Source organism: Strongylocentrotus purpuratus, unplaced genomic scaffold, assembly GCF_000002235.5.
Source record: "Strongylocentrotus purpuratus isolate Spur 01 unplaced genomic scaffold, Spur_5.0 spur5_scaffold_21, whole genome shotgun sequence".
In the NCBI taxonomy this organism is placed as follows: Eukaryota; Metazoa; Echinodermata; class Echinoidea; order Camarodonta; family Strongylocentrotidae; genus Strongylocentrotus; species Strongylocentrotus purpuratus.
Window position 1 is genome coordinate 20,002,014 of NW_022145607.1, and position 144,179 is coordinate 20,146,192.

General features: G+C 36.8%; 3 protein-coding genes and 2 long non-coding RNA genes across 6 annotated transcripts in view; 3 read left to right on the forward strand and 2 right to left on the reverse strand.

The window, feature by feature from the left end:
• The window catches only part of LOC115928249, a 20,603-nt gene extending 18,920 nt beyond the window's left edge, over positions 1-1,683 (forward strand). Inside the window, exon 2 of the long non-coding RNA XR_004065975.1 lies at positions 1,186-1,683. This is a non-coding gene — a long non-coding RNA (uncharacterized LOC115928249). The remainder of the gene's footprint in view (positions 1-1,185) is intronic.
• A 5,903-nt stretch (positions 1,684-7,586) lies between these two features.
• Positions 7,587-8,879, reverse strand: LOC115928248. Its single transcript, XR_004065974.1, has 2 exons — positions 8,829-8,879; positions 7,587-8,082 (listed from the first exon to the last, which is right to left on the reverse strand). It is a non-coding gene; the product is annotated as an uncharacterized LOC115928248 (long non-coding RNA).
• Positions 8,880-55,139: 46,260 nt separating this feature from the next.
• LOC105442298 (toll-like receptor 4) lies at positions 55,140-56,393 on the forward strand. The gene has a single exon (XM_030995372.1). The coding sequence runs from the start codon at positions 55,140-55,142 to the stop codon at positions 55,956-55,958; it is 819 nt and encodes a 272-aa protein (XP_030851232.1). The 3' UTR covers positions 55,959-56,393.
• A 5,259-nt stretch (positions 56,394-61,652) lies between these two features.
• On the forward strand, positions 61,653-120,774 carry LOC594232 (E3 ubiquitin-protein ligase listerin). 2 transcript variants are annotated; one of them, XM_030995302.1, is made up of 32 exons: positions 61,653-61,877; positions 63,865-64,068; positions 65,018-65,116; positions 65,649-65,882; positions 66,329-66,381; positions 66,953-67,133; positions 67,909-68,082; positions 69,669-69,859; positions 70,775-70,916; positions 72,121-72,378; positions 72,921-73,107; positions 73,703-74,334; positions 75,155-75,335; positions 75,776-75,918; positions 76,191-76,272; positions 77,112-77,265; positions 78,896-79,061; positions 79,556-79,885; positions 87,258-87,400; positions 88,311-88,430; positions 89,224-89,372; positions 90,458-90,602; positions 91,362-91,509; positions 92,032-92,245; positions 92,976-93,216; positions 94,321-94,410; positions 94,953-95,139; positions 95,804-95,972; positions 96,566-96,701; positions 98,652-98,934; positions 118,306-118,473; positions 119,996-120,774. In XM_030995302.1, exons 1-32 carry the CDS (start codon positions 61,836-61,838, stop codon positions 120,053-120,055), a joined length of 5,706 nt encoding a protein of 1,901 aa, XP_030851162.1. In that variant the 5' UTR covers positions 61,653-61,835; the 3' UTR covers positions 120,056-120,774. The 2 variants fall into 2 exon arrangements, with proteins under 2 accessions (XP_030851162.1, XP_030851163.1); XM_030995303.1 differs by having other exon boundaries at positions 96,569-96,701.
• A 15,448-nt stretch (positions 120,775-136,222) lies between these two features.
• LOC100892581 lies at positions 136,223-142,199 on the reverse strand. Its single transcript, XM_003723843.3, has one exon. The coding sequence runs from the start codon at positions 141,634-141,636 to the stop codon at positions 139,588-139,590; it is 2,049 nt and encodes a 682-aa protein (XP_003723891.2). The 5' UTR covers positions 141,637-142,199; the 3' UTR covers positions 136,223-139,587.
• Positions 142,200-144,179: the final 1,980 nt, after the last annotated feature.

The window sequence follows — 144,179 nt, forward strand, 5'->3', positions numbered from 1 at the left end:
TATTTATGTATCCCAAAGGGAGCCCCTTGTCTACACCCGAGAGACAGGACGGTGTCTGGACGGTGTCTTAGAACGGACAGGACTACGCGGTAACCTACAGGATACAAAAATCTACATTTTGTCGTATTTTTATTTATTTATTTATTTATTTTATTTATTTTTTTTCTTCATCTATTTTCTCTTTCATTTCATTTTAAGGGGGAAAAAAAAGAATAAAAAAAAAGAGAGAAGCCTATATTTAAATTATATTTTTGATACTCTTACTTTTAAAAAAAAGAGAAAGAAAGAAATTAATATTAAAAAGAAAGGCGTTGGTGATAATAGTCAGGTTTTGACTGATTGCCATTACAACAAAAAACAACAACAACAACCGTCGGGGCAGAATTACCAGTAACCAGATTAACAGAAGTATAGACTACGCATCGGAGTGCACTACAAGCAACGGAGATCATCACAGCAACCAGCAAAGGACAGCATCGACGGATTCTGACATATAGTGACGACTCTGGTGAGTAGATTTTACTTTATAGGCCTAGACCTCTAGATCTAGTCCCGTATGTTTAAATGTGTGTGCATTTTAAGTAGACTGATTGCCTTGTGTTTTAGGTAGAAGTTAACCAAATTTACAGTAAAATGAGACTTATGTCTCAGGAAATATGAATAGGTCTAGATCCTATAGACTATACATATTTGATATTGGAATAGGATCTACTAGAATGGCCGACAGTTGGATAGTGATGGCAATTAGTAAATGTAAAAAAGGAAAAGAGCTAGGCCATGAAAACGATAGATTTGTCGATCTTGATCTGAATATAATAGTCTATGTATTGATGAGCTCTACTTGAGGATCTACATGACAGGGGCGTATGAAGGAATTTTTCGAGGGGGGGGGGGTTAAAATTTGAAAATCGTGCCGAAAATTTCACATCGACTCAGCCAGCCGGTGAATGAGAGGGGGGGGGGGGGGTCGGTTAGAGCATCTATTTTTTCCCGAAAATATGAATTTGGCAGACCGATATTTTGTTCAGTTGATGGTAAGGTCACCTTTTTGGGGTCACCCTTTTGGGGTCACCCTTTAGCACAAAAATATTTCCCCATGATCTAGTGCGATAAGGGTTCTTTTGTTACCGTTATTCTTCAGGTTACAAACTTAAATTTGATTGTCTTTTTCCTTTTATTTATCAGTTGCAGCATCATCAAACACTATATGGCCGATGAATCAGAAGATGACGTAGATGCTACGAGAGAGCTCATTTCACAATGGACAACAGAAGTGATACGTGACTTTCTACAAGGAGGGGACTCAAGCTTGGAGAAGTCATTATTTTATGGGTGTTCTCTGCCCTGACGCTGGGGGTACTGTTCAGCCATTTGAGGTAGAGAGGTAGAGAGGAACTGGACAATGGATGGATGGGGGGGGGGGGGGGGGAAGAAAGGCATGTAGAGATGGCCGTCTACTATGTATAGAGACATTTGTGTGCTACTGGATAAGGACCCTCCATCACTAGAGGGAAGAATAATGAGAGACTACAAAGAGGGGAAGGCATTTAGTTATTTTGCCAGTTTCTGGTTAGGGAGACATTTGTTTCATCTCCTGGGAGAAAGCTGTCTGAAATTCAAAATGTATTTGATACTTGAATAAATTTAGTTCATTTTCTAGACTGGTTCATGTCAAACCATTGATTCTACTTTCTTGTGAGTATACACTGTAGTCAGAGAGAAAGAGAAGTAACACGAGTAAAGAATGAAAATTGAAAAAGAAGCCAATATTTGAACGAGGAGGAGAAAAAGGAGATTACGTTGTTGCCCATCAAGTTGGAATAATTGTTCTTACTGTTTGTACATAATGGTCATATATTATAAGAACTGTATTGATCAATCTCAGGAGTCTTATACATGTAGATTGATTAATACAGTTTTGAGATGATGATGATGATCGTGATGATGAACGAGAAGGAGAAGAGGAGGAATATATCAAGAGTTGATGAAGAAAAGATTGATAGAGGGGTTATCATTACAGAGAGAGAGAAAGAGAGATAGACTAACATGAGGAAGGGAGAGCAAAAACAAGGCTATGACATAGGGGAAGAGATAGAAATCAAAATTATATTTATACAAACATTTACTAAACTAAAATAATAAATTAGAATACAAGGCGAGAGGAAAGAATGCAAACTAAAATTAAGCAAAGACCATCACTATATCGTTCACATTATAATATAAATTAAGAAAAGGTACATGGAAACATGTACGTTTGTAAAATTCAATCTTTCATTCTCTTGATCTTCCTCTTCACACCTAATTCTTGCTCTCCCTGTCTATCTCTCCCACCCCTCTCCGTCTCTCTCTCTCTCTCTCTCTCTTTCTCTCCCCCTCTCTCTCTCCTTATTATCACTCTTTCTCTTTCATTAAGTGTCAACATCTCTCTCAATGCCTCTCTCTGTTTCTATGTTTCTCTTGTTAAATATTTTAAACATCAGGTCTGTCTGACCTTCCTCTCTTGAATAAATCATGAATAACTTCAACTCAGTGTCCTACATACAGTAATGATTGCTTAGTAGTCATCTACAACCCTCGCTGTGTTGTTTGATTTTATTTATAAAATAAATATAACCATGAGATCAATATCAACAGGTTTAATGCAATGCATATAAGTTGACATCCTATGAAGAAGTAGTACCACCCCCCCCCCCCCCCCCCACCACTCCAGGAACGGAGGTACCGCATGCGTGTTCCCAAATTCTCTGGCTCGTAACAAAATTAAAAAAATTAAAATATAAAAAAAAACGCTACTTTTAAAGCGCTTACCACCAAAATCTCTAAGCGCTATAACAAACAAAAATAGACTGATAAACAATTACATATTAAACAAAACAAAAAAAGTGTGAATAACCTACAAATTACAATACATATACCGTACATGTACATCAAAGTGAACAGAGTCTGGCAGCAGAGTTTTGGATTCTCTGGAGTTTTGCAATGAAAAAGATCTGCCCGTATTGACTTAACACAGGGGACTTATGCTAAAAAAAAGGGGGGGGGGGTGCTGGGAACACGCATGTGCTTACCCTAAATAACACTGAGTTGGGGGGGGGGGTACCACCTTTAATGCAAACGCATTTAAAGGGATCCGGTAACTTTATCTCAGATTCTGAAACAAAATCCTGGATTTAGCTCATGCTGCAATGATAGTTTTAGGTCAGTCAAGAACTCAATGACTTTTACAATCCAATCGCCTGTCTGATTATCAAGATATTTACGATTGGAAAAAAAATGTACTAGAATTATGTCCCGGCATGCTTTGCGATGAAACAACCGTGAAGACACGGATAATTATCTGGCGGCCGCCAGTTAATTATCTGGCGGCCGCCAGTTATTTATCTGGCGGCCGCCAGTTAATTATCTGGCGGCCGCCAGTTAATTATCTGGCGGCCGCCAGTTAATTATCTGGCGGCCGCCAGATAATTATCTGGCGGCCGCCAGATAATTATCCGTGTCTTCACGGTTGTTTCATCGCAAAGCATGCCGGGACATAATTCTAGTACATTTTTAACTTCGCCGTGATCAGCTGTCCCGTTGCAAACAACGGGATTCTTATCGAAGCAACATCTTAATCTTGTACATAATCCGCTATTCTGCAGTGATTTTCTTTCACTCTAGTATCATTTGTACGGTAAGAAACCAAAGTTTGTGTTTATTCATTTTTATGACGAATAAAGCTGATAATACGACGTAATGAGAGTGGGCCGGGGTCCAACTTTAGTAAATGTAGGCCTAGATCTAACTTTAGTCCCGTATGTTTAAATGTGTGTGCATTTTAAGTAGACTGATTGCCTTGTGTTTTAGGTAGAAGTTAACCAAATTTACAGTAAAATGAGACTTATGTCTCAGGAAATATGAATAGGTCTAGATCCTATAAACTATACATAATTGATATTGGAATAGGATCTACTAGAATGGCCGACAGTTAGATAGTGATGGTGATGGCAAATGAATTAGTCTGAGTCTAGGCCCTAAATGTAAAAAAAAGTAAAAAAGAGGCCATAAAAACGATAGATTTGTCGATCTGGATCTGGATATCAGGCGCGTACGCAGGGGGGGGGGGGGGGGTGTTTTGGGGGTTAAACCCCCCCCCTTTGGCATTTTTTACGTGTGTATTTTTAAGAAAAACCCCCTAAAACCCCCCTTTGTTTTGTTTAAAACCCCCCTTGAAACAATCCTGCGTACGCCCCTGCTGGATATAATAGTCTGATATCGATGACCTCAACTTGAGCATCTACATGGGTCTACATGAACTTGTGTTAAAGAAGTGATAAGGATTCTTTTGTTACAATTATTCTTGTGGTCACAAACTTAAATTTGACATGCCTTTCTCCTTTTATTTATCAGTTGCAGCATCATCGAACACGATGACCAATGAATCAGAAGATGACGTAGATGTTACTAAAGAGCTCATTTCACAATGGACAACAGAAGTGCTATGTGACTTTCTACAAGGAGGAGACTCAAGCTTGCAAACCGAGGAGTCATTATTTTATGGGTGTTCTCTGCCGGCTGCCTTGACGCTGGGGGTAGCTTTTTAGCCATCCGAGGTTAAAGGGAAAGTCCACCCCCAAAATAAGTTTGTTTCGATAGAGGCAGAATAATAAGAAAATCAGGTGAGTGAAAGTTTGAGCAAATTCTGAATGAAAATAAGAAAGTTATGAATTATTGAAGTTGTGATCAATCAAATACAAATTGGCAACTCTGTGACTTATTATACGAGCTCTCCTTCATTTGCTTTGTGCATAATATTCCATAAAATCATGTTTTCTTCGTTATTGATGACGGAATATATATTTGTTCCTTGCAGGGGGAGTATAGAAACATATTTGCAATTATTATATTTAGGGTGCATGTATGGTTGAAATTTTTCTTAAGGGAAAATGAAAATTTTAGATTTTTTTAGTACTGAGCAAATGGAAGTTGAGCTCGCATGATACGTCATAGAGTTGCCAATTTGTGTTTGATTGATCACAACTTCAAAAATCCTAACTTCCTTATTTTTAATCGGAATTTGCTCAAACTTTCACTGACTTGTTTCTCTCATTTTTCTACTCCTATTAAAACTAACTTAATTTCAGGGTGGACTTCCCCTTTAAGACTGAGAGGAACTGGACAATGGATGGATAGGGAGGATGGGGGGGGGGGGGTAGGAATGCAGAACTGGCCTACTATGTATGTACCTACTGGATAAGGACCCTCCATCACTAGAGGGAAAAATAATGAGAGACTTCAAAGAGGGGAAGGCATATAGTTAATTTTGCCTTGTGAAAAAAATTAGATTTAGCCCCTAAAAAAGCGTTCCTTCGGTTATCAAATGATGACAGGTGAAACCTTACAATTGTAGAATTATTATCTGTAATGTGATTTCCAAACCATGTGACAGCCAATGGTGTATGTTGTAAAGGTATTGTAAAAGGCATTGTTTAACACCAGGCCCCCCCCCCCCCCCCACTCCGAGAACAGATGGACCCCATGCGGGTTACCAAAATGTCCGGCCCGAGAATTGTACAAAAAGGGGTGTATTAACTTTTCACCCGGAGATTTCTTTAAAAAGGGGGTATTTTTTCTTTATTTCTCTTATCTCTTTGGACTCCTGAGAAATTATTCCGAATTTAGGGGGGTACATTGAGCATTTTTCATGATTTAGGGGAGTCTCCAAGGCAGGAAAAGCCCGCGAAAGGGGGGTTCGGAAATGTTGGCAGTCCTCAGATAGGGGGTGCTTTCAAAAAGAGGGAACAAGCATATGCGTACCCTAAATAACACTGAGTGGGGAGGGGGGGGGGGCCGGGGTTTAACAATGTTTAATTCGAGATTGACGTATGGCCCTACGTGCTACCAGTGTCTGCGATATGGTGTATTAATACTGAAGCCCTAACAAAACTGCGCTTCAAAATGATCAAGAAGTGCCTCAAAAAAGTACAAATCTTTGATTGACCCCTTTTACCATACTCGTTTTCCCTAATAGACTTGTAGTGTTATGAAAAGCGTTTGACAAACCCAAAATTTGGTTTCGATTTCCAATCGTAAATATCTTGATAATCAGACAGGCGATTGGATTGTAAAAGTCATTGAGTTCTTGACTGACCTAAAATTATCATTGCAGCATGAGCTAAATCCAGGATTTTGTTTCAGAATCTGAGATAAAGTTACCGGATCCCTTTAAATGCGTTTGCATTAAAGGTGGTACCCCCCCCCAACTCAGTGTTATTTAGGGTAAGCACATGCGTGTTCCCAGCACCCCCCCTTCCCTTTTTTTTAGCATAAGTCCCCTGTGTTAAGTCAATACGAGCAGATCTTTTTCATTGCAAAAGTCCAGAGAATCCAAAACTCTGCTGCCAGGCTCTGTTCACTTTGATGTACATGTACAGTATATGTATTGTAATTTGTAGGTTTATTCACACTTTTTTTGTTTTGTTTAATATGTAATTGTTTATCAGTCTATTTTTGTTTGTTATAGCGCTTAGAGATTTTGGTGGTAAGCGCTTTAAAAGTAGCGGTTTTTTTATATTTTAATTTTTTTAATTTTGTTACGAACCAGAGATTGGTAGAGATTGGTAGAGATTGGTACTACTTCTTCATAGGATGTCAACTTATATGCATTGCATTAAACCTGTTGATATTGATCTCATGGTTATATTTATTTTATAAATAAAATCAAACAACACAGCGAGGGTTGTAGATGACTACTAAGCAATCATTACTGTATGTAGGACACTGAGTTGAAGTTATTCATGATTTATTCAAGAGAGGAAGGTCAGACAGACCTGATGTTTAAAATATTTAACGAGAGAAACATAGAAACAGAGAGAGGCATTGAGAGAGATGTCGACACTTAATGAAAGAGAAAGAGTGATAATAAGGAGAGAGAGGGGGAGAGAAAGAGAGAGAGAGAGACGGAGAGGGGTGGGAGAAATAGACAGGGAGAGCAAGAATTAGGTGTGAAGAGGAAGATCAAGAGAATGAAAGATTGAATTTTACAAATGTACATGTTTCCATGTACCTTTTCTTAATTTATATTATAATGTGAACGATATAGTGATGGTCTTTGCTTTAGTTTGCATTCTTTCCTCTCGCCTTGTATTCTAATTTATTATTTTAATTTAGTAAATGTTTGTATAAATATAATTTTGATTTCTATCTCTTCCCCTATGTCATAGCCTTGTTCTTGCTCTCCCTTCCTCATGTTAGTCTATCTCTCTTTCTCTCTCTCTGTAATGATAACCCCTCTATCAATCTTTTCTTCATCAACTCTTGATATATTCCTCTTCTCCTTCTCGTTCATCATCACGATCATCATCATCATCTCAAAACTGTATTAATCAATCTACATGTATAAGACTCCTGAGATTGATCAATACAGTTCTTATATTATGACCATTATGTACAAACAGTAAGAACAATTATTCCAACTTGATGGGCAACAACGTAATCTCCATTTTCACCTCCTCGTTCAAATATTGGCTTCTTTTTCAATTTTCATTCTTTACTCGAGTTACTTCTCTTTCTCTCTGACTACAGTGTATACTCACAAGAAAGTAGAATCAATGGTTTGACATGAACCAGTCTAGAAAATGAACTAAATTTATTCAAGTATCAAATACATTTTGAATTTCAGACAGCTTTCTCCCAGGAGATGAAACAAATGTCTCCCTAACCAGAAACTGACAAAATAACTAAATGCCTTCCCCTCTTTGTAGTTTCTCATTATTCTTCCCTCTAGTGATGGAGGGTCCTTATCCAGTAGCACACAAATGTCTCTATACATAGTAGACGGCCATCTCTACATGCCTTTCTTCCCCCCCCCCTCCCCATCCATCCATCGTCCAGTTCCTCTCTACCTCTCTACCTCGAATGGCTGAACAGTACCCCCAGCGTCAGGGCAGAGAACACCCAAAAAATAATGACTTCTCCAAGCTTGAGTCCCCTCCTTGTAGAAAGTCACGTATCACTTCTGTTGTCCATTGTGAAATGAGCTCTCTCGTAGCATCTACGTCATCTTCTGATTCATCGGCCATATAGTGTTTGATGATGCTGCAACTGATAAATAAAAGGAAAAAGACAATCAAATTTAAGTTTGTAACCTGAAGAATAACAGTAACAAAAGAACCCTTATCACACTAGATCATGGGGAAATATTTTTGTGCTAAAGGGTGACCCCAAAAGGGTGACCCCAAAAAGGTGACCTTACCATCAACTGAACAAAATATCGGTCTGCCAAATTCATATTTTCGGGAAAAAATAGATGCTCTAACCGACCCCCCCCCCTCTCATTCTCCGGCTGGCTGAGTCGATGTGAAATTTTCGGCACGATTTTCAAATTTTAACCCCCCCCCTCGAAAAATTCCTTCATACGCCCCTGTCATGTAGATCCTCAAGTAGAGCTCATCAATACATAGACTATTATATTCAGATCAAGATCGACAAATCTATCGTTTTCATGGCCTCTTTTACTTTTTTACATTTACTAATTGCCATCACTATCCAACTGTCGGCCATTCTAGTAGATCCTATTCCAATATCAAATATGTATAGTCTATAGGATCTAGACCTATTCATATTTCCTGAGACATAAGTCTCATTTTACTGTAAATTTGGTTAACTTCTAGTAAGACACAAGGCAATCAGTCTACTTAAAATGCACACACATTTAAACATACGGGACTAGATCTAGAGGTCTAGGCCTGCATTTACTAAAGCTTGACCCGGCCCACTCTCATGCATTACGTCGTATTATCAGCTTTATTCGTCATAAAAATGAATAAACACAAACTTTGGTTTCTTACCGTACAAACGATACTGGAGTGAAAGAAAATCACTGCAGAATAGCGGATTATGTACAAGATTAAGATGTTGCTTCGATAAGAATCCCGTTGTTTGCAACGGGACAGCTGATCACGGCGAAGGTAAAAATGTACTAGAATTATGTCCCGGCATGCTTTGCGATGAAACAACCGTGAAGACACGGATAATTATCTGGCGGCCGCCAGATAATTAAGTGGCGGCCGCCAGATAATTTCTCTTAAATTTATTTCGTAGGTGGCACTAATGGGCTTCCGTAGTAATCGTGTAACCGTACGACAACACAACTATGGCGCTTTATTCAAATCATTTAGAATTTTAATCGACTCACCCTTTTATTTAGATGTTATAGCACAAAGATATTTCATTAAATATATGAATTAATTCATATAGACATATGATATATATGATATATATATATAAATAAATAAACAAGTAAATAAATACAAAAGATTAAATAAAACAATAAATCAATTTAACGATAACTCGTTAAATAAATAATAATTATTAAACAAAAAAGTTTAATGCTAACTCGTTAAATGAATAAAAAATATTTAATAACACAATAAATCATTTTAAAGATAACTCGTTATGGTTCAAGTTTTAATACCAAGTACTTCGAATCTCATAGCCGCATAATAATAAAGAAATGTTATAGGATGAAACCTGACGTACCGTGCGGTTACTGGCTCAGGAAACAGTATGGTCACATATGAGTCACCATCAAAAGGTCCTGCATATGTCTGAAAAACAACGAAAGCGATTTATAATGTTTATTTCTAATAATGATAATGATAATAATAATGATCTATAATGTAGGTATTCACCATGAAATGGCTCATCAGTATCACTTCTGCTCTTCCCAAGTGCCCTGCAATTCCTATGACCCCGGAAACTTCAAGGTACCCTTTTACACCAAGGTGGAGAATGGTAAACGTTGATTAATGTTAGAGATATCATATCCAATTAGGCACATAAATAATTGATTTTCATTTAATTTTGTCATATTTCAAAAATACTTTTTCCAAATCCTTTTATTTTGCATAGGAAATTCATCCTTTTGGATGTGTAAACGTATGTAGATATGGTTAGAAAAATGCATGCAAAATTCAATAAGGACATTCTTAAAAAGTAGTTAAGTATACAAGTAATTAAAAGAACATGACTTAACAAGGAAGATGATAGATTTAACCAAAACAAAATTGACCTTAAATGGGATTGCGCAAATGACACTCACTTTGCGTACCCCACAATGCTCTTCCAGAGCAAAGGCCCAATTTTTATCGTCTCTTGAGTAGGAGATTTGGAATGACGTAACCATGTAGTTAGCTGTGGGCTCTCCCTGTGTGATAACACCAGTTACCGAAGTATCCTCGCCGAGATCGACCTTTTGGTGATTTTAATGATGAAAATAGGACACTGATATTAATATATCCGATGGCAGATTATATTGCATTTGATAACAATACTAAGGGCAAACTATATATATAAACAAATGTACCATTTGAACATAATATTATTGCTTTCATTATGAGCAAAACGAAAAAGCTGGTCAGATTTGAATGATAGCGATAGCGGGATTTTCGATTGAAGGTACGCCTTTCAATGTTTATTTAGGACGGACCTCAAGAGGAAAATTTTCGTTTTCGTTGTAGGTCCAGTCTGACCAGCCCTTAACATTTTTTGATTTTTTTTTATAGCATGTATCCTTGTATCTTATGATATAATCATCTGAGTTGTCAGGAGTTCTGTCAAGGTGCAGCCTATCACGAAGAGAAGTTAGATTGTTATGCATTCTAGCTGCACACAAATTATTTTTGATATCATCTCATTGCGCATTTAGACATGCTAGAGCAAATTACCTTAATCCACTTATTCTTGTCTTTATAGGCGGGAGCCCATGCACCGGTAACGTTATTCAGCCTTCCTCTGTAGGCTTCATACCCGGATCCATATATCGATGATGAGGTCAGACTAGAGTCTGGTATACGGCCATCTTCCACGCCAAGCCCCTTGCCGAGGAAAGGAGGATTGCAACCAAATTCCGCATCGAGGTTCAGCGACGCTGCACAAAAAGAAAAGAAATAAAAGACGAAGACAACCAACTGACCTTGTAATTCACTTTTATATTTTTCCTACTTACTCGCAAGGCAAGGTTGTCCTTTTAATATATTTTTTCATGAATGTAATCCGGTAATCTACTCTGTCAACACGTTATACAACGTATTAATAAGAATAAACGAGCAAGGAATACAAAACAAAACAACAACAAATGGAGAAGAAAACAAAAGGAGTTTTTTAATCGGGGAATGGTACGAAACCAATAATTATCATGATTATGAAAATACAAGGGTGTTGATTTTTTGCGTGTTAGTAAAAACACCTGTCATATTGGTACACAAGAGTTCCTGTATTTCTTGAGCATTCGTGTGACAGGATGCTCTTGTAATCACCTACAATATTCATGTTTTAACAGATGGAGGCCGGCCTGTCGAGGCATTCAACCCGCGACATCTCGTTACCCAAACGAGAACTCTATACTGATGGAAAAGATAATTATCGATTCTTAAGGGTAGTAACTTTCGGCAATTGCCGATTAAATTAAATTAAATCTTTGCATACGCGCTTGACGTAATGTGATAAAATTATCACCGTACTCGTTGAAGAGGACATATTTAAAAAAAAAAAAAAATTTGGTCCCGAAATTTGACCGATCAACATTTCGTTCCGTTGGGGGGGGGGGGGGTAAGGTCACCTTTTTTAAGTCACCGATTAGCATTAAAAAAAAAAAAAAAACGAAGGGGGGGGGGGTTCCTCCAAAAGAAACACATTAAAAAAAAAGCACCTACCAATTAAATCTATATACATAATGTATAAGCCTTCTCTGTAAGTAACAGTCATACTCTGCACTTACCTATGGCATCAGTTAGAGGTCCATACCCATATAGTTCCATCCTCAAACCAAATTGATTGTACTTGGTCTTTGGATAGATCCGGAAAGAGCGTCCAACTACCGGCCTAGCAAGCGTGTGAGTCACATGGATACCACGGTCATAATTTCCCGTAAATTTCTAAAGTTAATGAGAATGACGGTAAGTAATATTGCGAAGAAAACTCATTCGTAATGAAGGTAATCGTTAGTTCATTAACCTATACGGCCTGTGAATTAATACAATGCTGACTACACACGTTGTTGTCAAGAAGGGCCAATTTCAAATAACATGGCCATTTTTTGTTCTTCTTCTTTTTTTCTCATTTTTTTCAAGTCCATATCACAATATCCTGAACAGTATTGTGTAAAAAGAAGAAGATCAACCTGAGTTCCATCGCTCGGGGTCGGTCGAAACCTCCCTATCAACATGGCTTGCTCAACCAAGGTGTCATTTTCAGTTGAGAGTTCTTATTCTTTTTTTCTAATTATTATTTTTTTTTTAAAATCCTTATTGGGTTGATAATGATCCTCTGTTGTTTTGATATGCGTAGGCTTATATTATGTATATTGCTATTTTGACTTTTCTTCTGCCCATTATACAATGAGAAATGGGAGTTCCAGTTTTCTGATTTAATTTGTCTTTTCTTTATTGCCTACACAAATAAATACTTATAATATCAAATACAAAATTACAGTGGGACCTTGTTATTTGAAAACATTGTTATATTAAATTTAACTTCAGCAAGACAATCAAATCCATTTTATTCCTAAGTAGTATATACTGTTTTTAAAATATTTTTTATGTGTGGGTTTTTTCTCAGCCATGGCACAACAAACCTGTATTATAGCAACACATTTTCCATAATTTAATGGAGTTCCAATGAGGTTACACTGTTTACTTCTGAACACAAAGTCCATTGATTATTATTTTTTTTTTAAATGTAATTGAGGAACCGCAACTTACCTCAACTGATCTAGAGTATACATTCAAATACTCAGTCCAAGTCATGTTGTCAAAACTGGACGACAAGGTGTATGACGTCACCCAGACATAATGGCCATTAAAATTCTGAGTCGTTATGGCCGTTACGATATAACTTGACTTAAAATGGACCTGTATCCATGGTTTTTGGTCGGATCCGTCTGCAATCCAGCCTGTCTCAGAGTTCAGTCGGCCAAAACGGCTGCAATAGGACGCCACGGAGCAGGATGATTCAGAGAAAGCCGAATCGGGAAGAGCACCACTTTCAAGGCCGAGTGGTTGACCAGATATATCACAAGGGTTCACTGTAGGAAATAAAGTCAAGACATAATAAAGCATATTACAGAGTAAAACGACAGAGGCCTAGAGGCCTAGAAGTGCAAATAAAACACGACAGTGATTTTTTTTTTTTTTTTTTTTGGTCTCGAAATTTGAAAATTTGACATTTTGCTCCGTTGGGGGAGGGGGTACGATCAGCTTTTTTAGGTCAGCCATGGGAATATTTTTTCTTTTTTCTTTTTTTAATAAATTTTTAAAAAAAAATCATTAAAAAAAAAATCCAAAGGGTGGGGTTTTAGGGGGGTTATGGGGGGGGGGGTTTACATACAAAAAAATACCAAGGGGGGGGGGGGGGTTTAACCCCCCAACCCCCCCCCCCTGTGTACGCGCCTGTATACAAAGATATCTCATTAAATAGCACCAGTGTCCAGATATATCTAGCGTAAACATTTCGCTTTTGTATTTCGAGACAAATATTTCCATTTAGCCAATGTCATGAAACTAAATTTAAAACATCTTTTAAGAACAACATGCAAAAGAAAGCATTTCAAGAAGATTTTGAAGTAATACAGTATATGAGTTACGTACTTTTTCTATTGATTTATATTTCAATCAATACGACAAGTAATATACTGTAGGGAACACAAGGCATTGATTAAAAGAAAAAATTAAAACTGTATTTCGTTTTCAACTCTTATATTTAATTCAGGTTGTGCAACAAACGCTGAAGACAATTAACTACATTGATGTGTGTGTAAATGATATTTAGATTAATTCTTAACCCTTTTTGTACAAATAATTGACGTTAATTTGAGAGTTTGCAACGAATCGTTCAGGAGCCAGGTGAACGCTAATTGTGCAATGATATGCTAGTTAATGCACTTTCCTCGTAACAACGACTCGTAAACAACAATCCTAACGAAATGTTGTGCTCATAAGCTTACATTAATTGATTTGAAAATGTTTAATTATTTGATTATTGCACACTGTTATTCATATATTTATGTAACAGATCCTACAGTTTCTTTAACCTTGCGAACATTATTGTTAACATTGTTATCTATATGTTTGTAATTATATTTGTATTTCAAATCCAACCTCAAGTTTTGGTTGCAATACAGAAATGATAAAGGTTTTCACGGCCAATTTTACACTTTTTTCCAATCAATTTCTTTTCCCCGGCATTCGAAGTCGCGCAAATCGCACTCGCAGCGTTAACTCAGTTTTCAAATTCAAAATTCGTCATTCAAATTCACTATACGTGCAATCAGTTGTTAAGTCGGGTCATTCAAATGTTTACTATAAACAGCGTATATTTCGTGCAAAGAGCATTCAAATTAGTCTAATGTCGGATACGGTACCTCGGTGGTCATTCAAATTCGTGAATGAGCAAGCATATTTGAAAGAGTGCATTCAATTTCAAAAAAATATATTGCGTTTAGTTTCGTTGGGGTCTTTGAGAAGCTTTTTTTGCTCAGTTTATGAATAATGTAGGTTTCATTAACATGACATTTGTATTAACTTCAATCATTCTCATTTGTAAACTCATAAATAACTTGCCATATTAGTCATGGTACACACACACACACATAACAAAAAGCTGTATACAAGTGTATATGAAAACTGCAGAAACTGCATAACAACTATGATTGATTTTTGTGTGAAGTGTCAATGATCACTTAATCCAAAATGACACTCTGTTACTATTTTCCTTTTAACTCATCAAATTTTGTACAAATAGCACACCTTTCGTGGCATGTTCAACATATATAAATGCACATAACAAGATATGCCTAAGATAAGAAAATGTCAAAGGTTTAGATTATTAAGTGGTGGACTTGGTGTTATGTTTGAGAATTGTGAAATTGTGTATGCTCAGCTGATGATGGGTGAAGAACTTGTTTTTGTAGGGGTGTTATCCGTGTTTAATAATGTGTGATTTCATTAAGGCCCGGTCACACAGGGAGGACGCATGGGGAACGCACGGCCAGCGCATTGGAAATTTGCAATTTGGGCCAGTGCGTTGTCGTTCGCTAGGCGTGCGTCATCATTCGTTACTCGTTCGTCGAGCGCGCTGGACCAACGCTGGACCAGCGCTATGCATGCGTCGTCATTCGCTGTGTGCGTCGGGATTTTTTGAGCATGCTCAAAAACGTGCGCCGAGCTCGACGCATGAATATACACGCCAAAGGCACGCCAGACATGCGCCGGAGCGCGCTAGACCAGCGCCAGACATGCGTGGAGCGCGCTAGACCAGCGCCAGACAAACGCGGAGCACACGCCCTGTATACGCATAGCGCGCTAGCTACACGCCGTGCATTTTGTGTCAGCTCGCTAGCTTTTCCAAAATTATGACAAAAGTTAGGCACACGTTCTTTTCCGATTTCCAATGCGCAGGCCGTGCGTCGTAGAACGCGGTGCATGCGTGGACCATTCGTCCAGCGCGCTAGCAACACGCTGTGCATTCGTGGAAGTTGTTTTCATGTGCGCTCTGTGTGCGCCCTGTGTGCGCCCTGTGTGCGCCCTGTGTGCGCCCTGTATACGCCCTGTATGCGTCCAGCGCGCTATGCATTTGGTGTCAGCTAGCTGTATAGCTTTGACAAAAGTTGGGCGCACGACAACGCACTGGCCAAAATTGCAAATTTTCCATGCGCCGGCCGTGCGTCCCCCATGCGTCCCCTCTGTGTGACCGGGCCTTTAGCAAAGTAGGCCTATATATATATTTTTTTTTTGTTTAACGTTTTTTTTTAATTGTTATTTCTGAAAGATTAACAGAGTAAAAGCAACAATATAATACATGATATCATCTTAAAACTACAAAACAGGCACCCGCTCATGCACCTATAAACACACACACGCACACGCACACACACGCACACGCACTCACACTCACAAGCTTTCCCAGGGGGGCAAATTTACATTACAAAAAGTCAATGAAGATGTTAAGGACAACAGAGCTTTGCAAAACTAAAGTAGGCCTATATCTTTATAGGAAGTGTCTTTGGATCCATATAATAGATAACTGGTATTCAGCTTATCATATCTGATAAGGCATACAAAAAAGAGGTAAAACAAAATATATAAAGAAAGTGGGGGGGGGGGGGCTAGTAAAAAAGAAAAGTGATAACAGATGAGGGAACGAGATTAAAGAGAGAGAGAGAGAGAGACAGAGAGCGTTATCGAGAGAGAGAGAGAGAGAGAGAGAGAGAGAAGAGAGAGAGAGAGCGTTAGCGAGAGAGAGAGAGAGAGAGAGAGAGAGCACGCGAATGGGGAGATGGTGACATGGGAGAGAAGGGATGGGAGAGGGAGAAAGACAGAGAGTGTGAAAGTGAGAATGGAGAGAGCGTGAAATGAGAGATAGAGGGAGAGAGAGAGAGAGAGAGAGCGAGACAGTGAGAGAGAGAGAGAGAGAGGTACACAAACACACCACGGGTATATATACCTCTTGCAAAAGAACAATTTCATTAAAAAGTCTTACTTAGTAACATTGTGATGGTTGATTTCACAAATCTGTTGAATCAGGATGCAAAACACATAAATTATGTTTGTATGTATGGATTATCCAACTACAATGCCCCAAATCCGAAATTAATTCACGCAATATGAAGATTTTTAACAAAGTTCAACGGGTTTTCGAACGGGCGTCGATGGGAGGCGTTTCTGAATCTAAATTCTCCCAACCATTTTTGAATTTTCCCAACCGTTTTTCCATGAAAAAAGACAAAAAACAGGCCATAAAAAAATCTTTTAACACTTAAATGTCTGGAATATAATGTAGAGCAATTTCATTGCTTTGTGAGATTTCCATTCACCTAAAATGTAATTAAATTGTAATAATATAGTTGGGAGAATTAAGGAATCAATCGGATCACTTTCTTCCCAATTTGTACCATGAATAATGGTCCGTATTCGCTCAAATGTTCAGATTATCTTTAATTGTACATCTAGCATTGAAATCACTACCTTAGCACCACTATCTCTCATCTGAACAATGTTACAAAGTCCCTTTAAAGTTTGTGGAAATGCATTTCAAAGTAATTGCATTTTTTTTAATTAAGGGAAAATGCATTTCCGCAGTATTGTAGCAGACATCAACTCCAAATCACTAGTTTTTATGTTTTAAAACAATATCAATGTTTCCAATTATTTCTAATATGTATACATATATATATATATATATATTGAAAGAAATGTGTAATACGGAATATAATTAGCTATGTGATCATCAAATACATGATCAAAAGGCAGCAGTTGTCATATAAACAAAGAACATTAACTAAACTGTGGAGATCTCATTTGTAGCCGTGATTCACAATAATTCCAAGTAATCAATTTAAAGAAATCAAATTGTCCCTCTTATCTGGAATCCCTCTCAATATTTAATTTAATTTGTATGCACGAAGTAGGAAATTGATCACCGAAAAATGTAATTAAATGCCCCAAACAGGCTCATCGTGAGCGCCGCGTTAATTTGAATGCACGAAGTAGGAAATTGTACGCACATTCACGAATTTGAGTTCACCGAACAAGAATAAGAGTGCCGATAAACTAAAATTGATTGATCGGGTATGAAATTGAATGCACAAATTCTCCTGCGAGCGACCTCTATGTGAATTTGAATGGAAAAAAAATGCGAGATTGGCCGCAAAAACCTAAAATAATAAGAGTTGGAAAATGCCGGTTTCATATTGATCGTCACTTAGTTTTTTTCGCTGGCATTATTTTGAATTGCACAGGAGTGACAGGACCATTATATTTAGGGGATACTAATGCATGATATCAATCAATTTGTATCGAGGATGGTCGGGCATTTTTAAAGATATTGCCAATCAAAATGTATCTCCATTTTTTTTTAGACTACCTGTACATGTAGAACACTTTTCATTTTGAAAAAGTTTCACTGATGAAGTTACTCGGTGTCAACCTTGAGTGCACAATGCATATTATCATTATTATTGTTATTATTACCATCATCATCATCATCATCATCATCATCATCATCATGATTTCTATCATTGCCGTTATACAATCATTATTATTATCATTTTTAATATAATTAAATATTACCATTATTCTAGTATATTTCAAAATCACGATTACTAATAACATTATCATTATTACTATAACTCACCGGGGCAACACACAATGGAAATAATTTCACTCTCGTTTATCCGTCCCACTCTAGTCTCACTGTACCAGCAGTCTGTGATGTTTGTGGCATTAGGAGGGCAGATCACTGATTCGGCTTCAGCTGGAGCATCGACGGACGAGGACTCGTACAGTGAACCGCTCAACGTCGTAAATACTCCTTGTTCAATAAAAGGTGAAGTAAAAAAATAGGATACCATAGTAGTAACACTAATATTTTGAGGAAAATAAATGCAAACCACAAAAATAATATTTACTTTATCGGGTACCACAAGAACTGCTATGGAATGACATACACCATACACAATTTGGACAGGCTCCCGAAACAAGCGTTTCGAAAACTGGAAAGGATAAGAGAAGGATTCAGGTTGAAGAGGCAGAAATTTTAACTACAACATTGAGTTAAAATCTCCAACGCGACCGATATATATATATATATATATATATATATATATATATACTGATCATAATACCAGTGTTTGAAGAAAACAGTAAATTCATCAATAAATAACTTAAAATAAATTATTAAAACAAATTATACTTCAAAACAAGAAAACAGGGTGTATTGTTAAAAACTCAAACACCTCCATGGAAGCTCAAAAATAAAGGGAAACAATGAAGCAAGTGCACATTGTAAATACCTTGGGTACACTGCAGCATCAGATTAGAAAGGTATTCAGGAGATAAATGCAAGAATTGCAATGGTTACAATAATCAAAGAGCTTGAGAGAAAATTAAAGGCCATAGAGACTCGGTTCATGAGTAAGATTATGAATATATCATGATGAAAAAAAGATAACAAATTAAGAAGTGTTTAGAAAACCAAGACTTTTCAACACAATAAGAACGAGGCAAATGAAATTTATTGGTAACATAATCATCCAGAAAGGATAAACGTACAGAAATATATTTAAGTATTATCAGGAAAGATTGCAGAAAAGAGGAGCAGGGGATGGCAATGGCTCACTTATTTTTCAAAGCCTGAACAAACTTGCAACCAAAAATGAAAATAGCAATATCAGCTATTTAAAGAATAGCTGATAATAGAAAAGAATGGAAGGCCTTTGAGATGATATTGATAATGTCTTACCTTCAAACCCTAGATACTGACATGCCAATTGGGATAGGTTCCTGTTCCAATGATCTTGATGTACCAGCACGTACGTGTTAGGACCGGAGCGGGACGCTATAGAAAGTGTTCCTTCATTTATCTTTTCACCAAGAAGCTTTAACGAGTAGATGGTTACATCTATATAGTTTACAATCAATATGAAAAAGATATGTTGAGGGGAAAAAGAAAGAAAATTGAACCCATTCAGTTACTCTGTAAAACAAGTTTTAAACAAAACTTTACGGAGATCTAACATGTCTTAAATATGTAACTTTCTCAGCACTCCCGTCAAACCCGAATATACAAATTGGTTTTGCGTAGGGCGCTAAATTGACATATAGTCACTAAGTTCTCAAACCATAGACTTATGAGAATCAGAGGCGGCGCTCCCGGGGGCCAGGGGGGGGGGGGGGCACATTGCCCCCCCTAATTTTTTAAGTACCCCAGAAGTGCCCCTTTTTACAAAGGAAAAGTGCCCCTATTTTTTTAGGTGCCCCTTCCCCTTTCCACCTCTGATAAGTGCCCCTTTTATTTTGACACGTAGCCCTTCTGATTTGACAAGTTCCCCTTTTCCTTTGTAAAACGTACTCCTTCCCCTTTTGATAACTACCCCTTTTTAACTCGGATAAGCGCACCTTGTATTTTCTCATGTGCCCCCTTTCCTTTTTAATAAGTGCCCCTTTCCCTTCTCATAAATGCCCCTTTTAATCTATGAAAATAGTTCCTTTTCATTCTCATAAGTGCCCCTTTTCATCTCTTGTATATGACCCTATTCAATTCTGAGAGATACTCATTTTACTTAGACAAGTGCCCCCTCCCCTCCTGATAAGTGCTCTTTCATTTCTTATAAGTGCCCCGTTTATTTTAACATGTTCCTTTTTTTCTTTTTAATAAGAGCCACTTCCCCCTTCTCATAAAAGCCCCCTTTCACCTCCGATAAATGCCCCTATTAAAATCTGATCGGTGCCATTTTTCTTTCAACAAATACCCATTTCCCTTTATCATTAGTGCCCCTTTTTAATTCTCATAAGTGCTTCTTTTCATGTCTGGTCAGTGCCCCTTTTCAGATGCGATAAGTGCCCCTTTTCACCTCTGATAATTACCCTTTTAACAATGATAATGTGCCCCCTTTTCCTTTCTTATAAGGAACCTATCCCTTTTTTTTAAATCAAAATCTGATAGGTGCCTCTTTTCCGTCGACAAATGCCCATTTCCCATTCTCATAAAATCCCTTTTCATCCCTGGTGCGCCTGCCTCTTTTTTTTAGGTGTAAGAAGTGCCCCATTTTCACCTCTGATAAATAGCCTTTTGTGTACTCGTGCTCCTTTTCTTTTCTAATAAGTGTCTTAACCCTTTTGATAAGTGTCCCCTTTTCCTCTCATCATGAAGCGTGCCCCTAATTTCAAGCGACTAAGAGCAATTTCCTTCAAAGCTCGCTCGCTACGCTCGCTCATATTAAGTTATAGATGTTATAATTATGTAACTTATCAAAGGCCTTTTCAGTCTTCCGTTATGAGAATGTGCTTATAATTCCATCAGGATTGGGTTTTACCTCTTTATAAGATGTAATTTTTCGCACTGCGACCACACAAATCTTTAAAAAAAATTCTCGCTCGCTTTGCTCGCTCGCAAATGAATTTCAGACCATCAAACCCAACTGCAAAGTATGATGCTTAAGCAATATCTTATATGATGTATAAAGAGAAACAAATATTGAAATCATCCCTGATAACGAATCACAATATAGGGGTATATACCAATGTCTAAAAGAAATTATATTTTCGCTGTGAGATTTTGCTTTGAAGGTGCCCCTTTTCCAGAAAGTGCCCTTTTTTGTTGGTGCCCCACCACTTTGGATGTCGTTCCGCCGCCTTTGATTAGAATACGTTGTGTGTTGGTGCAAGAAGGTGTGAATGCAATTAGTGAATAGTTAATGAACGATTTGTGACCTTCCACTCCTATATTTACAGGGTCATCTGCTAAAAGGAATAATAAATGTAGATATCTAATTAAATTGAAACATGAGTTCCCGTTGGACAAAGTACAGGGAAATTCCCACTATCAAAGAAAGAGGTATAACTATTACTTAACACTGGGGTTACTTCACTGCATGAAAAAATAGATTACAATGAAAATTTCGTTTAATCTATTTTTTCATGCAGATCGAATTTCTGGATTCCCTGTGAAATACTTACCCTCGGAATTTTTGAAGAAACACATTGGATCATGCACAGTAGCACAGACATGTAAATCTACAGGGTCATATTACCGCGTGTTTGAGGATCTTTAAATGATTGTGTTCATCTTACCACACAAAACAAGCAATTTATTTCAAATACAGTCAAACCAAGAAGTCACCAGTTATTGCTGGTAACTTCTTGGTCAAACCTCTCAACTGAGAGCATCCAAGGGAGTCAAAATACATGACGACGGTAGACAGGTGACGTTTATAGAGAGGTGGCCATTGTAAAACTGGTTTGACCGTACCTCTCATTATGTATACTTAGTCAATACTTTTCCTGGGTGTATACCATAATGGCCTTCAAAAGCGAGAAGGTAAATCCTGTATCGCTCTCCTCATGAGTACGTGAACCTCCATGTGCATGTAGACAAGGATTCAACAAGGGTTTGCACCCCCTCCCCCCTCTTAAACAAAAAACTCTGCGTATGCCTCTTTTTCACTGACACTCTTCACACCTTCCATCAAGACCTTAACTACAACAAAACCATGCTAGCCCTATTATCTTGCCACGCTCGCTCTCCTCAGGATTTTCTGGCTGTACAAGGGTCCCCCTACCCCCATACCCCCCCCCCCCCAAAAAAAAAAAAAAAAAAAAAAAAATGCATCTCCATTTGTCTCACTTACCTTCTGCACATCTTTCACCACGGTAGCCACCTAAACAGAGACAAGTAAATCCTGCGTCCGTCTCCGTGCAATTGCCTCCATTAAAACAAGGGTTTGAGCGGCAGGCTGGTGACAGAAATAACCAGGGGGTAAAACATAGATAAGAAAAGTGAATAACCCAAGGTCTAATACTATTACAATTCAATCGTAATACTAATTAATTCAATTGTCAAAACATATCCACAACATAACACTTGATTTAATTGTAATAGTCTGATCAACATTTTAGTCTTGTGTGTGGGACTTTCTTAACTTGCTGTCTTCAGTGAGTCATATTTCCACTTCCGTTTCTGAACGCACTCGGTGCCACGCCACGAAGCGTGCTTCCTTTCTTGCAGCCTCAATTTTAGAGCGATAAAAACACCTACCGTCAACTGAAACGATATCCATTTTTTTAAAGCACCTTCATTTAATTCAATTGATTATTTCATTGTTTTGAAAGCAGTAACTGTCTTTTCCGTCACATTATTAGCACAACTACTTAATCTTAACTCCCGCCGCTGCATGCATACAATTCTTAGAGTCAGTGGTGAAAATTTCGGGTACCCGGTCCTCGCCCGAAATTCTCAAGTCAAACCCGGGTTCGGCAAAACCCGTGATGACTCAGGCCCTAGTTTATTCCGGATGTTTATAATTCCGATAATGAGGTACAATAGTGCATCGTTTATCGGAATTATGAACCTTCCGAATACCGAGGCTTTTTAATTTTCAGAATTACACACATTTTCAGAATAATGAACCTTTTTTCACCTTTGGAATTATAAAATTCGGATATAAAACGAACCTCCGGAATATTGCAGCAAATGTTCGAAATCATAGACCCTCTTTCAACCATGTGATTATGAACCCCTGATATGAAGAAGTTCGTTTTTAGGAAGTACGAAACTTTGCAGTTATGAACCTTCGGAAAAACGAGACCTCCCCTTCCCCCACCCTCCCCCCTGTTTTTTGTGCCGCCTCATTTCGGAGATTTTGCATGTAAATACTACCTGGTTCTGTGCAATAATAACGCCGGACAACATCAGGAATCAGGTGGTCTGCTGGGAGGTCGGATTTTAACCACTTTTGATCGGGTTGCACGAGTTTCGGGACGAGCTGTACGGTCTCACCGCTCTCCAGAGTGATGAAACGACATATCACGGTCACACGAGGACATACGTCATGTAATGCTGCAATGAATATGAGTTTGTGCAAATAAACCCTTAGATTTTATTCTACTCTCAGCCTTCAATAATCCACAAATTAACAACTCATTCCTTGTCTCAGGTACTCACATTAATACTGAATAAACTCAAAACACTTTCGAAACTATTCATGTATTTTCCAATAGTCATCTGCATCACTTCAATCCGAAACTTCCTTTTTTTCAGCAAAATTACTGAGCTTGAAAACATCTCCAGCAACTTATATTCCAAACTCCTTACAATATTCACAGAACTAGTAAGTATTATTATAGGCTGCACTCAGTATATAGCACTTGTTCACTTACAAACAATATAATGAAATTCTCTTACTGGATTCTCAATTACACATACATGCACACAGAGTTCATATTCTATCTAATTAACAACACATAGTTTACTAAATGTATTTATTTCATGGTTACATACAAAGTACTGTGGCGGTAAAGGAGAAGGGGGAAACAATACAGAGAGAGGGAGAGAGAGGGAGAGAGAGGGAAAGTGCAGGTTGATGTAGGAAGAGGTACGTAGGTGGATATACGTCATTATTAATGCCTAGGTCACATTTGCTCTACGGCTAGGATACGGCGGCCGTACGCCCCCAAAATCGAGAGATACTTGCGGTGGCCGCAGAGAATATGAGGTGGTGTCAGGGTCACCCTAGTGTGTTTCCCTATCTTTACAGGCCGTACAGGTTGCCGTGGGATTATAACGCGGAGGTAAACTATTTTCATTTCTAGGTTTGCTGTAGCGATTAGACACGCCGTACCAATGCCGTAGAACGGTTCCACGGCGACCGTACGTCGGACGTAAGGTAGCCAAGTGTTTTATATACTCCAGGATTGAAACAGTAGCACCAGTCTGGCCAGGCACGGTCGGCGTAGGGTTCTCCTTTGGCCGCCTTGCGCAGTCGCAGATTTTCTGTCTCCACAAATTCAAAATACGCCGTGTGGCTGCCCTAACATGTGTGACCGCTACCGTATGTGACCGTGGGAATGCTGCGGCGGTCTTATAATTGCTATAGGCCGTAATAATAATATCGAATATTTAGGAGCGCTAAAAACAATAAGTACCATAGCGCTTACAAATACAAATATATGTAAAGAGGACAAGAAAGTACAGTACAGGAAGTATATCACATAGATCATTGGGGGAAAAGGTGAGTTTTGAGTGATCTTTTGAAGGTGGCAAGACAGGTAATTTTCCTTATGGAAAGAGGGATGCTGTTCCATGTCTTTGATGCAGCTACTGCAAAGCGTTTTTCAGCTACTGAGAGTCTAGATTTGGGAATGTTAAGTTTACATGTGTCGGTTGCTGAACGAAGATTACGAGTTGGTGTATATATTTGGAGGGTGTCATTAAGATATTCAGGTGCCAGATGATTGAGTATTTTAAAAGCATACAAACAAAATTTAAACAGAACACGTTGGTGAAGAGGTAACCAGTGGAGCTCCTTAAGTAAAGGTGAAGTATGAGTTCTTGACCCAAGGCCAAAAATTAATCTAGCGGCACGATTCTGGACAGTTTCAAGTTTCCTTCTATCTTTAGCAGATAAAACAGTATAAAGACTATTGCAGTAATCCAATCTAGAAATAATAAGAGCTCGGACAGCATGGTGACATGTCTTTAAATCAATAAATCTGCGAATCCTCCATAAATTGCGGAGATGAAAATTTCTATTACGGACTACTTGGTTTACATGAGAGGTCAATTTGAACATATTATCGATACATACACCAAGATCCGTAATTTTAGGAGAGAGAGGAATGAATTGATTATTTACTTTAAGCTGTACATCTGATATATATTGCAGATGGTGAGCAGAAGAACAGAAGGCCATGAATTCAGTTTTGTTATTATTAAGTTGGAGATAGTTCGACGACATCCAAGTGCTGATCTCTGCAATGCACAGTGAGATTTGATGGAGTGTTTCGTTAATGTTTTCCAAAGAGCGTGGGTCAAAAGAAGTAAATAACTGAATATCATCAGCATAGCAAATATACTGTAAACCATATACTGTAAACCCCTTCCACAAAACAATTGTCAAAAATTAATTGTATTTTCCCCCGACCCCCAACAGGAAAAATTCCTCTGTGTGGCCATGCCTTGAACCATAATGCATGGCCCTGCAGAGAATTTTTTCCTGTTGGGGGCCGGGGGAAATTCAATGAATTTTTGACAATTTATTGCATTTTCTTCGTTTTGGGGGATTTGTGGAAGGGGCCGCGTACCCTAGCAAACACTGCGTACAGTCATGATTCAGGGGCTAAGCAGTGGCCTCGTTACTGTGAGGCTCCAGGATAAAAATCGTGTCGATCAGCTATATATTAGGGCCCTTTTGTGAGGCATTAATCCTCATTACTGTCAATTATGACTTAAGGACGTAGGTCCCTTAGATGATTAGCATAGTAGCACACATAACAGTCACGCAAAACAAACACTCGCAAATTAATATTCAATAAAATCTGAGAATGTATGTCATTATCTAGATCTATTAGAAATAAATAATTTTTTAAAAATCCTTCCCTAAACTGGGGTAAAAATAAATATTCCACCATTATGACCAACAGTGTATATACATTAACTTGACATAATAAGTAGCCTTGAGAGTGTCGCAATATATCATGTGTTAATGAGCTTGTAGTTTAATGTTGTAGGTTTGTTTGAGACTATAATAGTCTTTACGCTGTTTCATTAGTGTTATATATCACCAATCAAATTAAACTGAATGATGTTATCGAACAACTTAACAATATCAATCTTCCATTTTCCTAAATAAACTTTGGAAATCTGAAAATTCCATTACCATGTAAATCCATCGTTGGTAAAAATCTGATATAATATACAACAATGGGCAAATAATTGTTTCCAGACCAATGATTTAAATGAGAAGAACTTATATTTTATATCAAAACTGTTGCCGTTTGTAAATACATGAACTTGAAATAATAAATAGCCTTGAAAATGTCGCAATATATCATGTGTGAGTGAGCTTGAAGTTTAATGGTGTGGGTTTGTTTGAGACTATATAGCCATTAAACTGTTTCATTGATATGATATATCTCCAATCAAATCAAACTGAATGATGTTATCGAACAACTTAACAATATCAATCTTTTTTTCTTCTAAATAAACCTGGGAAACCTGAAAATTGTATTACAATGTAAATTTCTTTTTAAATAAAAAATGTAATACAATATACAACAAAGTTGGCAAATAATTGTTTCCAGACCAATGACAGTGAGAAGAAATAACATTTTTTATTAAAACTGTTGCCGTTTGTATATTCATGAACATAAAATAATAAGTAGCCTTGAAATTGTGATAATATATCATGTGTGCGTGAGCTACAAGTCAATTTTTTTCTTCATACTTTTTCACTCCACAGGAATTTAATTGATTTTCGTTTGCAACAAATTAACAAACATATATGAAAGATAATTCATATTTATAACATGAATGAAATTGGCTACTCAAGATACAAATCTTTGTTGAACTGTCGAGTTAACAGAAGACACACATATTTTCAATAATGGAGTTTTGATATTCCTGAACAACAAAAATGGAAGAAACAATATAAAGAGACATATTATTCTTTTATTATTGGGCTATATACAACGACTTTCTTGTGACCACAGCGAATGATATTTAAAAAAAAATAAAAAAATAAAATAAAAAAATCGGGGAAAAAAAATCTATTTATATAAACAAATTCCTGAATTGAAACCATTTTATTGTGTACTTATTATTTTTACAGTTCGAATGTGCATTATACTTTTCATTTCTGAATTTTTTTGTAATTGAAACTCTAATATTATCAAAGTCGGGCAATGTTTTCTTTACTTTGCACGTATGCACCATCTGTCGCCCAACAATCAGTATACAATTAAATTCATAATTATTTGAACCTCTTAAACCAAATAATTTATCTTGTAGTGAAAATATTATTATATTTCTGGTTCCAGCATATATCCAGTGTTCCAACCTATCCCAAATATGTTTAAGATGCCTACAATCACATAGCAGATGTATAACTGTTTCGCTTGAAGTTTAATGGTGTAGATTTGTTTGAGACTATATAGCCTTTAAACTGTTTCATTAATGAGATATATCTCCCATCACATCAAACTGAATGGTGTTATCGAACAACTTAACAATATCAATCTTCTATTTTCCTAAAAAACCTGGGAAACCTGAAAATAGCATTACAATGTAAATTCCATTTTAAGTGAAAATATAATACAATATACACCAAAGATAGCAAATAATTGTTTCATTAATGTATGAGATATATCTCCAATCAAATCAAACTGAATGATGTTATCGAACAAATTAACAATATCAATCTGGCTTAAAGTGAACATCGAAGACGGTTAATGAAAAAACTGCTTTAATTTTGTATGAAATGTTACTTATTATTCCTTTTACTGTACTAAGTCTTTGACATGCAAACAAAACAAGAAAAATCCACTTTGCGACAACCTCTAACAATGGTATTTAAAGCAAATGCATTGCTTTGTGACAATTTTCATTCACCTAAAATGTTATTAAATTGTAATAATTCTAGGATTGGGAGATTAAAGAAATCGATCAGATCATTTTTCCCAATTTGAATCATTAATAATGGTCTATTTTTGAAACTTTCAGATTATCTTTAATTGTACATCAATCATTGAAGTCACTACCTTAGCACCATTTTCTCTCATCTGAACAATGTTACCAAGGCGGTGGAACTCAGTTTAATGCTGTAGGTTTGTTTGGGACTATATAGCTTTAACACTGATTCATCAATGAGATATATCTCGGATCAAATCAGACTGAGTGATGTTATCGTACAACTTACCAGTATTGAATGTCCCATTTTCGTAAATAAACATGGAAAACCTCGGTCTTTAGAAACACAAAAGCAGATTACTAAATTTGGTGCCTGGCTTAATGGCGGTGGCACTAAGTTTAATGGTGTAGGTTTGTTTGAGACTATATAGCCTTTACACTGTTTCATTAATGAGATTATTATCTAAAAAATGAGGGGGAGGGGGCGTGTCCAACCCGCCTCGGGATCCCTGACTACGATTGGCATTAATTGCTCGTTCCCTCTATTTTTAAAGACTAATATAAAATTAACTATCCTTCGGGGCCTATAATCAGGAGTATAGCTTTCACCATAGGCCCCTCCATATTTTACTCTTCTTCTTTTTTCAGTCTTTTAATGCAATGCTTTCGAACAAATTAAAATGAGGTACCCACTTTCTGTTTTTGTCTATGTTAATAGAAACCACATTTAATTTGACCACTGACCTTGTCAAAAACAGTTGCAATATAGAATACATGTGAAATATGAAACAATGAACAGAAACTAAAACTTAAATTATTGGCAACTAAAACAATTAGATAATGTACAGTTAACAACTAAATTATTCATTTTTTTTTCGTAACGCTAGAATGAAAGGTAGACTGACTATAATTGGGGCCATTTTAGAACACTGTCAGATGTAAGCTATGATGTGTCACATCTTCAAATAAATTGGAACAAATCAATTTTACATAAAATTACTTTTAAAAAATTCAAAAACTTGGTAAGCGCATGTATCATTTCTACTTTCTGAGGAAATGCCATTCTTTTAAATGTAAAGTGCGTAAAATACCCCCCCCTCCCGTCAGCAAATTTGGCCGTTTTTTAATGTTATATTGCGATCTCAATCGCTACCTGCTGCACGTTAAAGATGGCGTGATCAACGAATTCGCACGACCAGCCTGGCCAACTGTGGCTTAGCAGTAAATAGGAAAAGGTCGGGTTGGTGATCTTACCTGATACTCTGACTGTTTGAACACCAATCACTACCACAGCGATGACTGCAACTAGCTTTAGTACAGCCCCCATGCTTAAGGGCGTCCTTCCAACACCAGAGGCAATTCCTCTGATCCTACATGGGCAGAAAATGGTACAATCTATGTAATTTACAAGGTGTCTGGGTGTGGAGAGACTGGCATAAATGATTATAATCCATATAAAGCTATTATGCTACCGCAAAAGAGTTCAAGTAATGAAAAATGCTAGAGATATGTTAAAATATTAAGAAATCTCCATCTTATAGTCGCAACAAGTCAAGGACCCTTACCGGCAGGGAACGAAACTACACGGTTAATGGCGCCTACTTGGTGGCGCACCCCTCAAAATCAAGGAATGATTATATCACAGTAATGCTTGGTATGAATAAAAATGTTCTGTCCATAATGTATTTCCACTCAAGTCCACGAAAATTTTCTGATACATTTAAACTAGTCTATGTATTGATTAGGCATACATATAATTCAAACGAAACACAGGCATAATAAATCAGAGGTTTCAATAACCACATCTAAACTTTGTTATAACGTATAGAATTCGAGAAATCAACCGCTTAACAGATCGACCTATAACTTGTCTATTAAATCTGGTTTTTTTTTTCATGACCCTTGCAAATTTAAATCGTTTTGGACACTACCTTGTAGATAGCTAAGACAAAGATAAAGAAAGAGGTCATGTCAGGAACAATGTAAATGTCCTCCTTTTTAGCCACTACTTTGTAAATCGCATAGACATATATGAATTAAAATAATTATTACACTACACATTACTCTATCACGTCCATTAAAGGTACTATGACCCATTTGCAGACCAACAATATGGAAATGTTAAATTCCAACAGCATTTGAAAGATAATACTAATTTAGAACTTTCCTCAAAACGAAAGGGCTTGAAAATGCCTTTGAGTTTGGGAATAACGACAATAACGACCATAAAGAAAATCACTGTTCATAACAATTCACAAAAACATTTCTCTCTTTAATACATTTTTCATTTACTTTATGATGATGGCATTCATTTTTTCACAAAATAATATGTTTCCCTTAGGTCATGTTCATGTATGATCCAACATCTGGCACAAATGGATGTTGACGTGGTCTATTGAATACAATGTTGGTAAGCAAAGCAATTATGGATTAATGTGATCAATGTATGATATAAAAGCATGTTATGGTTACTTTATGAAAAGCATAACATCTTATTTTCACAGCCCATAATTTGTTGCAATAACCATTTGATTTTCGGTTTCGTTTTTTCAGGAACGCAAAGTACTTTTAAAGATTGGCCATGCTGGACATATTTGCACATTATTTGATGTGTGATTGCCCAACATAGCAACATGCGCCTTATAAATCTATATTTATACATCCATTTGAGCAGAATTGACGTCTACAGATGAAGGCGATAAATTACAGTGAAACAGGGTGAATAGAGAAGGAAAGTGACATTTACCCCCCCCCCCAACGGAACAAAATGTCAAATGTTCAAATTTCGAGACCAAAAAAAAAAAAAAAAAAGTGTCCTCTTACCCCCCCCCCCCCCCCCCCCCCCGCCTATTCAGCGGCTGGCTGAGTCGTTGTAATTGTTATAATTACATCTACGTTATGATAAGCCTGAATGATTATTGCTTCCAAATTGTGCCGTTATTATTCAGTTGGCCCGTTATCCCATTAAAAAATGAAATGGATGAATTATTGTCAACAAAAAAATAATGAGCCATAGACGACCATAACATTAACTATATTGTATTTCACGACCTGTCAGAGGAGTAACAGCTCTCTGAAAATGCGAAATCTAAAGTAATGCAAATCGAAAGCTGTCGACCTAAAAACTAGTTATCGACTTGTTGACATCATGTTATGGAGTACGCATATTCACAGTGACTTCGCATTACTTAGACGTACGGCTCATGTTTCAGCTATATATATATATATATATATATATATATATATATATACAGTGCGTCCCCCCAAAAAACGAAACCGAGAATTATCGATGTTTTATCATAACTTAATCACAATTATAATTAATAAATGACACTTATTCGTGATGCTTCTTCGTTAGATCTTCCTCTTTCATTTGGTGTTACTCATATAAATGCATATTTCATGCATGAGTGATTAACAAAATTTGAAGAGAGGGTACCAAAAAGTCATTTGGCGGGCGGTATCTGAATCTCAAAGAGAAAATCACATTTCTAGAAAGTTCAGTTTCTGCCATTTCATATGACACCTCAATCAGGAAAAATGAGCCAAGAATAACGAAGTTTTTGTTTGTTTAAAGTAAAGCTTGCATTTCCATACTTTGATTTAAACAAATTCCTTTTCACTGGCTGCCTGCCGTAGCAACAAACAGAGTTGACAAAAGACTTAACCCGTTTCTTTAACGATCAGCCATATGTGTCAATTATTAATTATAATTGTGATTAAGTTATGATAAAACATCGATAATTCTCGGTTTCGTTTTTTTCTGAGACCCACTGTATAGACGAGCCGATCTGGACCAGTTGTTATTTCGTCACCCGGTAACTGCCGAAAAGTTGAACCCGTTGGCCCATAATTTCGAGGGTTGTGGAAAATTTGGTTTTTATTTGCTTTTGTGCTATACTGACAAGGGATATATTTGTTAATCCTTTCTATTCTTTATTCTACGTTCATTCATATTTCCATTAAATCATAAAACGTCGACTTTTCTTCGGATAGGTCTGCAATATCTCAAACTCAAATAGCATACCGCTAGAAATGTTTCATTACTGAGCAAAAATATGACGTATTGGGCGAAAGACGTTAGTATATCCATGGAAATACTAAACAAGTCCTATGATGACGACACCGTATTTGACATAAATAATGGTCAAATCAATCAACTTTTGATGCAGTAAGGTTATGTAGCGTTAAAAGTCATCTGCAATTGATCGGGAGTGTCGTGAACGTGGTTTAAGGCGCTTGACTGGAGATGAGAAGGTCGAGGGTTCGAATCCCGACGCGGCACTAATATCCTTTGGCAAAAAAATTAACCTACACTTGCTACTCTCCACCTAGGCGTTAAAATTAGTACCCGATAGGATGCGACCGTCAATGTTAGTCAAACAGTTTTTGAGCGTAAAAGTAACGCCTGGCTAGAATCCTCTCAAGGGAGTGGAGATTGTGCACACAGTGTGTGCGGGCAAGCACTGAAACCAATAACCGGGGTAATAGTACACTGTTGGTCATAATGGTGGAATAATTATTTTTACCCTAATTAATGGAATGATATTGACAATGATTTATTGCTCATAGATGTAGATAATAGTATACATTCTCGGTTTTTTAAAATAATAATTTGTGAGTGTTTGTTTTGCGTAACTGCTTAACCTTGTGTATGCTACTATGCCAATCAACTAGGGGACCTACGTCCTTAAGTCATAACTGACAGTAATGAGTATTAATGCCTCACAAAAGGGCACTGATATAGGAAATCGACACGGTTTTGATCCTGGGGGCTCACAGTAACGAGACCATTGCTTATAGCCACTGAATCATGACTGTACGCAGCGGGGCTAGGGTACGTCGCGACGTACCCTAGCCCCCGCTGCGTCGCCGCCCCCACAAATAAAAAAGAGCAAAGAAAATGCAATAAATTATAAATAATTCATTGCGTTTTGCCCCGACCCCCAACATAAAAAATCCTATGTGTGGACATACCTTGAACCATAATGCATGGCCCTAACTAAGCAATGGCCTCGTTACTGTGAGGCCCCAGAATAAAATCTGTGTCAATCAGCTATATTAGTGCACTTTTGTGAGGCATTAATACTCTTTACTATCAGTTATGACTTAAGGACGTAGGTCCCCTAGTTGATTAGCATAGTAGCACACACATGTTTTAGCAGTCACGCAAAACAAACACTCGCAAATTATTTTCCGATAAAATCTGAGAATGTCTACTATTATTTAGCTCTATTAGGAATAAATCATTGTCAAAATCATTCCATAAATTGGGGGTAAAAATAATTATTTCCTCTTTATGACCAACAGTGTATATTTTTAAAGCGCTTAGAGATGTCCGAGACGTATTAATCGCTATATAAAAGCTGAATATTATTATTATAGAGACATTGACTGCCATGAGAGGCCTGGCTGTTTCAGAGGCTCAAGGGGACTTGCACATCGCAATGACCCCGAGGCGCGACTGGGTGGGCGGCGCACCGAGGGTGTGCACGCGTGCCCGAGAGCCAACAGCCACGCCTCGAATATTAAAGCAGTCGATACGTCTTTTATATACCGAATTAACACGCAAATTTACCAAGAATTCATACCTTATCCTTTTCTTGAGTAAAGATTGGTTAAAACATCACGGAAAGTCTGAGAAATGTCTGTTAATTTTCGATGGAAAGATGACTGAATCTTACAATCATTTGGGAATCGCAGGCAAAAAGCACTGTTTGGTATCCGCGCTCGCACAATGACAATTCTAACACGTAAACCAATGGGGATCGCAGCAAAATTTAACGATTTCCCGGTACCCGGCATCTTGCAGGAATCACTCATGAACTATTGATCATTACTGGCATTGTTCTTCTCTTTACGGGAATGGCTAAAATCACGAATCCAATTTTGACCAATCAGATGGCTAGATTTCTAAAAAGTAGTATATAATATTTTATAATTAAAACAAAATACGAACAATCAGCGACCAATCAGAATATGTTTGTGTTTGTGTGTAGGTGTGGAGGTGGCGGGGGAAGAGAGATGGGTATTTGAACGAGCAAAATATCTGTTTGCAATGACGTGAAATGAAACGTAGCTAAAGATAGTACTTTTACAAATAATGAAATAACATAATAAATTATCCTCTTTCAACACACACACACCCTCACTACTTCGGCAAATAACGTTAACAATAATTCATAAGGATGTTTGTTTATATTCTTATTTTCATTTGTTGTCAAGGCTTTTTTAGAATATTTGTATTTAAAAACAAATTAGGAGGTTACCTGTTGCAGAAAACAGTCATGTTCACGATGAGGAAATTGGTTTTCCAAGGGTTAGTCTGCTGAAAGAAAAATCAAACGTTGAAACGTTGAAACAAATAACTTACACAAATTTTGTCTCTCTCTTTTCCCTCTCCCTCTTTTTCTCTCTCTCTTTCTATCTTTCCTTAAATGGGAATAGTACCTTCGCAGCTAAAAGTATCCAATACTATCCCGATCTTTAAAAAGGGGGATAAGCACACTATTGGTAATTATCGTCCTATACCACTTTTGTCATGTTTCTCAAAAATCAAGGAGAGATTAGACTATGATAGAACATACACATTTGTATCTAAACACCAAATTTTACATGATAATCAATTTAGATGTTGAACCCATTTTTCTACTGACAGTGCTTTAATATCTGTTCATGATATCATTGTTAATACCTTGAATTCGAAACAGTTTATATTTGGTGTCTTTATGGACCTGAGTAAGGCGTTGATTTGTCTATTCTCTTTAAGAAATTAGTTAATTATGGTGCGTTAAATTGGATTAAAGTTATTTGTTCACAAAAGGTACTAATTGACTGAAGATAATGGATACAGTTCTACCAAATTACTGATTAAATCTGGAATTCCACAAGGGTCAAATTTAGGCCCCCTTTTTCCCTTTTATATATAAATGACATATGCAACTCTTCTCATTCCTTAAAATGTGTACAGTTTGCTGATGACACTTCTTTGTTCTTATTAAAGCCATAATAATTTATACTCACTGATAGACCAGTTTAATGAATACATGAAGAATGTATGACAGTCAAATAAACTGTCGCTTAATTTATACAAAACCAAATGCATACTTTTTAGAACAGCTCAGTGCCCGCCCCCCCCCCCCCACTCTGGGGTCGGAATGACCGCATGCGTGTTACCAAAATGTCCGGTAAAGGGGTACTTTTCACGCACCAAAGTCCTACTCGTACATAAACAAAAAAGACTTTACACACCGGACTTAGGGGGTGTTTTCAAAAGGAGGGAACACGCATATGCGTACCCTAAATAACACTGAGTGGGGGGGGGGGGGGGCGGGGCTCAATGTATCAAATGAGAATTAACAAATCAAGTTCCACCATTATATAATGATCAACAATTATTGAAAAAGTCTCAAATATTCAATTTTTACGTATTCTTATAGATAAGAAACTGTCATGGAAATCCCATATTGCCATGATCTCTGCAAAGATTAGTAAAACTACAGGGTAATTGTCAAAGCGGACGTATTATTGACCAGAAAGTGTATTGTTTATGATTTATAATTCACTCATTCTCCCATATTTCTCATATGGTAACGTATCAACGTGTGGGCAAATACATGTACAAGTCCTTCTAAGTTGAAACCCTTATTTTAACTTCAGAACCGTTTTTTACGATATTGTACGAACTCTAATTATTTGGCCCTTTCTAAACCTTTATTTAGATAATTAAATGCCCTCAATATTTATAGCCTAGATAGATATCATAATTTTGTGTTTGTATTCAAAATTATCAAAGGTAAAGCATCGTCATCTCTTGCCATTATCTTCCAAACTAACTCTTAAATTCATGAATATAATGCTCGAAATAGTCTAAAGTTACACATCTGGAATATTGATAAACAGTACATGCAACAATCGGTAAGATATACAGGGCCCACAGTTTGGAATTCTCTTCCATCTTCTGTCAAGCTTTCTCCAGGTGTCCCTTTGTTGCCTCTGTTTCATGTTCACAGTTTGTTTAAATTAACTTAACATACATGCAATGCTCATGATTTGTAAATTTGTAACTGTCTGTACTATATCACATGTATATATCTGTTCTTTTTTAAATGTAAATACAGTCTTTTGAATTGAATTGAATTTGAATTTGAATTGAATTGAATTGCATTAGCATGAAATCCCCCTATCTCTCTCTCTCTCTCTCTCTCTCTCTCTCTCGCTCGCTCTCTCTTTCTCTCTCTATCTCTCTCTCTCTACCCTTTCCCATCTACCTTAATCTCCTCGCCCCATGTCTTGAATTGTCCGTTCTTTTTCTCTTGTTATCAAAGCATCTCTTTATGCCTTCTTTCAAGTGCAATGATATTTCTCTCCGTCTCTCTGTCTCTCCGTCTTTCTGTCTCTCTCTGATAATCACTGAAAGTATTTATCATGAATTTAGCTCATGAATTATGAGTAAGATCTAAGTCAGATGTGGATGCATGAAATGCGACTGACTCATGAAAGACGCAGATGTCAATGTATGGGACTTTAATGAAAATAAACAACGAAACAGGTGTCCTAAATCAGTAAATGAACGATCTCTAAAAAATTACTTCACCGAAAGCTTCTTCATAGTAATACAAATATTCAGATATCAAAAATAGTTTTCCTAACATTTTAATTAATCAGTTGTATCAGTTTTCGTGATCCAATAGCCGAAGCGGGGGCTTTCTGGCAAACTATAAAGGTGTCGCGAAACAAGAACATTTCTTTATGCCAGAAGGGCGCTAACTACGCGCGCGTACGATAACGACAGGATAAGGCCCTTTTGGCATAATGCCGTTTAGGTTACGGCCCTTCTGGTATAAATACACTACATTCAAGCCAATATGCCAAAAAGCCCTACATGTTTTTTGCACATAGCATGAAAGCTTCTGAATATTTAAAACAAATTTAACACATTTCATGTAAACTTAATAACTTAACATATTTATCGAAATTGACTTCAAAAACAACAAAAAATGACCACAAACTTTTGATTATTAGAGAGGCCAAAACCCTTAAAAGCGATTATCTCGGAATGGCGAAAAGCAGTAAAGGCCCTTTTGGCATAAGGACGACGTAAGTTATTAAATTACGTCACATCACACCAGAGGAGGAATTAAACTTCGCCATGAATGAAACAACTTTATCAGGACTTAAATCACTATTCTTGTATAAGGATGGTAAAATCCGGGTTTCCTTTGCAAAGGTAGACGTTATAGGAAAGTATTGAATTCGAAAATATGCAAAAACACAATAAACTAGACTTCAATTCGTCACTTTGACGAATTAGGTGATACGTATGCTAATGATTTACATAATGAAGAATGCATTTTCACGATTTCATATTGTTATATAAAATGCTTCTCCCATTATGTTCTATCTATATGTCAAGTTTCAACTGTTTAGCCTTGATCATTATGGATGTATGTAAGATATATTGAGACAATTTGACCATTGACCCTAATTAACATAATGAGGCCTACACATACACATTACATATTCCGTGGTAAGAATGAAGTAAGCGAGGGAAAATGAAGGCAATGACAAACGAGTGAGAGAGAGAATATGGCCGGGTTCAAATTAAGTGTTCTTTAAATTATTAGACCCAGTACTGAGGATCTTTTTATCTGCCATGTTTTTGTTATTTGATGGCTTTTGAAGCTACATAGAAATGCCGTCTTCTGTCATCAAATATTGTTCAAATAGCATTGCAGAGACGATGAACAACTACTAACGCAAAGTCGTTAGCCATGAGAATGTCAATTTCTATCTCGTTCTGCTAAATAATCCGAACAATAGAATCAACTAAGTAGAATCAACTGTTAAATGAATTTATCATGAGTTCTGAAATTTCAATTTGTTACTGCACGTCATAATAGTATTAAAAAGCAGCAATGGCGAACGATTGTCGCTTAAATTCAGAAATTGTTGCTTAGATTGATTAAATTACCATGAGACATCAAGCTACATAGAACTATGATCGACAAACATGATATTGTTTTGAAAACAGTCTGAAAACATTGGAACTAGAATGAATAAGAGATATTGTGGTCATGTAAACAAGTACATTATGTCCATGTTATTCCCCTAGTTCCAAATCATGATTGTATTCCCTATTTATTTCTTCTATATAATTTATTTCAATTTAAAATAGAAATTCTAATGTTCCTTCTTTTGGCTTGATAATATTTCAGCAACGAATTGACAGTTTTGGTAGACATATTGGATGTATCGTAGCAATAAATTCTTGGCACATGACGTATTGTGTATACGATAATAATGATGAGAAGAAGAAGTATACAAATAACTATAAGAATAATAACAATAACACATAATTACTATAATAATGATTATAATTACGATATTTACTATAATAATTAATATAGCAATGATAATAATAATTATTATGATACTGCTGCTATTACTACTACAACTACTATAAAGAGGTAAATGGAGAAGAAGGGGTAGGAGAAGAATCATTTCAGCGATATTAGTGAGTATATTCTCAATGATTGAGGCATACACATACATATTACATATTCCGTGGTTAGAATGATGTAAGCGAGGGGAAATGAAATAATTACGATATTTACTATAATAATTAATATAGCAATGATAATAATAATAATTATTATGATACTGCTGCTATTACTACTACAACTACTATAAAGAGGTAAATGGAGAAGAAGGGGTAGGAGAAGAATCATTTCAGCGATATTAGTGAGTATATTCTCAATGATTGAGGCATACACATACATATTACATATTCCGTGGTAAGAATGATGTAAGCGAGGGGAAATGAAGGCAATCACAAACGAGAGCGAGAGAGAGAGAGAGAGAGAGAGAGATAGAGAGACAGAATATGGCCGGGTTCAAATTATGTTTTCTTTAAATCATTAGACCCAGTACTGAGAATCTTTTTATCTGCCATGTTTTTGTTATTTGATGGCTTTTGAAGCTACATAGAAATGCCGTCTTTTGTCACCAAATATTGTTCAAATAGCATTGTAGAGACGATGAACAACTACTAACGCAAAGTCGTTAGCCATGAGAATGTCAATTTCTATCTCGTTCTGCTAAATAATCCGAAGAATAGAATCAACCAAGTAGAATCAACCGTTAAATGAATTTATCATGAGTTCTGAAATTTTAATTTGTTACTGCACGTCATAATAGTATTAAAGAGCAGCAATGGCGAACGATTGTCGCTAAAATTCAGAAATTGTTGCTTGGATTGATTAAATTACCATGAAACATCAAGCTACATAGAACTATGATCGACAAACATGATATTGTTTTGAAAACAGTCTGAAAACATTGGAGCTAGAATGAATAAGAGATAATGTGGTCATGTAAATAAGTACATTATGTCCATGTTATTCCCCTAGTTCCAAATCATGATTGTATTTCCTATTTATTTCTTCTATATAATTTATTTCAATTTAAAATAGAAATTCTAATGTTCCTTCTTTTGGCTTGATAATATTTCAGCAACGAATTGACAGTTTTGGTAGACATATTGGATGTATCGTAGCAATAAATTCTTGGCACATGACGTATTGTGTATACGATAATAATGATGAGAAGAAGAAGTATACAAATAACTATAAGAATAATAACAATAACACATAATTACTATAATAATGATTATAATTACGATATTTACTATAATAATTAATATAGCAATGATAATAATAATAATTATTATGATACTGCTGCTATTACTACTGCAACTACTATAAAGAGGTAAAAGGAGAAGAAGGGGTAGGAGAAGAATCATTTCAGCGATATTAGTGAGTATATTCTCAATGATTGAGGCATACACATACATATTACATATTCCGTGGTAAGAGTGAAGTAAGCGAGGGGAAATGAAGGCAATCACAAACGAGAGCGAGGGAGAAAGAGAGACAGAATATGGCCGGGTTCAAATTAAGTTTTCTTTAAATCATTAGACCCAGTACTGAGAATCTTTTTATCTGCCATGTTTTTGTTATTTGATGGCTTTTGAAGCTACATAGAAATGCCGTCTTTTGTCACCAAATATTGTTCAAATAGCATTGTAGAGACGACGAACAACTACTAACGCAAAAACGTTAGCCATGAGAATGTCAATTTCTATCTCGTTCTGCTAAATAATCCGAACAATAGAATCAACCAAGTAGAATCAACTGTTAAATGAATTCATCATGAGTTCTGAAATTTCAATTTGTTACTGCACGTCATAATAGTATTAAAGAGCAGCAATGGTGAACGATTGTCGCTAAAATTCAGAAATTGTTGCTTAGATTGATTAAATTACCATGAGACATCAAGCCACATAAAACTATGATCGACAAACATGATATTGTTTTTAAAACAGTCTGAAAACATTGGAGCTAGAATGAATAAGAGATAATGTGGTCATGTAAACAAGTGCATTAGTCCATATTATTCCCCTAGGTCCAAATCATGATTTTATTTTCTATTTATTTCTCCTACATAATTTATTTCAATTTAAAATAGAAATGTTAATGTTCCTTCTTTTGGCTTGATAACATTTCAGCAACGAATTGACAGTTTTGGTAGACATATTGGATGTATCGTAGCAATAAATTCTTGGCACATGACGTATTGTGTATACGATAATAATGATGAGAAGAAGAAGTATACAAATAACTATAAGAATAATAACAATAACACATAATTACTATAATAATGATTATAATTACGATATTTACTATAATAATTAATATAGCAATGATAATAATAATAATTATTATGATACTGCTGCTATTACTACTACAACTACTATAAAGAGGTAAATGGAGAAGAAGGGGTAGGAGAAGAATCATTTCAGCGATATTAGTGAGTATATTCTCAATGATTGAGGCATACACATACATATTACATATTCCGTGGTTAGAATGATGTAAGCGAGGGGAAATGAAATAATTACGATATTTACTATAATAATTAATATAGCAATGATAATAATAATAATTATTATGATACTGCTGCTATTACTACTACAACTACTATAAAGAGGTAAATGGAGAAGAAGGGGTAGGAGAAGAATCATTTCAGCGATATTAGTGAGTATATTCTCAATGATTGAGGCATACACATACATATTACATATTCCGTGGTAAGAATGATGTAAGCGAGGGGAAATGAAGGCAATCACAAACGAGAGCGAGAGAGAGAGAGAGAGAGAGAGAGACAGAATATGGCCGGGTTCAAATTATGTTTTCTTTAAATCATTAGACCCAGTACTGAGAATCTTTTTATCTGCCATGTTTTTGTTATTTGATGGCTTTTGAAGCTACATAGAAATGCCGTCTTTTGTCACCAAATATTGTTCAAATAGCATTGTAGAGACGATGAACAACTACTAACGCAAAGTCGTTAGCCATGAGAATGTCAATTTCTATCTCGTTCTGCTAAATAATCCGAACAATAGAATCAACCAAGTAGAATCAACCGTTAAATGAATTTATCATGAGTTCTGAAATTTTAATTTGTTACTGCACGTTATAATAGTATTAAAGAGCAGCAATGGCGAACGATTGTCGCTAAAATTCAGAAATTGTTGCTTGGATTGATTAAATTACCATGAAACATCAAGCTACATAGAACTATGATCGACAAACATGATATTGTTTTGAAAACAGTCTGAAAACATTGGAGCTAGAATGAATAAGAGATAATGTGGTCATGTAAATAAGTACATTATGTCCATGTTATTCCCCTAGTTCCAAATCATGATTGTATTTTCCTATTTATTTCTTCTATATAATTTATTTCAATTTAAAATAGAAATTCTAATGTTCCTTCTTTTGGCTTGATAATATTTCAGCAACGAATTGACAGTTTTGGTAGACATATTGGATGTATCGTAGCAATAAATTCTTGGCACATGACGTATTGTGTATACGATAATAATGATGAGAAGAAGAAGTATACAAATAACTATAAGAATAATAACAATAACACATAATTACTATAATAATGATTATAATTACGATATTTACTATAATAATTAATATAGCAATGATAATAATAATAACTAGACATATAATACTTGTTTGGAACAAGTATAGGTGGGCTGGTCAACTAAAATTTGAGACAAAATAGAGCAAAAATAAGCGACATACTGCTTACAAATTCTTAAAAAACAATATCATGTAGATTCATAACGTGAACTAAATTCACCTTCTATAGGCATAACACGCAAATTATGAAGTTTTTGACATGAGGCCTTTAATCAAAATTTTTACTATGATGACGTCATCAAAATGAAAAAAAATATTACTACGCTTGTAGAGAATTGTCTTAGCTACAACATATCGAAATTTTGAAGAAAATTGATCAATATTTACAGAGATACAATCAATTTTACATAAATATGCTGACGTCATAATATGCAAATTCGTATTTTGAGTTCCAAGGCCATTGTGATGATGTCACGATACACTTAATGGCCAAATGAGACATGGAATCATATCTCCGACTCATACTCTATCTAAATATGAAAAAAAATTGAGGATCCCGGTGCATTCCAAAGAGCTATAACGGATTTTATATAGGCATATTTTTGCCCATATATGCTATGTATTAAAAGAGCTCGCGCGCACTGACATTTATCTTGAATTGACGCTCATCTTGTTAATAATGGTCATAAAGAGATAAACATGGTATCAAATTCCTTGAAAAAATATGAGATATATCATGAAAGAAAAAAAATGGCGATTCTATGTTTTGTAATGGTGTTACGCGCGAAAACGCGCGCGCATGTGCGTGTGCGCGTTTTTTTTATAAAATTCTTTAAATGACTTGAAACGTATGCAAAAAAAATTTAAGACGATTTTGAGCATTTTGAAATTTTGCGCGCGCATTGACGCGCGGACGTACGCGCACGTGCGCGTTTTTTGACCTGAAATTGACCGGACTGATATTGACCTTAATCATGATAAATATGATTGAAAAATCACTTTTGGTTATGAAGATATGATCAAGAGTTTATTTTCAGAAAATTTCACAAAATGGCGCCTAGATGACGTCATCAGTCAAGGTCAAGGTTGAAAACCTTACTGTGTTTCGTCCATATGCCTATACATATGTGTGCCAAATTTCAAAGCATTTGATTGAATAATTTCAAAGATATCTTGCTAACAAAAAGTGGGTCGAAATAAGAAAAATAAACTAGATTTGTAATACTTGTTTGGAACAAGTATAGGTGGGCTGGTCCAACTAAAATTTTAGACAAAATGAAGGGTACATTTGAGATAGCTCTTTGTCTCAGCTACATCATACTCAAAGTTCAGCTTAAACGAAGCTAAAACGACGGAGATATTGCTCGCGAAAGACGGGAATGTAGAATCCAGTTTTGAGAAAAAGTCATGTCCCATAGAGAATACACGCAAAAAGTGAAAAATTGACATGCCTCCTTTAATCGCAAAAATACGCCATGATTCCTTTGTCAAAAATGAAAAATGTTGTTAACTACATTTGTAACGAATTGTCTCAGCTAGAACATATCGAAATTTGGAAGAAAATCGATCAATATTTACAGAGATGCAATCAATTTTTGAAAAATATACTGACATCATAATATGCAAATTGAAATTATGAGTTCGGAGGCCATTATGATGACGTCATGAGAAAAGTAAGGGTCAAATGAGACTTGAAATCATATCTCCAATTCATATTCTATCACAATAAGAAGAAAAAAATTCGGGTCACCTTGCATCCTAAAGAGCTACAATGGATTTTGTATAGGCATCTTTTTGCCCATTTATGATATGTATTACAAGAGCTCGCGCGCACGGAAATTTATGTTAAACGGGGGATCATTCCGTTATTAATAGTAAACATGGTATCAATTTGTTTGTAAAAATATGTGCAATATTATGAAAGAAAAAAAATGGCGATTCTATGTTGTGTAATAGTTTTACGCGCGAAAACCGCGCGCGCATGCGCGCGTGCGCGATTTTTTATAAAATGCTTAGAATGGCCTAAAACGTATGCAAAATGATTTTGAGACGATTTTGAGCATTTTACAATTTTGCGCGCGCATTGACGCGCGGACGTACGCGCACGTGCGCGTTATTTGACCTGAAATTGACCGGACGGATATTGACCTCGATCATGATAAATATGAATGAGAAATAGCTTTTGGTTATGAAGATATGATCATGAGTTGATTTTTACAAAATGGTGCCTAGATGACGTCATCAGTGAAGGTCAATGTTGAAAACGTTATTGTGCTTTGTACATATGCCTATACATATGTGTGCCAAATTTCAAGGCATTTGATCGAGCCATTTTCAAGTTATCTTGCTAACAAAAAAGTGGTTAGAAATAAGAAAAATATTTAATAAATAAATAAATAAAGGCAATTCTAACGAAATTATAAGGTGGTCTGTACGTTATACAGCCCACCTGATAATAAATAATAAATAATAAAGGCGATTTTAACAAAAATATAAGGTGGTCTGTATTAGATACAGCCCACCTGATTATTATGATACTGCTGCTATTACTACTGCAACTACTATAAAGAGGTAAAAGGAGAAGAAGGGGTAGGAGAAGAATCATTTCAGCGATATTAGTGAGTATATTCTCAATGATTGAGGCATACACATACATATTACATATTCCGTGGTAAGAGTGAAGTAAGCGAGGGGAAATGAAGGCAATCACAAACGAGAGCGAGGGAGAAAGAGAGACAGAATATGGCCGGGTTCAAATTAAGTTTTCTTTAAATCATTAGACCCAGTACTGAGAATCTTTTTATCTGCCATGTTTTTGTTATTTGATGGCTTTTGAAGCTACATAGAAATGCCGTCTTTTGTCACCAAATATTGTTCAAATAGCATTGTAGAGACGACGAACAACTACTAACGCAAAAACGTTAGCCATGAGAATGTCAATTTCTATCTCGTTCTGCTAAATAATCCGAACAATAGAATCAACCAAGTAGAATCAACTGTTAAATGAATTCATCATGAGTTCTGAAATTTCAATTTGTTACTGCACGTCATAATAGTATTAAAGAGCAGCAATGGTGAACGATTGTCGCTAAAATTCAGAAATTGTTGCTTAGATTGATTAAATTACCATGAGACATCAAGCCACATAAAACTATGATCGACAAACATGATATTGTTTTGAAAACAGTCTGAAAACATTGGAGCTAGAATGAATAAGAGATAATGTGGTCATGTAAACAAGTGCATTAGTCCATATTATTCCCCTAGGTCCAAATCATGATTTTATTTTCTATTTATTTCTCCTACATAATTTATTTCAATTTAAAATAGAAATGTTAATGTTCCTTCTTTTGGCTTGATAACATTTCAGCAACGAATTGACAGTTTTGGTAGACATATTGGATGTATCGTAGCAATAAATTCTTGGCACATGACGTATTGTGTATACGATAATAATGATGAGAAGAAGAAGCATACAAATAACTATAAGAATAATAACAATAACACATAATTATTATAATAATGATTATAATTACGATATTTACTATAATAATTAATATAACAATGATAATAATAATGATTATTATGATATTGCTGCTATTACTACTACAACTACTATAAAGAGGTAAATGGAGAAGGGGTAGGAGAAGAATCATTTCAGCGATATTAGTGAGTAGCAGCACGCGCGGATTTTGAACTTTGACGCGCGCTCACGGCCTTATGAAAGGTCAAGAGGGACTGAAATTAATGTAAATTGTCATTTACGGTAAAAGGAATCTAAATCATGTAAAAAATTGAATTTGACCTTTTCCGCGCGTTGTGAGCGCGCGCAACGCGCGCAGGGACACATACGGACGGAAAATGTTGAAATGCTTAAACTGACCTGATTCGTACTTTTCATTAATAGTTAGGTGATTTTGAGCATTTTTAAATTTTGACGCACGCGTATGCGCGCGTCATGACCTTTATGTGACGTTTGATGACATGACCTGTTGACTCTTGACCTGAAATATATGTGATATGAATATGAATGACCTTTGCTGATGCAACATGAAGATATGATGGATAATGTGATTTCAAAAAATAGCGCCTGCATGACGTCACGATGACCTGATAACCTTGAAAATGTTACTGGAACGTCTTATGGCAATGATCTATAACTGTCCAAAAATTGAACGAAATTGACCAAACTAATCTTGAGTTATCCTGTTAACAAAAAAGCGAAGAAATAAATAAAAAGAAAGAAAGAAAATTTGAACAAAAACAATAGGTGATCTGTCGATATCGACAGACCACCTAATGAATAAAAATCTTGACGAAATCAAAAGGTGATACGTCTACGTACGTATCACCTAATAATGAACCTCCTTACAAGAAGAAATTGCTTATCGTGGCTGTGTTAATATGTATAACAAAACATAACATATATAATCGAACAATGAACAAACTCACTTTATAAAGGCAGTATGCACGCAAACTTCCTCAGTCCTCATAGCTTCCTAAAATGGGTATTACCTCTGATACATACTCTTTCACAAGTTGTTTAACTATTCAAAACAATCAGAAAACCTTTAATTCTCACCTTTATAGTACTTGTCCATCCCTGTTTACCGTGATCAGACATGATGCTATTCGATCGCTGAAAACCCCAAGTTCTGTAGCCTTGTTGTGTTGTCAAATCAACCCATATATACGGAACATGAGCCTCCTGATACGAGCCTGTCAGTGTCTTTAATGAATCACTGGTGAGAAAAAAAATTGTATTTTATACTGTTATTAACAAGATGAGCTCTGATTGGCTGTATGCAAACGAGTTCATACTGGGTCCGGAGCTAAAGTGCGAAAAAAATACGCAGGATGAAAACCAAAAATGAGCACAGGGATTCTGGTAAACAGTAGAGGGCGTACTTCCGATGGCATCTCTGGTAGGGGCGAAGAATATAAAGCCCACTGCGCATACCGTACTATTAATTGCTATGATTGACAAATATATTGTAATATTATCAGATCTGAACGTTCTAAAATGTAACGTCTTCTGAGCCAGTATTTTAAACTAGATGGCAGAGGCGAAAGTTGCAGGTATATTGGTGGCCTTTAATCGAAAAGAAAAATGACAAATCGGTTTCAAATCGTACGCATGCAGACTTTATAATGACTCGCAACCGTTACGCCCATGATACCCAGACGTTCAACTGTTTAACTATAATATTAACTGTAAGACTATCAAGAATCTAACTCGAGAATATTCTACACGTTTGAGTATTTTTATGCCCGCGTCACACTGTCCCGAATTTGGCATAAGATGGACACACGATGAAGGAAAATTTCAAATTCGGCTCTGATCGTAAATACATCGGGCCATTTCGGGCCATTCGTGAGGGCATCTGAGGCAATCGTATGACCGCCGGTGGATTTTCAGGCTCCTGCAGCAACTTCGTGATGCCCGCGTCGCACCGTCCCGAAGTTGACATAAGATGGACAAACGATGAAGGAAATTTGAACTTCGCACGAAGATGGCCCCGAACTTTGTCAACAGCCAACCATTAGCCGAAGCAAGTACGATGCCTACAGAAGGTCACACGATGGCACCCGAACCACTCACGAAGGCAACACGAAGATGTGAATTTGTAATAAGAAGTGTACCCGCAGGCCACACGAAGGGCACACAATGGCCACACGACGTCGTATTGAGAGTACGATGCGTTCCAACTAGGTCACGAAGGCGTCACGTGACCTCTCGATGGTATAAAACTTTCGACCGACGGTGGGAAATTCAATTGCTGATCGGAAATTAATGATGCTCAGAGCAGGGGCGTCAGAGCGACTTCCAAATTGGGGGACAGGACCAACAAAAAAGGGCACCTACAAAGGGAAATCTCAAATCGAAAATATACAATTTGTTAGACATTGGTATGTAACCCTATACAATGTGGTTACATTAACAGGGATGCTTTCAATATTTATTTCTCTTTGTACATCATACAAGATATTGTTTGAGCATCATAATTTGCAGTTGGATATGATGGTCTGAATATTCATATGCGAGCGAGAAAAAATGTTAAAATTTGTGAAGTCGCAGCGCAACAAATTACATCTTATAAAGATAATTAAATCCAATACTGATGGGGTTATACTCACATTCTCATAACGGAGGACTGAAAAGGCCTGTGATAAAGTAACACAATTATATCATCTATGAAATCAAAGCGAATGTAGCGAGCGAGCTTTAGAAGAATTCGGCCTAATATTCACTTTAAATTAGGGGCACGTTTAAAAAGAGAAGAAAAGGGGAAACTTATCGAAAAGGAAAAGACACTTATTTCTTATACCTGAAAAGAAGCACTCACCAGGGATTAAAAAGGCACTTATGAGAATGGTAAATGGGAATTTGTCGCCGGAATTGGGGCATCCATCAGATTTTGATAGAGGCATTCATAAGAGTTGAAAATGGGAATTGATGAAAAAGGGGATAGGTCACTTTTTAAAAAGGAAAAGGGGCACGTATCATTGTTAAAAAGGAAATCGTTAGAGGTGTAAAGGGGCATTTATCGCCCCTGAAAAGAGGCACTGCCTACATAAGAATAGAGGTACTTAAGAGAATGAAAAGGGACACTTCTAATAGGTGAAAAGGGGGCATTTATGAGAAGGGAAAGGAGCTCTTTTGTTTTAATGGGGGTGCTTATCATATGGAAAAGGGGGCACTTATTAGATTGGAAAAGGGGCACACGTGAAAACAAAAGGTGTGCTTATGGGAGTTATCAAAAGGGGAATAGGCACTTCCTACTAGAAGCACTGGTCAAAGTAAAAGGGGCCTTCGCAAGGTCTTCGGGCAATTTTTTGGCACGCCAAAGATTTTGTCAGAAAAATAGACCGGCGGTCATACGATAGCCTCAGATGCCCTCACGAATGGCCCGATATGGCCCGATGTGTTTACGATCAGAGCCGAATTTGGAATTTTCCTTCATCGTGTGTTCATCTTATGTCAACCTTTGAAAAGGGGAAACAAAGGCATTTTATGTAGCCCCTCCATCGCTGTAGGAGTCATTATTTCAAAATGTACAAAGTGGGACCTCTTCGTATTTTGAAGATCTGCGGATACTCGGGGTCATTTGGGACATGTGCTAACCGTGACCTGGTCTACTACTCGATCTGACTGCGACCCGATTTAGGAAGAATTAACAACAGCATTTAATATGAACATTCCGACATATAAAATCTTAATGATTGAGGATCTGTTTATTCATGTAATTAATAAAATCTAACTTTTAGGGGATTTCAAGCCTACTTGACGGAAGAAAAGGTAAATCGGCTCAGAATCTTAATGACGTCATACTAGTAATACGATTGTCTACATTTTGAAATTCTCGCCATCCAACATGTCGAACATGATTGTGAAATAGCTTAATGCTTTATACATCTATATATTTTATGTAAATTTCTGTATGCCAGTCACAACAAATTTTGCTTTTTTTCAATAGCATTTTTATTACTGTTACCAATAATCTAAATGCTAAATTTCTATGACAAATTTGCCCTCAGCTAATCAAATGCCACAATTATTAGTAGCTCATAACAGTTTTCTAACTGGTTATTAATTGATGACAAGTTTTATAAAACAGGGCCCTGGTTCCCTTCTTTGTCTATTAATGTGAGCACTTGAAGAAAACTTGAGAACCTGAATATATGAGATAGAAAGTGATGAGAAATACGAGAACCTGAAAACTAAAGAACCTGTTTCCTTCTCGAAACGAACTTACAGAAGGTAGTTATGGAGTTAAAGAGTGAAATTTCCCTCTTACAGACAGGACATGGCAATTTAAAAAAAATTCTAGTTATGCTAGCTACTGTCCCCATTAAAATATGTATTTCTTTATTTCTTGATCAAAGTTCTTCATAGCAATATTCTGTGCTAGATATTAAGTTGCCCCTTGTTAATCCCCATTACTGTCAGTTATGACTTAAGGACGTAGGTCCCCTAGTTGATTAGCATAGTAGCACACACATTCTTTAGCAGTCACGCAAAACAAACACTCCCCAATTGTCATTCAACACAATCTGAGAATGTATACTATTATCTAGATCTGTTAGGAATAAATCATTGTCAAAATCATTCAATAAATTGGGGTAAAAATAATTATTCCACCATTATGACCAACAGTGTAGGATTCAGCCTTTATATAAATACTTTGTTTTCTCAATCTGTGAAACAAGATAATATAAAGTACAGCACAAAATGTAATTATCTACATATTTGTTCATTATGTGGGGTATAGATAACTGTCATCTTGCCATTACCCTGTTCTCCACCCACATTTCCCTCAAAAATGATTGTAAATAAATAAAATAATCTAACGCTCCATAGCTTTGGGTTAATAAATCGATTCGTTTCTGAACAACACAGAAGTATGCTTAACATTTATTTTAGTGTACTAGTAATTATACATGTTTTGATCGTCGTAGTCTCGCAGCCAGGTGTTTGCATGCAAGTAATGAGAGTGCAGGATAATTGAGATAAATTTAAAGAGAACTAATTTATCTTTCTACTGCGAGGCCCTCCGCCCACATAAAAAACACATCTTTATCCTTATAATGTAAATGTATATACATATATATATATATATTTCACACTTGTTATAACTCTCGGCCAATGAATTGATTTAACCGGTCTTTTCTAAATTCCCCAAGTAAGTTTGCTTAACATACTTATACAACCAGTCATACCAGCTTTGATCTTCGTAGTCTCGCAGCCAGGTGTTTACATACAGGTAATAATAGTGCAGCACAGTTGAGATTCAGCAAAGCAGCAGAGGCACGTGACACACACAAAGTTCTCTAAAAACACAAATAAATCACATTTTATGTAAAATTTGTTTTGTTACATGTTTAATAAATACTTTTTCATTTTTTGGTTATGAATAACATCATCTGAGCAGAGAAATGACTTGGCCTATTTGGGACTCTCAATGTATCCGCACTCTGACAATTTTTGAACTATATAAGAATTTGTATATTAATAGTTTTTACGGAGTTACAAAATAATATTAGGGCACAAACATCATTACTCTTCGTGAACCATGCTTATATTAGTTTTGTTTTCTGTTTGTGTTATTGTAAATTCAAAAGTAGTAAAAATATAACAAGAAGAATCGTATAGATAATTTTTGTGGATCAACTATTTTAGTTTCATTTTATGGGACGTACCCACACATCGCATGTCCGGACAATGTGGTTGGCTGATTTCAAACAGTATAATATGAAGAGGTTTACATGCAATATTTCATAAATCTTTTGAGAATCACCTTGGGCAATATGATAATAATATACAATGTCTCTAAGCGCTTTACAGAATTAAACTATTACCCCGGTCATTGGATTCAGTGCTTGCCCGCACACAATGTGTGCACAATCTCCACTCCCTGGGGAGCATCCCATCCAGGCGTTACTTGACGCTCAAAAACTGTTTGACCAACAATGACGGTCGCATCCTACCGGGTTCCCATTTAACACATGGGTGGAGAGTAGCAAGCGCAGGTTAATATCTTGGAAATTAGTGCCGTGTCGGGATTCGAACCTTCGCATCTCCAGTCAAGCGCCTTAAACCACTCGGCCACGACAGTCCTACATATCAAGACAAGTATTTATGATGCACTATAGGGCTATTTGATGAATTATGTCGTTAAATCTAAAAGCAACATTAACAGCCCTGTTTCTGTAAAGCGTCCGGATAAGTTCCCATTTCATTTATAAGAATAATAATATGATATGATTTCATTACAGTCTAGCTTTCGTAAATTGATGTAACTTAAGTTGCATGACAAAAAAATGCTCTCAAAACAAATATGGCGTACAGCTGGTAGTAAATGTATCATATTCAAATGAAGCTTATATTGTAATGATTAATGATTAATAATATAATTGAAACAAAAACAACGATTTGACTTCTTAAGAACTCTTCTAAACTAAAATTTGTCTATTTAAAGGGAAAGTCCACCCTGAAATTAAGTTAGTTTTAATAGGAGTAGAAAAATGAGAGAAACAAGTCAGTGAAAGTTTGAGCAAATTCCGATTAAAAATAAGGAAGTTAGGATTTTTGAAGTTGTGATCAATCAAACACAAATTGGCAACTCTATGACGTATCATGCGAGCTCAACTTCCATTTGCTCAGTACTAAAAAAATCTAAAATTTTCATTTTCCCTCAAGAAAAATTTCAACCATACATGCACCCTAAATATAATAATTGCAAATATGTTTCTATACTCCCCCTGCAAGGAACAAATATATATTCCGTCATCAATAACGAAGAAAACATGATTTTATGGAATATTATGCACAAAGCAAATGAAGGAGAGCTCGTATAATAAGTCACAGAGTTGCCAATTTGTATTTGATTGATCACAACTTCAATAATTCATAACTTTCTTATTTTCATTCAGAATTTGCTCAAACTTTCACTCACCTGATTTTCTTATTATTCTGCCTCTATCGAAACAAACTTATTTTGGGGGTGGACTTTCCCTTTAGAGCGATTAGCGATGACGGTGATAAAACAATGACATTATTTTGATATAGTATATACCACTGATAAATCGTATTAGTTTCATATACTTCGGTGATAAAATGCTGCAACTAAAAAAGCATCATTAAGCTTTCATATGCTATAAACGACAATTATACACTGAAAGTACTATCAGCTGAAGGTTTCACATTGGAAATTCATCATTATCAAACAGACAACTAACACACATATTCATGAAATTAATTGAAGTCTAGCCCTCCTCCGAACCTCCCACTTCCAAATGTATCGATCAATCTTCCTCTTTGCTTTGAAGTACAGTTTCACTTGCACGTTGTCTACTCAGAGTGTTACTTATGGAAATAAGATTACGCTTTTTAATAAATTCAGGCGTTTCATTGAACTGTGACTGTTCAGAGTGAACGAACATGGCTGGAATCTCCTTCCTCTCTTAATTAAACAGTACGAAACATCTTCTTTGGTGCCCCAATTCCCAGAGGCTTGTGAAAAACAAAGGTAAAGCGATGTGTTTCTTCCTACATTTGTATTTGTTAAAACAACTAAGTGTGTTTTATGTGTTCTTTTGTGATTTTTAAAGGTGGTACATTTTGGCATGACTAATATTATTGCACTGTAAACAACTTTATGACAAGCTTAAACGTTAAGCTGACTTTTAAATACATGTATATAAGCAATCACAACGAATAATCTGTTTAAAAAAGACACTCGTTTTCAGGAATGAAAAAGAAAAGGATTGTACTTCAATCGACAGCTCATGTTATTTTGTGAGAAAATTAGCTTGGTATGGTTTTCCTTCTTTTGCAGACAGGAATCGGTCATCATGGCTTACAAACACCCACTGCTTATTCTCCATTTGGTGATCATTTTAACCCAAACCTTGCACGGGGTTGCGACATTGGTTCCCTTCAGGAGCTTAAATCTGGATACTTCTCTTCAGGGATGTGAAGAGGACTTTGAACGAAAGACAGTTTTCTGCGTCGACCTAGGGTTCAATTCTGTACCCCAACATCTTCCAGAGTATACTAAGGGTTTGTGGCTAATGCGTAACAACATCACATCCCTTCTGAGCACCTCATTTAGAAGATATCCTCACATTACCGATCTGGACCTATCCCACAACGACATTAGGGTAATAGAATCCACAGCTTTATATCCTCTCAAGGATTTATCCCGCTTGGACATGTCATACAATAAACTTGTGCTTCCAGGTAGAGGCTTTTTCAGATGGGCAAGAAAGCTGTCGCTCTTAGATGTGTCTCATTCAAAATTGACATCGATTCCTAATGACATTCTAAAATGGAGTCCAAACTTGCATACTGTGTTCCTTAATGATAACCTACTCACAGTCATAAACATAAGCACATGTGGCACAGCAAGGCATGTCGACTTGTCTTATAACTCGATAGAAAACCTCACAGAATATGCTTTTAACTTCGTGTGCAACTCAAATATTCTGGATTTAACTGGAAACCCCATCAGATCAGTGGACCCAAGCGTAATTTCATCGCTTCATGTCAGATCATTTATATTAGGGTGGCACAAATTGACAATCGAGGAACTGAGAAACATATTCATCGGTATCTCCCATTCATTGATAAAGACATTTAAATTGACCCGTGGCGCTGATTTGAGCGTCGTTCCGGAAGATCTATTTTATCCCCTGCACGATTGTTCTCTTGAAATACTCGACCTCGACACGAATCAACTATGTGCCCCTTATCCTCGCGTCTTCTCGAATCTGACAAGTCTCAGGCAATTTCATCTTCAGAACAACGGTATAGTTACAATCGAACCAGATTTTTTTGAGGGCATGCACAATTTAAGAGTGTTAGACTTAAGATATAATAATATTAAAGATATAAACACAAAAAATCTTTTATGGACAATAAATTTAACTGAGTTAAACATATCCAGCCAATTTACAAGACAGAGTACAATAATTAGAAAATCTGCATTTCGGGGTTTGCATAATCTAACACTTTTAGATTTGCGCTCAGACAAATTCCTAGACACGTTAGAGGCGACATCTTTTTTGGAACTTAAAAGCATTCAAACTATTTATTTGTCAGAATGCGATATCGAACCATTTAAAGTGATGATCCCATCAAGCGTAACATCACTTTTCCTAAATGATATGGTAAATCCCCTGGGTCTCGAAAACCTAACGACATCCTTCAAAAATGTACAACTCCTGGAACATTTAGAGATGAGACAGTCGGGGCTTTTGCGTCACAACCTGTGGAACCCAAAAGTGAATGTCTCTCTATTCGACGGATTGTTCAACCTTACGACTTTGGATCTGAGCGAAAATTGGTTATATGTACTCATGGATCCCAGGATCCTGCAACAACTTTCCGCTTTACAAAATCTTTCTCTAGAAGACTGCCACCTTGAACACCTTCATCCACAAGCATTAACTGGATTAAAATCACTTCGGGTTCTAATATTAAGAAAGAACAAACTTCAGCAGCTTCACTCCGATTTATTTAAGTCATTATATCAATTGACAAGCATTGATCTTGCTGATAACTTTTTGATGGACCTTGATGGAGCGCTCTTTTTGAGTAATCGAAGGTTAAAAACTCTTCTGCTATCAAACAACAAATTATTTAGTCTCGAACAAAATACTTTTAAACCGATCTATTTTTCTCTGTTATTCATCGATCTTTCAATGAACCCTATCGATTGTAACTGTGATCTCAGCTGGTTTCTTGATTGGCTAAACGGACCACTTAGCCTCACTTTCGTAGATGAGGACGATTTCGACGACGACAAAACCATCTGTTCATCGGCATCCTTAGAGCCTCTTCGGGGCAAGCATCTAATTGATTTTGATCCTAGAGAGTTCTGTAGCATCAACATCGCACTCGTATGTTTGCCTACCCTCGCCATCATTTGTCTGATTTTCACCGTCGCACTCGTATACCACAACCGGTGGCAGCTGAGGTACAGACTGTTTCTTTTCAAACTGGCAGCTGTTGGCTACGAGGAGATGCGGGACGCTAGAGATCATAATGATTATGAGTATGACTTAAATGTCATATTTTACGATGATGACGAAGATTGGATTCGCGAACATCTGCGACCAGCTCTCGCAGAACAGCTTCCGCAGTTTCAGAGGAGTGTCTTTGGTGATGCGGACCTCATACCGGGAATGCATTACTTAGATGCTGTTGACTACGTGGTGAGTCATAGTTACAAAACCATCGTAGTGCTCAGCAGAGCTGCTGTTCGTGATCGCTGGTTCATACTCAAGTTCCGTACGGCCATGGATCACGTGAGTGACACTCTGACTGAATTCGTTGTCGTGGTCTTCCTCGAAGACATCCCAGATGATGAAATGCCGTTCTTGGCGAGGTTGTATCTCAGTGACGGCAGACCCTATATTCACTGGACTGAGGACGTGAGAGGACATGAGTATTTCTTTGATAAATTGACAAAAAATCTTACCATTAATCTCCGCACCAATGACAGGATCCCGAACGAGTAAATAGAATGTGAGATATGTTTAAATTAAGTGTATGTCTGAATGGAGAATTTTAAAATGTTTGAATAACACGGTTGAAAGATTACGTTTTTTGATAAACGCATTACTTTTGTGCAGCTGTTGCACTTCTTTGCACGCCTCGCAAGAGCTTCTTGCGATGGTTTACGGAGCCGTAAAAACACATCGCACATTAGTTTCAAGGCACTAGACCTGCACAGGGTTTGTGAGTTCACCTCAAGGATTCTTGTAGGTAGGGGAGTATATTTGTTGGAAGGGAACAGGGCGCTCACGAGGAGACTCGACTACAGCTGTAGACACATACGTGCAGAAAGACGCGGGAGTTGTGACCATGGCATAATGTAGAAAAGGAGCAGCATAAAATGATTTTTTTTTTGGTAAAAGAGAAAAAATACTTACCCCTCGAACCTAATATTTCCCTGAGGTAATAATACTTTTATTCGTACTTGTAGTGGTGGTAAACACTGAAGAACACTACAGCATTAATGAGAACCCACAATACCTTTTGGGAAAGAGAAAATGAAAACGAGAACGACCGTGAATACAATTTTAGTTTTTCAATAATATCAAGCAAAATTATCTCATCAATTTCTGTGAAATGGTGTAATCTTGTCACTCCCCGGTGTCACATATCATCATGTAATTTCGCTGTTAGGCCAGCGCGGGGAAATCAACTAAAATGATAATAATGGTCCGACTTTGGCTTTTTGTTCAATCTTGCGATTTACTCTGATGAGTGCAGTACGAAAAGCTTTAGCATGCAAGCGCGTAGCCAGGATTTTATTTTAGGGGCGGTAGTGAGCACGCGAAGCGTGTCAATCACTTACAGAGCGCGCGTAGCGCGCTCCCTAGGGGGGGGGGGTGGGTGCAAGGAGGGGGGAGTTTCCCCTCCTCCCGCGCGAAGCGCGAAAGCTTTGACGTTTCATTAGATTGCTAGAGAAAAAAGGCGATTCGTTGTCCCGTTCTCGACTCTTAAAGGCCCACTGGACTACTTGTAGCTACTTGCGCCCTCTCTATATTAAACATCGAGTCTGAAAGTCTGAATTATCCATGAAACAATTCTGCTCTCATTATATCAGGCTCGCGGGAGTGTTCGAAACCTCGAACCCCACCACCCTACCTCCTCCCCCACCCCCCCCCTGATTAAACGTAAGTGAACGTTATCAGCATACCTTGGATGAGATAAAAACAAATATATATATCATGAAAAAGAGAAGTTGGATTGGGAAAGAAAGGAAATGAGAGGGGAGGTAGATGGTGGAGAGGAAACAGAGAGGATGATGGTGAAATAAAGAGACTGTTATGATGAGAGGGATCGAGATATCGAAAGAGAGAGAGAGAGAGAGAGAGGGGGGAGAGAGAGAGAGATGGTGGAGAAGGAGAGAGAGAGAGAGAGAGAAAGATGGTGGAGAGAGGGAGAGAGGGAGGGAGAGAGAGAGATAGAGAGAGACTGAAATGGTGGAGAGGGAGAGAGATATAATTATGAGGGGAACAGGTCGAGAAAAGAGAGAGATAGAAGGGGGAGAGAAATAGGAAATAGGGAGATAATGTGTGTGCATATGTGTGTGTATGTGGGGGGGGGGGGGGTGGGGATTTGGGTGTCAGTAGTGAGGTACACCAGAATTCCAGAAAAAAACGTACACAAAACGGGAAAGACAGTACCGCAGGTTAAACATGACTAGTGTACGTATATTTAACTCTGGCAAATCAGAGCACTTGTTATAGCGGGCCGCCGGGTAGCCTTATTAGGGGTTTTTCGTTTGTGTGGACGAGGACAGAATGCAAATCCAACCATTGTGGGCGCAAACAAATTTTTATTTAAATAAACTCTATACAAGGGCAATATAAGTACTAGGATTTGGTTCGGAACATTAACTTTTGGCAATATTGCCAATGATTTTGAGAGGGGTCGAGTTGCATTTGTTTGTTTGGGGAAAACACACGTTACCCTATAAACATATTGAGTGGATCGAAATTATGGGAAAGCATTAAGGGATAGACATATTTTATTGCATCGACCATTTTTCTTCTTGAAATGCGTTACGATATTTTAAACATCGCTTTCATCATCGTATTGTCCCCACCGAAATTGTCTTCAAAGTAAAGAAATAAATAATTATAATGCCTGCAACAAGGAGATTAATGTCATTACAATTTTTCATTCTACACCTGGCCGAAAATGTTGAATTTTAAGACATTTAGAGAGCCATAGGCCCCTGCAGATTCGGATACCACTATAAATGAGACCATGATCACTATCATCATTATCCTCATCACCGTCATCATCACCATAAATATCACTATCATCATTATCATTATCATTATCATTATCACTATCATCATCGCCATCATTATCACTATCATCATCATCATCATCGTGATCATCACCATCGTCATCATCATCATCGTCATCATGATAATCATTATCATCATTAACAACATCTTTATCACAAAAAGATTATATTTACCTAAATAACACATATTTTAAACCAGTATCCTTGTCGGACATGTATCGGATAACGGTAGTCGTTATTTTATTTCCTCAGAAAAATCAAAATAAAATTTCAATACGAGTGCCCTAGGCCAAGCCCGAACTGTGTTAACAAATAGCCAGTATGTCATTGGATGTCTCCAATATTGACAAAATGCAAATCCAACCATTGTGGGTGCAAACAATTTTTTTTAAAGCTCGTTACAAGGGCAATATAACTACTAGGATTTGGTTTGGAACAATACTTTTTGGCAATATTTGTAATAGCGCCGATGAATTTAATTTTAGGAGCGGGACGTACACAATTTTGTTTGTGAAAATGTATTTTACGCTAATAACATGCTAAAAGTGGATAGAAAATTATGAGAAAGCTTCATTGGAATACCTATCAGCGTCAATGATTTTATAGAGGGGTCGAGTTGCATTTATTTTATTTGGGGAAATCACACGTTACCTCCTTAGAAACATATTGAGAGGATCGAAATTATGGGAAAGCATTAAGGGATAGATATTTAAAGCATCGACCACTTTTCTTGATGAAATGCACGTCACGACATTTTGATCATCGTACTGATCAAAATCGGTTCAGAGATGGCTGAAATATCCATAAATATAACGATTTATAATATTTGTGGTGCCCCAAGAAAAAAAAAAATTCTTTCAAAAAAAAAAAAACCACATCGTCACATTCGTTTCCTGAAAAGAGGTAAGAAAAATGTGTTCCAACTTTACAGGGGCGTCAATCCGAATTGAACCGTGGGGGGGGGGGGGGGGGGGCATAAGTTCAGTGATGATTAGGGGGAGTGTCAGTAGTGAGGTACCGCCAGAATTCATAAAGACACGATCTCCCAGTTGTGGAATTTTGCCACTGCAGGGAGCTATATCTTTATGACGTTTGATAAAATCTCTAGAAATACTCTTATCACTGAATTTGTTTGAAACCTTTCACAAAAAGAAATAACATCTTGGAATCATCAGCCCTATATAAATGAATCCCCCCCCCCCCCCTCTGCCACTTCACTTGCCATCCAACGATAACAAAATTTGCCCCCGCCTCCGGGGGCCCCAGTTACTCGAAACCAACGACAAGACAGTCACAACTTTATCCGCCAACTAGGGCGATGTATCTGATCTCCCTAAACCATTCAGGAAGAGCTTACTAGCTAGTATCATTTCGTGAAGTCGATACTATCGGCGAGAAACAGAGTGAGCACTAATTTTTTTCTGGCCCTCTAAAATTTGAAAAATTGCATCTCCAAAAAAGGTAACATTAACTTTCAAAAAGATAAAAATACACATTTCTTTCCCGGGGGCGGGGCGGGCCCCGGGCCCCCACTGTTAGGAACATTGCAAGTATTTAAATGAATTAGGGATACAAAAGAATGAAAATGATAAAAGAATGAAAATAATACTAGAATTCAAAATGTGTGTAGATTAAGTACTTGTAAAATAATTATTGTGAGTATTTCATTACACGACCGGTGAATCATATACCCCCCGGATATTTTCATTTGATAGTTTATAAAAATACACTCTCATATTATTCTTAGAAAAAATACGATGTAATGAAATTTGTGTTCAATGTTTTAGGCGTCAGCACAATATAGAAATTACAAAACTTCAACATTCCAAGCGTTAAAACATAATTATGTTTAAACTATTCAGTTTACACATTTGAAGATAGAATTTATCTTGAAATTAATATGGGTCTGAAAAATAGAGAATGTACTTCTAACTATGGCCGCTGCCTGTCTTGGCAGATTACCCATCCCATCGAGGATTTTACAATGTGGAAATAAACACGTATAATCAGTTTAGTGGGAAAAGCCTTAGATATCAACATGGCATTATATATTTTCAGAAGATTTATATAAAATATAAAAAACGATAACTCCTTGTTTAAATGAATGTAGTAAAATCATAACTGGAGGATTTCTTGTCCTTTTTTTGCCAGCCATAGTCTATACCAATAAATTCTGTGATGGCGCCGCCCATTGACTAAAAAGTTATAGATAAGATAAGATAAGATAGTTATTCGTCTTTCTTTCAAATGTCACATAGAGCATAACATATTTAGATAATACACATTTACAACGCAATTTTTTTTTATAGCAATGATAAAAACAAAGTTAACTAAAAGAAAGATGGAGTCCCTGGTAAGAGCAGAGCTAGCTTGTAAGTTTTAGGGTCCCCTCTGGGCCACAAAAACATGATGGGAGTACATACTTGTGACTACCTAAGAATACAATAGGGAAAATGTGGTATAAGAAACAAGAAGTGTACACACTCAACAACAAACCCCCCCCCCCCCCAAAAAAAAAAAAAAAAAAAAAAAAAACGAGAGACGAGACCGTGCGTCCCCCAAAAAAACTATACACTTTTGAAATGGCTGCCGAATAAAAAATATCTGATTCTGGGGGAAAAGTTTTACATGTAAGGAAAGCTCATAAACTAAACTTTCATATGACACCAAAAAGTCCGAAAATAATTCAAGCTCGGGTGAGTGCTGCTCATCACTTTAGTTTGCGCAGGAATTAGCCTTCCAAATTGTGAGAGGTAAATCCTTTGGAGCTTTCAAAATTGAGGGTGATATGATACATTCATGATAATTTATGCTGAGTGAATTTCATGGTTTATTAAACCAAACTGTTATGCATGATTTAGTCAAGAAATTAGACTTATGACGGTTTCGAGGAACGGGCCCCGGATTCTTTCATGAGGATTGTGCAACCGGCCGCGTTATTTTTTTATGCGGCACAGATTGGGGCATGGCGCGTGTTAAACCTATGGGAAGTACGTTCTTTCCCTTCTGAATAGTGTCTGCACGTACGTGAGACTAGTCATGTTCGCTAGCGCATTAGCGCTGCGAAGAAGTTTGTATATCCATCGCGAACTACGTGTTTAGATAACATTCCTCTTCGTCAGTTCAGTTAGTTAAGTTTTATTGACTAATTATTGTGATGTTCTCCTTATTGACGTGCTGCCTCCTCTTCAGATTTCCAATTTGATTTTAATTGTTGATGTAATGATTTTCCATGCGGTAGTGGATTACATGTAACACTATTAAAAACAGACCTCTGCTACTTATACTGTCTAGTACGCACACGACCAGTATTGGTCTGTAAATCAAGACCCCTTTTTTAAAAAAGCCCCAATCTGTGCCGCATAAAAAAATAACGCCAACCGGCATGCGCCCACGTACATGCGCTGCATTACGTAATCATTTACACTAACTTTGTATAACGTGTAGGCCTACGCTGTGTGTGACCATCTGTCAAGGTGGAGAATATCATTCTCTTCTGAAATCATCAAGATATTAAATACTGCCAACCATATTTCCTGATATTTGACCTTGAGATTATGCATTGAAGATGTCGAAAAAGCAGAAACAGAGGACTAAAGGCAACGTTCGGGTAAGCCGATTTCCAACTTTTTTTTGATGGTATTGTGTCCCACATGTTGCAAATGGTGTAGGGTAATAAAGAGAGATCAACATTCACAACCACGCGTAGTTTATGTCCAGGTGCATTAATATCCTGGCTGTGTAGTAAAAGCTGTGCCTTTGATTCTCAACATTTCAAACACCACTGTACATCTCAACTGATTTCACTCAAAATCGGTACTTTAGTGACAATTAATGACAACTAGATCTAAATAGGTCTAGGGCCTATAGAATAAAGGAGGGGCTAGGGGGTAAACGACCAGCTCCAGTTTTCGGCCGATCCGTTGGATGCATGGTAAAATCCCTTTAAAATACATTGCATAATAGCATATTTCATATCCCACACATACCATACCATGCCAGAGTCACTGAAAAACCACATTTGCAATGGAAAATATATCCTAAAATATCACATTTTAGCGATGTAATCGGCGGTCCCGCTACCCAAATCTGAAAAATCGAGTTTCTTACGTGTGTATGTAAGAAATATGGGTACCATAAAATGAGCTTTATTTCAAGTATTTTTCAGATTTAGAGCCCGATTTTGTGTTAGTCGCAAGCTCAAAAGTATCTCATCGCATGTATTAAATCAATGCAGCCGGACTCCGCAACACACACACGATATGTCTGTCTAATTCAGATTCCAACTTCCGATCACTGCAGTGCTAGTCTTCAACCAGGCAAGCACCCGGGAGCTCCGGCGTGGGATACCTGCTCCGCCCGCTTGTGCTATAGATCAGCACGGAAATGCACGGCATGCGCACGCTTCCTATTGACTTTGTACATGCGGTCGTAAACTGGCTCCAAAACAGTGAAAATTGAAATGAATATTGTCATGGCAATTCGTGATTTTTTTTCTGGGATTCTTTTTTTGTTTAAATAATAATAATATTTGCTTCTTGATTTGAAAAAGAAATGATAATAAATAGGAAGTAAAGAGTCCAAAATATAGGATTTTGTCTCAAGTGGCCAAAAAAAATCCTCCTTTACTCTACTAATGTTTAATAGAGAATAATTTAATAATTCAAATTGTAGACGTAAGTCTAGACTCTAGTGTTAAATTTGCCCAATCAGCCCAATCAGTCCTATTGTGTGCAGTCTATGCAATATTGTGTGGTGTGTATATTTGTGTATAATACCTGCCTCGCAGCAAGTATGCAGTGCTAGAGGTCAATACGCATTAGCATTGAATCTCTATGCTTTACTGGAGTGATTCACAACCACAATTGGGATATATCATATTTGGAAGTTGTGGTTTCAATCAACAGTTTAACAGTGATCATGGTGATTGGATGTGTTGTGTTCAGTCATGGTGGTGGAATTGGATATGAACATCGGTTATACTGAAAAAAAAGAAGATTGTTATTTAAACTTTGGATGCTCTAGATCTAGTTCATGAAGTTTGACTTGAACAAGTCAACAACAACAAAAAAGGGTTGATTGTAAATATGAAAAGAGTACCAAAAATATAGACTAAAGTTATTTCATTATGCACACATCTTGTGTCATCCCATAAATCTATAAATTATCTTTTTGAAATCATATTGTTCTACTGTAAGTTTGTAACATTTTCACAAACACAAAACGGAAATCACCAGCTAGATCACAATTTCGATTTTTTGTTCTTCATGATTTTTTTTTCGTAAAAGAAAGGAGCAATATGGACTTCCAAGAGTTCCATATGTACCCGTACTAAAAGTGAAAATAATTCTGGAATGAGAATTATGAAATTTTATTTGTCTTATTAAAGTGTCTACAAACCTTGGCAATTATTCTGTACCCAGTGGTATTAAATTATCACCCTGAGGGAACATGCTAAATATTGCATTATGATACATAGATTCAATGTTTATTTCGCCCCTGTATTATCTGTATAGTTTTAAATTTCTAGCATTTGACAATATACTGTTTAACAAAATAGCTTTACAAATTATATTTTCTATATCTCTTATTCACAGCCCTCAAGCAGTGGCAGAGCCGCTGAGCTGTTGGCCAGAGAGGGTGGTGGTCATGTCGGATTTGTTGGCTTTGGATCGATGTCAGGTGACCTGGGATATGTACCAACTAGTGTGGGATTTGAGGACCAGGATGCAGGCCTAGATGCAGACTTCAGGATGGTGCTTCGTAAACTCAGCAAGAAAGATGTAGTCACCAAACTCAAGGTGAGGAAACATGATTCTGGATTCTTGTAAAACCTGAACTAGTCAAGCTAGCCTGCTTTTTTTTATGGGATCACCTGTATAGAAAGTCCATCTGCCTTTAAAGACAACATATTTGTTTGTTTCTTGTAACCAGTGTTTTCCTTTTAAGCATGTTTTAAAGGAAACTGTACAGAAAGACCACCTGCCTATAAAGATAGATTTGCTTATCTCCCTTTCCCGCTCTTCATACATCTAGGTTTCACTGTACATGTACACCTAAGCATATGAGAATAAAACTCTATGAGGTTTGCTTTCTGTATGTGTTGCTTAAATTTTCAAAGAGACTATATTATACTGGAGAATAGAATTATCTAGATAGATGGCGCTATAGAAATGCCTATTATTATTAGGTTTCAGTAAAAATTCTAGTTGTTCATCCAAAACAGCTAGGACCATGCACTATACTAATGTACATACATGTAAATGTGTAATTTCACTGTGTTTGCACTTGATTCGCCTCAATAGTCTCTGTGTGCCTTACATACATAGAGTAAAAACAGTATAAATGCAAACTGTCTGGTGTTTTGTAGATTCTGAGGCTCTTGTTTTGTGAAAACAGAATTGAAGAATGAATCATTTGATCCAACGTAGACATGTTAACAATGAGAGCAGGAGCACTTCGGGTCAAACTAAAAAACAAAGCTTTTAGATTTATTTAACCCTGTGTGGGGCAAACCCCACCATCGTAATGATGAATTTTATGTTTAGGGATGTGATTCCCACTGGAGAAATCTTTTGCCAAATCCAACAATTAATCAAAGGATGAAATTTGAGATTTAACTCTAGAAAAGGTCGGTACATCTAGGTGCCACAGAAAGGTATAGAATTCATTTTGACTTCTGAACGTATTCAGGGTCTATGGTTTGTATCAGTTTTATTTCATTTTGCTACTTCCTGTCCTTCATTTCAGGCAATTCAAGAATTCCAAGGTCTGTGCACTGAGAAGGAAGAAGAAGACATTGTTTCCTTGCTTCCACACTGGCCAAGGCTCTACAATAGACTCTCAATGGTAAGTTGATCTTAATTGCATAACATTAAAGTAAGGTAACAAAAACAGAAACATCAACTTGGGTATTGAGGCAAGTCCAAGCTATTTTGTCCCATGACATGTTACCAACCCCATTGAAGATTCAGTTTATCTGATATCAAGCTGAAAGTCTTACTACGGATTGAGTCAGAGAAAAGGTGCTATTGGCCAATTACACAGAGGGAGGGAAATGAATGATGAATGCTGAGAATCAATCATGGATGTTAGTTTGTTTTGGGAAGTGTTTTATTGTGATCTACATCTTTGAACAAATTTGGAAGATTGTACCAGTATTAGTTTGACTTCTTGGGGGGTATTTCTGTACATCTTCTTCTTCTTCTTCTTCTTCGTCTCTGTATTCTTCTTTGTCTCTGTTTTCTTTGTATTCTTTGTATTCGTATTTGTATTCTCTGTATTTGTATTCTTTGTATTAGTAGTTGTATAAGTAATAATAATAGTAGTATATTATCAATATTAGTATATTAATTATTACTCTAATCTCCTGTAATTCTAGGACCATGACAAGCGAGTTAGGGAAGCCACCCAGCAGATGTTTATCAAGGTGGTCAGTCGGGTCAAGCGCAACCTTGCCCCCCATCTCAAGGCGATCATGGGATGCTGGTTGATGGCCCAGAATGACCCTTACGCCCCTGCAGGGTCTGGGGCAAAGGTTGCATTCAGGAAGGCCTTCACCTCCCAGGATAAACAGGGCAATGCAGTGGCCTTCTGCAAGGGAGAAGTGCTACAGGTAAATATAGATGAAGATGGCGTAATGGTTTAATTTTTAACTTGACATCTGTATGAGTAAACATTTTGAATATTTCACAGCTATTCATAGAATCGGGCCAACGTTTTTGTGTATCTTGAAAGATATGCATATATATATATATTTGAATTCTTATAAACCTCCTGGATACAATTTGATTTTGATTGTGATTTTAAATTTCACATTTTCTTTCTAGACTCAATGAAAATTGTCTTGGGCTCATTGTTATACAGGTGACGGTCCACAAAATATAATGATTTTATATTGAGTGTTGACATTGGTTTTTATCCAGTTCATGAACATCATTATAATATTTGCTACAATAGTTTTTGTCTGTAGCTATAGATCCCATGTTGCCTCATTATGTTTTCATCCCCCCCCCTCAATGCAAGAGAAATCCCTCAATTATTTCTTGTTTGTTTTCACAGCTTTACAAAGACAATCTGTTCAAGGAAACTGCTGAGACGCTCAGTGATCCAAAGTAAGTATTCTCAAGGTGCCTGTCTCGTCTAGCATAATTTCTATGTACATGAGGAGTTTGAAATTTAAGTAAATGCTGGCTTCTATCCCACTATTCATCTTTTATTGGAACAGCTTCACCTATAAACTCTACCCTTATTCCTAAACCTTACCTAAACCCTATTGCAATTCTCACCCTAAATCTATATATTTAATGCAGTGTAGCAGATGTCACTAGGAGGACATTTAGCTCACAAATGGTTGAGATGAATATGTGTTGAAATCTATTTGTACATGATAAATCTTATTTTTATAAATGTAATACTTTCTGGGAGAAATTTCAATTGTATAAACATATTTGTGGCTTACACCCAGTAAATAAGATCAATTGATCGATCTGTAATTGAAAACAAGTCAGAACAAACCTTGGAACCAGCGGGATTTGAATTATAGATCGATCAATCGATCTTATTTATGGGGTGTAAGCCATAAATATGTTTATTCAAATGATAAATCTTATCGTAAATTATCTAGATAAATTCTTCATGATGATGATAGAATCACTCATTCACTCATAATTCTACTTGAAACAGGTCATTTTCTAAAGAGGAACAAGTTGAGAAGTATTTGCGAGTGGTGAGCTCGTCTCTGCTTGCTCTCAGAGAGTTCATCAATCTCTTACCAGAGGGACAGCTGGAAGGAAGCAAGGAAGAACTGAACACCATTCTTTCTGAAGACAGACTGTGGAAATTTGTTAAGAATCAATCTCCAGAGGTATGTAATAAGTAATAATAAACTGCCTCATGAAAATACTGTTGCAAAAGTAAAAAGCAAGCAAGTTATACTAGGTGGCATTAGAAGTGTATAGAATATATTTAAGATATCTGCATACATTAAGTCACAACCTTTAATTTCTTCGTTGAAATCTGTGGTGCTATGTAAAATTAGCATAGCTACAGTTAACTAACAAATAGAATACATCATGTACATGTATGCAGGCCCATAAACGGCATATTACATGTAGAGGTGTCGTAGTCAAGTGGTTAACGCAATTGACATGAAATGTAAAGGTTGTGGGTCAATCCTGACATGGCATTAATTCCATTTGGCATGGCATTATTCTACATTTTCCCCTTCATACCCAGGAGAGAAATGGGGACCTGGTAGGATGGCGAAAGCCTTTGTGTTAGTAATTGCCATATGCCCTTACAGTAACCATCTGGTAATTATAATAATAATAATAATATTCAGTTCTTGTATAGCGCATAATACGTTATGACATAACATCTCTAAGCGCTTCCAAAGAGCTTTGGAAATTATTACTCTAGCTTGATGAGCTCCAGTAAGAATACTCCCCAGGGAGTGGAGATGGTGCACATTGTGCATGAATGAATTTGTTGGGTAATAATAGCTATAAAGCGCTCAGAGAAGTTATTTTCTAGAAAAGAAGCTTACAGCATAGCAAGTGACAGCTTTTTGAAAATGTCTGATCAATTATGAAGAAAGAACTAATTCTCACACATTCCTTTATTTTGTTTCTGTATTTCAGATCCGTGGTGCCATGTACAGCCTGCTAGGAACCCTATGCAAGGTGATGCCTTCGATCCTGACCCCCTACCTTCCTAAGCTGTGCCCTGCCCTGCTGGCGAGTATGGATGAGACTGAACCTTTGACTGTTGGTCCTCTCTGGGAAGGCATCCTTAGACTCATCTCTTGTGACCTGGTAGGTCTTTGACCCCCTTCTCTCTCTCTCTCTCTCTCTCTCTCCCTCTCTCTCTCTCTCCCTCCCTCCCTTTCTCCCTCTCTCTCTCCCTCTCTCTCTCTCCCTCTCTCTCTCCCTCCCCTCTCTCTCTTTCTCTCTCTCTCTTTCTTTCTCTCTTTTCTCTCTTTCTCTCTTTCTCTCTTTCTTTCTCTCTTTCTTTCTCTCTTTCTTTCTCTCTTTCTTTCTTTCTTTCTCTCTTTCTTTCTCTCTTTCTTTCTTTCTTTCTTTCTCTCTTTCTCTCTCTTTCATCTCTCCTCCTACACCTCACCCTTTCTCTTTATTTTTTAACAAAAATTTGAATTTTATCAATGAATTTTTATGAAATGTCTGCATGTTTGATCTTTGATTTATGTCATATTTTGTGTTATTTGAATTTGAATTGCAATTGTATTGTATCTTTGTGAAATAGATCGCAATTTAGCCATTGGCTGCGAAGATCTTTTTAAAAAAACCATTCTATTCTATTTCATTGTGTGTAATGAGGGTGGTTTCAATCTGTGACAAAGTATGCTGTGTCTCAAGGAGGCAAGAAATGGTGTACAGAGAAAACACATTACTGAGAGAGTCAACTATGCCTATTTGATGCACAATTGCAATATATTTAATATATTTGTAATGCTTAGTTTTTTCTTCATTTCTTTTAAGAACCACATTGTATGCCGCGTTGGTAATTTGTGCATGTTGAGTTTGTCTCTTGAATGTTCCTGAGCTTTTGCTTGAGACTGCTTTTCACCTTCCAGATAGTCCCAACAGACTAGTAGAAACGGATAGAAAAAAAAAATGAAAACCTAAAAATGAAATCCCCAATTAATTACATGACCAGTACACTAAATATCATCCTAAATTGTCACAGTAGTGGGTTATCATTGGGATTTTGACACCATTTGGGTGTTTGCTCAATAACAGGTGGTGTCGATCACTATAAAGAGTGGACTTCACTTTTACAACTGACAGGTCTGATAGGTGTAATGCTCTGTACCCTAGCCTACAGCCATAAGGAATTCTCCTCATATATATAAAATTTACCTTGCCCTCGAAATATGAAGGCAAGATTGAGTATTTTTTGGTGGGAACACTGGTTTGCTGCTTCAGCGACCTTTGCACACACATACACATGAATTGCATACCTGCCTACCCTTTCGAATAATCCAGAATATTCTGATTTTCTGGATTTTTAGGACCTGAAAATTCAGAATATTCAGATTGATTTTGTGTGTGTGTGTGTGTGTGTGTACTTGAGCCAAATTAAGCTTGTTTTATCATGTGTCGCTATTGAGAAATCAGGTATTGCGTGCGTTGAATAGCTGCATGATCGAGCAGCGAATTTGTATTCGCTTTTTGGTACAGATTTACCACGTATTGCCAGTTACACTGCCGCTGCAAGTGCGATTTCTTATTTTTGAAGGCATACCATGGTAAAAATCCTCTTTTTTCAAATGTTGGCAGGTATGGAATTGGTATCCCAACCAAATCTGGTTTAATCAAATTATGATGCAATACGCATGGACACCAACCATTATGTGACTTTAACATTTTTATTTTCTTAGGATTGTTGGAAGCATGTGAACATGAGGAAGGCAGTCCTTCCAAAGCTCTGGTCCGTCCTGCGTAACGGGGGAAACGGGTGCGCCTCCACCATCTACCCCCACCTCCTCCCCCTCCTCAGCCATCTGCCTCCGGAGGTCAAAAGTCAAGACGAGGCCTTCTGCCGGGAATTCTTCAACAACTTCAGAGAAGGGTGAGTGCATGTGGAGTAAGACCGTGTACTGTTTGGTATCAAAGTGAACCCTGTATAAAAATGAAGCACCACTCCTGTATACAGGACATGAATGAATTGGAATTCATCTCTTAGCACAAGACATGCATACATTGTAATAATAATAATACTCAGTTTTTATATAGCGCTTATTAGAATCCCTAAGCGCTTCCAAACTTGGTGATTATTACTCCGGCTTTAGCTGCGCTGCCATTGCGGCGCTCTTGCATTTCAAAGAATTAATTCTTGCCAGGTACCCATTTACATCACCTGGGTTGAGTGTGACAAATGTAGATCAATGTCTTGCCAAAGGACGTTGTATTCATCCTTCAGTGATACCAAATTACTTGCAGTATCTCCAAAGTCATTATGTTAATGACGCTTAAAATTACATTGTTATCATACACTGTATCAATATCGCTATGTTCCTTATTGGCTTGTCCAGATATGGCGCAGTACACCGCCACGAAAAGAAAAAAATCTGTGACGTTTTTGTATACATGTATAAAATGAATGGCGACTGCGCACAACAAAGGACTTGCCCATATTCGCTGAACTCTGTGTTATAAGATACAGAAATGTTATGCTTACCATGAAAAATGGTTTTGCCGCGTAATATTTGAAGGAGCCTTAAGCTGGCTTCGATGTGTTGAGACTAAAGATTATCATTTTCATGAAAATATGGGTTAATGAAAATAAAATGAAAGTTGCCGTCTATTTGCTATTTCTCTCTGATGTAGAACATATCTGTTAAATACAAATATGTTTTTGTGTATTTGTCCGCAAGTGTAGTGTAATTCTTTTGGGTAAAAATGTGCATTTCAACAATTACATCATACCAAGAACTGGTGACTGAATTTGAATTTGAATTATCTATCTAATTGTTTCTTCACACAGACTTAGCTGCAAGCGTGTTAGTCAGAGCATCAGTGAGAACACAGCCATCTTGAAGTCATTCATGGAGTGTCTTAGATACAGCATTGCTCAGAGTCTCTCCAGTGAGAATGCATCTGTTCACACTCATCTCCTTGATCAACAGGTAATTGTGGTAGCGAAAGCAGACAGGATGGGTCAAACAATGATTTGAACATTCAGTACATTGCAAAAGTAGTCACACGAAGTATCAAAAGTGTTTTGAATAGATGCAAAATTCATATAATTTCCAAAGAGAAGCCTTACCGATCAAATATAACAACTTCCCTCTTCAAAATATGTTTGGGGCCCGCAGAAATCATCTCTCAAAAATGTTAGTTTTGAGATTCAGATTTTCTGCCTTCAGCGGTCAGCGTCAAGATTTGGACGTCACAAAGCCACATTTTACGCCTTTTCATGATACATTGTATCTGTATGATATTTCAGCAAATTATTCATGTTTTTCAAGAGAAAATATTTCCATCTATATATAATTTGTCCATAATTATCAGTTGTCTTGAATTTTAAGCCTGCAATTAATCAGTATGTGTAGCGAGTATGATTTTGTTGCAAATGATTGAAAACTTCCATGTACAGCACCATACTAAATGACTGTGTTATGTAGGTAACTTGCTCTGTATTAACAAAGACCTACATGAGCAGGTTTATCATTTAATGCAAAAGCATGTGATTGATTTGTGGGAAAATTCTGTACATTTGATACTGCACATGTAGGCGACCAAGTGATATTTGTTTGGTCACAACAGCCTTGTGATGAGTTCACATGTAAACTACATGAACAAGTTTACTTCAAACATTTTTTCCTTCCTGAATAGTCCTACAGACTACCTGTATCTATAAATCAGGCTCTCAGTTTTTTTTTTTTTTTTAAGGACAAAGAAAGTACTTGGTATGAGGATATTTTTTGTGTGAGTTATCATTTTTTGCTATAATACATGAAAGTGAAGTTTTTGTTTTTGTTTTGGTCAGTGCCTGAATAAATTATTGAATTCTATACTATGATCCTGGCTAAACTTTCTTCAAGCCATACTGTAGTAGAAGCACTACCACAAAATCTCATCTAGTGCCATCTCAGGTCAGCTGTAGCTTGTATGGTCCCGTAACTCGCTGCTTCCCTAGCTGTGTTGCCATTTCCCGCATCGTCTTCTGTCTGCAAAGTGGAAATCAGGTATTGGGTTATGCACGGTAGGCAAGTTGACCATGAGATAGCGCTGTGCAATAAACAGTTCACTGGGGCAGAAAGTTCATCAGTTAAGTATCGCTTAAAGTTTGTTCTGACATTCTATTTTGTCTTTTTTATTTATTTCTAGCTGATGCCTCTACTGAAATCCTCTCTGACTGAAGAGGGCAAGACATGGAGTGTGGTGACCCTTTATCAGCAGACTGGGGCCTTGCTAAACTACCTGTATAAGCAGAAGGTTGGTGATGAGAAAGGATCACCAGCTCGACAGGTTTTGGAGACTCTGTGGTCAGGCATCTCTGCCATGTGTGTGGATCATGTGACATCAGCATTGACCAATCAGGAGGCAGGATTGAATAATACTGCGCTTCTTGTTGCTGTGCTGAAGGTAAGGGAATCTTTAAAGGGAGATTAAAGCTGTAGCACAGCCAAGGAAAGAGTATGTTTTGTATTTATATTGAAACTAATGAGCAAAGAACCATATATGTGTATGTACTGTAAAAGGAAAAGGAGAGAGATACATTATTTCAAATGATTGAGAAAATGACAGTATTGATTAATGTGTTCAGTTTTTTGAAATTCTAGCTAAGTGTAAATGATTACTTACATGTATTACAGATGCATGGTAAAATGCATTGTTATTGTCAACAGTGAATTCTTCATTTGTTCATAGGATGGATCGCATTTTGAAGGAATAGCAAAGCATTTTGCAACATTTTACTTTTTGACTTGGACCAATATTTAGGTGTACTGCATATATACAATGATAACATAATCATTACGAATTGGGCATCAATGTAAAGGGGCATGAACGTACTTTTCTATGATACCAACATCAAAGATGATAAGATACGAACAAGAGAGATATCTCAAACTCAAACTTCAGAACTTTTTTTTAAAAGGAGTTTATTTTTAATGAATCCTACTTAGAACCCTAATGCCGTTGAGGTAAAGAAGATGGGAGCCAGTAAGAGGAGGATCAAGGGAGCAAGGATCAGGTTTGCTGTGGAGGAGGAGGAAGGAGGAGGTGAAATAGAAAAGCAGGAACCCTCAGGGAGCAATGGAGATGATAGACTAGGCAAACCACAAACAAACAATGGTCAGTCAAAAATAGAAGGTAAGTTTACTCTATATCATAAATGTTTGATACATGTTAGCACTGCTAGGAATAGTATAAACATTTACCTTTTTAGTGTAGAGGTAAAAATGAAATTGTGAAAAATTGTTTTAAAATGAGTAGATCATCAGGCACATCTTGTTTGCTCAAAGACCTTAAATTGTAGAGCTAAAAAGAGAAAAAACTCATCCTAAGAAGCAAGTTTAGAAAATAAACATTACTATCCTACGAGTTTGCCCAATTTATCGTAAGAAATTAATAGAGGAAAATGTATACAGGATGTTCATTTGCGTTGTGAATTTCATGGATCAGGGACATATTAATAATGTGCGTGTAAATTGGTGTCAGTATTAGCTTGTGCAATTTGTGAAATTTGTTTAAAATATTTCCCCTTTTTGCGTTTCTTTTTCTTTCCTTTCTTTTTTCTTTTTTTTCATTATGTTTTCTTTTTCTCTTCTTTTGAAATGTTCTTCTTTTTTCTATTCTTTTCCTATGCTGTCTCTTCTCTTCCTTTTCCTTCTCCTTTCATCTCTTCTCTTCTCTCTTCTTTTCTTCTTCGCTCACCTCTCCTCTCATCTTCTCTCTTTTCTCCCAGGTGTAGAATCTAGTACTGAACCATCCATCCAACATCCTCAGCTTCCATCCCTCGTCTCGGACCTCGTCCAGTCATCATTCCACCAAGCGAGGGACTCACTACCTCATCTTCACTTTCTAGCCCAACTCGTCAGAACTTTTTCCGATCGGACCACCATCCGAACCATGCTCAAAGCAGCTGATGTGAACGCTGCCTGTCCTACTCGTACAGGGAGTGACCTCATTTGCATAGATGCAGCATCAAAGGTCGATGGAGAAGATGAAGATGCAATTAGGACTAGTGGAGATGTAAAGAATATTCAGGATAGTGAGAAAGTAGCTGGAGGATCTGGGATAGATAAACTGGATGCAAGGGTGGAGAAGAAAGAGGAGGAAGAAAAGGAGGAGGATATCGGCTCTGATGATGATCTCCTTCCCTTGAAATGCATCTATTCATTCCTATTACCATGGTTACTAGATGTTGAGAAGGACAGAGATGCTAGAAAGCAGGAGAAGGTGTTACGAATGGAAGCCATTCTGGACATGACCGTGTCTGTTCTTCTGACCGTCCAAGAGGAGAATCGAATCCTGGTCGTTGATGCTGTGTGCCTCAAAGCTGAGACACTGCAACTTCTCCATCTGACGATATCCAAGGTAAACCTAGGCCCTGTTTCATAAGACTTGATATCAATAACGCGCTACAAGCTACTGTTATAAGCTACTGAAATCATAGCATCTGATTGGCTGAGAGCAAATTTGTCATAGAAATCTAGCATTCGTTATAGATAACAATTTTTATCCTGGTTCATTTTTATCTCTCCACCACTACTTGAATTGATTCTTGCCAAACTTGACACAAGTCAGTTGTGAATAATTTGGTAAATACAAAAGATTTGGGAACATGAAGAGGATCTACGGCTTGTTCATGCATGATCTGGTATTAAAACCTTCTGTTTGTTTTTTTAAAGTAAGAAGTAAAACGTAAAAAATGCTTCACATTTCCTTATCTTATATAAACGGATAATAATAATAATAATGATAATAATAGCCTAAAAGTCCACTCCAAATTTTATAAAACTGAAACGGAAATTCTTTTTTGCCCAATTGATTGTGAGCCCGGCAGCCACTGAGCAGCGCCAGATCGACGTTGCTCTATCCCTATATCCCTATATCTAATGGAAACGTGTAAAGCTTTTGTTGTGCACAGCTACTTTTTTTCATTCCCACTTTTGGACAAGAGAAAATTTTGATGGAAAAGAAAGAGAGAGAGACACAGAGAGTTCTGAGAGAGAGAGAGAGAGAGAGAGAGAGAGGGAGGGAGAGAGGGAGGGAGGGAAGGAGAGAGAGAGAGAGAGAGAGACAGACAGACAGAGAGACAGACAGAGACAGACAGGCAGATAAACAGACCGACAGAGACGAAGAATGGAGAAAAGAGGAAGAACTTGTCACTGATAACACATTTTCTCTTTTTTAGATGAGAGATAAACCCGAGCTTTCCTCAACGATGGACACCTGGCTCCAGTCTGAGCTGTTTGGTGAGAAGCTCCTCTCCATCCAAGATGAACTCTGCCGTCTCACCCTTGAAGGACAGCTGGAACAGAGCTCTGTGGGATGGAAGCTCATCTCTCTGGCCCTGTCCTCCGGGAAACATGACGGTACGGGCGATGGACCAGTTTACTTTCTTCTTACTTTTGTTTTTCCAGCGTTGGAAATTGTGTGCTTGATCTTTTCATGAAAAACCAAACCCGCAATGCGTGATTCTATTATAAATAGCTTATTGAGAATAGCTGCATGAAGTAGAAATATTCATGTTAAATTTCCAATTGATAAAGCAATATCCCTATAGACTAATCATGACAACTGTTGGCATTGCTGTGTATATTTACATATACGTCATTGTTGTCCTATAGGTCTTGGCTGACCCGTTGTGACCTATGTGATGAGACCTTTCCATCGGCATCTGTCTCCTGCAATCCGGTAGAGTGTATTGAGAGGGTGGCCAATGATGTTCCTAAGACCGTCACTCCATCTTAGCTTTGGTCTTCCTTTGCATGTACACTGACATTAATTTATCTCTGTAATTACTTCGTTTCAGAACCTCTGATTGGCACCACCTATGCCGAGCTGCTCCTTGTAGGATTCTACCATGCTCTTACTAGACCGGATGCTGTCACCACGGCAACCCAGTGCATCAGTTTCATATGTGATGTCACTTCCAACTTCTTTTCTGCTGTTAAGGTTAGTATATAAATGTTATATGTTACGAGTGCATTAGTGAAGGTGCACTGCACAAAGGTTAAATTAAAACTGGATAATGAACAAGACTTGTCGAGTTCATTATACGGCTCAAAATGAAGAAGATTCCTGTCCAGAAGAATACGACCAACAGAGAAGTTAGATATTTTTAAAGTCTGTCAAAGTCGATAGTTGATAGCCAGTTAGTTATAGTTTGAAGTAGAAGGTACGGGGTGTAAATGATTTAAAGATTGAATTGATTTTTCTGTCCACAGGGTTGCATTCATCTCTCATCATCTACTGATCTCCTCTTGGCCATCTTCCAACTGGAATGCAGAGATGCCCAAAATCTCTCAGGTATGTAATCATCAAATTATGTAGTCCTCCTCCTCATCATCATGATGATGATCTTCATCATCATCATTGTCATAATAACTATCATCATTATCATTACAACCATTATCTTCAAAAAAATTATCATCATCATCATCACCACTATCATCACCACCATCATAATCTTCATTTTGTTTTGTCATCATTATCATCATCATCATCATATTCATAATCATGTTCATCATTATCACATCATCAATTCCATCATCATTGTCATCGTCATTGTCATCGTCATCATCGTCATCATCATGATTGTCATCTTTATTGTTATCATCATCATCATCATCATCATTGCCATTGTCACCATGAAGATCCCCTTCACACCAACAACAAAAATTAATAGAAAACCAAAGTCAAAATTTGATAATGATAACTTGTATTGTCTGAAGCAATTTCACCAAGTGTCATCAATAGTCTTATATCAATGCATTCTATTTTGACCTGTTCACTTTCTCTACAAGTAATGCTTAAGATTACAACTGTTTCATTAACCTCTTTTCATTGTAAGATTGATTGGTATTATCATTTTCAAATCTAGACTCTCAACAGCTGAAAAACGTTTTGCAGTAGCTGCATCAAAGACTTAGAATAGCATCCTTCTTTCCATAAGGGAAATTACCTGTCTTACCACCTTCAAAAGATCCCTCAAAACTCACCTTTTCCCCAGTGATTTATGTGATCTACTGAGACTACATTTTTTGTCCTCTTTTCATATATTTGTTTTTGTAAGCGCTAAGGTACTTATTGTTTTTAGCGCTCCTAAATATCAATATTATTATTATTATTGTTTTTGTATTTGCTAGGTTCATTGAAGGAGAAAGTCCGTCAAACTTGGGCTCAAGGAGTGCAGTCTTTAGTGAAGCAGACTGGTGGTTTGCTCACTGATCAAGGTCTGCTTGTTAAGACTACTCAGTGGATCAAACAAACATTGAATGAGAAAGAAGGGAACATACACCAGTAAGTCACCTGATGTTGATGAATACTTTTATACTCCCTACCTCAAATTATCATAATGCTATTTTAACCTAAAAGAATACTTTCAGTCCCCCTCCCTTTCCCACCCTATGTGAACATTATTGGTATAGATTGAGAACATATGCATAAACAAAGAAGTTGATTGTATGCTAAATTGCAGCTCAACAAGAATACATCAAAAGAATATTAATGAATATGTCATAACACTGATTTAATTGATGTTACAAAAAAGTCATCCCGAACATTCAATATTTTTGAAAAAATGATATGCACTCCATTTAAGAAATGTAAAAGCTCTTTTTTAATATACCATACAGTGTTTTCCAATGTAAGAGCAACAGGATTTTTTTGTATTCATGCAATTTTCTGTTCCCTGTTATCCTTTAAATGATTGTACTTTTACTTTTTATTAATTTGATATCTGATTATTCTTGGATAAAAATGTAAATAATGCAACAGCAGGTACATGTACTGTAGTAACTTTCATAATTCGTTTAAAAATTGTATTTCTCCACGTATAATAAGTATTATTACCCGTATCAGACATCTGAGCTGGTCATTTACAAAACCGTATTGCCCTAGTTTTCACTAGCAGTGGGAACGGAGGGGTACATGTATATTCTTTGTATTTTCCTTGGTCTCCCTGCGCGTATTGACTTTGCGTGGAGAGACGAGTGAAAATATACCTTGGTATTTTCCACGGTCTCGCATTTTCATTGCGCATCTATTAATATTATGCGTACGAGAACCTGCGCACTTTGCGCGCACTCTATTGTGACGTAATAATCACACCAAATACACACTGTTTGTAGTGTATCGAAAATTTTGTCAAGCACTGGATGCACAGTGTTGGTTTGACAAAGTTTGTTCAGTTCTTGAGAATGTCATGGTGGATGTCTGTATTTGCTCTAGATGTCTGATTTGGATAACAATAAAAATATTGACTGGCTTTACTTTCGGGGGATATCAGAAATATTGACCGCGCTAAGACCATATTGCCCTCGTCTTTCGACTCGGGGCAATATGATCTGAGCTTGGTCAATATTTCTGATATACCCCTCAAGGCCAGTCAATATTATATAATTATATCCTGCATCAAAAATTTGTCGGCTTCTGATTGGTTGAGAGCTCGTCACATGACCAAAAATATTTGAGCTATTTTTAGAAAGTACTATATGAGAGTACTATTTTGGTTTACTATTTGGGAGTTGAAAAAAAATGTGAATTTTTTTGTGAATTGAATCAATTTTTTTTTTCAAATCTTAATTTAATGAAAACAAAATATTTTAAATCTTTTTAGATAAAAATTGACATTTTTTTTGTTCTAAATTTTTTTTTCCCAAAAATATATATATTTTTTTTTTTTTTTTTTTTTTTAAATAATTTTTTGATGCAGGATATAAAACAAATATACCATGCCTTCTATTCGAGGTACTGGTTAAACTATGGGCCTCGGTGACTCCAAAAGTATCATTTGCTTCGGGGCTGCGTCCCTCAGCAAATAGTACTATTGGAGTCACCTCTTGCACATAGTTTTAACCAGAACCTCTCAAGGCAACTTGTATATTTGTATACTATTCCTTTTAAATCCTGAATTCCCATTTCTGGATAGGTTTGAGCAGTTGGGTTTAACCGCGAGTGCCTTTTTGGCAGCCATCTTGGATGGGTTGCCTGGCAATCATGATGACAGTGATCAGGATGTAATGAAGACTCTATTGGAATCTCTGCTTCCATCTGAAAATGAGTGGGGTAGTCACAGACTGGAGCTGGCTAATCAGGTGAGTTAAGGGAGTGTAATGGCTCAGTGGTAGAGCAGTGGGCTCATAACTGGGAGGTCCAAGGTTCAAAACCAAGTTAATGCATTAGGGTCCTTTGGACTTCCTTACCAAGACATTTGGATCGGACTTAAAGCTTTATGTTCATCTTGTTCCTTACCTAAAAGATTGTACTTCCTCTAATTGCTGTCATATCAAATAACTCATCAATCAGTGAACAAATGGAAGAACACTGGTTTTGAATAAATTTGTCATTATTTGACAAAGGCTTAAAGCCAAAAATGTGTATATTTTGTATCTTCTAAGGTTCTTTCATTATTTCTTCTTCACTTGTCTACATAGACATGTACAGGTTATGTTTATAATGAAATCTCAGAAATACATACATGTACAGTAGTTGTTCATGGAGAAGGATATTATTTCCCAAATCTTTTTCATGTGTTTGAACCTGTGCATTTTTCTGATGTGCAATTTATTTATTTTTCTTCATTTTACAGTGGATATCCTCTGCAGTAATTGGTCAGCAAATGACCCAGTGTGACCCTCCACCTCTGACCCCGACTGACACGACCCATGCACCACAGGCACTTAAGCTAGCTCTGTTTGTCAGCACTCTCACATCAGATCTCAACAAAAAAGTTCAAACAATCGGTGCATCTTCAGGAGAAGAGCATGGGCAGGAGGACGGGGAAGAGGGCGAGGTCATCTCCATGGAAACCAGTGGGTTGCCATGGGAATGTGATGCCTTGCAGTCTGCCATCGTTGAAGTCATGTACATGAGAGAGTGGTGTCAAGCTATAACCGGAATCGAGGCAGCTCCACTGAAGGTACTTCTACATTTAAAACTTAATTCATGACACATTTATTACTCATAAACGAATTTGTAAATGTCCCATATTTTTTTTATTTTTCTCAAATCATGTTGACACGTCAAATTTTCATCAGAATACTTGGAACAATTCCAATGTCTATGTCATGTTTTTCTTATTGGATTCATCCACCTGTTTATGATGCCCTACTTGATTACCCAGGAAAGAGATGAGTCCTTTTCACCAAGAAATACAAATTGCTTTGCCAGAAGTTTATGCAGCCCACGTTTTTTGATCTAGGATTTCTTTTTTTATCCCATGCACCATCACTTGAAAGCAATTTGTAGTGAATTGCCTTAGATTCAATAAATTTGATATTCCATAGTGTTTTCTGGTTCATTATTTATATTCCTGTCATTTTTAGAACAGGCAGGAGCTGTACTGTTACATAATTTCATGTACTGGTACATGTATAACCATGCAAAAAATGAATAGCAGGCATACATTGTTAGCTGTCTGATTTATATAGTGCTCTTTCAATTTCAAGTAAATATTCTATTAATCACTTCGCTGTGTATTGTTATTGCTTTTTGAGATAAATTTCATCACAAATTGAAGCTTGAACATCCATAATGCTTGTTGTAGCTTTCATATCATGTTGACTTATTCTTTATCATTCACTGCTTTTACAAGTTCTTATCAGTGAATGTTCAATGTTATTCCATTGTATTGAGTTCGCAATCACGTTAAATATTTCTCCTATAGAATTGGATTGAAGAATGTTTAACTCCATCTTGAATAGGATATAATCTCTGTGATCTTGTTTGATAGAGAAAAAAAAACACCCTACTTCCTGTCAACACTTTTTGATCAAAATTGAGCCCTAGCCAGCTCTACCTGGAATCCATATAATACCCATGCCAACAAAGCACTTTGTCAAGCTGTCACATTTTTCTGGAATCTTGACTTTGACTGTCAAGAATTTTGCAAAATATATTAAGATTTGCATTATCCTGTCAGTCTGTGTCATCACAATACATATTGTTTACTATTATCAAATTTTCAGTCCTTTGACACAATGCCAGGAATTTTTGCAACATTCTGCTAAACATTTATCCTATATAGAATTGGATTGAAGAATGTTTAACTCTGTCTTTAATAGGATATACATGTAATCTCTGTGATCTTGTTTGATTGAGAAAAAAAACACCCCACTTCCTGTCAACACTTTTTGATCAAAATTGAGCCCTAGCCAGCTCTACCTGGAATCCATGTAATACCCATGCCTACAAAGCACTTTTTCAAGCTGCCACAGTTTTCTGGAATCTTGACTTTGCCTGTCAAGAGTTTTGCAAAATATATTAGGATTTGCATTATCCTGTCAGTCTGTGTCATCACAATACATATTGAGTGATTTCAAGTTGGGTGTTTAAGGCTGGTGTTAGTGTTTAATAAACACTAACACCAGCCTAAACACAGAAATGGAAATCAGCTGGTGTTAAGGCTTTGACCTTTGAATATCGTCAACTTCCGGCAGCTAGTGTTATCGATTTTGCAAAATTGTCGTCTGCTGAACCGACCTTTGTGGCTGGTGTTAATATTTTACGTACAAATGTCCTATTCACTAACACTAGCCCCTAGGGATTAAGCAAATGTTGATTTCCAGTTCAGTGTTAGTGTTGTATCCGCACACAGTCAACGCACGAACGACGCCAATTTATTGTCTGACGATCAAATAAAAATATGTGAAACAGGTAATTCATATATTCTCACGTGTAAAATTAATTATTTTATAAGACCAGAGAAACAGGTGTAAATTTATTATGTACTTTTCATGATATCTTTAGTTTTGATGTACTATTTTTAAATCATCGTCGTGAAATCAAGTATGTGGTGACGTCACAGCTGGTGTTAAGCTATCGATTTTGATATCGGTATCGGGCTCTTAATTTCATCAGTAAATTTTCCGCTCGATTTAAGAGCTCTTGACTGCTCTAAATACTAACACTAACACTAACACCCAACTTGAAATCACTCAATGTTTACTCTTGTCAAATTTCCACGGTCCTTTGATGCAATGCCAGGAATTCTTGCAACATGTCGCTAAACACTTCTCCAGTAATAATATAGAATTGATTGAAGAATGATTACACTGTAACTCTGTCTTTAATAGGATATAATCTCTGTGAACTTGTTTGATTGAGAAAAAAAAACACCCCACTTCCTTTCATCATTGTTTGATCAAAATTGAGCCCTAGCCAGCTCTACCTGGAATCCATTTAATACTCATGCCTACAAAGCACACTGTCAAGCTGTCACATCCATGTTCATACGTTTTAAAAAAAGAAATTAAAATTACCCAAACAAAATTATCATGAGGAGGAGAGGCGTTTCTTAACTTTGCATTCAGAATTTTCTGCTTTAAAAAAAAAAAATCATTGAATAGAGTAAAGAAATAAGGATTCATTTAGAGTCCGATCTAACAGATTGCTTTTTATCCCCTCGCCGACGAAGTCGGAGGGGATATAGTAACGCTGCCGTCCGTCCTTCCTTCCGTGCGTCCGTCCGTAACAAATTTGGTTTCTGATGGATAACTTCAGTAACGTTTGACGGATTTTAATGAAATTTGATATACAAGTGCATGATATAAAAAAAAAGTTCGATTTTGGAGTACGTACAGTGTAGGTCAAAGGTCATAGCTCATTAAATATGCGAAAAAATACACATCTGGTTTCCGAACGATAACTTTAGTAATGTTTGATGGATTTTAATGAAATTTGATATGAAGGTTCATGGTATCAAAACAAAGCCTAAATTCAATTTCCGAATATGTAGGTCAAAGGTCATAGCTCATTAAATATGCGAATCTGGTTCCCATTCGATAACTTGAGTAATGTTTGACGAATTTTGATGAAATTTGATATGAAGGTACATGGTATCAAATTACATGTACAGCCTAAGTTTGATTTCTGAGAATATAGATCAAAGGTGAAAGGTCGTAGCTCATTAAATACCGGTATGCAAAACACCTATTTATATATGTGAAAATGTGGCTAACTTCCTTGCCTAGTAATATAATAGTATAGTCCAATGGAGGTAACTTGTTCTGACGCATATAGGCCATTTGTACCCTGCGAGGGGATGCTACGCTTTTCGTTGACTTATTATATTATATAATACATGTTGCGTCCCCAAGTGGTCTTCCTAACCATGTTAATTTGCGCACTTTGCCAGTCAAGTTAAATTTATTACAGCCTTTGGTCCCTGCTGCACCCATTAAAATGAAAACATCATAGGGTTTATGTATATATCATAGGGTTAAATGTCAGAGAACAAATGTAGGGTCTGTGCTACAGACTAGTGTCAGTTTATAATTTGCAGGTCAGATCCCCAAGTGGACCTTCTAAACAGGGATCCCAACTCTTTGTTCTAACCAAGTTGACCTAGACTAGCTGTATACTCTATATACCAGGCCTTCTCAACTGGCGGTGCGCGCGCCACTTGTGGCGCTTGCGGTCAGTCGGAATGGCGCGCGGCTGTTCCAAAAAATTAAAAATTAAAAATTAAAGAAAGAAAAAATTAAAAAACTCAGCAAAATCAAAAAGTCGCAGTCGAAGTTAAGCCCAAAATGTAAGCAAGCCTTTTTGTTTGTTTGATTTTTGACATTTTCCGTGTTTATTGCACTGAAAATAAACTACTTATAAATTTACTTCCAGTGTAGATTTTACTCAGGAATTGTACTAATTATTTCACATCAATATGAAATTATGATTGATATTTTATGGAATAAAAAGGTATTGAAAATGCCACATCTGGGCCTTAAAAAAGCCCTAAAATCCACTAGCTTCCGGGGGCTTTGCCCCCTGAACCCCTCCCGCTATCGGATCAGTCGCTACGCTCCCTCGCAACACAGTCACCAAACATACAGGTTGGCACTTCAACCTCAATACATTTTTGTTTTGGCACTTCTAATAAACTAGTTGAGAAGGCCTGCTATCAACCATTCCATTTAAAGGAGTAATAGTCTGTTTCTTAAGACTAGATTCCTGTTAACCTACTGTATGTATCTCTCCTGTAGCTGGCAGCTGGTACTGCAGTGATAACATCACCATCTGACTACTACCTCCAGTTACCAAAATATTAATTTGATTTTTATTTTAAAAACAGAAAATGAGAGACACAAATCGGTGGGGAAGTTATGAATTTTCAAGTTGTAAATGATCGAATGCAATTTGGCTCTCTGAGATACCGTACCTTTCAAACATCTCTCCCCTTTGCCTTGCCCTTGTTTTTCAGATGTTATTTTGCTTGCTGGTTGATAAATTATCTGTTTATGAAAATTAGATTTCCAAGTGGCCTTCCTAACCTGTTAACCTGTGGATCTCTCCTTTAGCAGCTGGTATGGCAATGATTACGTCATACTATGCACATCTCTCCCATTTGCCTTGTTATTCAAATTTTATTTTTCTTGGTTGTTGATAAATTATCTGTTTATAAAAATTAGATTTCCAAGTGGCCTTCCTAACCTTGTTAACCTGTGGATCTCTCCTTTAGCTGGCAGCTGGTACGGCAGTGATTATTTCATACTATGCACATCTCTCCAATTTGCCTTGTTGTTCAAATTTTATTTTTCTGGGTTGTTGATATATTATCTGTTTATGAAAACTAGATTTACAAGTGGCCTTCCTAACCTGTTAAAGGTACTATGCCTCATTTGAAGCCAACATCAAATTCTGTAGAACTTTAAAGGAATTATGAACATGTCACGTATGTCCAGCTGTGAAAGTAAAACGTTAGCAGTGTCCTAATATTCAAATTATGCAAGGAAACCCATTTACTTTCTAGACTTCACTGTCAGACACTATTGAGTGAGTGACTTTTTTTTTCCTTCTCTTTGGTAATAACATACCCGGTACATAAAATGAGCTGTAAAGGGTACATGAGCATTTGTCTATATCAATAACCCAATTCTTGTAAAGGCCAAAATTCTTGTAATGGGCAAAATTAAAATGATTGAATCTTTGTGCAGCACAAAATGTGCAACCATTCGGTACAAGGGTCTTAATATCGGATCATTTCTTCAGTCAGTTCAGTGATTGCAATCACTAAAGTCAATTCAACATTAACTAATGGTCGTTATTTTCCCACTTATAGACATTTTCAAGCCCATCCGTTTTGGGAAGTTTTAAATAAATATTATCTTTCAAATGCCATTGGAATTAAACCTTTTCATTTTTTGGCCTGTCAATGGAACATGGTACCTTAAACATGTGTTGAACCTGTATTTCTCCTTTAGCTGGCAGCTGGTACGGCAGTCATTGCGTCATACTGTACTTTTCAAGCACCTCTTCCATTTGCCTTGTATTCAAATGATATTTTTCTTGGTTGTTGATGAATTATCTGTTTATGAAAACTGTCTTCCCAAGTGGCCTTCCTAACCTCATTAACCTGAGTGTACCTCTCATTCAGCTGGCAGCTGGTACGGCATTCATTACGTCATACTGTACATTTCAAAAACTTCACCCATTTGCCTTGTTATTCAAATGTAATTTTTCTTGGTTGTTGATAAATTATCCGTTTATGAAAACTTTCTTCCTTTGTGGCCTTCCTAACCTATTAAGTGTGTATCTCTCCTTTAGCTGGCAGCTGGTACGACATAACCTGGCCTTCCTAACCTGTTAAAGCCTAAGTCCACTCCAAAAATAATTTGCTCTAAATAGTTTAGCAGAAGAACAGAGCAAAAATAATTGAGTGAAATCGGATAACTAATAAGGAAGTTATGAATTTCTGAAAAAGTATGGAACTAAGAAAATCACTACACAAATTGTCAATTGGGTTATCAGTTTGTAACGTCATTGCCTCACTATTTATCAATTGCTCTATACAGTTTAATCCCCAAAAACTTGATGTACCCATGGCTTTGACCAGATTATTTGATTTGTATCATATTGCGTGCATGATATTTCATAAAATCTTTTATGAACTTTGAAGAATTATTTTTTTCTGAATATTGTTCATTGATTTTTCTATAAATATTTTATCAAAATTCAAATTAATGATTTAACTGAAAAAAATTACTCGATATTAGTGCATCCACACAAAAAGATATTACTATCAATATAACTTGGAAGCTGGTGTGAGGAAATAAGATTTTTAGGGGAAAATTGTAAATTCATATTATCAATATAAAGAAAACGATTAGTGGATAGTGAGGCAATGACGTCACAGTCTCAAGAGTGAGTTGCCAATTTGTCTAGTGAGTTTTAACCCTACGTTAACTGGGGGGGGGGGGGGGTCAATTTGACCCCCCCTGTAGACATTTTGCGACTTCTCCAAAACCGCAGCTGATATAAAATTTTCCTTTTATGACTTTTTTCTTTCGAGTCTTACGCATCTGTTAAAACAATTTTTTTGAAAAACGGACGTAAAGTTACAAAGTCACGTGATTTTTTATCTTTGCATGTCAGCCCAAAAATAGCTCATTTTTGTGATTTGTGTACAAAACATATGGAAATGTCATGTTTCCTAAAAAGAGATAAAACATTGGCTATTTAGTCTTGTTTAAAGTTTAGGTGTTTGATTGGGGTCAAAATAGTTGAATTGTAGTTATAAATGAAATAAAACAATGAAAACGATAAAATACATAAGAAATTATCAAAACATTAGATAATATAAGGAATAACCTGGCTCTTTCAAGTTTTTGTGTTGTATACCGGAGTGTTGGCTCAGTCAGTAGAGCGTCCGCCTCACAACCGGGAGGTCGTGGGTTCGATCCCCGGCCGCGTCATACCAAAAGACGTTAAAAGATGGGAGTTGCTGCTACCTTGTTTGGCGCTCAACAATTAGGGATAGAGCAACGTCGATCTGGCGCTGCTCAGTGGCTGCCGGGCTCACGATCAATTGGGCAAAAAGAATTTTCATTTCGGTTTAATAAAATTTGGAGTGGACTAAAAGATTATTATTATTATTATATATATATATTTTTATTATTCCAAATGGTCTAACTAATATATGTAGTGAAAAAAAATGCTTAATTATGAATAATGTAAACTTTATGACCTTATTTGCATAATCTACCATAAATATGCAAATGAGTGAATTTTCAAAAAAAATTGAAATTACCATAGTATTCAATACACTTCACTTGACATGTATGCAAATTTTCGCAGCGTTCGGCCGAGATCTTGGTGGGGGGGGGGGTCAAATTGACCCCCCCCCCCCAGTAAAAACCTGGTCTGAAATAGCCCTGTTAAAATAGGGTTAAAGTTTTCATGTCATTTGCTTTGTTATTCAAATGTTATTTTTCTTGGTTGTTGATAAATTATCTGTTTATGAAAACTCTACCCAAGTGGCCTTCCTAACCTCTTTAACCTTTGTATCGCTCCTTTAGCTGGCAGCTGGTACGGCAGTCATTACCTCACCACCTGACTACTGTCTACAGTTTCCACAGACCTTCAGTCAGGCAACAGAGGACATATGGGGTCACCTGACACCTCCTTTATGGCAGGAGCTGTTTGGCATTGTATTTGATAGGTGAGTAGGCCGTAGGATGAAATATGACAATGTCGTGTTATATCCCTGTTGTGAGCCAGAAGCGCATTAATGGGAAATCCAACCCAAATAGGCAACTACTCCAAATGAAAGCAGAAAAATTTGAAGCAAACTGCTGAAAGTTTCAATTAAATCTGATTAAATTTAACCTGAGTGTACCTCTCCTTTAGCTGGCAGCTGGTACGATAGAGATTTCAGACAGTACCTTTTAAACGGATTGGGTATCTTTGTCTCAGATTCCTGGATTTAGCTCATGCTGCAATCATAATTATAAACCCTTTGGCCCGAATTCACAAAGCAAGGTTTGAGCTCAAACCACCTTTTGTTTCGCCAAACCTCCCTTTGTTATTTACAAACCAGGTTTGTAAATAACAAAAGGAGGTTTGGCGAAACAAAAGGAGGTTTGAGCTCAAACCTTGGTCTGAGCTCAAACCTTGCTTTGTGAATTCGGGCCTATAGGTCAGTCAGGAATCCCATGACTTTCACAAGCCGATCGCCTGTCTGATTATCAAGATATTTATGATTGGACGGTTTTTATAACACTACAATCTATTGGGGACAATGAGTATGGTAAAATCGGTCACTCAAAGATTTTTACTCTTTTGAGGCACTTCATGATCATTTTGAAGTGCAATTTTTTTAGAAATTCAATATTACACCATATCACAGACAGTGATAACACATAGGGGCCATGCATCTAAGATTTGTAAAACTGGAAACATCATTAAAAAATGCCTTAAACTCTGTGTAAAAGTATTTGGTTTAACCCATTGCTTACTGGAACCTGGTGGACCCTGTGTTAAGCCTATGAGAATTAGATAATTCAGTAGTCAAAGGGTTAATGCCCTTCTAGTTCTCATCCAACAATATCTTGTATTCTTTGTTTCACCAGGTCTCTGAAGTCGGGTGGCCTGTGGTCTTATGTTCTCGACCGTTTCATCGATATCAACTTCAAACACAATGACGAGAAGGCAAGGATTAATATATGGCAGCCCATGGACTCGCCCAATGAGTAGGTTTATCTTTGTCATTTCTTTTTTCCTATTTAGACTTCACTGTCAGACATTATTGAGTGACTCACTGGTTGTTGTTTTTTCTTTGGTAATAACATGCATAAAATGAGCTGTAAAGGGTACAACATACCTGCCAACAGTTACAAATAATCCAGAATATTCTGTTTTTCTGGATTTCTAGGAACTTGTTATATCATGTGCCGCGATATGAGAGTTCATGTATTGTGTGCGTTGAATGGCTGCATGATCGAGCAGCGAATTTGTATTCGCTTTTTGGTACAGATTTACCTCGTATTGCCAGTTACACTGCTGCTGCAAGTGCGATTTTTTTATTACTTACTGACTTGGTAGCACTTAAGTCGATTGGACAACTAATTGTCATTATTTTCCCACTTAAAGACATTTTCAAGCCCCCCATTTTTTAGGGAAGTTCTGAATTAGTATTATCTTTCAAATGCTGTTGGAATTTAACATTTTCATTGTTTTGGCCTGCAAAATAGAGAAACAAATCAGTGGGAAGTTATGAATTTTTCAAAATGTAAATGATCTGATGCAATTTGCAACTCTCTGACATACTTTCAAACACCTCTCCCATTTGCCTTTATTGGTTGTTGATATAGGAAATAACCTCATTATAATACAGATTGTCCTTAAATGTTCAGTGCTCTGCCCCTCTCATTTGTCTGCATTTTGTTAAAGCCAACTTATTATCTGGGCGGACTGCCCCTTTAAACCCCGTTCTTTTCAGTAATTTTTATGTCAAAATGTTATTTTCCTCATGTCCATTCACAGGCCATGGCTTGAGATCTGCAGTGTGGAGATGCTACAGACTGTTGAAAGACTGGTGCCACATTTCAGTGACAGACAGTGCCAGGACCTTGCTGGATGCCATGCTGGTATGCTGGTGTCGTGTGAAGGAGATTGGATCACCAGTCTGTGTGGTGAGCATTCAACACTCACTGCCAATCCCTCTGATTTTAGTGATTTCAACCCTTTGAATGCTGAACTATTTCATTCCCATTAGGTTAAACACAGGAAATGTCTGGGGAGTGTTTCACAAAGACTAAGATCGACTTTAAGTCAGACTTAATTACGGCAGGCCGTTCATGCCACTCTTTGCTCTCACCATTATGATCTCTAGCTATTTTATCTTTCAATAATTAATTATAAAAAAATGTAAATTCTATAGATTTGTGACCATGATGTGTATGTCCCTTGAGAGACCAATGCCAGTAAATGGTGAGAGAAACAGTGGCATGAGTGGCCTGCCATAGTTAAGTCCAACTTAGGGTCAATCTTAGTCTTTGTGAAACACTCCCCTGGTTCCCTTTAATAGGCAATGGATTGAATAATGACACTTTAAAAACGTTAAAACGTTGTCCTAAAACTTATGCAAACTTCATTTGAAGCGCATGCATATGAGCTGAATTTAGATTGACTCTCCTTTTTCATCAGCGAGGTATCTAAAAAAAACTCCATGAAATCTACGACTCTATTAATACTAAATAGAATGAAATAGAGCTGCATAAAAAATGATACAATCCACCTTACTTTATAGGAATTAAGTGAATTGAGTGTGCTGAATGTTGAAAGATCTAAGATTAATCATTCATTCATTCATTCATTCAATCAATCAATCAATTAATCATTCAATCAATAAATCAATCATGCATTCAATGAATCAATCAATCATGCATTCAAGCTACCAATCATGCATTCAATCATTCAATCATACATTCAATCAATCAATCATGCATTCAAGCTATCAATCATGCATTCAATCATTCAATCATACATTCAATCAATCAATCATGCATTCAAGCTATCAATCATGCATTCAATCATTCAATCATACATTCAATCATTCAATCATACATTCAATCAATCAATCATGCATTCAAGCTATCAATCATGCATTCAATCATTCAATCATACATTCAATCAATCAATCATGCATTCAATCAATCATTCATCCAATTATTTATTTGTTTATTTACTGGTATCTTGTCGTTGTTTGTTCAATCAGGAGGACTCACTAACCTGACAGTGCTAGTCAGGTGTATCACCATGAATCGTCCTGGTCCTGGTGCCCTGCCTGACCTAGCCTTGAGTACCCTGAGACAGCTGCAACACTGGAGAGAGAAATCCAACTCGGTCTTCCTTTTCAGTGGGTGAGTCAAGACAGTGGATTCACAATCCACAACGCCATCTTGAGACACCAGTGTTTAGTTATTTTCATGTGATGCATTATGGCAAAAAGTTAACAAAAATATTAGCTTTGGCATATTAAATTGACCCCCCCCCCCCCATCAACAACAATATGGTTATTTGTGTCCAAAATCAGGCCAAAATTTTCAGTCAGAATCAATTGATGTGTGGGTTTTGACGTCCATATTCAATATGAAATGAGAGCTGGTATCAAGATTTTTTGTTATTCTGCAATTTACATGTTTCATTCTAATTAAAAACTTATCTATAAGTTTGAATGACAGAAGTTTTTGATCCCCTTGACTTCTCTCAACACTGTGCAATATCTTTCTTCTATAAAAAGCCAGAGAAGACAAGGGCCCGAATTCACAAAGCAAGGTTTGAGCTCAAACCTTCTTTTGTTCCACCAAACCTCCTTTTGTTATTTACAAACCAGGTTTGTAAATAACAAAAGGAGGTTTGGCGAAACAAAAGGAGGTTTGAGCTCAAACCTTGGTCTATGCTCAAACCTTGCTTTGTGAATTGGGGCCAAGGAGTCTTCAATAAAGTTTGAATTTCATCATTGATTTTTGTACTGTAGATTTGGAGTTAGATTTGCAATAGCAAGAGAATTGTGAATGAAATAATATATAATTCAAAATTATGCAATACCGGGTGCGTTTATTTAAATTTTTGGAAAAGATATGTTTTGGATGAATACGACTTGATATGTTTGTGCACAGGGAAGAGTTGGAAGGGGCCTCCTCAGAACAACTCTGTCTCAACATCAAGATGGTGCAGCTAGTGACATGTGTTGTTGAGAAGATCCCTGAAGAGTTGGAGTCACATGACTGGGATTTCATCCTGTGTTCTCTGGTTTCATGGGTTCAGGTCAGTGTACATGTACTTTCTCCTTTATCATACAAGACATGTAAGAGATGTTAAAGTTAAAAATTTTCTGGTAATATATTCCAAAACTATTTTTCATAACCTGAAAAGAGCACTACCCAAAAAACTTTGTATCTACCGGAACATGTAGCTGTCCTGAGGATAATTATATTATTGACGTATATCCAAACTCCTTAGGTGATTACCAATAGCAAGAGTGCAAGACCATGTGTGTTGCTCTTTTTGTTCTGACAACAATGGCTCTAGGCTTCATTAGTTTGGGTTATTTGTGTACACAACACCTGCAAGGGTGGTATGTGACTATGTCACAACCGTCTGACTAGATTGCCAATAAATTTGCATAGATTTAGTATCCAGACTTGAATATCCAACATTCATAATTTTCTTATTATTTGTCTGATTTATTTCAAACTTTCACTATTCTGTTGCTCTCAGACAAATGAAATTTATAAAATTGGATTCTTTAAAAACTGAATTAATTCTTGTTTCCTTTCCCTTTCCTAGGCATGTAGTGATAACATGGCCAGCATAAAATCGTCGTCCATTCTTGCTTCGACCCTTTGTGCCGCGACCTCTGACCTCTTGTCCAGCACGTCTAGACTCTTTGGACAGTCCGAGAGATCGGTCAAGCTGCCTTCTAGTCTATTGACGGAGTGGAACGAGTTCTTCAGTGATGGAGCGTACAGTGTCTTCCTGCCTGCCTTTATGCGGTTCATAGGTTAGTTTTTATGTTGTGTAGTGGTCCGGTGGATAAGTCTTCGGACTGCCAATCACAAGGTGCGGGCTCGAATCCCTGCTGCAACACAAATATCCTTGGGCAAGAGATTAATTTCCAGTCTTCCCACTCCACCCAGGTGTGGTAAATGGATACCCGGCAAGACCTAACTCCTTGAAGTGCTTGAGAACTGTAATGACAGCCATGCCAAAGCTGGTGTAAAAATTATTGAGTGCCGGGAGTGGCAATGTGCCGGGAGTGGCCAGACTTTAGCGTTATACAAGACTCCGCTATTATTATTATCATTATAACTACATGTACTTCTTTTTCATTATTGACACAGTAACCCAACGTATTTTTTATGATTACATCAGCGTAATAGGCTTCACTTTTTTCTTCATTTTAACACATAGATATAGTAAGTACACATACATGTAGGACATTTGTTGCATTAGCTTGTGCACACCTGTTAAATATGATGACTGGGTATAATTCTTCTGTATGACGTACAGAGTGTGCTTTCTAAGTGAAGCATTATAATTGAATCCAGTGACCAGTCACCTTGATTATAATACATTGTAAAGAGATTTGACTAGTTTCTTGTAACTGGAAAAGCACTACATGTACATGACAAATTACTATAACTATCACTATGTTCAAATGATTTAAGCTTATGCCTCTCTTGCACTAAAAGTAGACATACATGTAAGATTGACACTTGTTACTTTTCCAGAGGAAGAGAGCTTGTGGAGTGCAGCTGGGGTAGACCTGACACCCCTCCTCTATGCCCTGTGCGAGGCCGCGGCTTACACCCCCACCGAGCAGCTGAAGGGGCATTGCCTCCCTCCCAAACTCCAACCGGGGAGCACCAGGCACGTCCCCGACCCCCTTCACAGTCTTCTCAACCACCTGGTGGCTCTCCTCACCAAACCCTACAGGCCGGTCCAGACGGCTGCATTCAACATGCTACAGAGGTAGGCAAGGCAAAACCCTGGCTTTCGGAGAATGGAAAAACAAAACCAGGGGGGTGTTTCACAAAGACTAAGATTGACTTTAAGTTGGACTTAACTATGGCAGGCAGTTCATGCCACTGTTTGCTCCTACCATTGGCTGGCATTTGTCTGTCAAGGGATGTACAAATCGTGGTCACAAATCTACAGAATTTACCTTTTTTGATAGTTCATTATTGAAGTAAAAAATATTATCTAAAGATCATAATTGAAAGACCAATGGTGAGATCAACCAGTGGCATGAACGGCCTGCCATAGTTAAGTCCAACTCAAAGTCGATCTCAGTCTTTGTGAAACACCCCCCAGTCCAAATTGCTGACAGCAAGATGCATGTGAACAAAATTGTCACCCCTTACAAAAAGAAAAATGAACAGTGATAGATAATCAAATTTCTCTTTTGAGCTCTCCGGGGACCCATTTTACAAAGCCTTTTTTCAATGACAAATGACAAAAATCAGTGACAACTCTGCTGATAACCAATCAGAAGCAAGGATATAGCCTATAACAAAGCTGTCATTTGTCATTGATGACAGGTTTTTTGAAACGCCCCCCAGGACATGTCATCTCAGCTGAAATGTTCTATCAACATGCATTGCACAGCATATTATGATGGATTCATGCACAATTTGAGAAAAGAATCCATTACTTAAATGTAATATCATTTTTGTCACTAGGAAAGGATAACATTAATCAGATTTAACATTGTACTCGCAAATACATTTAAAATGATATTTGAAATGATTGTACTACATGTACATATAAGTTGTGAAAGTGGCCCCGTCTTTGATTCAAGTTTTTGTGGTATGACATTAATTGTCTGTACTTTGGTTAATATTGACATCCTTCAACCAGTCACTGCAGGGTCTAGTGGTGCACACCCGTCCTGGCTTGTCCTCGCCGGTTTGAAACTGCCACCAGTTCCCCTAGAGAGTGCCGTTAGTAACTTGCAAGAGCCACCGGTACTTAACCAACTTTGCAGGCAGCCTTCATGAAAGTGAAGGCGGTCATTGTCCCTACATAGCTTCTACTACTACTACTAGATTTGTGTTTGTTTTTTATCTCTTTAAGGGTGATGCCAGAGTTTGCAAGGTACGATGAAGAATATCTTCAGGTGAAGAATAAAACACAAGCAGATGATGAAGATGAAGCACCAAGCATGTGAGTAGAACTGAAGTACTGATGATATCGTTAGTAAGTTAAGCACTACAGCTATCACTTCTATTATCTCCACCACCATCACCACTACCTGACTACTACAGCCATCACAACCATTAACACTATCAGTACTACCATCACCATCAACACCATCATCACCACTACCATCACCATCATCACCACCATCACTACTACCATCCCCACCATCACCACCATCACTACTACCATCCCCACCATCACCACCATCACTACTACCATCACCATCAACACCATCATCACCACTACCATCACCATCATCACCACCATCACTACTACCATCACCATCATCACCACCATCACTACTACCATCCCCACCATCACCACCATCACTACTACTATCACCATCAGCACCTTCAGCACCACTAACGCCACCATCACTTACTTTTTTATGCTTCATATATTGATACATGTACATGTACTTCAGTCCCATCTATAGCTTAATCTAGTGATACTTTCATTTAATCATCTCTTATTTCTCTCTTTCGTTTGAAAATGTGATCCATCAGCTTGCCTCCAACTGGTCTTCAGAAGCTGCTAGACTCCTCCACAGCCTTTATGGAAGCTCTTCTGCATGACATACCTGTAGGCGAATGCACCGTTGTAGAGACTGGTAGCGAAGCCTACATGCAGACATGCTCATACCTTCTGGCGTGGAGGCTTTACTTGACAATTTTCAGAGCTGCCAGCATGGAGGTACATGAATATATAGAATTTAGTTCTAATGTCGCATTATACAGGATAAAATTTTGTCCAAAACAAGTTTTACTCTGTATCAAGGGGTTCTATGTCGCTATACTCTATTCAAAATATGAGCTTCAAATATGACTTTTACAAAGAGATATTGTAGTTTAAATACAGTCTCAGTAAACATACATGTATAAGACCACTTGTTAAGTTAACTAGTCAACGCACCAAATGCGCCCAATTATAACGGTGCTCACACGGAACCCAAGGCTGGTGTTTTTTTGTTATCCTTTATTTATTTCATAGTCCTTAACTGTTACCCGAAAGAATGCAAAGTAAATTATTTTATCTTTGTCAAGTGCTTCATACACTTGAAGCTTCCAATTAATCTGAATAATAATATAAGTTATATTTAAAATTCAAAATAAAAAACTTAACCTTGGAATTTATGGGTTATTGGTTAAGGAGTGTAAGGAAATTGGTAGATTTGGAACCCATTAGTTTCTGTACATTCATATTATTCTTTTCAGAAGAAAAAAATTTTGTGTGGAAAAGTGTCGCTTAACTAGAACACCAGGTTTGCCAATTTGTAAATGGAAAGCTGTACAGTATAAGTGTAAAATGTTTCTTTCTGCCTGGTTAAATGATAAACATTTACCTCTGCTTCTTTCAGGTCAGAGCGCAGTATTCATCCTACCTCAAACAGACAAAGGGAATCCATTCCTTATTAGAGAGCCTCTTCTGCCTCATGCCTGAAGATCCGACCTTAGAGAGGTCAGCGACCCCCAGCAAGGGGTCACAGGTCACCATGTTCAGCAAGCATCCAGACTTGAGCCCTAAAGGTATACAGTTAGTCGTGATTTAATAATAATGATCTGCCGTTCTTATGTAGTGCATGCCACATTATGATCTGACGTCTCTATGCACTAGCTTTCATAGGAGTTGGGATGATATTAATAAATAATAATAATAATGCTTTTATACAGCTCTTTTTACCCAGAATTTAGCTCTGGCAACCTTAGCACTCAGTGCATTCAAGAAATGAATCCTACCAGGTATCCTACCAGGCTTGTTTACAACCTTGGGGCTACTGAAGGGAAGCAACGTCTCCTGAAGATGGGCGGAGTCAACCATACAGGAGATGAAGATGATGATAATGCTTTAGGATGAATATATGCTGATTATAAATCTTTTTTTTTTTAAAGCCCCAACGCTCTAGTCTGTTCAGGAGAGATTAGACTTCCCTGCATGGTCACTGGCAGGTGGTTATTTCATCAAATAAGCTCTCAATTAACATAAGAAAAAGAGGATCGTGGGGGACCAATGATCACAGATTAGGCATTGTTTTTTTATACAGAGAGCGCAAGCTATAAGTAGTGCAGTGGGGCTTTAAGTTTCCTTTTGTCCAAAGTATTTCTATTTTGTTCCTTGACAGCAGCATCCCATGTGGAGGTCAACGAGGTGCAGCATCTGGCCTGCTCGGTCTATTTCAGCATCCTCCAAGATGTACCAGCCATCGCTAGACAGTGGTGGACGTTACAGGACAGGAGAATAGCGCCATATGTGGACAGGTACGAATCACTTTGAAGATTTTCAGTATGTACATCTAAAAACATCATGTTTATACACTAGGTATGGGATTAGTTAGAAGACTTCATTTCTGATTCATAACAAGTTTTTTTTTTTATTGTTTAAAGATATGGACCTGATTTTTTACATATTCTCCCCAGGGGAATGGAAAATGCGCACATTGTGCTGCAGGTAAGCCTGATTCCGATGACCGGGGTGATAATTTGTGCTGCGCCTAGAAATAAAGTATTAGGCGCATTATAAATGTGAGCTATTATTATTATTATTATTATTGCAATGACGAACCTTCGTCATTGCCTTGTTTTCGTTCACATTCTTCTTATTAATATTCTTACTTCTTCTTCCTCTTCTTCTTGTCGTCCGGAATCCCATTCGTTTTGCACGTAGTGCTTGTTATTCCTAGTTAGGTACTTTCCTCAAGTCCTTTTCCTTTCAAATTTCATAGGCATAGTCTCTAGCATCTCATCAAGGTCACCTATTTTTTCGATTTTCGAAATCACTCATGCATAACCGTCCAGGCGCCATTTTGTCCGTTTCTGGTCCATTTTAAGGCCTTTCTTTCTTCCTTCCTATCTCCACTATCCTAGATCCTACAACCTTCTAACAAATTCCTCTAGATAGTCTAAGAGATGTTCTTTCATCTGCGACGTATAACCTGACCTTCAAAATGCCATCTTCATACTCAATATTCAAATCTGAAACCGACTCCATCAAAAAAATCTCAAATTCTCGAAAATTTGACCCCTAAATAATCTAAAACTGCCATAACTTTCTCATATAAATTCCGTTTTGTATTTAAATTTAACAGTATCTTTATCTCATAATTGCACATAGCCATGCCAAATTTCACGCTCCAATGGCTTTGCACAACATAAATAGCGCCCTCTAAAGTTCTGGGAATTGGCTTTCTCTCTGTGGCCGTATCTCCATAATGGCTTGGCAAACCCGTACCCTTTTTTGGATTTAGATACTTGAAGATATGCCCTTTCCAGCCATATACAAAATTATATACCCTATCACTGACCAAATTTGAGAAAATTGCCCTCCAAATTCGCCATTTTCAAGAAAATTGAGTAATAACTTCAACTTGCTCTAAACCGGCGATCTTTATACCTACATCAATGAAACTTGGCAGACACATGTATCCATATACGTGACAACTGTCTGCTAAGTTTAGTAAATTGTAATGCCCTCTTTGCCAAGTTATCGCCAAAAATGATGAATTTACTATGCTTTGCGTAATAGCGCGTTTGATGCGTGCAGTACGTTTTTGCGCAGATGACAATGGTTTCAAACTGACCGCACTGAAGTGCCCTTTCGAATGATACCAAGTATGGTATATGTTCACGCAGAAAATTGTGAGTAAATCGCATTTGAACAAGGGTCACTATACGAATTCCGCCGAGTTTCCGCCCTATTATAACACGTTTCGGCCATGACGTCATTTTGTAAGACTGTTTAATTCGGTTGTGTTAGTATGGGCGGCCGTTCGTGCCAAAGCACGCGTCGCAACATGTTCATCATGCACCAAGTCCTATTGGTTTTGCATGCAGTGCTTGCGAGCCCTTTCTAGATCCCTTCCTCTACTCCAATTCCCTTCAAAATTCGTAGGCGTAGTCTCTAGCATTCCTTCAAGGTCACTAAATTCTTCGTTCTCCGGAAACCCTCATGCGTGACCGTCCAGGCACCATTTTTCCGTTTCGGGCCGTTTTGGTGACCTTTCTTTCGCCCTAACTATCTCCACTATCACAGAAGCTACAGACTTCTTACATATTGCTCTGGATAGTCCGAGAGTAGCTCCTTCGTTTGACTTGTAGAAACATGGCGTCATTGCACGCACATCGTTGTGACACGATTGCATTTCTAGTTCTAGTCAGTTTTTGTCACAAGACTTTGGTGTGACCGATGACCGTCATCTGTCCCCTCCCCAGGTTCACAACCAAATACATCAGCCCCCTGCTGTGCGCGGAGGAGATGCGCTCCGTCCAGGAGAACCCCAGCACGGCCGAGAACATGACGGTCAAGGCCCGTCTGTCCACCCGGGAGGTCATCGCTACCTACTCCATGCAAGAGCTCAACATTGAGATGATGATCACCCTCCCGGCCAACCATCCCTTGGGACCCATTGAGGTGGACAACCGACGCAAAGTAGCCGTAGGGACGTCGCAGTGGCGTCAGTGGACGCTGATGCTGACCACGTTCTTGACCCATCAGGTAAGTTTGACCGATTGATTTGATTCCATTGTGTATGCAACCAGGGCCCCGCTATACAAAGACTTATGATTGACCCAAATCAATCGCTAGTCCTCCAATCAATCGCAAGCTTGCAGTCTCCTATCTCTTATGTACATAGTTGCGATTGATATCAATTGCAAATAAGTTGCGATTAATATCGACTCTTTGTTAGACAGAGCCCATAGTGTACATGTATTTGTACTGTTGGTCCACCGATTACTACTTTTTTTTAATGTATAAACAAAACGAAACAAAACAATACAATAACACAGATACAAAACAAAACCACAACAACAAGTACATTGCAGTGCTACACATATACTTGTACACAGATGTGGAGATGTCTATGTGTAATTTGATTGAATCTTTCTTGGCTGAGATCCTAATGGAGCAGGGGTGGGGTTTGAATTGACTGCATACATCAAGAATTAGATCCTGGAAAATGCTCAGAAATAAATCAGAGTCATGTAAACCGAAAAAAAAAGTGAAAATGATTGAAATTCTGACAAGTGTCTGATTTATGGTCTGTTATGAAGTGATGTGTTATTGCTCTATAAGTGGCTCAAACTTGTAGCGCAATGTGTGCTGCACTTTTCAACTGTAAGAAAAAAAGCACTTTATCAAATACGGTAAACCTTATGGATTGGATTGGAATGCATGACACTTCTAATTATGAGAATATTCCTACCAGATGGAACACATTGGCAACGCGGTTATTGATGAGTTTGGGATGTTAGTCCTTCACTTTTCATCAAGCGTTAAATTGTTGTGGTATCATACTATACATTTCCCATCTTACCACAGGAAAAAGATTTATTAGGCCTTTCCCAGACTAGTGTTCATGAACATTGCATTTGCATAAAAAAAATACATGTACATCTTCTGTTTTGTTGAGGAAAAGCTTGCAAAATTTATCATGACAAAAAAATATATACCTTACATATATATATATATATATATATATATGTCTGTATAAGTAGCGAGGAAGTAATTTCCCATACCAAAAAAAATAGAGAAATAGATCAGTTAGTGTCCCTGCTGAATCTTGCATATTCTTCATTCTAAATTCCTCCATAGTTTTATCAACCCGTTTATCAGATTTTTTGCATTGAACTCGATTTTGAAGAGAAGGTAGAATTCTGATAAAACTGAACGATTAGTTTATGAGCTTTCTCACTCTTTGTATGTCAGTTTGGAAGACTATTTTAGCAGAATTTGTTGTGTGGCTTGCAGAAGGATGATAACACATGTGAATATCAGAAAGAAATTTGTGGTAATTTGGCTGTGATTTCACTTTCCCTGTTACATTTAGGTAACCATTTGTTTCCTCTTCTCCTTGCTTCTCAATTCCTTCTCTTCCTCTATTATTTCTAAGATAATTGTATTTATTATGTTGACTTTGTGAATTTCTAACTGTTATGGCCAAATAAATAATAATGATAATAATAATTGTTTTTGTTAAATGACAGGAATTTCTCTCTTTAGAGTCAACTAAAAAAGTAAAAATGGATAATAATAATAATAATAATACATATGATTTATAAGGCGCCAAATCCACTTGACAGTCAAATGCTCAAGGCGCAGCTTGTGCAAAGGATGAAATACATACATGATACATTATACAAAGTGCGATAGGAAAAGTAATTACCTACCGGTAATTTGAGGTAGTTTCATATCACATAACCACATTTTTTTCAAAGTTACAGGTATTACAATGTTATGACCTGCTGATAACATTAAGCTTTGTTTAAAGCCAGCCTTGAGCCCAGGCAGGGGAATCATATGTCGATTGTACATCCTGCAGTAGGTTGATTGTTTGGACCAGTACAAGCAAAAAACTCACAAAAACTTGCTGGCAATCAGCTGCAATAAAAACCACAACTCTCATTCGCACATTGTGACCTGTGTTAAGCACATGGTGTCGGATTTCCTTATCTTTCTATGCTCATTACTCATCCCCTATACATTTTCTATTAAAATCATTTGGCACATGTCATTTATTTGTAACCTTGAACATCCAGTTAAGTTCAATTCTGTGAAAATATATACATGTAGTCTATCATTACCAGAACTGAAGCTTATTATTCAGTTATGCAGTGGTAAACTGGTGTGTTTTTCATCATGACGTGAAGTGTAATACTCTTCCCATTTCTTGATCATATATAACACAGAGCTCTATGAATGTGCTTACGACTTTTGTTGTGCGGCCTAGTTGCCATTCATTTAAAAGGTAAAGACCAGTATTGGAAACGCCCCAATTTCAAAAGATGAAATGGAAGCTCTCATTACCAATCATGTGAAAGAATATGTTTTGACTAATACATGATGATAAAAAATTTGCTGGGAAACCGCCTGCTAATTCATATATTTGGTAAATTTGTTTCTCTCATGGTCTGTGAGAGATATAGGGTAGTCCCATATACATCTTTCTGTGTATAGTGCTTGTAACTTTACGAAGAATGGGCCAAATTTCTTATCATTTTGATGATTCCAGAACCTTGCAGATGCTAGATGCTAGATGATCAACCTTTTCTGATCGATTCCACAACGTTTCTTTCACAATGCAATCGCATGACCATAACTGGTCTTTACCTTTAATACATGTAAAGTACTGAACAAGCCTTTAGTGCACGTCTGCGTTTAGCAAAATGGCGCAACACGCTTTCATTCTACCAGCCACATGACCAATAGAGTACCGAAGCTGTGACGTCATAAAAATGTATTTTTAGAATTTAAAAAAAAAAATTCTTCATTTTCCGAAAGAGCATCAAAAATAATGTCCATATGTCGAAAACCAATTGAATATAATAAGTATTGGCTGAGATATGACCATCTGAATAAATGGGAAATCTTTTTATTCAGATGGTCATAACTCAGCCAATACTTATCATATTCAATTGGTTTTCGACATTTGGACATTATTTTTGATACTCTTTTCGGAAATGAAGAAAAAATGAGAAATTCTAAAAATAGATTTTTGACACTTCACCACTCTATTGCCTTCCCGGATTGCTATGTAGATGCCCCTCATATTCAAATTCATGTATGATTTTTTTTTTTTAAAGATGAAAAGTTTGGACCAGATGTTCATGCCACATGTGTGTGTAATCCAATACATTCAATTCTGGGTGCAGTTCAACAACCAACTTGTAATGGCCAAAATTAAACTGACTGAATCTTTGCGCAGCATAAAACGTACAACCATTCAGTACAATGGTCTGAAAATTAGACTATTATTTTATACTGGCTCTATAGCTCCTAAGTCGATTCGACAACTTATAGTCGCTATTTTCCCACTTAAAGACATTTTCAAGCCCCCTTTTTTGTAGGGAAGTTCTAAATTAATATTAACTTTCAAATGCCGTTGGAATTTAACCTTTTCATTTTTTGGCCTGCAAATGGGACATAGCACCTTTAATACCGAGTCACTTTAAGGCTTGTTCAGAACTTCAGATATGGGGTGGTAACAGCCGCAAAAACACAGCTGTGGTATGTTTACATGAACATGAATGGCAACTGTTATTACAGCAAAGGACTTGCACCTATATTGACTGAGCTCTCTGTTACATGATACAGATATGTGAAGAGTATTAAATACACTCTTTAAATCATTATAAAAACCGTCACAATTTTAGCCACATCATATCTTAACGAGCCTGCATCCTTTCAATTATGCCTTGTACTTCCTTTACATAATTATTGTTTAAACACATGTATGAATACCTCTGCATTTTACATTTGCCCATAATTCAGGGTGTGGGGAAACTTTTTGTATGTACATATGTAACTTTTTATTATTTTTCCATATATTCTCTTTTTATGTTTATTTGCTCAGGTTTATTTTAAATAATTTTGTTGTTGTTTTTTATTTTGTGTATAAGGTACATGTTCATGTGACATGTAAATCACTTAGTATCTTAGGCACTCAGTAAATGTTTATCATTATCATTATATATTTATTTATTATCATGATCATTACTATTATTATTATTATCATTACTATTATTATTGTTTTTATTATTATTATCATCATCATCATCATTGCTGTTGTTTTTGTTATTGTAGTACTGGTAGTAGTAGTAGTAGAAGTAGTTGTAGTGATAGTAGTAGTAGAAGTAGTAGTAGTAGCAGTAGTAGTGATAGTAGTGATAGTAGTAGAAGTAGTAAGAATGTAGTAGTTGTAGTAGTAGTACTAGTACAGTCAAACCTGTGTTTTAACAACCCCCTGTCTGTAACGACCACCTGTCCATAATGACCACTTAAAATCCCCCGTGAGATTTCATGTAGTTAAGATTCTGTACACAACGACCACCTGTCTAACGCGACCAGCGACCACTAATTTTGCTCATCATAATCAACAGAGTGCAACCAAAAATTTCCTAACAACAATTGAAATTTCTTTCAGGAAGCCTAACAATAAACGCTGTTTTTGATTCAAAGAGCATCGAAGAGACGATGAACAAATACGAATAATAATACAATGTCGTTAAGCGTGAGACCGTTCACTTCCATCAAGCAGTTTTAACCAAGTTTTCAAGAAGTTGATTCCCCTTGGTTGATTCTTTTGTTCAGATTATTAGGTGGGGAGAGATGAAAGTGAACAGTCTCACGCTTAACGACATTGTATCATGATTCTTATTTGTTTATCGTCTCTACGATGCTCTTTGAATCAAAAACAGCTTTTATTGTTAGGCTTCCTGAAAGAAATTTCAATTGTTGTTAGGAAACTTTTGGTTGCACTCTGTAGATTATGATGATGTGTTTGATCTTGATTTCAATAACAAGATCAAACACATGATGAAAATCTACTGGGTGCATGCCAATAAGTTCTTTACAACAATAAACAAAAATGAGGTGCTATTCGGTGTGGCATACACATGGTATGTAGACACAATCATGATCAACAGTACTGGGTCTAATACATTAAAGGGAACTGAATTTGAACCCGGGCCATAGGCTACCCATCACTATCATCATCATCATCATCATCACCATCATCATCTGTTTCTGTTATTTTTTTTCATCATCCATTCTACCCCAGCCAACACCCTATCAAGCACGCACATAAGCGTCCTACCTATACCAACTATTAATGTAGGACAAGTCGTAATGTTTGACCTAGCTAGCGACAAATAATGTCTTCAATTAGCATTATGACTATTGAAATACAGTTATTTTAGTAGAGGTGTTGTTGTCTAGTGGATCAGTCACCCGACAGCAGAAGATACGGGGTTCGAGCCCTACCGCGGCACAAATGTCCTTTGACAAGACGTAAATCTACATTTGCCACTCTCCACCCAGGTGTTAAATGGGTACCTGGTAGGATGCGAAAGTTAATGTGGTTTGATGAGCAAGTGTGCGCTTGTAAAAATGACACCGGGCTGGAATGCTCCCTAGGGAGTGGAGAATGTGCATACATTATGTGCGGATAAGCCTGACTCCGATGACCGGGGTATAGGCTATACAAAGCGCTTAGACACATTGTTGATGTATTGAGCGCGATAGGAAAGCCGAATATTATTATTATCATTACTTAGTAGCAGGTTAATGAATTAAATTGTAACAAGGCACAATAACAAAGATGTATGCATCACATTAATTTCATTACCAAAATGGTCTATTGTGGAGATGATTGAGGATGTTTCCGTTCCATTAAGGATATTGGTAGCAGGAGATGATTTGATATATATATTGATGGCAATGTTGGTGATAAATACTTGATGAGATTCATTAGTGACAGCAGCTGATGGTATGGATGATAGTGATGGCAATTTAGCTGATAGCTCACAAAGAAAATAATAATAAAAATAATAATAATAATAATAGTCTAATAGTCCACTCCAAATTTTATTAAACCGAAACGGAAATTCTTTTTGCCCAATTGATCGTGAGCCCGGCAGCCACTGAGCAGTGCCAGATCGACGTTGCTCTATCCCTTACTGTTGAATGCCTAACAAGGTAGCAACAATTCCCATCTTTTAACGTCTTTAGGTATCACCCTCGAAACTGTTATGAATCCTGACCCATATTCGCACTTGTCTGTTTTGGAGCCAGAAGGGCCTTGTTTCATATCATTTTACACAGAGTTAACGCCCTCTGGCTCCAAACAGACCAAATAAAAAAAACTCAACTTTTGTCCATACGCTCTTACTCGAACCAACTTTCCATGATTAAGTTAACACGACTTCCACCGACCCAGTCCAAATCTAATGTTATTTCACTATAATGACTTTAGTTGGTTTCTTGCACCCTGCATCTAACAAATCAATCAATTAAACATGACAAAATAAGAAGAATACTCATAGAAATAAACTGTTGTCAAATTTAGAGAAAGATGGGAAGGGAGTGAGAAGGGTATGGTATTGGCAACCATCTCAACCGTTAAGACATAAATGATTAGACTCATTTTTCAAAATGGCATTGTACTTTGCACCATTTTCTCTTGTTTCGAACCAGAGGAGGGTGGATCTGCATGTCACACGGAAGGGTGGAGGGTGGGAGGGATATGCAAGTGATTGTGGTGAACTATTTTGTACACAATTAAATACGTTTACGTGTATTTGTATCCTCAATTTATTTGCAAGTATGGAATATGTAATAAGTTATGATCTATTTTACTGTGTTTTATTTGTACTTGACTATGTCTAAGTTTTGTTGAAATGCTTTTTAAAACTGAGCTTGTAAAACTTGCAATGTAATTTAGCTTTCGGGCTACCATTTTGCAGTTGTTGTAATAAAACCATTCTACTACTACTACTATCCTGTGGCATGAATCAGACTTGACCTTGTGTTACCTCTGATGTGTATACTACATGTAAATCTAATTTATGGACTGAAGTGAGTGTGAATTGTTTTATTTTCACAAATGGCCAAGAAATTCCCCAAAGAAGTGCAAAATATTTGTGTGTTAAAGATAAAGACCAGTTATGGTCATGCGATTGCATTGTGAAAGAAAAGTTGTGGACTCGATCAGAAAAGGTTGATCATCTAAGTATTGGTGTGTACTGCAAGGTTCTGGAATCATCAAAATGATAAGAAATTTGGCCCAGTCTTCGTAAAGTTGCAAGCACTGTACACAGAAAGATGTATATGGGAATAAGCACACATGAGTGACACATGCGTTTATCTCTCACAGTCCAATAGATAAACTAATTTACCAAATATATCATTTAGTAGGCGGTTTCGCTGCAAAATTTTTATCATGTATTAGTCAAAACATATTCTTTCACATGATTGGTAATAAGAGCTTCCATTTCATTTTTTGAAATTGGGGCATTTCCAAATTCTGGTCTTTACCTTTAAGATAAATATAAATGCTTGAAATTCCATTTCAGTAGCTTTGTGTAGTGTTCGTAACACCTACCAGGCCCTGTTGTGTTGCTGTTCATAAAATGATAACCAAGATAGTTCCCTCCAGGATATTGCAGGGTATTAACCCTAGGGTATGGATGAACAATTTGGGATTGATGAAACTGCTCTCTTGCATATGCCGAATGGATTCATTAAGTGAATTGTTCTCATCCGAAAAATGAAAAAGATGTATACACACACTGTACATGTAGTATAAACTTTTTAAAGAAAGCCTGGAAATATTTGCCTTTCAGTATCAACAAAATGGCTGCAATTTTGCTACATGTACATTTACAATTATATGTAATCGTTATATGCTCAAATATTTAAAGATTTATTATGGTGGAAGCAACCAATAAAAGACCAGCAAAAATGTCTAGTTTAAACAAAAAAATTTCATATACATGTTTCTCTTCTGATCTCTTTAGGAGTTTACAACAGAAATAATTAGATGAAACTTTTTTGTATTAGTACCTCAAGTAATAGTTTAAAGGTACTATGTCCCATTTGCAGCCCAAAAAAATGAAAAAGTTAAATTCCAACTGCATTTGAAAGATAATACTTATTTAGAACTTCCCTAAAAAAGTGGGGCTTGAAAATGTCTTCAGGAGGGAAAATAATGACTATTAGTTGTCAAATCGACTTTAGGGCTATAGAGCCCAAAAGTAATAGTCTTGATTTTCAGACAATTGTACCGAATGGTCATACGTTTCATGCTGCGCGAAGATTCAATCAGTTTAATCTTGGCCATCACAAGAAGTGGGTTATTGATGTAGACAAATGCTCATGTACCCTTTACAACTCTTTTCATGTATGTTATTACCAAAGAAGAAAAAAAGCCAGTCAGTCACTCAATAGTGTCTGACAGTGAAGTCTAGCAAGTAAACGGGTTTCCTTGCATAATTTGAATATGAGGACACTGCTAACGTTTAAATTTCACAGATAGGACATACATGACATATTCATAATTCCTGCAAAGTTCTACAGAATTTGAGGTTGGCTGCAAAAGGGACATAGTACCTTTAAGGGAGGGGAGGGGGGGGGGGGAACAATTCAACAATCTTATATCTGCCCCTGTCTGTAATGATGTGCCATCTTATCATTGCATGTCTTTTGGAATAAAATTTTCATTGTAAACTGCCCTAACCTCATGTTAAGGAAATGAAACCATACATGTACGTGCAATTTTTTTTATTATCACTGAATGAAACTCAAACAAATAAACCAAAAATCTTGTCGACTTAAATCCTATTCCTTTCAAATATTAGCCATGCTGAATGACGTTTTTTCATCTTGGCTGCACCAGTTCTTTAGTTGGTAATTCCGGTTTTCAAATATCAACTTGATCAAGGACAAAGATTTTAAAATTTAGGTCACTTTGGTTACTGGTATACATTGTAATAGGGGTGCATTGATTTGAAATATTGATTCATTTGTAACATTGCAAAGGGAAGGTTAGTGTGTAGTGTTGGTTATTTTACCTGAAGAAAGCATAAATGCTTGTTAGATCGAACTCCCCGCTTAGATACGTTCAAAGTAATGATTGTCATCAATATTAAAAAGGTAAATACCGCCCCACTTTCACGCTTGAAGAGCAATTCGAGCACTGCAGACATTTGTGACGTCAATCGAGGAACCATATTTGCATTAGCAGACGATATCCCATAACAATGCTCACATTTTCAGTATCTGTTTCCTAGTCCCCTTTTCACTTATAAATTTCTCTAACTTCACCATCCTCATTGTAATTGTCTGACTTGTTGCCTCGCTCTAAATTTCGGACATGGTTTTATTTTGGTGAAAAAAGGCAGCATTATTTGATTTGATTTATTTTTACCAACAGCAATAGAGTAATATATTTCATGCAATGATATTTTCATATACCGTACATGAAGAGAAACTAATGGTTGGTAAAAGGGGCCAGATAATAGCACATGTGCTCGTTGAGCTTAACCCCTTACAACTTAATTAGGTATAACAGTACAACTAAGTTTGGAAAACGAAACAAAATAATGAATTAACTATTATTTACAATCAATTTTGAAAAATTGGAACGCTTATGATGTCTTACAATATACAAAAATAGTAATATGAAATAAATTTGTTGTACATTTGCAGACTATTTACATAGTTTTGCCATTTATGATTTGTTGAACAAATCTTGTTATTCTGACATTAATAGGTAATGTATTCCAAACTCACTGCCCACAAAAGATAATGCAAATTGACCTTGTGTCGTTCTAAATTTTGGAAGAAGAAATTGTCATCCAGCTATGATCTATAATGTCACAGTACTCTATTAACTAAATCAAACCTGAAAGCAGAAATTGATAAATCATGTAAGTTATACACATTTAGGATTTGCAAACTTTTGAATAGTGGAGTTGTAGGAGTTCTCCATTTCCTATTGCATACATGCCAACTGTTCAGATTAAAGAGGAACATTCCTCTTTTTGGGAGAAGATAATTATCATTTTAATGCAGGTGTTCCTCTTCCTGTAAAAATTTGTCTGTAGTATTGTAGTACATGTACATGCCAACTGTTCAGATTAAAGAGGAACATTCCTCTTTTTGGGAGAAGATAATTATCATTTTAATGCAGGTGTTCCTCTTCCTGTACAAATTTGTCTGTAGTATTGAATAGGAGGGTTAGGATTGTTCCTCTTTTTTTTTAAAATAGCATAATTTGTACAGATTTCTGATTTTCAAATGTTGGCATGTATGTTATTGTAGGATAATGTGTTCTGATAATGATCCTTTTCAAACAGGATACATAAACTTATAATTAGCTGTCTTTAATGGGTGTCTCTGAGGTGAATGTTAACTGATGTGTACATTATGACATTTCTAACATTTTTGATAAAGTAATCTACATCTATGCAATTAGCTGTCTGTTATGGATATTCATGAGGGTGAATGCATAATTAGGTTTACACTGTGATATTGAAAAGATTGTGTTAAAGGCATAGCCAACTATCGCTACTCAATGTCAAATGAGTAACCTTTGCCCCCTCAATTGGCTAGTTTATATATCATTATCCATAGTTTCTGCCGAGCTAAAATTTATCAATATCCTGATTGGCCATTGTCTCATATCGTTTTCTATTGTTTCATTTTTTATTGCACACACATGCAGGAATCTTGAACTTAGGCGAGCGAATGGCGAGCGAATGGTAATGATTAAGGTGTGTCTTAGGGTGCGTTTATGCTTGATTTTGAAGGTAGAATGAGCGATCTGAAACGCTCATCGTAATCGCAGTTCCATGGTGTACTGTTTGTGCTCACTTCTCTGGCTTCTCTAGGCAAATCTGGCTAGGTGGCCTTGCAGCTGGATTCGCAAACCTGCACTGCGCATGCTACGTAGACCCACTAGAGGTCAGTGCGTTGACCCCATTTAAACGCGTTTACAAATGATTGTGCGTTTATGCTTCCCCAGAATCGCCGATCGTAAACGCATCTTTTTGTGAGTTTACGATCGGTGATCGTGATAGCCGTTTTTCAGTGATTCTACAAAAGTGAGAAAGGACGCAACCATCTTTTGAACTAAAGGTGTAACAGATGCCTGATTCTGGCCAGAAAAAGTTGAGCATAAACATACCCTTAGTAAAATCAACACATCTTTACTCTTTAGTGTTTGGTGATGCTGCTCCTAGTCTTGACAATAGACTGAGCCACTAGTGGCGATCTCTACGTCATCCTTTTGTTTCAGGGAGGGGAGAGGAGATCTTTGTCCCTCCTTCGAACATAAGGATGACACAAAAATCGGGAATGATTTGCATTGCGCGGCAATACAGATATCTATATTTCTAGTTATTATTTGTATTATCTTTACTAATCTTATTTAGATGTTATAGACAGCACAGTAAATTACAAGGGTAATTATAATCCTTATTAGCAGGACCTTACAGTACTTAGCAGTCTGAAATGACTGCAAAATTTTGCTGTTTTTTCTTGTTCTTGAGATGCCACCCCCCCCCCCCCCCCCACCCTTTCCTTAGCTACCATGCAGCATCAACAAACATTTGTAGAGATTAGTAGTTATTTTGTTGAAGTTTTCTGTATGAATAAATTCTGATTCCGAAAATGGTTCCATCTAGGCACCTGTGAGGACACCATATTAGAAACGCAGACAGGATGTTACATGATCAATATTGACTAATTAGAGGCAGGGCGCCATGTAATAATGCAATATCAATATCGATCAATCTTTTCTGTTTGTACATGATGCAATTAGTAAGACCCTGGGGAAAACAATTACACCTTTATTTGATTAAGGTGGTATTTGCGAAGTGGTACATGTAGGTGATGCTTCATTTCATTCTTTTGATTTGATAGTGGATTTCATGTCATTAGGTGGCATTGATTAATGACGTGTCAAAGAACAGAGTATTACATTGATTAATTAATATATTTATTTTGGAATGAATTGAATTTATTTCTTCACCTCCATTAACAACAAAAAGTATTTTGCAAACCATAACATGGTTCATTCTAGTGTGCCAAACAGAAAAATGTAAAAATGTGTAGGCCTGTCCTCATCAGCTCAAGTTTGCCAAATAACCTGCTATTTTAACTACCGGTATCCCGATCGCAAATTAACCAGCTAATTTGCGTCTTCATCAGCCCGCAGTTGGAATTAGCGGGATATTTGGCCGAGAAAATATCCCAAGAAATATTGGTCTTGTTTCAGAAATACACCGCTATTTTGGAAATAGCGTCTGTCCGAGCTAGTTTTTGATGAGCGTATCGGTCTGGTGGACACGCAATTTTGAACTTCGGGATAAAATCCCGAGTCTGAAAATAGCGGGTTATTTGGCAAACTCAGGTTGATGAAGACAGGCCTAGTTGTGATCATAAAAGGTTTGGTGAAGCTTCTAAACATGATCCCATTTCACATTTAAAACTAAACCACCAGCAGTTCAGAAAGATACTATAGAGACAACAAGCTTTCACAGAATGGTTTTTTATTGTCAATTGCATGGGCGTAGATCTACCTATTGTTCAGGGGGGGATGATCTATTCATTCATCCCCCCTGAACAATAGGTATTACATAAGGATTGACGCCCATGGTCAATTGGTAAACTTTTTTAAATATTCATAACGGTGTATTTGTTTAAAATATCTACCGCTATACATTTTTATAGCTATATAAATAGTCCTTAAAGTATACCAAGCACCAAAGTATGTTTTGCTCGTAAAGGCTAAGTCCACTCCAAAAATAATTTGCTTTGAATAGATGCAGAAGAACAAGAGGAATAGAGCAAATAAAAAATTGAGTAATATCGGATAACTAATAAGAAAGTGATGATATTTTTTAAAGTATGAAAAACCATGGAAATTAGAAAATCACTACACAAATTGCCAATTAATTTATCAGTTTGTGACATCATTGTCTCACTACTTACATATTTTTATCACATTAATTTCCCTTCCCCCCCCCCCCAAATTGATTTCCCCATGCCTTTGCCCAGGTTAAATGATTTGTATCATATTGCGTGCATGACATTTCACAAAATCTGAACTTTGAATAATTGATACTATCTTCTGTATATTGTATATTTATTCATAATCTTTGATTACTCTATATTTAATAGTGCATCCACACAAAAACAAATTACTATTAATATACCTTGGATGCTGGTGTGAGGAAATAAGATTTTTAGGGGGAAAATTCGAAATTTATATTATCAATATAAATTTGTTTTTAAAGTGGATAGTGAGGCAATAAAATGACTCATGAGTGAGTTCAAATATTTAGCACATTTCAATTCAAAGTAACAATTCCCCTCTATTGTTTGCACATTAATCAGAGCATTCATAGTATAGTACATAATAACATTTTAGAGCAAGCTGTGTATAAGGGTATGTTTATGCTCAACTTTTTCTGGCCAGAATCAGGCATCAGGAAGTGGGAAGCCCATGTCAGAGATATTGAAAAAAGAGCGAATGCGAAACTATATATCTCCGTTCTTTGGGGAAGTTTGGTCTTTCACATGAAGATCTGGTTACTATTTTTATTGGCTATATTCGTCCAATCCTTGAATATGCTACTCAAGTTTGGAGCGGAGGTCTCACTAGTGCACAAAAACAACGCATAGAAAGATTACAAAAACGTGCATTGAGGATTATCTTTGGAAAGGATTATCATAGTTACGCAAACGCTCTTACTAAATCGAAATTACAAACATTGGAAAGTCGTCGAAATGACTTATGTGTTACCTTCTTTAAAAAACTCTTTCATGCACAGACCAGTTCAAACAATTTATTCCCCAAAGAGCACACAATAGAACTTTGCGAAGAACTAACAAGATCCCTGAACCCAGGTGCAAAACTAAACGTATGCAGAATAGCCCAATCCCAGATTTGATCCGTTTGTATAACAAAAGTTTTTTATGATTGTATTTAATATACTCTGAAAGAAATTACAATTTCATATTCCTTAGTATATAATTAATTCATAAATTTGAGGTCTGATTTTTTTTTACCAAGTTAGTCAATGAATTTTTTATGACATAAAGAATGCGATGCATATATACATATCTATATTTATATTTCAATATCTCTAATGTTCACCTTATAATATTCATATTTGTCTTGCAATGTATCTTTGTATTTTATCAACATGTACATAATTGTTTTCCCTCTCTGTCCATCTGTCCCCTTTCTCCCCCCTCTCTCTCTCTCTCTCTCTCTCTCTCTCTTTCTCTCTCTCTCTCTCTTTCTCTCTTTCTTTCTCTCTCTCATGCTTTCCCATCTCTCTTTCTTTTTAACTCAAATTTTTAAATTGAAATATTGTATAAGATTAATGGTATATAGTATTTACACGCTCTTCATAATTATGTAGATTGTAGTGTGACATTTTAAAATGTATACTTGCTTTTTTCCAGCAATTTACTCATGTGTAATTCAGTTACTTTTTACTGTGATATCACTTGAAATGTATAATTGTCTTCACCATCAATGTTTTATTCATGCACAATTCAGTTACTTGTAACTGCGATACATGGAAATGAATTAATAAATACCATTTATCTATCTATCTATCATCTGTTACGTGTTTAGTTCAAAACACGGTTGCGTCCTTTCTCACTTTTGTAGAATCGCCGATCGTAAACTCACAAAAAGGTGCGTTTACAATTTGTAAATTTTTATCACATTAATTTCCCTTTTCTCCCCCCCCCCCCAAATTGATTTCCCTATGCCTTTGCCCAGGTTAAATGATTTGTATCATATTGCGTGCATGACATTTCACAAAATCTGAACTTTGAATAATTGATACTATCTTCTGAATATTGTATATTTATTCATAATCTTTGATTACTCTATATTTAATAGTGCATCCACACAAAAACAAATTACTATTAATATACCTTGGATGCTGGTGTGAGGAAATAAGATTTTAGGGGAAAATTCGAAATTTATATTATCAATATAAATTTGTTTTTAAAGTGGATAGTGAGGCAATAGAATGACTCATGAGTGAGTTGAAATATTTAGCACATTTCAATTCAAAGTAACAATTCCCCTCTATTGTTTGCACATTAATCAGAGCATTCATAGTATAGTACATAATAACATTTTAGAGCAAGCTGTGTATAAGGGTATGTTTATGCTCAACTTTTTCTGGCCAGAATCAGGCATCTGTTACGTGTTTAGTTCAAAACACGGTTGCGTCCTTTCTCACTTTTGTAGAATCGCCGATCGTAAACTCACAAAAAGGTGCGTTTACAATTTGTAAATTTTTATCACATTAATTTCCCTTTTCCCCCCCCCCCCCAAATTGATTTCCCTATGCCTTTGCCCAGGTTAAATGATTTGTATCATATTGCGTGCATGACATTTCACAAAATCTGAACTTTGAATAATTGATACTATCTTCTGAATATTGTATATTTATTCATAATCTTTGATTACTCTATATTTAATAGTGCATCCACACAAAAACAAATTACTATTAATATACCTTGGATGCTGGTGTGAGGAAATAAGATTTTTAGGGGGAAAATTCGAAATTTATATTATCAATATAAATTTGTTTTTAAAGTGGATAGTGAGGCAATAAAATGACTCATGAGTGAGTTGAAATATTTAGCACATTTCAATTCAAAGTAACAATTCCCCTCTATTGTTTGCACATTAATCAGAGCATTCATAGTATAGTACATAATAACATTTTAGAGCAAGCTGTGTATAAGGGTATGTTTATGCTCAACTTTTTCTGGCCAGAATCAGGCATCTGTTACGTGTTTAGTTCAAAACACGGTTGCGTCCTTTCTCACTTTTGTAGAATCGCCGATCGTAAACTCACAAAAAGGTGCGTTTACAATTTGTAAAGGCGTTTAAATGGGGTCAACGCACTGACCTCTAGTGGGTCTACGTAGCATGCACAGTGCAGGTTTGCATATCCAGCTGCAAGGCAAATTAAGGCCACCCAGCGAGAATTGCCTGGAGGAGCCTGAGAAGTGAGCATAAACAGTACACCGTGGAACTGCGATTACGATGAGCGTTTACGAATGAAAGTTGACTACATTGGAGGCAACCTCCTGAGAGTTGAATACATTGGAGGCAACCTCCTGAAAGTTTACTACATTGGAGGCAACCTCATGAAAGTTTACTACATTGGAGGCAACCTCCTGAGAGTTGAATACATTGGAGGCAACCTCCTGAAAGTTGAATACATTGGAGGCAACCTCCTGAAAGTTGACTACATTAGAGGCAACCTCATGAGAGTTAAATACATTTGAGGCAACCCCCTGAAAGTTGACTACATTGGAGGCAACCTCCTGAAAGTTGACTACATTGGATGGCAACCTCCTGAGAGTTGGATACATTGGAGGCAACCTCCTGAAAGTTACCTACATTGAAGGCAACCTCCTGAAAGTTGACTACATTGGAGGCAACCTCCTGAGAGTTGAATACATTGGAGGCAACCTCCTGAAAGTTTACTACATTGGAGGCAACCTCCTGAAAGTTGACTACATTGGAGGCAACCTCCTGAAAGTTTACTACATTGAAGGCAACCTCCTGAAAGTTTAATACATTTGAGGTAACCTTCTGAAACTCTCCGCAACTTTGGGACCACCTAGCTGGCAACCAGCAGATACCAACAAACCCAGCATGATAGATGTTTGCATGGCTTTATAGTAGATTTTAATTAAACTAATGTTTTCTCAAGCTAGAAGGTTTAAACCATGACCCACTAACACCAGCATGATTTGTACATGCTACAGCAATACTGACTGCTCAAGCATGGCAATTAGCAGTGGTTATAACGACAAGCTGGTGAAATCCAGCAGTTGATTCACCTGTTAAGAATAGTTATATTTTAATAGTCAGAATGCAAACTGCTTATGTTATGTGTTGTAAGGTAGGGCAAGCCATAATTTTTTTTCTGACCTAGCAACATAACTATATTCTGACTATTGAAATACAATTATATGTTATACAATTATGTTATACAACAGGTGAATGAAGAGGCAGCTCACAAAGAAGTATGCATTTTGTTTTTTATTGTTTTGTTGTTTTCTCTCAAAAATTCAGTTCAATAAGCCAGTTCCTAAATAGCTTCAGTCCCCATGATCCCAAAATATCCACAGATCTTCTACACGATGGATACGTCTCACTTGTGCATTTTAGAATAATTACTGCCGAAGTGATAGAGGTGCTTCATGAATATCTTTTGTTTGCCTCTTGAAAAGAATACTTCCACTTGTGTATCAGATAAATGTACTGTCAGTGCATAAATGAATAATTACATAACTTTCATGAGCATGATACCAGTATTCGTCTCCATGGGTTTTTATAATTTAGGAAAAACTGACCTTTATCTGCCCTTATGCAGATAGTATTTTTGAAAGATTTTTGTAAATATTCTTAAAAGGAGAGTCAACCATTAGTACGAAAATAGATACATGTAGCTGAGTCACTGTCTATAATTAGCAGCATTAGCGTCTAGATCATGAGCAATTCCGTCCTAAAGCACATTAACACTTTCCTTTTCATAAATAGAACATCCTCAAAAAACGTTGACTGTGGGATTTTTTCTGTCATTCTTCTCAAAATGCAAAATCCTTGGGGTTTAAGTATAATTGCCAGGCAACTTTGCTTTGTGTGGCTGGATGTGCTCCCTAATATAATCTGCCAGTGAATCTTCATGTACATTAGAAAATATATATATAAAAACAAACAATACAGTTCTATCAAAATGCTTAGATGGCGTTATATGTATGCACATGAAATCAAGAACAATGCGAAATATCGTTAGTAATGGGTTTTTTCTGAATACTATAGTATAGTGAAACCTGTCTATAATGACCACCCAAGGGAGACAGAAAAGAAAGTGGTCTTTATAGGCAGGTAGCCTTTCAGTACAGGTTCCTTTAGTACATGTACATGCTTCAATGAGAAACCATTTTCAGGGGAAACAAAAAGTGTGGTCTTTGTAGACAGGTGGTCTTTCTTTACAGGTGGTCACTAAAGCAGGTTTGACTGTAGTTCCATGTGGTAGTGCTACACTCAAAGTATAAACTTCCAAGTAATCGTCTTATAAAAGATTTTCAAGTTTAAATATAAACTTTCAGTTCACATAAATATGACTTACTCGATGCCATGTATAAACTTGCCAAAAATAGAGCCCACTCATACCCTTAACATTTTAGCCCACCCACAAAATGTGGATTGAAGTTTTTGGAGGTTGATTCCATACAGTCTAACAGCCAGCTTATTTCTTAGGTGATAACTGGTACCCTCTGAAGGCATTGTAGCCCAATGTGTGGTTATTGCAGTTGGTACAGCTCTGTATTTTTAGATATTAACCCCTGCTTGTTGGGGCTCACAAGTGTGACCTGTACTACACACATGTGTGACTCACTCTGAGCTGATCGCGCTGCTGTCCAACAAAGACATGGAGCTGTTACCTTCCAGTGACGGCTAGCTGTGAACGAACTTGTGTTCTGGTAACAATGAAAAATAATTCATGAGTGTTCTCATTGTTAGTATGTCTGTTTCGAAGAAAACCATTGTGGAAATGTCCCCCAAATGTAATTTGAGTACGAAAACATGAAAGATTAATTAACAAGCGACAAAACATGATCTCTTGTATAAAGTGTTGTAAACCTTACAAAAATATTAGAAAAAGAACAAGAGAGAGAGAGAGAGAGAGAGAGAGAGAGACAGACGAGGGAGGAAGGGGGAGGCAACATGAAAAGAAGATGCGACCCCCTTCCTCATACTCTCACTTGATGTTGATAGATTGTCCTTATGCATATAGAAGATAATTCAATTTTATACAATAGTTTCATCTAAGCAGATCTATACAATTTCTACTAGACAGATATCGTACGTAAGATTGATGATCTCATTTGCTTGTAAACACCATTATGTACAATGATTGAGTATTCTCTATAAATCAATCAATTGCAAATCTCCAAATTAAGCGTAAGTCTTGTGATTAATTGCAAATTTGCAATTGATGGCAACTCAACTTTCTTGCAACGCCCCATTAGTAAGAGAGAGAGAGAGAGAGAGAGAGAGAGAAGAGAGGGGGGGGGATAAATATAGATTAAGTTAACTTAATTTAATTGTTATAAGCTTTAATCCTAACTAAATCCTAGGAAATTTAGGAGACTAGTGGTGCATTGCAAGAAAGTTGAGTTGCAAAAGCTTGCAAATATCAGGTGCAAATTTTTTGAATTGCAATCAATCGCAACTTTCTTGCAATGCCCCATTATTCTTGTAGCATTATTTTAACTTGAAATTTTTTCTATTGATGGCCGAGAATGGTAACATATGAATTTGTTGATGTCTTTTTGTTGTCTTTCAGTGATGTACTTTTGGTACATGTATGTTATTTTTTATCCATTTTCTTCCATCCCTCGGCACATCAACCAAAATTATCTTTTAGCATCACATGTAGACAATAGTGAAAATGGGTCCTTCATTTGAGAAAGAAAAATGAATAAACCTTTTGTGGACTGTTCTCTCTATTTATTTCGATTTAGAATGGGTCTATAATGGAGGGGTTGAACTTGTGGCGAAGCAATGCAGATAAACGTTTTGAGGGTATTGAAGACTGCATGATCTGTTTCTCTGTGATACATGGAGGAAACTGCTCTCTCCCAAAGCTTATGTGCAAGACATGCAAGAAGCGCTTCCACTCAGCATGTTTGGTAAGTCACTTCTCAATTTCTTCATTCAGGACTCTTCCTTCTCAATCCCATCTTCCTCCTTTCTTCACCCCATCCTCCTTTCTTCACCCCGTCCTCCTTTCTTCACCCATCTTCCTTTCTTCACCCCATCCTCTTTCTCCATTCCAGCCTCCTTTTTCTTCACCCCATCCTCCTTTTCTTAATTCCACCCTTCTCGTTTTCAATCCCATCCTCCTCCTTTCTTCACCCATCCTCCATTCTTCACCCATCCTCCTTTCTTCACCCATCCTCCTTTCTTCACCCCATCCTCTTTCTCCATTCCAGCCTCCTTTTCTTAATCCCATCCTCCTTTTCTTAATCCCATCCTCCTTTTCTTAATCCCATCCTCCTTCTTCCCTCACCCATCCTCCTTTCTTCACCCATCTTCCTTTCTTCATCCCATCCTCTTTCTCCATTCCAGCCTCCTTTTCTTCAGCCCATCCTCCTCTTACTAATTCCACCCTTCTCTTTCTCAATCCCACCCTCCTCCTTTCCTCACCCATCTTCCTTTCTTCACCCATCCTCCTTTCTTCATCCCATCCTCTTTCTCCATTCCAGCCTCCTTTTCTTCAGCCCATCCTCCTTTTCTTAATCCCATCCTCCTTTTCTTAATCCCACCCTCCTCCTTTCCTCACCCATCCTCCTTTCTTCACCCATCCTCATTTCTTCACCCATCCTCATTTCTTCACCCCATCTTCTTTCTCCATTCCAACCTCCCTTTCTTCAGCCCATCCTCCTTTTCGTAATCCCATCCTTCTCTTTCTCTTTTTTCATCCTATCCTCCTTCCCTTTTCAAACACATACTTCTTCATCTTTTATCCCTTCCCATTATCACCCTCTTATCATCTCCCCCCCCCCCCCCCCCGGCCTTGCTATCAATGGCCGTTCTTTCTTTATCCCTTTCACATTGCTCGTCTAATTCTTCTTTTTTCAATCTAATCTAAGTTTGATTATTTATAATTAGTATCACTATCCACCTGCTGTTAGTTTGTTCCATCTTCTATCTTCATTTCTTACCCTGCCTTTTTCTTTCACCTCCTCAAGGCTGATATTCTGAAGAAGAAAAAAAGTAATATTTATCTTTGTGAAAAAAAGTTTATTGTCCTAACCAAAGTAAATTGCACAATAAAAGACTCATTATTGTTGCTTCTGCAGATGCCTCTCTAACTGTAAGCTTTGCCTTGGCATTAACCATAACTAATTTTGATTTGTTTTGACAATGAACAATGTTTGTCCAAAGATAAAGTTAAAACAGTTAAAATAATTCGGCCTCAATTATAAAGTTTTATAGCTGTCAACAATTCCTTTTTTTTAAGGAATGATTCATATCTTTTCCCCATTTCCCCTTTCAAATTGATTCAATTCTTTGTCTGGAAATGATGATTTAAACACACAAAACACTGTCTTCCTATTTTGCTTGCCTTGAGAAATTTCAAAAATTACACATACCGTATGTAATTTATCCTCGTCAATTTTTCTTCCCTTTTCTCTCTTTCATTCACAGTACAAATGGTTCAGTACTAGTGCACAGTCTTCCTGCCCTCTCTGCAGAAGTCCATTCTGAGGTGAAGAAGAGTGAAAACTCATGAAGCGCAAACTGAAATTGGTGCAATTCCTGTCCACCTGATTTTGATCGACTCACTGTGGTGCCTCGATTAGGGCAAATGGCATGCATTGAAAAAATACATGGGGGCTTAGGGCGAATTTGCCCCCGAAATGCCCAAGAGAGCCCCCGAAAATCAGAAAAGAGCCCCCGTAAATTTGCATAGAGTTCAATGCAAAACAAATTTTAGAATGTTATTTTTATGCAGGCAAGCTTGAAAAGTGGCCCGCGAAAAATAAATATTAATTTTTTCTCTGATGCCATGTATATAGACAGACCCAAACACTCATGTTTTTGTCCAGAGGCACTTTCAATACCCTATTGTACTGCCGATAGAAATCATGTTTGTATTACAAAATATGTCATTGTAATTTTAGCACTTTTCAAAAGGTAATGGAGAAAGCTATTGATATTGCCTCAGAAGTCCTTGCGATTGTGTTAGTGGCTTTCAGTAGGTGTTTATACAATTTCACTACTCAATAGGGTTGATAAAAAGTGAACTACTACCTTTATATACACTGTATGTTTACAAGTGAATTATCACTGACAAGTTGTCAGTTTTTATCATGTAGTATATATGATGGAAAGATACTTTATAATCAATAAATTCTTATATTTGTTATTTAAAGATAAACTTGAGTTCAGGTCATGCGATTGCATTGTGAAAGAAAAGGTGTGGAATGGATCAGAAAAAGTTGATCATGTAGCATGTACATGTAAGTATTGGTGTGTACTGCAAGATTCTGGAGTCATCAAAATCATGATAAATTTGGCCCAGTCTTGGTAAAGTAACAAGCACTGTACACAGAAATATGTATATGGGACTACAAAAAAATGTTGAGGCTACTAACCTCAATTTCCTTATCTTTCTATGCTCATTACTCAGCCAGTATACATTTTCTACAAAAATTGTTTGGCAAATGACATTTATTTGTAATCTTGAACATTCAGTGTAGGTTTTGTTGATTCTGTGAGAATTCATTTTTTTTAAATTTTTTTACCAGACCTCAAGTTTATTTTTAATGAAGTAGAAATGCATGGCATTCACTCTACTTGAGTGAAAATCTCCTTACCTTCTGGTCTGGGTCCATTTCATAAAACTTACCATTTATGGTAACTTTGCCTTCAATATTAACTACCATAGTACCATTACTCTGCAGCCAATCAAATCAAGTTTTCCATAAAAGTTACCTTTAATGGCAAAGTTACAGTCAATGGAAATTTTAAAGGAAGGATGCCCAGTTGACGGATCTATTAGAAAACTTGTAACCTATCAATTTAAAGAGAAGGTTGAGTTCTGGGGAGAGGTGAGAAATAATTTGTGAGAGTTATCATTGTATTATGCAAGTGTGAAAGAATTTCAGAGAAAAGATGTTCCCAGAAAAGCATGGCTCTTCAATTGCCTTCATATTCTAAATATGACAAGTAACAGCTTAAAAATGAGGCCCTACTTTTATGGCACAGGTTTGTGTAGTCCCATACACATCTTTCTGTGTACAGTGCTTGTAACTTTACCAAGACTGGGCCAAATTCTTACAATGTTGATGATTCCGGAACCTTGCAGTACACACCAATACTTATTTGCAACATGATAAATTTCTTCTGATTGATTACATACCTTTTTTTTCACAATGCAATTATGACATGACCAGAACCAGAAGAGGCACCAATGTTTTTAAAGTTAATATTTCTAAAAATTTTGTCAGTTCACTGACTGTGTATTAGTCTGCACACACAGACTCTAGTTTGACACTTACACACAATTCCATACTTGAACCGAGCCTAACTTGTCAGTCAGTGGCAGTGTTTTTTCAGGAGCAGCTATAGTACAGGGCATATGGAGTGCATTCAACCAAGTAGTAGTCTTGCCTTTCAGACCCTCAGATAAGTGGTGTGAATAACAGAGGTTTGTACTGGCAAACTAGCTTTCCATCTGTTGTTTGGACTGTTCCCGCCAGTGGCCATGTACGACAACATGTATTTATTGATTGCATGGCCATGGCCTTTAATTGCCATCAGTAAGCGGCAATCGTGTAGCTAGGAATCTTAAGTTTTTTTTTTCTTTCCAATAGTTTTCCCAATATTTTTCCCTTTCAAAGCTTTCATTATAATTATCATGTCTGCTTTGCATTACGGTATGGATCAAAATATTGATCATGATTTTATATATTTTGTTTCCAGGACACAGCTGTCCTGACTAAAGTTACAAATTTTCCACTTTCAAAAAATGAGAGGCAATGTTGACAATTTATCAAGTGTCATTGCTGTTAAATGGTCATCATGTATCATGGCATTTTTATTGTCGATACCTTGTCTTATTGCCAATACTACTTGAAACTCATTTATGCATCATGCTATTTTCACATTATATTTAATATGTTACACTATCAGGTTGGTATACAACTTCAATTGAAATAAAGAAAAGATTGCATGTGTTCTAATAAAGATGAAAAATAAATTCTGAGCTTCCTCATTCTATGTCAGTTTGGAAGAGTCTCACTGTAGGGTTTGGTGATATGTATGTGTAGTCCCTTATATACAAATGAGTGTGTGCAGTGTAAGTTATTTTCTGTAAGAGTGAGTGAATTTCTTTTTATTGTGATCATCCCAAAACCTCACAGTATACATCGGTTCTCTTGTTTTACACAATGAACCTCTCGTAATCGCTTAATAATAACAATAAAGATGGAATATTTAATTAAAGCGTAAAACAGACTAGGCCGACATCTCCCTATGCACTTAACAATACAGCTAAAGCATATTACAACTTTATGCTTACATATTTCTACAGAATAATTCCTATACCGGTGTTTAAAAGGAAAAAACAAAATGTACTATAATGTGATAGTAATAACATTAATGTCACATAATTCCTTTACTTAAACATAAAAAGAAACGGGATTAAACAAATTTAAAAAAATTATAATAGATGTACCTCAGTATTGCATTTTTATTAATACCCAATAAAATGAACTTTGTGCTTTTACTTAAATGTTGTCTTTTGCGATGTAATGTTATTTTATAGCCATTAAAAAAACTCTTTATAGGCCATTTTATGTCATTTCTTTATTATCTTCCTGGTAGTACTTAAAAATCAATTATGCGACCCAGATGCTTATGTAATTTTATAGCCATTAATAAACTCTTTCTTGGCCAGTTTATGTAATTTCCTTATTATCTCTCGGATAGTGCCACTTAAAAATCAATTATGCAATCCAGTTGGTTTCTAATTACACTTGGAAACCATACTCCGAAAGCTCATTTGACCTCGGTCGTTTTATGGCATTTCTTTGTCATCTTGCTGGTTCTTAAATTATACCTCCGTATTCATTGGGCTAATACAATAGTACGTCCAACATAAAATGCAGTTGGTTGCATCTAAGTCCTTTTCTTTAGAATATGGAACGTTCAATAAAATTGGACAGCATTGGCCTACACTATACATTTACCTCATGAATAATCATAGATATTGACCTCCGGTAGTGGATAGCATCTTGAGATTACTGGTTCAATGTACTTTATAATAATAGCTTTTAATGCAGTAGATTGGAAAAAGGAAAGGTTTTTGTTTAAAGTGAAAAATATAGAAGTTAGGTTAATGAAGATTTGCCAAAGATGGCATAAACCGAAATAGCAAATATGCAATTGCGGAGTGATTGTGTACTATGTGTTCTATACAACACATCGAGGGGTCAGTGACACAAAGACGTATTAACCAGCTCCATATTGAAAAAAGTGGTTTATGTGTCACTGAACACTTGGGCCTTCAGGAGTTAAGTCTATGTTTCACTAGCCATTGACTTCAATCGGGTGTTGGGTGGAGTTCATTAAGTATTTGTGTTTCCTGAACATTTTGATATCAAATACTAATTTTTGGCAAAATATGGAGTAACGTCTTTGTGTCACTGAACCCTCGACATGACATCCACAACCGGTGAGCCACGAATCTCCCTCGGGTGGTCCGCAAAGACAGCCCAAAAGGTAAAAGTATTTTTTAGATAGAATAAAATGAAAAATGAAAATATGTCTGATCTTACACGACACAGCTGGAATTCAGCATAGATGTACCATAACATTTGTTTCCCCTTCCCTTCTTCTTAAAAGCCTATGCCTGGATTCTAAACAAAATGTGTACGAATCATAATTATGCAGGTAATGGAGATCTAGTAGTTCAAATTGGGCTGGGGGGGCAGGCTTAAATTGTCGATAAATGGTTTTAAAAATTGTTCCGTTTGAATCGAGGATATCTATTCAAAACGCCTGGTTAGTCTCATTTTTAATTTCATATTCTGATAGATCATGAAGTGTAGATATGCTTTCATACCAAAATGTCGGTTTGGATTCCAGCTGAACTCTTTAGGAATAATTGTTATGTTGAGAAGACCTATTGATGTTTGAAAGGGATACCTGCCCCTGCATGGGACTAAATTGCCCTTCTGCACCAATAAATATATGTTCCGGGGATGGGAGCTAAGTTCCTTATTGCGGGGCCCTTACTTTCATTGGCTCAGGTGAGCGTAAGGTCCGCGGGCCTCTTGTTCCTTATCATGTTTTATTGTTATTTTTTTAAAATGTTTTGCAAGGTGGGCATCGAACAATTTCCATCGGTCAAAGTGCGTCTCGATTTTTATTAGAAGGATCGAGAAGCGTTCTCCTTTGTCGAACACATTATTTCACTAATGGCAAAGGATTGCCCATTTGCTCATTGCATGGAGATCGTTTTGCACATGATGCCTCCCGTACACACAATGCACACCCCATACATACACACACGCGCGCGCACACCCACTCCACACACATGTATTACTTTATCATATTCCTACCAAGATAGATTGGCAGTTGACAATGTAGAAATCATTGCATGAGGAATTAAATTTGGTCTATTTTTTCCTATAACCTTGAAACAGCAATGTTCAGGTACAACTAGCTTAAAGACATCATTTCATTTAATTTTATTTTATTTCAACACGGATAAATTGCTTCAGCCAACGGCTGTTCTTCTTGCAAGTCCGTGCAATACATAAAACATCACAATTCAAAAATAGGACGCAATACAAATTCAACAATTACATTAGTAAAAAAAGAGCGGATTTAAATTTCAATTGAATAAAATACCATGAAAATAAATGTAACGAGCGTGATTAATAACATAATATAGTAATTAATAAATACAAATATATAATTACAACAAATAAAGTAAAAGTTAAGTTAAAATTTCGGCATAGGAAAAGAGTGCTCGAAAATCACCTAAATGTAATTCACTTTTGTTCTGAAATGGATTATTGATTGGATAACATGGGCAGAGGGGTTTATATTTACCTTTACGACATTAAACGAATTCGTATAATTATTTATTGATTCATATAATTGTTCATTGATTCATATAATTGTTATTTGATTCATATAATTGTTCATTGATTCATATAATTGTTATTTGATTCATATAATTGTTCATTGATTCATATAATTGTTATTTGATTCATATAATTGTTCATTGATTCATATAATTGTTATTTGATTCATATAATTGTTAATTGATTCATATAATTGTTTATTGATTCATATAATTGTTTAATAATCACTCTCGAAAAAAAACAACAGCTGTTGTTTCCTACATTCTATAACACTAAGGAGTCAACTAATTAGGCAACAACTAGTCGGTTAGAATTGTAGAGGTGCCGTCGTGGTCTAGTGGATACGTCGTCGGACTGTGGATCACACGGTTCGCGGTTCGAATATCCTCTTGGCAAGATACTTGACTACATCTGCAAAACTAGACCCAGGTGAGGTAAATGGGTTCTTGGCAGGAATTAATCCCTTGAAATGCTAGAGCGCCATAATGGCAGCCGTGCTTAAGCCGGGGTAGTAATTGTGGAGCACCAATTTCTCTTTTTTTTTTCTCTGCTGTACGCTATACATCAAGGACACAGATCGGATCACCCCAAAGCATTTTTGATAATCATTTAATGTACATTGTGACTTATTATGTTATCTCCACGAACTGATTCAAATAATATTATCATCCTTGAAGAGCTTTTTCGAGCAGTCTATCCTCTAATATTATTTCACGCTCTTTTTCCTCTCATTCATCTCTCCCCTCGCTCTCATTTTTTTTGTTGCCATTTAGTCTTTTTTAGGGGGACACGTGCCACTGGTACTAAGAGTAGTACTATTAGCACTAGCCGTTGTTGCAGTTGTTTTTCGTTATAACATTGTTATTGCTTCAATCATTACCATAGTGTTATTAATCATGTTGTTTAAAGATACTATGTCCCTTTTGCAGCCAACATCAAATTCAGTAGAACTTTGCATGAATTATGAACATGTAGTATAAAAATTATGTCCTATCTGTGAAATTTAAACGTTAGCAGTGTCCTAATATTTAAATTATGCAAGGAAACCCGTTCACTTGCTAGACTTCACTGTTAGACACTATTGAGTGACTGACTGGCTTTTTTTCTTCTTTGGTAATAACATACATAAAATGAGCTGTAAAGGGTACATGAGCATTTGTCTACATCAATAACCCACTTCTTGTAATGGCCAAAATGAAACTGATTGAATCTTTGTGCAGCACCGCAGTGCAAAACGTACGGCCATTTGGTACAATAGTGTGAAAATCAGACTATTACTTATTGACTTGGTAGCACTTAAGTCGATTTGACAATCACTAGTAGTAGTTATCTTCCTACTTAAAGACATTTTCAAGCCCCCTTTTGTTAAAGAAAGTTCTAAATTAGTACTATCTTTCAATTGTCGTTAGAATTTAACCTTTTCATTTTGTTTGGCCTGCAAATGGGACATAGTACCTTTTACGTGTACCGGTAGCTAAAAGGAATTTCTTAAATTCTACGATAGTACTGAATCGGAAGATTAGCTATAGAGACAGCGTGATACTGAAGCGCCTTGAGTACCTTGCGTGGTAAATAATATAAGCGCTATTAGAGTATCAATTATCATTCTTTTTAAAGTATTAGTATCATTATTTTGATTTTTTTTCTCCCATTTCATTACTTGTATTATTATTATCATCATCATTGTTATTGTTATTAATATCATCGTTATTATCAGCATTGTGTTGCTATTTTTATATCATTTTTAACAGAAAATATTAATCTAGGATAAGGAAATATAGAATATATTGCGATTGCAAAAAAGTAGTAGAGAAAAAATATACCACCCTGTACATGTCTATTAGGATTCTTTTTCTTTTCACCCCTTTTCCTTCTGCTACGATGCTAACTAGTCTTGACGAAATAAACCGTATATTTATGAGGTCAAGGAAAATGACCATGTGCGCATGGATACGTGCAGGTATAGATAGTTCGTAGGAAAAATAGCCCCTGGCCCCCGGCCCCGGGTTTAAAGGATTAAATATGTAGACATTGGCACATTGGCATTAGGCCATTTAAAAAAATTGAATGTTTAGCGTCCACAGCCGCCTCCTTTTTATTTTTATTTTTTTTGGGGTGAAATTTTTTGATTTTTTGATTATTTTTTTGAATTTTTTTTTTTATTAAAAAAAAGAAGAAAAAAAGGAAAAAGAAAAACACTGCTAAAATGGATCTAAATTTTTTTTTAAAAATGTCGGCTGTCATCTTGAAAAATAGCCCGACTGTCAGGGAAAAAAAAGGGCCTCCTCCTTCATATTTTTCGAAAAAACAGGAAGCTAAACATGTTTTTCTTTTAAATTTGGCCTTAATGTATTTTCTTCTAAAAGCACCAAATTTGCCCTAGAGGTAGATTATACCATACTAGGGCGCTCTCTTGGACTGCCATATTGGGCAAATCCAAAATGGCCGCCATCTGAGTTAAAGGTCAAGCGTAGTTCCAAAAGGAAAAGCGCTTGTATGATAATAGTTTATATATTTATACGGTTTTGGGGGTCAGAGAATCTGATTTTGATGTTCTTTCATTGATTTGAGGTCTCCTTGGGGCTGCCTTACTAGTCATATTGTTCAAATCCAAAATGGCCGCCATCTGAGTTACAGGTCAAGTACAGTTATGAAAGGAAATGGGCTAGTATGATAAAAGTTGATGAATTCACTTGGTTTCCGGGGTCGAATAATCTGATTATGATGTTCTTTTATCCATAAGCGAGTTCGTAATTGCACACTCCGCATGCGCCAAAATCGGGAACGAACTTTTACAAAGGTCACATGAACATAAAGAGAGCTGAGAGAGGAACTGTAATTTGTTTGTGTGCTGGCCTTTCCTTTGTGAATGATCACATTTGACACATCAGTCACCGAAAATCATTTCTGAATGTCGGAATTGGTTCTTTATAGTAAACTTTACTTAAAATCTGGTCATCGGTAAAGTATTATCGGCATTATCGTGATCCAAGTCCCCAGGGACTCGATCGTTATGTCTAGACGTTGCATAATGCAATTCGTATTGGTATTTTATTCCATCTCAGAGTAATTATAGACGTAATTTTTAAAGGATAATGAAGATATCATTGCCAACCCTCGAAAACGAATTTATTATGCATTTCACAGAGGAAGTTTGCATAGGAGAACTATGCTTTCTAATGGATCCGTACAATATGGCACAGCTTTAGGGGCCTGGAAGAGCCCCTACCGGGGGTTCCGGGGCGGAGCCCCAGGATGCTCTCGAGTTTATTTGACTTTCAAGAGAAAGTGTCTCTAAGATATAAAGAGAGATTATTTCTTCAATGAAGTGAAAGGACTCTTGAAAATGAAATAGCCCTTTCATTTCATTTTAGAAATAAACTCTAATCCATCCCTTGATATTTAATTGCACTGCTCCTACTTCGTGCTTTGTTCACACTCTCCCTGTTCTATAAAGGGTGCTTTCTCTTTTTGATCATCAACAGAAGCAAAATGCAAGGCCACGAACTTTTCGAAGCGTGACCAGATTCAAAGTATGCTTAAATGGGGGCATTGATGTATGTAGAAAAAACAGGATTAAGATCCCATGCAACGCTTCGAAATTTAAAAGAAGAATAAGAAAAATAAAGTTGAGATTTCACCTTTATGTCTAGACGTTGCATAATGCGATTCGTATTGATATTTTATTCCATCTCAGAGTGATTATAGACGTAATTTTTTAAGGATAATAAAGATAAAGCTGTCCGGGTTTTTAAAGATAATGCTTCAAAACAAATTGAACAATCTGTTTATTTCTTTATTCATGATCTGTTTCTAATGTTTATCTATTTTCATTGCCAACCCTCGAAAACGAATTTATTATGCATTTCACAGAGGAAGTTTGCATAGGAGAACTAAATATATATATATGTTATGTATGTATACATATATAATATATACAAATTGTTTATTGGGCATATTTTGCTTTCTAATGGATCCGTACAATATAGCACAGCTTTAGGGGCATCGAAGAGCCCCTACCGGGGGTTCTGGGGCGGAGCCCCAGGATGCCATCTCAGAGTGATTATAGACGTTTTTTAAGGATAATAAAGATAAAGCTGTCCGGGTTTTTAAAGATAATGCTTCAAAACAAATCGAACAAGCTGTTTATTTCTTTATTCATTGTCTGTTTCTACTGTTTATCTATTTTCATTGCCAACCCTCGAAAACGAAGTTATTATGCATTTCACAGAGGAGGTTTGCATAGAAGAACTATATTGATATATATATATATATATATATATATATATACAAATTATTCATTGGGCTTATTTTGCTTTCTAAAGGATCCGTACAATATGGCACAGATTTAGGGGCCTGGAAGAGCCCCTACCGGGGGTTCCAGGGCGGAGCCCCAGGATGCTCTCGAGTTTATTTGACTTTCAAGAGAAAGTGTCTTTAAGATATAAGGAGAGGTTATTTCTTAAATGAAGTGAAAGGATTCTTGAAAATAAAGTAGCCCTTTCAGTTTCATTTCATTTTAGAAATAAACTCTAATCCATCCTTTGATATTTAAATTGCACTGCTCCTACTGTGTGCTTTTGTCACACTCTCCCTGTTCTATAAAAGGTGCTTTCTCTATTTGATCATCAACATAAGCAAAATGCTAGGCCACGAACTTTTCGAAGCGTGACCAGATTCCAAGTATGCTTAAAAGGGGCCATTGATGTATGTAGAAAAAACAGGACTAAGATCCCATGCAACGCTTTCAAATGTAAAGAAGAATGAGAAAACTAAAGTTGAGATTCGACCGTTATGTCTAGACGTTGCTTAATGCATTTCGTATTGGTATTATCTCCCATCTGAGAGTGATTATAGACGTTATTTATATGGATAATAAAGATTAAGCTGTCCGGGTCTTTGAATATAATGCTTCAAAACAAATCGAACAAGCTGTTTATTTCTTTATTCATGGTCTGTTTCTACTGTTTATCTATTTTCCTTGCCAATCCTCGAAAACGAATTTATTATGCATTTCACAGAGGAAAGTTTGCATATTGATGATGCAGGCCAAGATTTAAACCCACTCAAGTGTGAATTTGGCGCATCTTCCCTCATCTTCTTCAACCAGGAAATGGACTTCATTGTAGCCTTAGGACAGGATGGTGAAATAAAATTGATAAAAGAACATCATAATCAGATTATCCGACCCCGGAAACCCCATGAATCCATCAACTTTTATCATACTAATCCTTTTCCTTTTGAAACTACGCTTGACCTTTAACTCGGATGGCGGCCATTTTTTATTTGGCCAATATGGCCAGCATGACAGCCCCAAGGAGACCTGTAATTGATACAAGCAACATTATAATCAGATTCTCTGACCCAGAAAACCCCCTTACTATATGATTTTTTTTTTATCATTTTAGCTCTTTTCCTTATGGAACTACTATTGATCTGTAACTATCAGATGGCGGCCATTTTGGATTTGACCAATATTACCAGTGTGACCCGAGGAGATCTCAAATCGATGAAAGAATATCATAATCAGATTAGATATAATTGTGAGCAGGTTATGATAGCGCGTTAAAAACCCTTTGCCAGCCAATCACGTTAAACTTACACTGACCTTTAACGGGATTATTTAAACATTGGTGGTAGACAGAAAAATCCCTTGAAAAAAACCCTTGAAAAATCCTTTCAAGAGAGAGTTATCTTGCTTCATAATTATGAGGATTTTTGCAGGGATTTTTGAAGGGATAATTTGTGACAGACAGCCAATTAAGAGGATAAGTAAAATACGGATAACTAAAATCCATATTTTGGGCCTCTGTGTGACACAGCCTAGTGATCGGTGAAATGTTTTCGAGCATTTTAGATTTTTACCCGCGCACCGACGCGCAGACGCGTACGCGTGCTTTAGTTGACCTGAAGTTGACCGGACGGATATTGGCCTCGATTATCATTGGTATTGGTATGTGGTATAGTAATAATGACTGCTTTGAGAGACATATTAGTTTTTATACGCTCAAGGGGAGGTTACAATTGTGCTATTGCCCGAGGCGTGCCGAGGGCAATGACATAATTGTAATTTCCCCGAGGCAATATATCCAGGAGAGAAACGGGGACCTGGTAGGTTAATTGACGAAAACATTTGTGTTAATAATTGGTGTATGCCCTCACGGTGACCATATAGTAGGAATACTCCCCAGGGAATGGAGATAGTGGACACTGCATATGCGTGAATGAATTCGATGACCGGGGTGATAATATCTCTAAAGCGCATTGAGACAGTATTTCGTATTGAGCGCTATTTAAATCTAGATGATTATTATTATAATATTATGCAAATTTTATGAAACGGCTGGTGGTTCAAGACTCAATCAAATATATTCTGTCTTGGGAAAGGGAAAACAGACAGCCGTAGAATAGGCTATCCGAGCGTTGGATCCTCTCTGGCGTAGGATTCAAAGAGTTAAACTAGCAGAAGGGGATTAACGGATATCCGATATTTAATTCCCTCGCCCCGTCAGCACGCTCCTTGATGAGTGTTTCCTTTGCAATTACTTGAATACGCGTCTCGTTTCTCTTTAGATTGTTTCCAATCTTATTCTATGGTGTTTGTGTGCGGGTGTATAATTATGTGCCTGTGTGAGCGTGTTGGAAATATATATCAGATTAGATTGATAATACTTATTATATTCTATGACTGGTCAATATGATGACTTCTCTCCATTAATAGTTTATGTTTGTACTGTTATACATTTTTTCCCCTTTTTTCCCCCTTCTTTTTTCAAACTATATCCTTGGTCTTACATTCGAGCAACTTGAGCAAATTTTGATTTATTTTCTCCTGCATTCCATATAAAATATAAACGATTTTTGGTAACACAACCAACATAAAATACTAAAAAGTACTTTCGGACATAAATAAGAATAATATAAATTGTTGAATTATCATATTTCATCAAAGTTTATAAATTTAAAGCATTTGCTGCAAATAGCTTAAAAATATGACAACCCAAATTCAAACCTTAAGAAAAAGATGAACAAATTCATTAAGCCGAATAGACAAATTATTTGAAGCATATGTAAAATATAAGGATAATGATAAAGTTGTTTATGATGATGATGATGATGATGATGATGATTTTACATAATGGTGGATGTATCTTCATTAATCATGTTTTTTTTTAATGCATTTGTAAATTGTGAGCAAGTCACTTATTGGCTGCTTTTTACAAATTGTAATAAACAATAAATTCATAAATAAATGAATATATAAATAAACGAATAAGTATATAAAAACATAAAAAGTGAATACATAAATAATGAATAAATAAATGAATATGTAATTAAAGAAATTAATTAATAAATGAAACAAAATAAATGAATAAATAATAGGTGTGCTAAAACAGACAACGGTGGACAGCAATAAGGAACTTGATTTAAGCTACGCAATCATTGATCTCACATTTCCTTTCGCATTGACCACGATTTGGTAATGAAGATATACCAAATAGCACTATAGCGCATCCACTAGGTTTCGAATTCGTGACCTCCAGGTTTAATACGAGACCACTGCTCTACCCTTGGTACGTAAACAAACAGTACTTGATAAACATTGTTTATGTCTCTTGAACTAATAGAAACATCGGGATCAGCGTTTCCCTGAAAATGTTTAAAGTTCACTTTCTTGTTAACGCAAAACGTACTATGGACTTGTGCCCCTCTTCCTCTCATCTACAGAGCTGTATCGCGTTGTTCCACTTGCCTGCTTTAGATATCAATTATGAGCCTTTTGACTTCCGTAATTGCCAGTGATTTATCAAAAGATAAGGGTTCATTATTGTTCCGATCCCTAATCTTGCTTATACTAATAATAGGGACTTTTAGATTTGCGTGGACTGATACGTGTGACGTCCATTCAAGGCAGTGCATTAAAAGGACGTCAATCGTAGCAATCCGCGTTGTCGTTGTGCAAATCTAAAAGTCCCTAATGTAAATGGATGTACACACTGTTACTGGAGATTAATTCAATGATTAGATAAGGGTGTTTCGTAACACGACCACGGCATCATGTTTCAAATGATGTAACGGCTAGCGAGGATTTCCTAGGGATCATATTAATCATAATCTGATTAAATACATGAGCGAAAGAAAGAACCAATGATCATCACAAAAGATTTTGCGTTATCAAGAAAACAACGCGGCGTTATTATTATTTTTCTTAAGTTTAGGAGAGAGAGAATGTCTTCATTTTCATGTAACTATCAAATATGTATATTCATGTACACTTTTGGTCATAATGGTGGAATAATTTTTTTTTACCCCAATTTATGGAATGATTTTTACAATGATTTATTCCTAATAGATCTAAAATATAAGTATACTTTCTCAGATGTTATTAAATAATAATTTGCGAGTGTTTGTTTTGCGTGACTGCTATTAAAAGCATGTGTGCGCTACTATGCTAATCAACTAGGAGACCTACGTCCTTAAGTCATAACTGACAGTAATGAGGATTAATGCCTCACAAAAGGGCACTAATATAGCTGATCGACATGGTTTTTATTCTGGGGCCTCACAGTAACGAGGCCCTTGCTTAGCCACTGAATCATGACTGTACGCAGCGGGGGCTAGGGTACGTCGCCGCTCATGATGCAGATTTCTACTTATTTTATGATAATATTTTACCCATATATCTTATTTCCCAAAATAATTACCGACATTGATATTATAATATCATATATGATATATACGTATGGAAATAGTATGATATTAACTTAAATAAGTTTCACTTTCTATGTTAAATTGCAAACGTCATTAAATATTTATTTCATGTATCGAAACTAAACACTTTTCATATAGATTGAGTTATGGGAAATAAAATTATTTGAATTTAATGGGATTGAATTAAAATCCGAGACATTCACCATTTCAAATCTCGAACGCGTGAATCTAACCGCTGGCCTGTGTGAGGTTTGTTTGTTTGCTGGGTATTCTGTTGACTAATTAAGAGTTTGGTAAATTCACACTAACATATGAACAATGTCGCGATAGTAGAGGTGAGAGCTCGGTCAGTTGTACGCGACGTATCTAGTACTTCCTGTCTATTGATGTTGTTGTTGTTGTTGTTAGAACTTTGGTTTTTTGGAAGGTGGATTTTGCTCGTTACACAGGAAGAGGGTTATTTCCTTCTGTACATGGATATTCTTCATTACTTAATCATATCTTCCGCAGCGGCTATATATAGCCATCATCTTTGACAGAAGAAAAGAAACGGTTCGGTACAGTCCCGCTCACAAAGGTTTTTCGAAAAATCAACTTTCAATAAAGTAACGAAGTGTGGGCCGAAGTGTACAACACAATACAGGCCAAGTTGTCAAGATTGCTAGTTCTAGAACAATTTCGTGCTAGACAATGATGCGGTGGTCGACCTAGCCCCAAACGCGGAATTTACCCTGCTCCAGGGCTCCAGCCCCTTGCCTTATTGTTTAGAAAACGTAACCTGGACAACAAGCGAATATGACGTTAGTACTCTATTGAAAATGCGAACAATGCATTGATATAGCATGCGATACGAACTTGATTTCATGTCTATACAGTGCATCCCAGAACAAAAAAAAACCGAGAATTATCGAAGTTTTATCATAACTTAACCACAATTATAATTACTACATTACACATAATTATGTAAAGCTTAGGTCCTCCTCTCTCATTTGATGCAACTGTTATGATGCATATTTCATGAGTGACTAAAATCAATTGGAACAAAGGGTACCAAAGTGTCATTTGGCGGACGGTTTCTGATTTTCAAAGAGAAAATCACATTTCTAGAAAGTTCATTTTCTGCCCTTTCATATGACACCTCAATCAGGAAAAATGAGCTCGGAATAACAATGTGTAGATATATTATACATATATAAACTGCTGTGACGGAGGATTATCCAAATTGAATTATTTTCTCTATAACCTGTACATATATATTGTATTATAATCATGTAAAACTAAATCCATTTCGCTGTTATAGCTTACCTCATGTATCAAATGTATTATTCATACTAACGGAGAACGAAATAGATCAAATCGAACAGTTCTAAACTATTGCTGTAAAGCATTGTGATGAATGCCTACTACAGGATTAATGGGGAATAGTAATGTACAATAACGTGACCCTCGAAAATGTTATAAATAGAAGTAACGACTGCACTTTTGAAAGTGCATGTCCCTCGCCTATCAAGAGTGATCACTTTGGCTCGAATTCACAAAGCAAGGTTTGAGCTCAAACCTCCTTTTGTTTCGCCAAACCTCCTTTTGTTCTTTACAAACCAGGGGGTGTTTCACAAAGATCCTAAATCAAACTTAACTCTAAGTTGGACTTAAATATTATGGAGAGCCATTTGTAGCCTTAAAATAAAATATGTTCAAAGCGAAAATTCAAGTATTTTAGACTTCTTATAAATTCCACATCAAGAACATGAATTCTCCTTGATAATAGAAAATTATGAATGATTTGAATCAACATTTTATGCCTCTTAAAAAAGCTTTTACAAAATAATTTCATAGATGCTAACGGCTTTTCATAATTTTTAAGTCCAACTTAGAGATAAGTTCAACTTAGGATCTTTGTGAAACACCCTCCAGGTTTGTAAAAAATGCGTAAAACGCGTCATAATTATGACGTACGAAAACCAAGGTTTGTCGACAAACCTCCTTTGTAAATTCGGGCCTTTGACTAACACAAAACCGACTAGATCAGCACAAAAATAGAAACAACAGCAAGGGTCATGACTGTGATGCATGAATATTCTTCTATTTGAAGGAGTTTAATTCTTATATCTTCATAAAATAACTAACATCAAAAGTACTGGAACTTAATGAAATAAAATTAATTTTGAGGACATGCGAATTGGGTGAATACCGAATAGTAGAACTTATCGAGAACAAGACGAAAACGCTCACGCTCAAGACTCTAATCATTTATTTAGGTTAACTAGACAGATATAATGCACATTTAAAATAAACAAGACTAAGGATAGAACAATGCCAAAGATTACTAGGATGAATAATTCAAGTAATATAAAAATCAATTCAGTTTGCACAATAAGCATCGACAGTGTATATGTTTTACCCTGTTCTATTCATTATATTTCTGATATAAAAGACATCTAAAGATTTTCAATGCTTTTATTTTATATTTGCTGCCTTCGTAGATATTCCTTATCTTGTCCTTTATTTATATTATCTACCCATGATTGTCTTTTAAGTGGGTAAACACTGTTGTACATTAATGCCCCGCACCCCCTAACAAAAACATAACAACAACACACAAACGAAAGTGTAATGCTATATTTAAAAATAATAACACAATGCAAGTACTGTAATCTACCATTAAAAAACACACAACAAGAGTGAAACACAACAGCATATACACCCATCTTTGAATGTTTTTGAACTTATTATTAAAATCATGTCTTAACTTTGTTTATAAAAATAATGAACATTATACTAAGTTTAGGTTGAATGTGCCAGAAAATTTCTTATCTGAAATAGATAAGCAAACCAAAACTCACGATCACGGTGCCAGCACAATTTGCTTACAGCACCCACAGTACTCCCGGTACTTTGATCTATACACACAACAATAGTAGGCCTCATGGTCTACTGAATATCTCCAATATTATTGTGGAGGCTGTTTTTGTTAGAATGCGTTTCATTCATATCTGATTTAAATCTAGACCAAAGAGCGCTAATACCCCCCACAACACGATCATGACAAAAGAGACTTGGTTTACGTGCACAGCGCTTGATAAAATACATTTTATGCGACGTCTCTAATAATAATCATATTATTCTACTCTACTGTCCCAATGAATTCGCATGTGTTTGCCATGAACAGTAACAACAACAAAAAATTAAGAAAGAAAAAGCATAGACAAATTGTTTGACACACGACACTCCCGGAACCAATAGTTTAATAATGTCTATCGCTTGTGAAAAACACGAATCTGTCTAGACTCTAGACCAAATATATTCGAGATCCTGATCTGTTTGTAAAGTGTCGAATGTGTGATTATAAAATATGTTTTACCGATTGCAAGCTTCCCTCTCATTTGCCCAGTACTGAAGAAAAAAATAAATATTTTCCTTAAAGACCATTTATAATCATACATTCATGTTTTATAGAACCCTTGAATGAAACACATCTATCCCGTCATCAATAACAATGACAATTTATGAAATTGTCTGCACAGAGCGAATTGGAGAGGAGCTCGCAAGATACGTCACAGAGTTGCCATTTCGTGTGTGATTGATTTATCATGATATTAAAACGCACTTAATATCAGGGTGGACTTCCCCTTTAATGCCTCAGTCACACCTTTGCGTATTTGGCTTGCGTATTGCTGCGTATTTATGGCAAGCCGTTATAACATTATTCCTATTTCTTGATATCAAGAAATTATTTCTCGATATAAAAAATTAAAAAAAGCGATTTTTGATATCACGAATTACCATTACTTTACAACAGAAATCATTTCTTGATAATAAGAATAAATGTTAAAACGGCTTGTCATAACTCAGCTTTGGCACGGCTGTCAATACAGCGCTCGAGCATTTTAAGGAATGGATTCCTGCCGGGTACCCAGTTACCTAACCTTAATGGAGTATGACATATGTAGATTAATGTCTTGCCAAGGACATTAGTTCCGCGACAGAAGTATTCGAACACCGTGCCTTGTGGTTCACAGTCCGGTGTCTTATCCACTGGACCAAAACACCTCTACATTAAACTGGGGAAGAAGAAGAAAAAATGAAACAGGCAAAATTTGGGCAAGGGACGACAACCCTTGGGAAATTTTGAGCGCACGCCACCACAAACTAGATTGCTCCACACACTGACAAGACCGACTCCATATAGTCAATACACCAAACAAATAGTAACAATATCCTGAATGGCAAGGAATCGGTCTGGTTCGAGTTGGTTTGGAGTAGATTTTGCGGTGCGACTTAAGAACTAAACATCATGGAATCATTTCCATGTGATTACATTTCACGTAAAGCTTTACATCTTACATATTATTTAAGTAAACATTTATTTCCCTAATTTTCGCATGTTTCAATATACACGTCTATAGTATATACAAAAATTGACTCGTGGCAACTTTTCTAAAAGCTAATTTTAATGGCGAGAGTGCCGTAAACAACAGCTTTCAAAAGTGCAAAAACATGCCAATACATTTTACATACAAATTATACACGTAAAGAGGATGAATGAGTTGAAAAGACTATGGACAAACGAATACACCCACAGAAAGAACAAACGACGACAAAAAGGAAGAAGTGACGAAAAGAAGAAACCTTCGAAACTCCTGTGAGAGATCATCATCATCATCATCTAGTGCTGTCCATCGCATTCTGTCATGTACCTTTGTTCTAACCTTTCCGTAGTTAAGACCAGTCCATTTCTTGATATCATCATGATACACAACAATTAATACAGGTCCAGAAATACATCATCGTTATTATTGCAGCATTTTGATACAATACAATTGATTTGACATAAACATGATTTGAGGATAAACATGGCCTCTATTATAGTAAAAGGAAATAGTGATTATACATTTTCCTTTTAGTTGTAGAGGCTATGTTGTCAACTTCAACTTCGTATATCCATTGCGATTCTTTCATGAATACAAATATTGCAATCATGAAAAAAATAATTGAATTTGTATACTTTTAACCATTTTACATTCCATAATATGCGTATCAATAGTACTGCTTGATTCACTAGGTACACACCTTCCACCATCTTTTGTATGCACTATTTCAGATGATATTGCTTCAAAATTTACATAAAACCTGAACATATACATGATATACAACAATGTTACTTACACTATGAAAACTGCTTCCCTTCCTAGTTTCTAATGTCTCACTTGAGTATTCAAAATTATGCCTCTGTTTCTTATTTGATGGCAGATTTGTATTACAAGTATTTGTAAACTTATCATGTTTGTTACCACAGTAATGATGTTAATGAGACTAGATATTGAATATCTTTCTAAATCATAAATCAGATAAATGTTTTTTTTTTAAAGATTGTAAGTTAAAGATCTACGACCACATAACTTTTTAAAAGCGTACATTTGTCGACATTCAAATACTAAAGCCGGTGCAGTTAGCTTTAGCATGGTACACATCCCAGACCTTGTACAAGTTCTTAGCCTCTTTTCCGATTCCATGAACAGTCATAGTAGTTTTATCAGTGAGTGAACAGGTGTCAGTTTTCCCTCCCCAGCTCTTGAAGCCACTGTTTCCGATGGGACCATAACCTAACTTTTTGGTAAGAATACCCTGGAAGGCATCATCAACGTTGATCAAGGATGTTCGCAGTGCCTCCTGGTACAGATTAGGTACGGTTTCGGCTGACAAGACGTAGCCACCTCCGCTGCAGTAGGGAGGATAGAAATGCCCAAAATACATGTGATCTGGAACGTGGTACCGTTTGAGGCTGTTGTGTTCAGGTATATTTGGGGAATATCGTATGCTGCCATAGAGCCGCGACCCAACGAAAAACTTTGTCAGAGCTTTCCCCTGACTTCGTAGGCTTTTTATGTAGGAGATGATGTTGTCGAAGTTAACGAACATGTCTTCGTCACCTTTGTAAAAGTACTTTGCGTGCCGACAATTTTCTGATATCCACTTTAACCCCAAGACTACTTTGAGTGTCAGGTTCTGAAATGATTCGTGGAAACTGGCTCGAATGAGATCACCATACTGGATGTCTTCCTGACGCAATTGATTTCGAAGTTCCTCCGTTTCTGAAGACATCTCGCCCATAACGAAGACACATCGGATGGTCTCTCCTAACACCTTCTGCTTCTTACACCAAGTTTCCCTGATGGCTTTTCGCATTTCACCATGACTCGGTGGCGTACTGATCAGAACGATCATGAAGATATCCAACGGCTTACCACCCTTGTCATAACATACATGTGGATTGCTGAACTTGTATGCCAGGACCTTCTCTAGATATGGACGGTTGTCCACGTTGGATGGCAACACAAGGTCAAGATCAGGATCTATGCATTCTTTTAAGAGGGTTTTATTGCCAATGTCCTTCCAGGCTTTTATCAATTCATTAGGCTTCTTTGGAACGTGCATTGTTACTGAAGATTTCGTGGCACATATATCTTGTTCTCCTAAAATATTCCGCGTAAACATATCATCTTCCACCAACGTCCAGTTTCTCTCTTTAGATACAATCGAAAGGAACACATCGGCAATTGGCATAAACGAAGAATGTTTCATTGCACTGTCCAAGAACTCCTCTGCAACCGTCTTAGTGATGATGTAACCATTCTCATCTGTGCAGAAAGGAGGGAAGTACTCCTCACTGTATTGCTCCAATGACACATAGAACAATCCATTCTCTAGCCTCTGCACCTTGGATTTTGGAACTATCTTACCCATCCATGTCCTGGAGTCCGATATACCATTCTTTTCGCAGTAATCAAGGCGGTCAAGAAGCCTATCTGCCATAACGACTGTTTCCTCGTTTACCACTATGACATACTGGAAAGCTTTGCAATGTTCCAAAAGCCAAGAAACTCCATAGAGCAGTGGTAAGGTCGTTTTATGTTGTATGTCATAGACAAAATCACCTTGCAGAATGTCACCTTGAGTTTTAATTTCATTCAACAGTTGTTCGTTTCCGCTCGCTTCCTTATCTTTGAGGGGTTGTTTTCCAGTAACAAAAATCACTTGCAGGGCCGTGTCTTCGATCTGGCTCACCTTTCCCCACGTTTCTCGTATTGCTTGTCGAAGTTCCGTGCTTTGAGGCAGCGTGGCTACCAATGCGATTACTCTTGCCTTCTCCTTGCAAGAAACTTCACCGATATAAGTGAATTTCACATCGGGCGCCACCGATTTGGTCACATTGGAATGTTTAACTTCATGTTTGACGTGTCCACTCTGTTGCTCTGGTGTGCTTCGGTGTGATCCATTTAAAAGAGAACGTACAGCTGTGGCGTGCTTCGTGTCTTCCAAACTTCTTCTCGTTTCTACAATGTCCGTTTCTCCAATGTCATTGAGTTTTCCTTGTTTATCTGTCTCACGTGTTATTTGAAGAGTTAAGAAGTTACACAATCCAATAACTATTAAAAAGAAGACCAAATACTTGAGTTTTTGCCGCCTGCTAAACATCTTGATTATTCCATTTGAAAATAAAATTAAAAAAATAGTTGCTTTGATTAACCGAAGTGGATCAGAGAGAGGGGGCGTCCAACGTAGTTAATGCTCGCATGGTTTTGCCTCTGGTAATAGGAAATAGCACCCGTGAACCTAATCCGAGGATTCATAGCCTATCCAAGAGAGGGTACCGAAGAGTAACGAAGAGTTAATTCTCGAATAAGAGTCCGGATATACCGTATGGGGTATAGCAGTAGCAAAACATAATCTGAGTAAGAAACACATCAGACACAATGTCCCGTGTTAGAAAGCGAGAAAGCTCGGAATATGACACGACGGCTGTAAGAGGCATGCGCGTGAATGACTCAGATTGTATTAATCAACTATTACTGTCTGATCGACAGCCTGCCGTTTTCATTCATGTACCCGCACGTTCCTTTGACACATTTTGTTTTTCCTGTCGGCTTTTCCTCTCCATAACCCCATATCCATTGGGCTGTGAAGATTTTGCGCATGCGCCATAGAAAGAGACAATTATTCCAGATACCCAGGGTTGTCCACACCGTTATGTTTTTCCCTCAAGCCTCAAAAATGCTCAGACCAATACTAGCGTATTTAAAGGGTGGAAAAGAGGGAGTGGGATAAATTCCCTCCCAAGAAAGAAAATAATAAGATAAATTACCTTTTTTTTAATGAGTACATGATTTCAAGGTCAGTAATAACCATCTTGCTTTAAAAAGCTAACAAATTACGTAGATGTTCCCACACAATTTTTATTAGGTTTCAATTCCACGCTGCAAACAATGTCGATGAAAATGGAAAATGATGAGAATGAAAATTTTAAATCAAACCAAAAGTGGATGTCAAATTATGAATCCTAATGAAAGCTGAAGAATATAAAATCACTTCAATCATTGGATTATGCATTTTTTGTGAATGCACCTTTCAATATATGGCTATTTAAAAAAAATATATTGAAAAAAAAAACTTTCGCGCGCTCACAAATGCTTTTTGAATTCATCATTATCTTCATATGCTAATGATAGTGCAATATATAGTTATATTTAAAGTTAGATAAATCAACCCATATCAAAAGAATGTATACCATGAAGTAAAACACACATCAACATAAGCACACATACGCCTCGAACACACACACACATACGCGCACACACACACACACACACCCCACACGCACGCAATCACACAACACACACACACACACATGCTCACAACGCACACACATGCACGCACACACATTGTTGTTGCTGTGATTTGTTTAATTAAAAAAGAGGTAACGATCCAACGTGAGGTATATTCCTTCTGATAAAGAATTTCTGTTTGGCAGTTTAAAAAAAAGACTATAATGCTTTGCATTTTAGATATTGACAATTTTGTCTTTAATGTATTATTTTGGATAGAGTTGTCAACTATTATTTGTTGACGGTCGTATCCATTATCATATGAAATAACGATGAACAAGGCGATTATCACATCCAATATTGTAGGCCTACACACTTTAAACTTCACTTTGTAGGCCTAATTGGGGGGAAAGCTGATACTTAAAAAGCTTTCGAGCAAATTGCGCCTATAAAATTTACAGTAAATGATACTTAAAAACCGTAACACTGGCGGCACTACCTTCCCTCCCCTCAGTTTCAGTTCATTAAATATAATATCCAGCGTCGTATTGGCAGAGTAGCCAAATAATTCATAATCTGTTTTATAATAATCAATAAGACGATATATCAGGTCACGTGGTACATCATTGTATGCATTGATTAGCCTTTCATATGACCTTGAACTATGAACTTCCGGAAAGGTCACGTATCGAGATAGCTTGAATTGTTTTATGACGTAAGGTGCATCATAGTCATACTTAAATTGACAAGGTGACGTTATCCGGCTATTAAACCGGCAACCAGTGATCTGTCTGTTGTGAAATTTGAGCATTCGGACCGTTATCCGTAATGAATCGGATAAATTCGTCAAATCGTATTTTCTCTTGGAGTGGGAAGTTGACCTTGGATAGTTGCTGATCCCGACATCGTTTTACAATAGCACCTCCGAACTGTCGGTCCCAGTGCTCCTTTCCATACACACATTTATCGAGATATGCTAAAAGCGCCCTCTCTAGGGGTTCCCAAGTAAACATGACTTTGGCGTACGTTTTCCATCGCTGCTTGAACTTTTCGGCATTTTGGATATCATTCAACTTCAGAAACCTCCACTTTCTACTGGCTATTTTGGGTGCTTTTTGCAAAGAATCTGGGTCTGCTTGATAGAGCTTCGCCATGACATCTTTCCAGGTCATGCAGGAGATCTTGGGTACGAAACAGACTAGAGATGAGCTTGAACCTGTTACTCGCAATGAAATGCACGGTGTTCTCCCAAGAAACGGGCGGAAGGGTCCGGCTCATCCCAAGACGGTTGCATGCTTCTTCAAGACGTTCCTTTCTCTTGAGCTGTTCGGCTTCGACGTCATAAAATTCCTCCTCTGTGAAATCACTTTAATCATTGGATTATACATTTGTTGTCAATGCAACCTTTCAATATAT

Coding starts and splice junctions, on each gene's coding strand:
- LOC105442298 (XM_030995372.1), top strand. CDS start 55,140: ATGAACCCTATCGATTGTAACTGTGATCTCAGCTGGTTTCTTGATTGG.
- LOC594232 (XM_030995302.1), top strand. CDS start 61,836: ATGTCGAAAAAGCAGAAACAGAGGACTAAAGGCAACGTTCGG. Junction 61,878..63,864: donor GGACTAAAGGCAACGTTCGG/GTAAGCCGATTT, acceptor TCTTATTCACAG/CCCTCAAGCAGTGGCAGAGC. Junction 92,246..92,975: donor TGCCTTTATGCGGTTCATAG/GTTAGTTTTTAT, acceptor TTACTTTTCCAG/AGGAAGAGAGCTTGTGGAGT.
- LOC100892581 (XM_003723843.3), bottom strand. CDS start 141,636: ATGTTTAGCAGGCGGCAAAAACTCAAGTATTTGGTCTTCTTTTTAATA.